The sequence below is a fragment of the Brassica napus genome, chromosome C3 (genome assembly GCF_020379485.1).
Source record: "Brassica napus cultivar Da-Ae chromosome C3, Da-Ae, whole genome shotgun sequence".
Classification (NCBI taxonomy): domain Eukaryota; kingdom Viridiplantae; phylum Streptophyta; class Magnoliopsida; order Brassicales; family Brassicaceae; genus Brassica; species Brassica napus.
This window is the reverse complement of record NC_063446.1, coordinates 62,707,663-62,849,484: the sequence shown is the minus strand read 5'-3', so window position 1 is coordinate 62,849,484 and position 141,822 is coordinate 62,707,663. Positions and strand designations below refer to the sequence as shown.

The following is a 141,822-nucleotide window of genomic DNA, read 5'->3' as shown; positions in this document are numbered from 1 at the left end:
CCCGCCAAACTAACCGCTCCAGAACCTCACCGTGATACCACCAGTAGCAGAGACGACACCGGGTCTGAGAGGCCTCGCGCGCGACTTCTTATCCGAGCAAAACCCTACTGCAGAACCACAAGTATATCGGCAAGGAAGGAGGAGAGTCGACGGACAGCAAAGAGAAAAGAGGAGCAAGGGAGAACGAGCCCTCCGGCGGCAGCCCGCGGACGAACGTGCCGGAGGCGGAGCAGATAACGTCTGTGGTCGAGAGAGTTTAGAGGGAGATGATAGAGGAGAGAGAATTTCTCATGATTTTTAACCGGTGGCGAGTCATATTAACCGGTGCAAACCAAATGTTGCTCATGATTGTTTTTCCCAAACGTTGATGAAAATTTTATGGATTAATCTTCTTAGAACTCGAGATCCTTTAGGATGAAGGTTTTTTGTGTGTGTTATTAGTGTTGGTGGAGAGCTATACATTCTGGTGGAATATTCTGTCTTTTGATTCTACAATGCATTTTTTCATGGAACCATCCTTGATAAGATTAACATAAAGTAGAATAAGAAAAAAAAAATATAAAATACCAAAAAAAATTCGGGTCTCTCAGAGATCCACGTAACGCCTTGTGCCACCCGACCACGGACGCTTGGTTAAAAAAAAATGATTGTAGTAAATAATTAAATTTCATTCCGAATGGTAATCTAATTTTCATAAATCTTATAGATCACTGATTTTATAATTCTTAATCCAATGGCAGATAGCAATATCACCTAGTGTTTCATCAACATAAATATTGGAAATATAGTATATTAAATAGAAAAGATATCGTGTAGATATGTATTCAAATAAAATATTATTAATTTAATTATTATTGTGAATCTCATCATGAAGAAAAATAGCAAATATTAATTAAAATTTCCATAATGTTTATTCCGATTAAAGAAACCTCACATTTTTTCAAAAAAAAAAAAAAAAAAACCTTACATTTATTTAATATATTTATCGCATATTTTCAAAAAGTCATCCCTTTAACAATTATATTTACAGCGACAATTAAGATTAGATCCGGGAACTTCAGGATCGTCCACACAATGTGCAACAGCATTGTAAAGCGCGTAGCAGTCTTGAACGCACAAGGAGTGTATGCATGTTTGTTCTTTGTTAATGGTTATTTCACAAATTTTTCCCTCAGCTCTTTTAACCATTAAACACGCTACAAAAAAAAAAGCCAAGGCATCGACAAAAAATTGTATATATATTTATTTGTTTATTTATATAAGCTAATATTTTTGCATGTTTAATTGGAAATGACAAAATGAAATTACCTGAAAATATAATCGTTAATACAAGAAAGTAAGAACATGATAACTTCCCCATGATCAATGTTCTCTGTTTGATATTTTTCTTTTCAATACCTGTGGTGTAGTAATGATTGTATGTCTATATATGTCTATCTATATATGTCTATATATAGTGGTGTAAAGTATGAGGTGTTCTTTTTTCTCTGTTAACTTTTTATCACATAAAAGGAGGAATATTTTCTTAAATGGAAAATACAATAAGTGGAACATCATAAATTAGATCACATTTTGTTTAAAATAGACTTTTGACTAATGAAGAAATCTTAACTAATTAAATGAAAAGCTAACTAGTCATAAATAGAGATGTGAGATCAAAATTTTATGGGTGTTGTCAGGGGAGAACACTTTACCCGATATCTGAAGCCACATCCAAACCCGATCCGAAAAATCTGAACCGAAATCTGAACCGGAGTAGCAAAATATCCGGACGGGTATTGAATTAGGAGATATTGGATATCCGAACCCGAACGGGTAATATCTGAACCCGAATAGATATCCGAAGATAACCGAACATATGTATAATTAACCATATATTTCTAGTTTACATCTCTCATTTTATATAAAATATTTATATTGATACCACACATACTTTAAGTTAATATGATATACATAGAATTACGGAGAAAATGATTTGCTACTCACTTAAAATGTATGTCAAACTTTTTATTTCAAGAATTAACAAAAAGTTACAGCCAAAATTTAAAAACAATAACCAAATTAATATCTTTTTTTAGTTTCGAAATGTTATGTCCAAATCCATTAAGAATTCAATCTATTAAAAATAAAAAAATAGTTAAGTGAAAGTTATATTTTTAAATACAAGAAATTTTAGAAATGAAAAATTAATTTTTTTTTCAAAATCTAAATATCCGAATCCGGTCCGAATTAACCGAACTAGAACTAAAAATACCTGAAATACAGAAATACCCGAACGGGTTTTATACCTCTATACCGAAATACCCGATCCGAACCCGAACGGGTATCCGAACGCCCACACCTAGGTGTTGTGTTACATAGAGTTTGAATGGAGACCAAGAAAAAATGGAGGAGACACTTGAGTGTGAAAACTGTAATTTAATCGCGGATGAAGTTTTTTTATTTATGAATGTAATATTTACAAGGAAAAATTGAGAAAAAGAGACACTTTCAACTTTTGTTTGTCAAAATAGGACTTTTGATATTTTTGGTCATTTTGGACAGGTTTTACCCTTCTGTAATGGAAAAACTAGTAAACTAAGTTTTAAAAATATAAAAAAATATGTAGATCATTGGAAACATTAGTATGACTATTTATATGTTTACCACTTGTTGACCAATGTGGGAAAAATTTCAAGACAAAAGGGTTGTCCGCCTTGGTCGAGAAGGCTTCGCGGGCATATAGATTCTCTGAATTTCAGGAACGTTTCACCGAAATTGTTGAAATGTGTCCTGCGCTTGAAAGATATCTACATGAGGCTGATGTGAGAAAATGAGCTCGTTCTATCTTCCCTGGAGCCAGGTATGACATTAGGACCAATAATCCTGCAGAGTCCATAAATTCAGTTCTGAGATCACCTAAACACTATCCAGTTATTCCTTTGCTGGATAGTATAAGAGAATTGTTGACCCGATGGTTCTATGAGCGTCGCATGTTAAGCTCGAAGCATATTGATCCTTTAACTATTAAGGTGGAGAAAAAGATTGATAGGAGAATTGTGAAGGCAAAAAGGTTTCAGGTTTACAAGGTTGACAACTACAGATCACTTGTTAAAGGAGACAAATATGATTGTCATGTTGATCTGGAAAGAAGAACATGCACATGTGGGAAGTACGAGTTAGGAAAAATACCATGCAGACACGTCATTCCTGCAATTTATTCACGAGGTATGGAAGTATACTTAGATGATCCTGGTGCCTAATTTTATTTGGGTGTTTTGGCAGCATATAGACATTACGCTGTCTCTGTTTTTTTGACATAGGTATGGAAGTACACAGATTTACTGATGGCGTCTACACCACTGCAACGTGGAGAAATGCCTATGCCGAATCCATTAATCCAATAGCAGTTCCAGAAGTTGATTGGAATGTCCCAGCTGAGGTTAAGCTTGCGAAGGTCCTACCACCAGAGGCAAGAAAGAGTTCCGATAGACCAGTAAAGAGAAGGTATGAAATAGTAGACGACAAGATCAGATCTTCTCAAGGATCAAAAAAGAACAAAAAGCACAAGTGCAGCCGCTGTGGTACCGAAGGACACAAGAGAGGAACATGTGATTTACCTATTTAGTATGTTCTGTGTGTTCTATGTTGTCTTTATTTGCTTATTACTCTATTGGTATTCTTGAGACAAATCGAACTTGGTATTCGACAGTTTGGTTTTTTCAAAACTTTTTGGATTTTTTTTAAACGCTTTGTAACTTTTTCATAACATAAAACTGAAGCAAAAGTGAACGTGAAAACAGTAGAAGATGGTAGGTACCAAGAGGACCACAAACTCCATACTAAAAACAACATCAAACGCAAGAAAAAAACACTGAAAGCAATCACCAAGAAAGAACAAGAAACATATTCTTACACTTATTTGAGAAACCAAAAACAACAGATTGAGTTACACAATGGTCATCATGCATAGGTAAGGTACATGAAGACCATCACCAAACAAAACACAAACACAGCTATTATGAACCTTAATTCCCTAATGCATTCGATGGTCTTCTCTTCACAACGTCCAATCACATCTTCCATTTCTTCAATTCTACTCTCCTGGCGTTTCAGCATGGTCTCACAAGCTGTCAATGAATTCTGAAACTGGGAATTGTCAATGAGTAGCACGTTAACCAGTTCCTGGAAGTCTTCAATTTCCTCAACAACTGACCGATCAGTCCATTTGAACATGTTGGTTTTGTCCTTCATCATTATCATCAAACAAACGGTTAGAGTGAAACAAAGGAAAGGTTATATGATTACACGACTAACCTTCTCAGATCCCATCAGACAAGAATGAAATAATCTTCCCGGATTTTTAACTGTTTGAAGTGAAAAGAGCCGCTGCCTCACAGCAATTACATCTTGTGGGAATTCTGCGTTGTTTGGTGATTCCATCTCTTGATCCGGACGAAGAATTGACCGAAGAAATGATTGATTTGATCGCCAAGTTTTCTCCCCTGGGTTTCTCTCCGTCGTGAAAGAATGAGGAACAAAGGAGAGTAGGTCAAAACATAAACAAAAACGACGTTGCTTCAATAATTAGATTACATGTATTCTACATAAAGTAGATCGATAAAATGTGCCAAATAAGTAGGGATGTTCAATCCGGATATCGGTTCGGTTTCGGTTCAGTTTTTTTGGTTTTTCGGTATTTCAATTAGTAAAATATAACTACCATTCTAAATCCATATTTACTTCGGTTCGGTTCGGTTTATATACCGTCGGTTTTCGGTTTATTCGGTTTTATACCAAAAAACATAATTCTTTATTTTGGGATCATATTATATGAATTTTAGAGTCTTGTTGTCAACACATTCATTTATTAAAAAATATTATAAGTTTAAATAAAAGAACAAAAATAAAAAATGTTTCTATCATCTAATAAAATAATCAAATCTATAATTAAAATCAAAGCTCAAAATTTTGATAATAAAAATAAAAAACAAAAAATAAAACAGAAGCATGAAGCACAAAAAATAAGTTATTATATTCTTTCATATTTAGCGTTCATCAAAGTCATGTTTCTTCTATTAAACACGAAACTCTATTCGTTTATAGATAAAAAAAATTGTGAAGAATTTCCACTAATTGTTATCATCAAATTTATAATCTTTATTTCAATTCAGTCAATGCTAAATTAAAGCAAAAAGATCAAAACAAGACTAAGAAAATAAGAAGCATGTTTGCGATGAATTGTTATATAATTATAGTTCAAGTGTTTTACAAATCAAGACTATTTTATTACTGTAAAAAATATGGTAATAGTTATTAGCAAAAAAATTAACTTATGATTTTTATACGTTGTTATAAAATATATACATATTTACATGTTTCTATTTTTTTATCAGTTTTATTCGGTTTATTCGGTTTTATCGGTTATATACCGAACCATATCCAAATCCTACGGTTTTCTAAAAATCATATCCATTCGGTTTGTATGGTATATACCAAATCTAAACCATATTATCTATTTCGGTTTGGTTCGGTTCGGTACGGTTTGGTTTTGCCATATTGAACAGCCCTACAAATAAGCCACGCAAACCTACTACTAAACGTTGGTGCTTATCACCCCTAATCTTCTAAATTACTGTAAATACATAGAGCAAAAAAAGAATAAAACTGTACTAATTGGTGAATCTCAATACATTGTCATCACCAATGATAAGAGTTTAGAGTATAAGGATCTTTTATGATGGCTTTCGTCAGGGTTCGTTTATGGTTTAGTGAGGTTTCGTTTAGGATTTAGTGAGGTTTCGTTTAGGGTTTAGTTAGGGTTCATTTAGGTTTTAGTGAGGTTTCGTTTAGGGTTTAGGTAGGGTTGGTTTAAGGTTTAGTGAGGGTTCGTTATTTCTCAATTTGATTAAAGCAACTCTTTCATGCAAAAGAAAACCACAAATTGATTAAAAAAAAATAACCAAGTGTTTTGTCACATAATTCCTAGAAAACCAATCAAGAGTTTTTGTCACACAAATCCTAGTAAAACAAAGACAAACACACATAATCAGTCTTCTTCGATGTCAAAGACATCAAAAGTCCCATACTCTGAAGGCACATGTTCTGCCATAAGCTGAATTAACATGGGATCTTGTGCAGCCTCCCATATATCCAGAGCAATCTTCTGGCGGCAACCCTGCATGATCTCATCATCTACTAAAGTGAGGCTGAGACCAAGCAGCAGACATTCCAAGTGTTTCAGTGCGTATACCCCACAATCGGCACAAGTCTTGTTCAATCTGGACTTCATAGGTACATCTACGATAGAATATGGTGAGAGGAGTAGTTGCTTCTTGCTTTCAGGTGGCGCAACGGCCTTCACTATCCTAGGAATCATAGCAGCAAACTTCTCTACGTATTGCCTATTCCTTCCCCATTGGCAATCAAAAGCTTCCACTTTCTTTTCAACGATGTTGACACAGACAGAAATCCAATGATTACCTACGTGTGACATTACTAACTTTGTAAATAGAGATACATAACTGTGGAGATGTGTATAAGAAGTAAGGATTCTTACCATTTACAAACAGAGGAAAGTAGAGACGATCAATATCAACACCCCAGACTTTATCAGTTCGGCCATGAGACGGAAGCTCTCTTCTCCCGTAAGCAAGAAAAAGATCCGGCAAAAGATAAGAACCAAAATATACTTTCACTTCTACAATCTACGTACTTTAAAACACATGTTCCACCTATATCTAACTTTTCACAGAACAACAACCATTACATACAGACATCAACGAATCTAATTGTGTAACATTATAATCGAACGACAACTAGTATAATATTCCGAGACACAAAAATTTCCCCTTTCCAAAAACCTAAATCAATACTCTTTACAAATCAAAAACAGTAACATGCATGGCAAATCGGTTTTAAGATGATTAATCAACCCATAAAACTGAGGGAACTAACTTAGTTTAAGAAAGATGACAAATCGGTCTTAATCGAATCTAAGGTTTCGAGAAGGGATCTATTAAGAGAATAAATAAAAGAAATCACATATTTAGTGTGAAGAAACGTGAGATTTTGATGAAATTGACGGAAGAACACTTCGATTTTGCAAAGAACCGTCGGACAAAACTCGTTGAGGAAGAAGACTTCGATTTCGTTGGATGTAGTGTTTGAGAAGGAAGAGGAAATTGACGAAAACGAGGTTAGAGAACGAGGTTAGAGAGGAAAGGATTCACGGAACCATGATGAAGAACTCTTAACCCTAAATCGCCATGGAAGGAGTGAAGAGAAACGACGGAGAAGACGAGATAAAAAAAGGGTTATTAGATTTACCCTAAACTCTTTAACCGTATTTCTTTTTTCCTTGTTTTTACTTGTTTTTTTTACCTTTTTAATTAATATTAAATCAATTAATATTATTTGGTTAATTGCCAAATATGACTCACAACTTGATTTCAAATGCAAAAGTAAACCCAAACTTGAATCAAATGCAAAAGTAACCTAAAAGTCTATTGAAATTACAACCAACCCCTTGTGAACAAACCAAAAAACCGAATTTTTTTTACGTTTCTAACCCCCGTAAGTCGTCTGGACTAGTTCTACGTAGAAATAATTTAAAAATTTTGTAAAAAATATTTTGATAAGTGAAAAATTGAAATCATGTAATTAACATATATTTTAAGAGATATAAATTAAGATATAACAGTGTTACAAAAAAAAAAAAAAAAATTAAGATATAACAAAAATTAATTGTTTTCAACATAGATGAGTGAAAGTAGTGAGTCATGATATTCTTTGGTTTAGGTTTTGCCAACATAAGTTGTAGTATTGTATGTATTCTTAGGGTTAGATTTTGGAATGCACAAATATTTTTTTGAAAACTTTAAAATTTACCTAAGTGTATTTATTTCTGTGTATAGTAAACACTACTTAGTATAACTACGGCTGTATAACGTGGTTAGTTAGTTAATTTAGTCAATTTAGTTTAGGGGTTAAATTTAGGGTCTGGGATGACTTACTAGTAAGTCGTCTGATGTATTGTATTCAACAGACGACTTACTAGTAAGTCGTCCAAACCGGACCGAACCTTCAATTTTTCAATCTACTTTTAAACCTAACCGGATTATTTACCGGACATATATAAGGTGTTTTTTTTTTATTCACTGTTTCGCGAAATTCAGAAAACCTTAACGCCGTTTCTCTCAAAGGCGATTTTGAAGGCGATTTCCGTCGATTCTCTCTAATCCATCGTTCTCACCGCCGGTTATCTCTCCACCGTTATCACCGTCGTTCTCAGCACCGTTCTCACAGCCGCTTCCTCTATTTAAGATCTGAGAGGAAACCCTAGCGCGCATTCTCTCAGAGGCGTCTCGTTGAACTCCGCCGCCGGTAAGTTATATCTCTTACTGTCGAGTGATTGATTGAGGAAAAGATGAACATATAACGTTGTCTCTATCAATTTATACACTCGTTCTTTTTTCACGTCTATTTTTGCAGATATATAACTGCTATGTCGAAGGCGACTATATCTTCTCCGAATTTTCAGGTCGGCTTTAAAATGTTTTACTGTAAGTCTTGGAAGACTTATAATTAAGTCGCCTAGAAAGTCTTCCAGCTGGAAGCTTTCCAGACGACTTAATTATAAGTCTTTCAGCTGGAAAACTTGCCAGACGACTTAATTATAAAGTCTTTGATTGTTTTGAGATGGTTGACTTAATTATAAGTCTTTGATTGTTTTGAGATGGTTGTCTTTGATTGTTTTGCAGGCAAAAAAAAATAGATATACCAGAACTCCCTCGTAGGATACATACATTAGGGGAAGAGCCCCCCGCAGTGCATAGCATTTCGTATCATACTTGTTGGACGTTGCATACTGCTTTAAAGAAAGCTCTTCATGATGACGAATATGAAGAGCTCAAGGAGTCTAAGTATGGAGTCTTCATCAAGTTCCAAGAGCTGGGATTTGATTGGGCTTCAAGGATGGTTCACTACATGCTCGGTTTCCAGCTGGACATAAAGTAGAAGTATGAGCTGTGGAGTCTCGTTGGTCCAGAACCTGTGAGGTTTTCACTGTTAGAGTTTGAAAACCTCATTGGTCTAAACTGCGAGTACATCGAGGACCTTGAGAGAACTCACTGTGTTGTTACAAAGGAGTTGACTTCTTTCTGGGAGATGTTGGGAGTTCATGTCGAAGCTGGGCCATCTACTCAGGAGATAATAGCAGCATTTGAGAGATGCGAAGGGTGGTCTCGGGATGATCGCAAGCGGCTCGCGTACCTTGCCATCTTCACTGGATACATTGAAGGGAGAAAGTATTCAACCCCTACACGGGTTAGTCTGGCAAGGCTAGTGATGGAGCTAGAACGGTTAGAGAATTATCCATGGTGGAGAGTCGCGTTTAAGGTGCTGATGGACTTTGGACAAAGTCATTGGTTATTATTGTTTGAAATGGATCTTTGGTTATTATTGTACAAACTCATCTTGTATATTGCAGAATGAAAGTGTTAATGGGACGAACGCGGGAAGGAAGAGCTTGCCGGAGGATAAAGGTCCAGATGTGCCCGCAGATGCTAGTTCTTCGAAAGATAAAGCTCCAGGATCGAGCCTTGTTTTATTGGACAAAAATCAATCCACTGTTTCGGATTTACAGAAGGAGGATGCTAGATATCTGGAAAAGAGGGATGCTGCTTTGGCACTTTGCCGTGCAAAGAGTGATCGAACAAGGAAACTTGCTGCCTCACAACAATCTCCTTATACATCAAATAGCACGGCCAAAGTGATCATTCCAAACAAAAAGCTTTATCCAGGCTATAATCCTTTTGCACCAATTGACAAGAAGAAGTTGAAGGAGCTCGCTGATTGGTTGAAAACTTGTCCGTAAGTGTTTTCTTTTCCCATAATAGCTTGCTTTAGTCTACAAAAACTGATTGATTTTCAACATTTTGTGTTTACAGTCATTATAGAACACCTCTCGATAAAAAAGCACGTATAAGTAGAACTTGGTGGTATCAAATCCTCCGGACCTCCTTAGAGTGGCTGGAGGACTGTGTAAGTCTTCTGCTATGACTTAGATCACTTACTGATAAGTCTTCTTTGTAGACGACTTACCAATAAGTCGTCTGGTAAGTCGTCTGATATCTTCTGACTTGTACCCTATTTTATATGCAGCATATTGATGCTAAGATTAATGTGCTGAGGAAGAGGTACGACGCTAACCCACAACATTTCAGGAGCGAGAGAAAGTGCTTCCTTGATCATCTCTTTGCTCAGCAATGGAGATTCAACTTCAAGGATTTTAAGGACTCGGAGCCCGATCAAAACGGTTTAGGAAGAAGACTCCCTGGTGGGGCGTGGAATTATTATAAAGGGCAAGACCTTCTTAAATTTGTTTGTAGTCAAATTTGACAAAGAAGTTGACACATATAAGTTCATAACACAAATTTTTAATACATAGACTAAACACTGGACGACTAACTGGACGACCTTCTGGACGACTTACTTGAAGGTCTTCTGAAGGTCTTCTGGAAGACTAAACACTGGACGACTAACTTGAAGGTCTTCTGGAAGAATAAACCCTGGACGACTAACTGGACGACCTTCTGGACGACTTAATTGAAGGTCTTCTGGAAGACTAAACACTGGACGGCTAACTTGAAGGTCTTCTGGAAGAAAAACCCCTGGACGACTAACTTTAAGGTCTTCTGGACGACTTACTTGAAGGTCTTCTGGAAGACTAAACACTGGACGACTAACTTGAAATTCTTCTGGAAGAAAAAACCCTGTACGACTAACTGGATGACAATCTAGACGACTTACTTGAAGGTCGTCCACGTCATTTCTTACATTGTGGTTTCATATGGCCAGTTTCCTTGCATTTTGAGCATCTATAAACCCTGTGTTGCTTCCGGGGTTCCCACTTAGGTGAGTCCCATCCACCACAATGACCATTCTCTAATACTTAAAACCTTTGATAGAAGTTCCAAAAGAGAGAAATAAATACTTAAATCTACTGATAGAATCAAGTTCTATAGCCGTGATAGAATCGAGATTTGCTAAGGAGATTTGCTTGAGATATGATGGCAGACGCGAATAACCATCTTCTGCTGATCCTCTCACCAATGTTTGTGTATATAAAAGTGCTATGTATGAAGTGGTGTAATCAAGCGTCATGCCAAACATGTTCTTCATTGCATCAGTGATATGTTGCGGATTCAACCCATCAATGATTCCAACACGATCAATGAAAAGCCTACCAACATACTTCGAAGTATAGTGTCTCTGCTGAGCGAGACGGTCTCCCACTGAGCATGTATGTTTTTTCACATACTTTGTTACCCAAAACGTGTTTGTCTCATGTTTCACACTCGCTCTGATCTTCCATTGACAACCACTAACCGGACATGTTGTCACAAGGAGAGTTTTCGTTGAATTGTATATTCTGAAGGAGAACCTAAACCTCACTGCTGTCAACCGCAACTCTGAAAGCAGTGCATCCTTGCTAACAAAACTCTGGTTGACATATATACACGTTACCATTCGATCTTCCTCCTTCAATCTTTTTGAAATTTTCAAAACACATATCATCATCTTCTTCATCCTCATCTTCAACCTTTCCATAAACACTGTAATCTCACCATTCTCGTCCGCTTCAGCAACCATAGAGATATCAGCATCCTCCTCCCCATCATCCTCCTCCCTATCATGATTTTCATCTTCAACCAAATCATCATTATCATCTTCAAAACATTCATCAGCTTCATCATCTTCTTCCCTGACTCTGAAACCGTTTCCACCTTGCTACGGCTTGATACACAAAGCCGTACTCCATGCGTTTTGGTTATCTCGAGCAAGTTTCGAACTTGTCTATCACTTGTAACATGAATAGGAGGGGTGTCTGGAGCCAACATCATTTCTGCTGGTAATGAGTAGGTTATCTCCACAGATTATGTGCTCATGTCCAGGTTATAATCTTCTTGAGCAATTGCAAGAAGTTCAGCATGTTTCGAACCTTCCCCCAAAAAAATGATTCTCGCTCCTTTGACATTATCAACCACAAAATTCCAACGGCAATCTTTCAACAACCATTCTTCATACACTGCATGTAACTGGCGCATCATCTACAAAAATTCAAAATAAAACACATTAGTAAACATAGAGAAAATGAAAGTTTACTAAACATTGACGCAGACGACATACCAGTAAGTCGTCTGGATGACTTACCAGTAAGTCGTCTGGAAGACTTACCAGTAAGTCGTCCAAACAGATCATTTTTGCAATTGAATTTTAAATAGGACGACTTACAAGTAAGTCGTCCAGCTTTGTTTGTTAAAAACGACTTACCAGTAAGTCGTCTAGGATAAAGCGGGTTAGTTTTGCATTTGACCGAATTGTGTTAGATATTTGACTTTTTCTGGACGACTTGCCACTAAGTCGTCTCTGGATAAATAAAATTTTTAATATTTTATTAAAGTTAGACGACTTATTTGTAAGTCTTCTCAGGTTAGTTTGCATTTCGAAAAAGAAACTTAAATATTTAACTTTACCTGGACGGCTTACTTTAGACGAGTTACGAGAAAGTCGTCTGAGATAAGCAAGATTTGACCAGAATCTAGGAAATAAATCTGGACGACTTTCAAGTAAGTCGTCTTACTTGACGACTTCCGCGTAAGTCGTCTGGGAAAAGTTAAATATTTAAGTTTTATTTTCCAATTGCAAAAGTAACCTGATATGACTTACAGATAAGTCGTCTAGCTTCAATAAAATATTGAAATTTTTTTTTCCCGGAGATGACTTACTGATAAGTCGTCCAGGAAAAGTTAAATATCTGACACAATTCAGTCAAATGCAAAACTAACCCGTTTATCCTAGACGACTTACTGGTAAGTCGTCTAGGGTATTCTCTAGATTTTTTTTTAACAAACAAAGATAACGACTTACAAGTAAGTCATCTGTTTGACCAGAAGACTTACCCGTAAGTCTTCTACAGTCAGACTACTTACGGGTAAGTCTTCTACGCGAACAGATCTGGAAAAAATTTCAATTTGATACCTTAAACTAGTGAGATGACTTCTTTAGCACACAGAATCTTCTCCAACCACCCAGAACCTCAAACGAAAGTAACCCACCAAGAATAGTATGCTTGAATGGCTCTATCAACCATAAAAAAAATTGAATCAAAAGCTTGAGTTCTTTGGATGAATATGGAGGCAAAGTGAAAGATATGTTGTTTTTAGTTCATAACAAGTAAGAAAAAAAAAAAAACAACATATCTTTCACTTTGCCTCCATATTCATCCAAAGAACTCAAGCTTTTGATTCAATTTCATAACAAGTAAGAAAGAGAGATAATATTATACTAGATGATAAAAGGCGATTCAGTGATCTAGGGTTTCGATGCTTCAAAGGGATTGGGATCCGGGGATTGGAGAGGTATTATCGGATCATTGGGATTCAGAGAGTCGATTTGGAGATGGGATTCTCCATGATCGGAATGTTGCAGATGGAAGATTGGATTTTCCTTCTGATTTTAGAACGGCTGGCTTGATCGAGGGTGAAACAATGATTGAGATTTGGATCTGGCGAAAACAAGGAAGTATGAAGTTTGGGTCCTTGATTTTTATTTCGATCATCTTTAAGACGAAATTGAATCAAGGAAGAGGTATATCCTTTCTTTCCTTTCGCTGGTTTTTTCAGAGATGTGGAGATATGGAGAAATTCTGCAAAGGGTTTCATATGGAAAGTTCGATGATATTTGTACAAGACAAGCGGGATTACCGAATAAGTTTGTGGTTAATGGGATTATTATGGGCATTTGATTTTGTTATCACGAATCAAATCAGAATTAGGGAAATTAAGGAAATTATTGGGATTTTGGTTCAGTATAAATGGACGAAAGGGTTCTTTCCTTGGATCATAGACCTTGCAACTTTCTCTCTTGCAATTGATAAAGTTCACAGCTTTATTTTTCTTCTTTTCGCTATGTCACAGAGTCAACTTTTGGGAAATGGGGGGGAGGTGAAGAACGGAGAAGGAGTTCGCAAACGTCTGAAGATATCAGTGGCCCACTTTGATAATTCGGCTCTCATCAAGAACTTTTCCAAGACCCTTCTCGGGAGATGTATGAATCCGGAGAAGCAGGAGATGCCGGCTCTAATTTCGAATCTCCCGAAGATATGGAAACTGGAAGAGAGGGTTGTTGGTACGGATTTGGGGTTTGGGAAGTTCCAGTTTGATTTCGAAACGGTGGAAGATATGGAAGGGGTTCTCAAGAATCAACCTTTTCATTTTGATTACTGGATGTTGGCTTTGGCGCGGTGGCAACCAAAAAAGTCCCTGCTCTATCCATCGGAAATACCTTTTTGGGTTCGAATCATTGGAGTCCCGGTGGAGTTCAAAACGGAAGCCACTTTTGAGAGCATTGGAGACGCCATAGGAAGAACGGTGACCGTAGATTTGGATCACTCTCGAGTGCAAGTGGTGGTTGATGCGTTTAAAGAATTGTGCTTTGAAACCACGATAGATTTCAATGGTGGGGAGTTCTATGATGGTGAGGAAGCTCCGGTATCACTGCGGTATGAGAAGCTGTTTGGATATTGTCAAGTGTGCGGGAGTCTTTGCCACAAGGACGACGTCTGTCCCCTAGATGTGAAGAACACTAAGAAGAGTCCAGAAAAGAAACGTGAGGGAAGAGAAGGTAATGGGGTTTGGCATGATGGAGCGAAGTACGATGATCGTGCAAGGAGTTATAAAGGTGTAGTCATTAATGGAAATGCGAATCAACAGCAAAAAGAAAGAGAGGGCCGTGAGTATTATGGCAAAGGTAAAGGCAAAATGGGGGAAGAAACCGATTCAAAATGGATGAAGGTGCCAGAGAGAGGAAATAAGAGAGCCAACAACAACCGTGGAACTTATAGAGGAGATGGGGAGGCTTCTCGATACAGACCTGCCAGGCGAGAGGACTCAAGGTCTGGTGTTCAGAGTGGGCATCTTCGACACTCTTCAGAACAGACTAAGCAACCGTTTCAACAAGAGGTTCGTGAGGAAGTTCGAGAGGAGGGTGAGATTAGGTCCGTTGCGGAGGCTCGCATAATGCCACCCTCTCAGGCGTTTCAAGTGGAACTGGCCAATACTCAGGCTGAGGGAACAACAGTCATCTCGGATCCTACTGACGTGGACCGTGGATTGGCAGAGGTACATGGTATGCAGGAGGATCAAGTTGACTTAGAAGATGAGGATGTGATGGACATGGATGAGATTAAGGCTCATCTACTTGAGAATGGGATTGATATGGATGCAGAGGATTTTTTAGAAGAGACAGCAGAGGAAGAAACTGAGGAAGTGATCAAGGAACAGGCAGAAGATAACAATGCTCATGTTACAGATGGGGGGACTGTGGAAGAGGAGCAAGGCCCGGTTGCTGGAAATGCGGAGAAGAAACCAGGACTACGTAAGAGGCTGTTCAAGGCATCGACCGGTACTGCGGGTAGTAGTAAATTGAGAGCATTTAATGCGCTTGCGTCCCCACGCAAGCGAGCTGCAGCGAAGCCAGGAGTGCGTCCGGGAGATACCATCAAGCAAGCGGAGAGTAAGGGTGCTTCAAACCTGAAACTTGGGACACAGAAGATTTGATTTATGGTTAGTAGATGTTCTAAAGGTTTCTCAAGCAGGCTGGGCTTGTCTTATGTTTTACTTTGTTTTCTGGTTTTAATAAGCTCTATGAGCAAGTGCGTTTTCTCTGTTTCGAAGTGTTGTAAGAGACTGGTTTTATTTGTGGTTTCCTTGGGGGAGAAGCAACGATTTAATACAACAGTCTTTTGTTATTGGCTTTGTAATCGTATTGGCTATTTTGATGGATATTGGATTAGAATAGAGTTCGTTGGGTTGGAATGGAAGCAGTTAAGTAGTAGTTTTATGGGTGAATGGTGTTTAATAAGTCTATCAAATAATCGGAAATGGCTGGTGAGGTTGTTAGTTTGTCAATGGTGGCGCTTGAAGTTAGGGATTTTAGATTGCGTTTCTTTGGCATTGGAAATTTTGAATCAGGTACAAGTTGGATGGAGAGGATCGTATTATGAAGCACATGTCAAGCGAATTGATGGTTCTTTTTCAAACCAAGAAGAAAGCGGGTTTGGTTTTTTTGGTGAAAGGAAAATTTTTCACGTGGGGGTAGATGGCTTTGCATATATATTGCATGTCTTTGGTGGATCGAAAAGTTATAGTTTTTATTTTATTTATGGAAGCAGAGTTATATCATTATGGAGGCTACGTGGTAGAATTTGGATTATGTTAGCGGTCTCTTTCCCGATCATTATGGAATGGTCCAGACCACAACGAACGGTTAACAATTGGAGTGTGGAAATCGGGTATCATTACACCCATAGACTCAGCTCTCAAGAGCAATTTAAAATGTTTTTTAAATGCGGGTTTTAAGTTGGAATTGTCGAGGAATGGGAAGTAAGTGGACGCTAAGCTATTTAAAGGAGATAAGGTATAAACATAAACCGGATTTTTTGTTTTTATCAGAGACAAAGCAAGATTCAGAGTTTGTCCAAAAATGGCAAGCTCATTTGGGGTTTGATAATATCGTTACTATAGACCCGGTGGGGAGAAGTGGAGGATTAGCGCTTTTCTATAATAATGAGTATCAAGTTAAGGTATTATTCTCTAGTAATCGAATGATAGATGTGGAAGCGGAAGCCCTGGGTAAAACGGTCTATCTTACCTTTGTATATGGGGATCCAGTTCAAAAATTGCGAGAACAGGTATGGGAACGGTTAACTAGGTATGGACTGGCGAGATCCGATCCCTGGTTTATTATTGGAGATCTTAATGAGATTACTGGTAATCATGAAAAAGATGGTGGGGCTATTAGGAGTGCAGATTCTTTTATTCCTTTCAATAATATGATAAGAAATAGTGGTCTGCTAGAATTTCCAGCTAGGGGAAATAAAATGTCATGGCAAGGGAGAAGAGGAAAAGGGAAAGGGGCTGTGTTGGTTCGATGTCGGTTGGACCGTGCGCTAGCAAATGAAGAATGGCATACCCTATTCCCGTGTTCTTTTACAGAGTATCTTGGGATGGTGGCCTCTGATCACCGTCCTGTGGTAGCTTATATGGAAGATAAAGTTCCCAAACGGAGAGGACAGTTTCGGTTTGATAAAAGGTGGATTGGGCAAGAAGGTCTCTTAGAATCAATCTCCATGGGTTGGATAGATTCTAATGAGGAGCGGGCAGGAGGGGGCGCCGCAGGTATAGTGGCAAAAATTAGTAATTGTCGACATGAAATTGCTAGATGGCGGAAAAATAATCCACCTTATGGAAAGGAAAAAATAAATGAACTGCAACAGGCACTTGAAGAGGTGCAAACAGATAACTCTAGGTCACAAGAGGATATTCTGGAAGTGTCGAGGAAGTTACAAGAAGCATATAAGGATGAAGAAGATTATTGGCACCAAAAAAGCAGGAACATGTGGTATTCATCTGGGGATCTTAATACGAAATTTTATCATGCTTTAACTAGGCAGCGGAGAGTTCGCAATAGAATTGTTGGATTACACGATGCTAATGGGAATTGGATTACAGATGATAATGGTGTGGAGAAGGTGGCCGTGGACTATTTTGAGGATTTATTTACTACTACTTCCCCAGCGGAGTTTGACAGTTTTTTGGCAGAGATTACACCGAGCATTACTTCCCAGATGAATCAACGTCTGGTGAGGTTAGCGACGGAGGAAGAGGTTAAAGAGGCTTTGTTTATGATGCATCCAGAAAAGGCACCAGGGCCGGATGGCATGACAGCACTTTTTTTTCAACATTCTTGGCATCTTATAAAGAATGATTTGGTAGAAATGGTTAACCATTTCTTGGTTTCGGGGACTTTGGATGCACGTTTAAATATTACCAATATTTGTATGATACCAAAAACGGAGAGACCTACACGGATGACGGAATTGAGGCCAATCAGTCTTTGTAATGTTGGATATAAAATCATCTCAAAAGTCTTGTGTCAGCGCTTAAAAAGCTGTCTTCCTTCACTTATTTCCGAAACTCAATCGGCATTTGTGGCGGGAAGATTGATATCTGATAATATTCTTATTGCACAGGAAATGTTTCACGGATTGAGAACCAACAAGGCTTGTAAAGGAAAGTATATGGCAATTAAAACGGATATGAGTAAAGCATATGATAGGGTGGAATGGGGTTTTATTGAGGTTTTATTGGAAAAAATGGGGTTTGACCTTCACTGGATTAAGTTGATGATGGAATGTATTTCTTCGGTTCAATATAGGGTTCTTATCAATGGTCAACCACGTGGCCTTATTGTGCCACATAGGGGCTTACGTCAAGGAGATCCATTATCACCTTATTTATTTATTCTTTGCACTGAGGCTTTAATTGCAAATATAAAAAAGGCGGAGAGAGAACAACAAATTACAGGAATGAAGGTAGCTCGGGCTTGTCCATCGATTTCTCATCTGCTTTTTGCGGATGATAGTCTTTTCTTTTGTAGAGCCCAAAAAGAAGAGTGTCAAACAATTCTTAGGATTCTAAAGGAATATGAGGCAGTTTCAGGGCAACTCATAAATTTTGATAAGTCTTCTATCCAATTTGGATATAAGATTGAAGAATCTGTTAGACAGGAGTTAAGGGATATCTTGGGTATTCAGAATCTTGGAGGAATGGGATCATATCTTGGCTTACCAGAAAATCTAGGCGGATCCAAGATCCAGGTTTTCAGTTTTGTACAAGAGCGTTTAAATAATAGAGTCAATGGGTGGACTTTCAAGTTTTTCACAAAAGGGGGGAAAGAAGTGGTTATTAAGTCGGTGGTTACGGCATTACCAAATCATACGATGTCATGTTATCGTTTGCCTAAAGCAACGGTGAAAAAGCTGACAAGTGCGGTATCACAATTTTGGTGGAGTCCAGGGGGAAGTACGAGAGGTATGCACTGGAAATCATGGGACAAGGTATGTCTTGATAAGGAAGAAGGAGGGTTGGGTTTTAAAGATATCACTGATTTCAACACGGCAATGCTTGGTAAACAGTTATGGCGTCTGATAGAGAAGCCAAATACCTTATTTTCTCGAGTTTTCAAAGGTCGGTATTTTAGGAATGCTTCACCCTTGGAACCGATTCGTTCATATGCCCCGTCATACGGCTGGCGGAGTATTGTTTCTGCTAGATCTCTGGTTAGCAAAGGACTAATCAAAAGGGTGGGATCAGGGTCTTCCATATCTGTATGGAATGATCCATGGCTCCCAACCACTCGCCCGAGACCAGCAAATAAAAATCAACACAATTTATACCCGGACCTTACAGTAGAGTCTCTCATTGACTCTACCTCGCGAACATGGAATTTAGGGGCAATTCGGACTTTGGTGGATCCTCAGGATGCAAAACTAATAGAAAGTATCCCACTAAGTAGGATTCAACAGGTGGATAAAGATGGATGGCACTTTACGAAAAATGGTAAATATTCGGTTAAATCAGGATATCAAGTGGAACGGATTTATCCTGACAGAGAAAGGCCACCTTTACTGATTGGGCCAACGGTTGATGTCTTGAAGGCTTACTGCTGGAAAATAAGGTGTCCACCAAAGCTAAAACATTTCTTATGGCAATTGGTGACAGGGTGCATAGCGGTTCGGAAAAATTTACATGCAAGAGGAATGCAAGGGGATATTGGTTGTGTACGATGTGGAGCTCCCGAGGAATCTATAAACCATGTGTTTTTTGAATGCCCTCCAGCTGTTCAAGTTTGGGCCCTTTCGAAAATACCATCAAATCCAGATGTTTTTCCAACGAGCGCCCTCTTTACAAACATCGATCATCTATTCTGGAGAGTTTTTCCGCAGATGGAAGATCATCAGTTTGCATGGATACTTTGGTACATTTGGAAAGGTAGAAATAATAAGGTTTTCAGTAATTTGGACATGGATCCTATGGACACGCTAAAATTGGCTGAAACAGAATCCACATTGTGGGCTGAGGCACAAGTAAAGAATGATCAGAGGATACCATTACCATCAGCAGCTACGGTACTGCCGGCGATCCCAGGAAGATGGTGTTTTACGGATGGCTCGTGGAAGGAGGGTTTTAATTTTTCAGGACAAGGTTGGTTCAGTACTCTGGAAGGTTTTGATGGTTTGTTGGGGGCTCGAAATGTGAGGGCTACTCTCTCGCCTCTCCATGCAGAAATGGAAGCATTATTATGGGCAATGGAATGTATGAAGAACTTGCGTCAATCTCAAGTGACGTTTGCAACGGATTGTTCTCAACTGGTGAAGATGGTTTCGGAACCAGAGGAATGGCCAGCTTTTGCAAATTATTTGGAAGATATCAAGATCCTGAGGGAGAGCTTCACCCGATCAGAGCTCATCTATGTACCACGGACGCACAATTCAAAGGCGGATAGTCTAGCACGCAGTGCTCGAAATCAATCGTCTTTCGTCGTTCACATGGATGCAGATCACCCAGTTTGGTTCACAGAGTCAGTATGAGTCTGTATTTTGATGACAAAAAAAAAAAAAAAAAAAAAAAAAAAAACAAGTAAGAAAGAGAGAGTGTAAATCGATTTGAGGTGCATTAAGAGCTTCAAATTGGTTGTTCATGGTGGTTGGTGTATTGATTGTAATGGCAATCTTGTTAATACTTGAAGATGGTGAGGTTGAGAGAGTTAAAATGTCATTTTCGAAAAAAAAGAAAAAAAAACTAATGGCATTTTCGTGAATAATATGAACTTGTGGGGTGAATAGGACAAAAGAAAAATAAATAAAAAAGCATGGGCTAATTTTAGGTTTGACTTTGAGTTTTGAGTCAATTTTGCAAATAGCCCTAAAAAACATGTATTTTTTTGTTACAGTTTTGCATACAGTTAGTTATTAAGAAGTCCATTAAATATATATACATACGTGGAATATATTTTTATTTGAAGCTGATTTCCAAATTTGTAATTTGCATGTAGACATGTTATAAATCAATTGATGGATGTCCATAACCGGCCCAGTCCATAACCGGCACATACGCTTAGAGAGAGAGACGGCCCAACCCTAGAGAGAGAGAGAGGCGGCCGCGAGACTTAGAGAGAGAGAGGCGGCCGCGAGACTTAGAGAGAGAGAGAGAGGCGGCTACATGGTTTAGGAGAAAAGAAAACTCAATTTCTTTTTCTTTGTATGATTAGGATTTCCCTTTTCCTTTATGTTTATGATTTGTAATCTTTCCTTTTATCTATCTTGTAATCCCCTTTATAAAGGGAACACTTTATGATTAATGAAATAACATAAATAATACAAAAACTTACAGCTCTAAATCCTAAGTTTCACAACACGTTATCAGCACGAAGCTCTAACACCCTGAGCCTAAAACCTAATCGATAAAACCCTAAACCTAAACGGCGATCGCATCTAACCCTATCCCCGATCGCGTCTCTTGTTCCTGCAAGGCGTTCCAGCTCGTGTCCACCTGATCAGCTCCAGCCCCAAGGCATTCCTGATCCTAGACGACCTCAGCTTCCCATTCACATTAGAGCCGCTCGCGATACCGACTGTAACAGCTCGCGTTCCCCGATAAGCCGCTCGCAACCTCAGCACCGTTTGCGACCCGATAGGAAGCAGCAAGCTCGCGTCCGTTCCAGCTCGCTGTCCAGCTCGAGGTTCTCTCTTGGTGGTCCGGTTTCTACAATCTACTAACCTAAGGTAATTCGAGTTCTAAGAACATGAATCGAATCTGGTTGATTGTAAAGAATGAAACCCTAAAATATAATATCTAAGATAAAGCCCCTAGATGAGTAAATCGAAGCTCTAAAAGTTCGTAAGTAAATCGAAGCTCTATAAGTTCGATCCCCAAACCCTAAAAACGAGATTGATCCATTGATCAATTAAAATCAGAACCTTAAAGGTTTTGAATCTCAAATCAAATCCCTTTGATCAAAGATCAAATTTTCGAAAATCCCTAAACCATAATTCGAAAAATATTGATTGATTAAAACTTATTGATTGATTGAAATTGAATTGATCATCCTGAATTTGAAATTGCTTGTTAATCAAATCGAAACCCTAAAGCCCTAATTCTAAAAATTGATTTTTGATTGTTTGAAATTGAACATTGATTGGTTGATTTGATCACCTAGAACTATTGTTAGGAATGTTTAAACTCGAATCTAATTGTTTGGCTTGTTTAAACTAAAACTCTAATGATCTAGTCTAAGATTATTTTAAATCGAAATCTAAAACTACATATTAGGTTAAACTGTTCTAGACTTGATCATACTCGTGGCCGTGTGGCCTTGTTGCATTCATACCATAATAATCTGATCATATTGATTGATTGCAATTACACTTAGAACTTATTCTAGGAATGGTATTGAATCAAACCAAATAGCTGTGTGGCTTGTTCTGTTTCTTGGCCGAGAGGTTTCTTGTTTTGTTTGCATCTCGTATGAACTGATAGAAACCATGTTAGGATTGCAATTACATGTTAAACTAAATGCATAAGAGTTAAACCGATTGCATCCATAGCCGTGAGGCTTGACTTGGCCGTGAGGCATAGATCTTGGCCATGAGGCATTGATTAATTGTTTAAACTTAAAACCCTATTCGTTTAATCCCTATTCCTAAAAGATCTAAAGATATTAATATATGATTTCAGATGTCGAAAATCAATAACCTGAATTTTGCTGCCCTAAATCTCTATGGAGATAATTACCTTCAGTGGGTGCTTGATGCTAAGATCATCCTGAAATCCAAGGGTCTCGGTGAATGTATCACTGAGAACAATAATGCCAATGAAAAGGATCGTTACAGAGCCATCTTGATCATTCGTCATCATCTAGCTGAGAGTCTCAAGGATCAATATCTAACCATTAAGAATCCACTAGATCTTTGGACTGAATTGAAATCGAGATATGATCACCAGAGAACGGTGATCTTACCAAAAGCTCGGTTTGATTGGACGAATCTCAGGATCCAAGACTATAAGTCTGTGGACGAGTAAAACTCTGCACTGTTTAAGACCGTTTCTAAAATGAAACTGTGTGGTGAAAGTATTACGGATCAGGATATGCTTGAGAAAACCTTTTCCACTTTCCACACAAGCAATGTATTGTTACAACAACAGTACCGTGAGAAAGGTTTCAAAACCTATGCTGATCTTATTTCTTGTCTCTTGCTCGCTGAGCAGAACAATGAATTACTAATGAGAAACAGTCAGATGAGACCTCTTGGATCGGCTCCACTACCTGAAGCACACACGACAAAGGACAATAAAGAATCCCATCACGTCCAAGGAAATGGCCATAATGGCCTTGGTCGAGGAAAGTGGAACGGACGTGGACGTGGCCAAAACTCCTTTGGCCATGGGCGAGGGAATCAACATGGTAGAGACCATGGGTGTGACCGTGGCTCATTTGGAAGAGGTCATGGTCGCGGCCGTGGATCTTCATTCAAACCTCAACACTCGACCAACTCAAGCAAATCAGTGGGTCATAGGTGTGGAATGGGAAATCATTGGGCTAAGACTTGTAGGACTCCCAAGCATCTAGTTGACCTCTATCAAGAGAGTTTGAAAGGGAAGAATCTTGAAGCCCATATGACTTATCAAGATGCTGAACATGACTTCGATCATGAAAAGGACGATCTTATGGATTATGAAACTTCAGATTGTCTTAAAGACTGAAAATTGATTTCGACATTTGTAATCTAAAAATTCTATGTTTTGGTGTTTCTATGTTGTCATTTCTTTGAACTTGAAAACTTAATAAGAAATGAAATGATTTTATATATGAAGTCTCTAAGTAGCATCCTTTTGAATCTTGTTTTAGAAATGAACGAGAACAAGGATGTACTCGTTGTGGACAGTGGATCATGTCACACGAGTTTAAAAGACAAGAGATACTTCATAAACCTAACTCTGAAAAACGCCAACATCTCCACCATTGCGGGAATAGCTAGTCTCATAGAGGGTCACAGCCAGGCTAACATCTTGTTGCCTATGGGTATACATCTTGAGATATCAGATGCCTTGTACTCACCCAAATCTAAGAGAAATCTATTAAGCTTTAAAGACATTCGAATGAATGGCTTTCATATTGAAACCACAGGCGAAGGAAACAAAGAATCTCTTCAGATCATTGAAATCGTCCATGGCAATAAGAAAGTTTTAGAATCCATTCCCGCACTGTCTACTGGTCTTTACCATGCTAAAGCCAGTATGATCGAGGCCAATGCCATTTTTAATAAAGAGGCAATTGACAATTTCACCCTATGGCATGACCGGCTTGGTCATCCCGGTTCGACCATGATGCGTAAACTGATCCTGAACTCAAACGGCCATTCCCTTGAGAAACGAATTATCCCTAAGCACCTATCGTGTGTTGCTTGTTCCCAAGGGAAACTCATTTCTAGGCCATTACCAGTTAAAGTCACTTAAGAGACTATAAACTTTCTGGAAAGAATTCAAGGAGACATCTGTGGACCAATTCACCCACCTTGTGGGACATTTCGATATTTCATGGTCCTCATTGATGCGTCCACTAGATGGTCGCATGTTTGTCTCCTGTCGACCAGAAACTTGGCATTTGCCAGGTTACTTGCTCAGATAATTAGATTACGAACTCATTTTCCAGATTTTTCTTTAAAGACTATACGCCTAGATAATGCTGGTGAGTTCACTTCCCAAGCGTTTAATGATTATTGTATGTCCATGGGGGTAAGTGTGGAACACTCTGTGGCACATGTACATACACAGAACGGCCTGGCCGAATCATTTATAAACCACATACAGCTCATAACTCGACCATTACTCATGATGTCGAGACTTCCGGTCTCAGCGTGGGGACATGCCGTCCTACACACGGCCGAGCTCATACGCATCAGGCCATCTAGTGAACACAAATATTTCCCATCACAATTACTCACGGGTCACGTGCCAGACATTTCCCATCTTAAGACTTTTGGCTGTGCCGTTTATGTTCCAATAGCTCCACCACAGAGAACAAAGATGGGACCTCAAAGGAGGATTGGGATATATGTTGGATTTGATTCCCCCATGATTTTAAAGTATCTTGAGCCAACTACGGTGATTTGTTTAAGGCCAGATATGCGGATTGTCATTTCACTGAATCCGAACTTCCAACATTAGGGGGAGATAGCAGTAAAATGGTAAAAGAAATCTAATGGAATCAAACATCCATATCTTGGCAAGATCCTCGAACTCAAGAATGTGATCTAGAAGTTCAAAAGATCATTCATTTACAAAAGCTAGCTAGTCAATTGCCAGATTCCTTTGCTGACCCGAAAAGTGTGACTACGTCATACATACCAACTACTAATGCACCAATAAGAATTGATGTTCAAGAGGGACACAATCAAGTTGTTACAGAGTCTAGAAAACGTGTGAAACGTGGTAGACCAATAGGTTCCAAAGATAAGAACCCTCGGAAAACAAAGAAAGATGCAGAAAATGAAACTGAGGTTCATAAGACACCAGACATGGCCGCGGCCGATCCAGCCCGTGATGTGGCACCGTCCAACCCTACGGCTTTAGACATGGCCGGACCTGATGCCACTGATGTGGCCGGCCCTGATGTGCCAAACAATGATTCTTGGGACGCCAAGATTCATGGTACTGATGGTGCAGATAATAATGAGATCTCAATAAACTATGTCTTGTCTGGAAAACAATGGAACAGAAAACATGTCGACATGGACGATATATTTGCTTATGAAGTAGCACTTGAACTTATGGATAATGCATGCAACGACCAGATTGGCTTAAATGGAAAGAAGCCATAAACGTGGAGTTAGAATCATTGAGAAAAAGAGGTGCATTTGGTCAAATAATCCGGACACCTCATGATATCAAACCAGTTGGATACAAATGGGTCTTTGTGAGGAAAAGAAATGAGAATGGTAAAGTCGTGAGGTATAAAGCCCGACTTGTTGCACAAGGATTCTCACAGAGACCAGGAATAGACTATGAGGAGACATACTCCCCTGTTGTGGATGCTACGACCTTCAAATTTTTAATAAGTCTGGCCGTGAGAGAAGGTCTAGATTTACGGTTAATGGATGTTGTAACCTCATACCTATATGGTCCGCTGGATAATGAAATTTACATGAAAGTCCCAGAAGGTATGGAATTGAAAAACAAAGAGAGTTCTCGAGAACAACATTGTATTAAGTTGAATAAATCTCTTTATGGACTGAAACAATCTTGACTGATGTGGTACAATTGACTAAGTGAGTACCTAGCGAAAGAGGGATATAGAAATGGCCCTATCAGTCCATGTATTTTCATTAAGAAATTCGAAAATAAAGGATTCGTGATCATAGCAGTGTACGTTGATGATCTGAATATCCTAGGAACCTCTGGAGAGATTTCCCAAACGGTTGAATACCTTAAGAAAGAATTCGAGATGAAAGATCTCGGGAAAACAAAATTCTGTTTGGGATTACAACTTGAGTACAGAAATGATGGTATCCTTGTGCATCAAATGGCTTATACAGAAAAGGTACTCAAGAGGTTTAATATGGCCGATTACCATCCACTGACCAGTCCCATGGTCGTGAGATCTCTCGGTCTGGACACTGATCCATTTCGTCCCAAAATGGATGATGAAGATGTCCTAGGTCCCGAAATGCCATATCTCAGTGCCATAGGAGCTTTAATGTACTTGGCAACTCACACACGGCCTGATATAGCCTTTGCCGTGAACCTACTAACTAGGTTTAGCTCATGTCCGACCCAAAGGCACTGGAACGGGATAAAACATGTTCTTCGTTACCTGCAAGGAACGAAAGACTTGGGTCTATATTATACTAACCATAACAAAAATGGTTTAGTTGGCTTTGCTGATGCAGGATATCTATCAGATCCACATCATGCTCGATCACAGACATGATATGTCTTTACACATGGAGGTACGGCCATTTCATGGCGTTCCATGAAACAAACCATCGCGGCCACATCATCTAATCACTCGGAAATCTTGGCCATTCATGAGGCCAGCCGCGAGTGTGTTTGGTTGAGGTCGATGACCCAACATGTCCGAGCTGATTGCGGGATGTCCGAGGACAAAGAGCCAACCGTGATGTATGAGGACAATGCTGCATGCATTGCTCAGCTCAAAGACGGCTACATCAAAGGAGACATGACGAAGCACATATTACCTACGTTCTTTTTTTTTTTTCACGCACGAGCTTCAGAAAGCCGGTGAAATCCTGGTCATCCAAGTAAGGTCCAGCGACAATTTTGCTGACCTATTCACTAAGTCACTCCAGACTTGCACGTTCAAAAAACTCACACATCAGATTGGGATGCGTAGGCTGAAAGACCTCCACTGAGGTTCACATCATGGGGAGTAGTACGTGTTGTACTCTTTTTCCTTCATCATGGTTGTGTCCTACTGGGTTTTCCTGATAAGGTTTTAATGAGGCAACATTAAGCGTATTACAATCCCTGTATGGTTATGGCATCCAAGGGGGAGTGTTATAAATCAATTGATGGATGTCCTTAACCGGCCCGGTCCATAACCGGTCCATAACCGGCCCATACGCGTAGAGAGAGAGACGGCCCAACCCTAGAGAGAGAGAGTCGGCCGCGAGACTTAGAGAGAGAGACATACATTTTTGAATGTAAATTTTAAGAAAATTTACATTGATGATCATTGACCAAACCACATTGATTGATTGACATATATGAGTTTTGATTTTATTATAAAAGTGTGACTAATAATGTTGAAAGAACATATTAATGTTGGGCTCTTTTAAATTGACAAACAAAATAATTAAATAATATAACTTTTTATTGGCCGAATAATGTGTAACTTGCTTCGTGCCAGATTATAGTATCACCCTTCACACATTCTTTTTAGATAATTTACTTGCTAATAACAAATTATTATCCCTGCGTTCCAAAAAAAAAAAAATCAAATTATTATCCCTTTTAAGTGCAAGATGCAAACACAATACTGTAGAAAATAAACCGAGAGACAAAACAATACAAGCAACCACTATGCTTTATTAGAATCTCTTTTAAACAATCTATTATAAGATATGCTTAATTCAGCTTTTACATGTCTAGTGTTAACACCCTAACACACGCTACTGAAAGATTCATAAGCTACCCGCTTATGTCTCTCTACCGTCAAGTACTTCAGCCACTGCTTCAGCACGACCCAAAACACTTCCAAGAGCTTCCCTCTCTCTCTATATAAGATTAGCCTTTGTGTCTCTGTCTCGATACATACGACCCCATAGCTATCTTATATTATTATTCACATTCCCGAAACCCTAGTCTCCAAGGAATCCGCAATATGGACATCTTTCATAACATTATGTGCAACTTTCCCTTTCTTGGAATGCACTTATTCCTCTTTCTTTAAGTCATAAACTTGCTCCTCAAGTTTATTCTTCTTTCCATATCTCCAAGATACTCTCTTGCTCTCCAAGTCTACACGACTCCAGCTCAACATCTTGACTCCACATGGTCTTCACCACTCAACATATGTTTGCTTCAGCAACTACGTCATCGACTACTTCAGGGCGGACATCTTACATCAACAATCTCCCCCTTTTAGCTTTGTGTGCCAGTCAAGCACAACATTCTTCTGGTTCAACAACCACGTTCCCCATCTGGAAACTTTCACGCTAATTGTGCTTTTCTCCGCCACGAGATGTGCACCACACCATGCTCTTCTCCCCCATGAGATAAGCACCATCTACTTCAGGACGTCTATCACCATGCTCTTCTCCCCCATGAGATATGCACCCCTTGGACCAGAACGTCACCACTTCTCTCCCTGCTTGATTGCATACTAAGCTCAAACAGATGCTTAGATGTCAAGCCTTACAGACCCAGCCATCTGCTTCTTCATGTATAATCATGACACATTCCTTGCTGCAGCGGAATAACAAGTATTGCATCACGACCTGACGCATCTGTCGAACTACCCTTCGACCAGCTTCTGTTGAGGACCTGGCTTCTGTCATGTGTCGTCTTCTTGACCATGAGCCCTTCCCCATCCACACCGAGTACCCTCTGCACTCGTTGCTATTGTCTTGGAGTGATTTCACTATCACCCTCCTGAAGATCATCTCGCATCACTTCCTGACGCACTTTAATCTCTTTCCCCTTTGTGCCACAAACAACTTCGTGTCCTGGCTCCAGACTTGATGCTTCTTGATCAACCTCAAGATCACTCCTAACAGATCTGCATCCATCTTCTGATGTCTCATCCTTGATCTCATTAAGTAAGCCACTCTTGGCTAAGGACACCTCTTCAACCCTCTTGGGTTTAGTGAACGTCTCGTTCACCTTCTTGACCATGTTTCTGCTCTTTTCACGAGCAAAACACTCCACCTTCTTGTGTCCAACCTTCCCACAGAACCAACAGCACATCCTATGTTGCTTCTTGGTTGGCCTGACACAGTTACTGATGCACCGATCAGTCTCCTTCCTTGTACCTGCTGCACAACCATGCTTCAGAACCTCCTGTCTAACCTTCTTGTTGTTGCACTTATGTTCTACTTTCGGCTTGTTACTCACAGCTACACGCTGTAGAACTTCCTGCCTTACTCCCTGTCGTACGTCCCGACGCAATTCCTGAAAAGCTCCTTTGGCTCAACTTTTTGATGTGCTCCCATGCACGAAATGTGATAGCCCCTTCTGTTGTACTTCCTTAGTACTCTTAGCACCTCGATATCCCAGTCCCCAATTCGCCTTGGCTGGTTGTCCCATCGAGAGTATCTTATCCAACTTTTTGGATCCACTGTTGAGCATCCTGATCTGTTTGCGATTCTCAGCCAAATCACGTTCCAACATCATTGTTCTCTCACGCTCATCAATAGCAACCCCCCTCAGTTTGCTAACCTCCTTCTCCAAAGACTCATTCTTCTCATTTACAGCAGCAAGTTCTTCAGCAAGATCTTCATACTGCTCACGGCCCTGCACCAATTCGTGTTGCAACCTCATATTCTCATTCTTGAGATTCAACCACTTGTTGAGCATCACGTGATAATCCTCAGAGTCTGTACTGACATCTGAATCCGAGGATTCACTAGTTTTCTCCTTGCGTGCACCAAATGCAACCATATTCTTCATCACCTTTCCATCTTCTTCAGACTTTGAATCATCAGACGACTGCAATGGGACTCTTTTTCCCTTCTTTGAGTTTGGACATTCACGCCGTGTGTGTCCAACACCTCTGCACTCAGAACACTTAAGTTCTCTTTGTTGTGCAACAAGACAGTCAGCCCTTACATGACCAACGCCTCCACACTCATAACACCTGAGACTTTCTCTTCTTCTGCTATTGCCACGATCACCTCCCTGGCGACCATACTGTTTCCTCCGACCAGAAGAATTCATCATCTTACCCAGATTTCTAGCCAACATCCCCATGGCATCTTCAACATTCGGAGATCTATCTCCATCTTTATCAGCAGCAAGAGCTATACTCCTTGATGCACCACCTTTCGTAGAGACTGAACTACTGTCTGTCTCCATCTCTTTTGCCTTCAGCATACCCATAACCTTGTCAAACTTGAGCTCATACGTGTTTGTGGTCATATTCAAGACCGCCTTGTGAGCTCCAAACTTCGCTGGAAGACAATGTAGTAACTTCTTTACCAGCTTTTTCTCCTTGTACTTCTTCCCAAGTACACATTCTTCATGCGCCATAGCACTGAGTTTGGCACTGAAGCTCGCGACATAATCAGTATCAGACCACCTGAGATTCTCAAACTGCGACCCAAGATGATTCAGGTGTGTCCTCTTGACACTTTCATCTCCCTCAAACAAATTCAGCAGGATCTCCGACGTCTCTTTAGCCGAAGTACTTCCGTGAATCAGCTGGAACTGTTCTGCTTCAACCGCTCCGAAAATCACCGACAACGCCTTTGCATTAAACTTGGATGCATTGCGTTCTGCCTCTGACCAATCCTCTTTTGGCTTGGGCTTCTTCTCATCTCCCGTGACTATGGTAGGCTCCTCCCAACCAATCTCCTCAACTGTCCACGCATCCTCATTAATTCCTCGAATCGTCTGCTTTATGCGAGCCTTCCAATGACCATACTGGTCCGCATTCAACATGATCACCTTCTGCACCGAAACAATCGTGTCCATCTTCACCTTCAGGATTACACCGATAACTTAGGTGCCCCGCTCTGATACCACTTGTAAGTGCAAGATGCAAACACAATAGTACTGCAGAAAGTAAACCGAGAGACAAAAAAAATACAAGCAACCACTATGCTTTATTGGAATCTCCTTTAAACAATCTATTACAAGATCTGCTTAATTCAGCTTTTACACGTCTAGTGTTAACACCCTAACACACACTACTGAAAGATTCCTAAGCTACCCGCTTATGTCTCTCTACCGTCAAGTACTTCAGCCACTGCTTCAGCACGACCCAAAACACTTCCAAGAGCTTCTCTCTCTCTCTATAAGATCAGTCTCTGTGTCTCTGTCTTGATACAAATGACCCCATAGCTATCTTATATTATTCTTCACATTCCCGAAACCCTAGTCTCCAAGGAATCCACAATATGCACATCTTCCATAACATTAAGTGCAAACTTTCTTTTTCTTGGAATGCACTTATTCCTCTTTCTTTAAGTTATAAACTTGCTTCTCAAGTTTATTCCTCTTTCCATATCTCCAAGATACTCTCTTGCTCTCCAAGTCTACATGATTCTAACTCAGCATCTTGACTCCACATGGTCTTCACCACTCAACATACGTCTGCTTCAGCAACTACGTCATCGACTACTTCAGGGCAGACATCTTACATCAACAGTCTTGGTATTAAATTTTCCTTTAATCTATTACTAGATTTTGACCTAAGCTAAAGCGCTTAATAATTTTTTTTCTGTGTATGGGAGTAAGCTGTTTAGTGATCATATATGTGGTTTTGTCTTGTGGTTGCTCAGAAAGAGTCCTGCATGGTAGAGTAGATATGCTAAAAGCAGGATTAATACAATGAGTTCGTTAAGTAGTTAGGCCGGACATTAGAATTGACTTGATTGGAATTCATTGAGCTCCTAAGTCTGTAGAGAAGTGATACTGCCCTGGCCCCGTTCTTGGTTTAGAGTGAGCTAACCTTTGACGGTGACAACTAATCGTCATTTCAAATGATCTTTAGCTTTGTTTAATGACTTGTATCCCAGTCTGGCTAACCTTTTGCAGAAGCTTTAAGTTTCATTTCTTTTAGTTTTTTAATAAATTTTGTGGATTGCAGTATCTAGTTTCTTGTTAGATTTTTTAGTATTGATCACCATTTTCTTGATTTATATGCAGGAACATCCCTGAATACGATCAAAAGAACGGTGAAGTTTCTATTTCCGGCAGAGATCATCCCTCCATATATAGAAGTAAATCTCAGCCTACTGGACGTTGGACAGAAGCTAGTAGCGGGAGACCTCAAGGTTCATCTGGCGCTAAAGCTAATAAGGCCTAAAGACGAACCAATTGTTAAGATCGCCGGAGGACGTGTCTCTGACCAGCAAAAGAAGGACCAGCCAAAGAAGGACCAACCAAAGAAATAAACCAGTGGTGAGTCTTATTAACCGGTGCAAACCAAATGTTGCTCATTCTTGTCTTTCCCAAATGTTGATGAAAATTTTATGGATCAATCGTCTTACAACTCCAGATCCTTTAGGATGAAGGTTTTTTTTTTGTTGCTCATTCTTGTCTTTCCCAAATATTGTTCATTTTATGAATTTGTTTTTGTTACTCCACTAATACATTATTTTATAAAAGTTATTTGATTTTTTGGTCATATTTTCTAAATTTTTCTCGACAAATTTTGTTATAATTTTTTAAAAAAATTATAATTAAGATTTATTTTTCATTAATATTGTAAATGAATTATTAAAATTTCATAGTTTTTTAGTAACATTTTTTTAAATAGTATATGAACTAAAGGTTATTATATACTATTTTATTTTTTTATACAAATATATTTAAACAATATATATTTTGAGAGTTTCAAAATAAATAAAAAATAATATATAGTTATAGATATAAAAGTTTAACCTATGTTAATAAATTTATTTTTGTATAAAAATGTTATATAGTTTATGAATTTTAATCTATTTTAATGATGAGTGAAAATTTATTTAAATGAAACAATGTAAAAAATAAATTTGTTAATTTATATATTTAAGATAATTTTTCATATTTAATTCATAAATCACTTCTGTTTTTTATATAATACAGAATATAATTATAAATTATAAAATATTGTATTTAATTATTATTCTCTTGTTTTAGAATAAAATTTTAATTAACATTGATTTATATTATTATTATATTATTAATTACGAAATTAATTAGTGTGTTATTTTATTAAATTTTTAAATTTTTAATAAGATTTTGTTAGATTCTTTTCCAATATATTTTGTTATAATTAAAAAATAAAATTCAAATTATAGTTGGTTTATTATTAATGTAAATAATCAAATATGTCATAATTACTAATTCTTTAATTGGTCTTACTATGACTTGTTAATAGTAGATAAGAATATGACTTTAAATTAATAGATTAGATACTGATTTATATTAATATTATGATTGTTGATTAGGTGATAGAATACGTTTTGACCAATGAATAAAATTTCGTAGAGTTTAAAAGTTACCATTATTCTCATTTGAGCCTTTAGTTCTACATCTTATTACCCAACCCTTTAATTTATTTTAGAAAAAACGATTATAATCTCTTATATATTAATTAAGAATTATTATGATTTGTGAACTATGATATATATCATTATTAGAATACTTCTTAGAGACTTTTAAAAATATAGTGGTTCATTTAAATATATATTATAATTCTTATTAAACTAACTGTAAAATTATATAGTAATCTACAAAAATATTTTTCATTCTTTCATTAAAAAAAAGCTATAAAAATTACCTAATATGATTAATATATATAATAATTAATAATTTTGAATAATAAAGGTTTGGTAACAATTTTTGTATTCACTATCATTTTTATTTATTTTTATTTATTTAAAGTAAATTAAACAATCATATTAGCCATATAATAAAATTTAAAAAATTCTCTAGGATGGTTTTAAGGTTTTTTCACCAAAAAAGCTTCTAAAGAGAAAAATGACCAAAAAAGTTTTATTAAATGGTAAATATACATTTATATCTATAGGGTTAACTAATATAAATTTAAGGATTAGATTTAAGAGATAGTTTTGAGGGTGAAGTTTAGAATTTAAAAAATAAAAATAAAAATAAAAATTTTGAAAATCAAAAATTTTAAAATAGTTTTAAAAAAATCGAATTTCAGTTTTTTTTTTTTAAATTAACAAAGTGATATGAGTCTTTGCATTACTATTATTTAAAATCTCCATGATTTTTATTCTGATTAAAGAAACCTTACATTTTCTTCATAATGTTTATTTTTATTAAAGAAACTTTACATTTATTTAATATAATTATCACATCTTCTCAAAATGTCATTCCTTTAACAATTATATGTACAACGACAGTTAGAAGGTCCGGGAACGTTAGGATCGTCCAAACAATGTGCAACACCATTATAAAGCGCGTAGCAGTCTTCAACACAAGAGGATAGTGGACAATACCGTTCTTTGTCAATGGTTATTTCACATAGTTTTCCCTCAGCTCTTTCAACCATTAAACACACTACAAAAAAAAACAAGACATCACACCAGATATATATATATATGTATTTATATATGATAATATTTAGCATTTTTAATTGGAAATGGCAAAATGAAATTACTTGAAAATACAATCATGAGTACAAGAAAGTAAGAACATGATAATTTCGCCATGATCAATATTTTTTGTTTAATATTTTTTTCTTTTCAATGATTGTGGTGTAATAATGATTATATGTCTATATATATATACTGGTTGTAGATTACATGATGTTCTTTTTGTTAACTTTTAGCACATAAAGGAGAAATATTTTCTTAAATGGAAATATAATATACATAACACTTTAAATTACATCACATTTTATTTAAAATAGAATTTTTATTTTTGACTTTTGAATTTGACTTTTGATTTTTGACTTTTGACTTCTAAAATAGAAGTATTTAATAAATGATCTAAGAGCTGAATCACTACAATAAATCAGTGGTGATGATTGATTGTGCTTTGACTTAGGGTTTGATTGGTTGAAGGTGTAGTTTTTTATTTTTTGCTCTAAGATTTAGGCTTTAAATTTTTAGTTTTAACTTTCATTTATTTTTGCTGTAGAATTTTTTTCCGAGCACTAAATAAAAATTCTAGAGAAAGTGCTTTCACTATTATAAGATTTAGGGTTTTGGGTTTTGGGTTTAGGGTTTTGGGTTTTGGGTTTAGGGTTTTGGGTTTAGGGTTTAGGGTTTATACAAAATTTAATAATTGAAATTCTCTATAAATATAGACTATGCTTATTAATTTAGATATATAAAAATAATTATTAATAATGTAGGGTGTTGATTTATTAAACAAAATCATTGTATTGTGTAAAATTTAAAGTAAGTTGAAGAATGAAGTTGGAGAAAGAAAAGATAACGTTGGCCCGAACCCATCCTGGTTAACAAAAAAAAAAAAAAAAAAAGATAATGTGGAGAATTAAAAATGGCAAATCTTCAAAATAGCACCTTTCTAAGTTTATATCACAAAAATAGCACTCAAAAACTAAAATGACCAAAATAGCACATTTCTAAGTTTATCCTTTGAAAATTTTAATTTTTTTATTTTTCAAAATTTGAAATCTTATCCCCAAAACCTCATTTCTCAACTCTAAACCCTAAACCTTAAACCCTAAACCCAAAACCCTAAACCCTAAACCCTAAACCCAAAACCCTAAACCCAAAACCCAAAACCCTAAACCCTAAACCCTAAACGCTAAACCCTAAACCCTAAACTCTAAACCCTAAACCCTAAACCCTAAATCCTAAACCCCACCCTTTAACTCTAAACCCTAAGTTTGTGACTTTTGATAAAACATTAAGTGCTATTTTTGTGACTTTTGACCTTGAATGCTAGTTTGGGAACAAAAACTTGATTTAGTGCTATTTTTGTCTTTTCTCTCGATTAAAAACGAAAAGTAGAGGTCTTAAATCTTGGAATCAGTATGGATAGTCATGAAAAGGTCATTATTATCTAATTAAAGTAAAAGGTAAACAGTCGTAAATGGAGGTATGAGGTCAAAATTTTGTAAACTTTACAAAAAGTTTGAATGGGGAGTATGAAAAAGATGGAAGAAACGCATGAGGGTAACTTTCTTACAACTATGTAATTTTTTTGTCAACATGTTTTTACTAAAGGCAAAGCACAATGCAAAGAATTTCTAAGGCCGATCACAATCAAAATCATAACCCAACAAAAAAAATAACTACAAAGCTAAGCAGACACGTGAAATACATATGTTAACGATTGGAATGACTAATGAGTAGTTGGTGAGAAGGATCTCAAATCAACTCTTAATCTTCTCGTCAGAGATTCGATCATCCGATCATCCATTAGATCGATTTATTGGAGAAGACGTATAAATCTCCATCATTTCCTTAGAATCTACTTTGAAACCCACATACAAAGTTTGACGGTTCTTCTAGTTTGACCTAAGAATGACCATCAATCATCAATTCCTAGAATAATCAGATTGGTTGAAGAACATATCATATGCCATGAAGTTTTCTATGAAACCCCAACTTTACTTAATCTGCTTCAAACTAGCCATATAAATCCAACATCTTCGATTCTCAACCAAAAGGAGTCACTCTGAACTCATTTTCAGGAAGAAATTTTTTTACTCCCCCGGAGGAGATCCAGCACTCGACAAGCACATGAAAACAAACACTCATTTTGGGATTTACAGATTAAAGTTCTCATGGGGGAGAGAACAAATCAACGTAAATCAAAGAGAGGAGATGAATGATGAACAGCTTTGACTTGGTTGAACATAAGCACATCAAAATCGCCTAGCGAAAGAAAAGATCTGAAAACCGGAACATAAGTTCGATCAACAAATCAAAATATTTACAAAAAAAAAATGAAAGATGGTAATCAGCAGCAAAAGCCACCAGCCATCAACGATCGTTTATGATTAAAAAAATTTAGATAGAAGTTGGAGAAAATTATTTTCAGCGCCAATTTTGTAATCTAATGGCAATTTTTTAATTTTTGTGTTGAAAAAAGATATTAATGTTAGGTTCTTATAAGTTGACAAACAAAATAATAAACAATATAATTTTATTGGTCGAATATTGTGTAACTTTTTTGTGCCAGATTATAATATAATCCTTCACACATTCTTTTAAACAATTTATTGGTAATAACAAATTATTATCACTTAAAATTTAGTCTTGATATTAAATTTAAAGCAATATCTTAGAATACCCCTAAAAATATTTTTATCACAAATATAACCTCCAATGACCAAAATGACCAAGATATTTTATTAAAGAAGTAAATCCACACTTATACCACTAAGATTAATTAATGAGAAATTTCATGATTACCATTTTCATGGTACTATTATTCTTCTTTACCACTACTAAAGGGACATTTTCAAAAATACCTTATTCATTAAGTGGCAAAAGACTCTTATAACCTTGTTTTATATATATAATTTTCTTTTTGTGTCATCAACTTATACAGACTCATACTTACTCTGTAAACCAAACCGGGAGATCTTGATCCATGTGAACGACGAAAGACGGTTGCTTCCTGACACTGCGTGCTAGGCTATCCGCCGTTGAATTTTTCGTCCTTGGTACATAGATGATCTCTGATCGGAGGAAACTTTCTTTCAGGACCGTAATATCTTCCAAATAACTTGCAAAAGCTGGCTATTCTTCTGGTTCCGAAACCATCTTCTAGCCCGAACATTCCTCGCCCCCATTAGCCCATCAAATCCTTCTAAAGTGATGAGCCAGCTCTGTCCAGAGAAAATATCATTCTCTTTCCAGGAGCCATCTGTGAAACACCATCTTCCTGGAATTGACGGTAGAGTCGTAACCTCTACGTATGGTATTGTCCTCTGTTCGTTTAATATATGTGCCTCAGCCCAGAGTGTTGATTCTGTTTCTGCCAATTTAAGCGTGTCTATGGGATCAATGTCAATGTCCAGATTACTAAAAACTTTATTATTCCTTCCTTTCCAAATGTACCATAGTATCCATGCAAACTGATGATCATCCATCTGCGGGAAAACTCTCCAGAAGAGATGATCTATGTTTGTGAAGAGAGAGCTTGTTGGGAAAATAGGTGGATTTGATGGTATCTTTGAGAGAGCCCAAACCTGAAGTGCTGGAGGACATTCAAAAAACACATGGTTTATCGATTCTTCATCGGCTCCGCATCTTGCACAACATATATCCCCTTGTATCCCTTGCGCTTGCAGATTCTTCTTGACTGCTATACACCAAGTCACCAATTGCCATAGAAAATGTTTTATCTTTGGTGGGCACCGAATTTTCCAACAAAACGGCTTCAATACATCAACTGTGTGTCCAAACATTAATGGTGGTCTTTCCCTGTCTGGGTAAACCCGTTCTACCTGATATCCTGATTTAACCGAATATTTCCCATTGTTTGTGAAATGTCATCCATCCCTATCTACCATCTGGGTTCTGCTCAGTGGTATGGTTTCTATAATTTTCACATCCTGTGGGTCCACCACAGCCCGGAGTACATGCGAGTTCCAAGTTCGCGAAGTAGAATCAATGAGAGAATCCACTGTGAGGTCTGGGTAATAATTGGTTGGTTTTTATTAGCTGGTCTCGGGCGAGTGATTGGGAGCCATGAAGTTCTATATATATAATAAATAATTATTTAAATAAATAAAAATAAAAAAATAATTTTTTTATGTTTTTAAATTATATTTTTCCAAATTCGAACTTTTTATAAACTTTTTCTTGATTTTTTTTTTCAAAATTTCTTTTTGAAAATCGAAAATTATGTTCGAAACTTTTTTTAAAAAAATTAAAAATTTTTATGTATTTATTTATATATTTATTAGAATCCTAAATTTCACATTCCAAAAACCCTACCCACCCCTCAACTCTAAACTTTAAGTCTATATTAGTTAACCCTATGTGTATAAATGTCTTTTACCCTTCGTTAAAATTGAGGGAAAAAATGGTTAGTGTAAATAGTACTATGAATGTGGTATTAATATTCTTAGAGTTTAGAGTTATGGTGGAGTTTTGTGAATGAGGTTTAAAATTTAAAAAGATAAATAATTAATTTTTTTTTATTTTTTTAAATAGTTTCAAAAAGCATTTTCGAATTTCAAAAATAAAATTTTAAATTTCTTTTGAAAAAAAGTTTGAATTTGAAAACATAAAATTTGAAACTATTAAAAAGATTATTATTTGTATTTATTTATTTGTATTTATATATGTAGGGTATAAGGATATTTTGCTTCTTTAATCTGTTTTAGTCATTTTCTTCTTTAGAGTATATTTTAAAACTTAAAAATGGTGTATTTAAGATAATTTCTCTTAAATTTCTCTTAAATTTATCTTTAATTGATAGATTAAATTTATAATATTATAAATACTGTTACATATTTTGTTGGAAAATTTAAAATTTAAATGAAAACCTTTTTCTAATTTAATATAATATATTTATCGAATAATAAGTTTAGTAACATTGAATCACATATAAATAACTATGGATTTGTCATATTTCTTGTATTAATACAAGTGACAAACCATTAGTTTTGAAGGCCAACACTTGTGTGATATATTGGACGAAGGCGGCCCAATAATGTTAAAGCCCATAAGCAGAGTATAAGGCTTTTATAGTACTATTTATTTATTTACATATTTTAAAGCTGGAGTTAGTAAGTAGTGCTGGGAGCGGAGATCAGATCAGAGAGCTTCCCTTCCTTCATCAACGATGGAATATCGCAAAATCAAAGATGACGACGATGAGGTTCCTTCCTTCTTGCTTCTCATCTCTTTCTTTCGCTTTCAATTAGGGTTTCTTGCACATTCGTTGATTCTCAATTGTTTACTGAGCTTCAGGACGATCACGACGTCGCTTCTGATCTCGAGAGCTTGAAAGGAAAATCTCACACCGGTGAGAGCTTATTTCTCAATCTCCTCTTTCTCTTGTTCGGTTTTTTAATGATGCTCATTGGGAGATTCGATTTAACAGTTGCTTCGAGTAACATCGCTCTGGCTACTCTGGGTGGTGAGCGTACAAACTGGAAACGAAAGTAAGTTTCTTTTTCTTTTTTTTTTTAATGGAGAAAATAGGAAAGTTATTTTCTTTTTGTGATTAAAAGTTTAATTGTGGTTGTGGCAGGGGTGTAGTAACGTGTGCACTGACTATTCTCACGAGCTCTCAAGCGATACTCATCGTTTGGTCCAAGCGAGCTGGCAAGTATGAGTACAGTGTCACAACCGCCAACTTCTTGGTCAGTTTCTACTTACAGCATTGAGTGATGCCATTGTATGTTACAAGCTATAGCAACGTTTTGTGTAATATCTCTCGTTTGTCTGAATCAGGTTGAGACCCTGAAATGTGCGTTATCTCTGCTTGCATTGACAAGAATATGGAAAAACGATGGTGTTACTGACGACAACAGGTTATCTATTCTCACTTCTGCTACGTGAAATTATACTCATTGGTTTGCCACTAGCATCAGCTTCATTTAGTTTCCTTTATGTTCTGAGTTTCTGAATCTATCCTTTTATAATAAGGTTCTGGTTGGTTAGAATCATGTAGATGACTGACCATGCGTTTTCTCATTGATATTTGGCGTTATTAATGTTTCTGAATCAGGTTGAGCACAACATATGACGAAGTTAAAGTCTTTCCTATTCCTGCAGCTTTGTATCTTTTCAAGAATCTCTTACAGGTTTGGCTTTCTTGAGTTATTTTTTTTGGCTTAGGTCAATGTTTGTAATTTCTATGTTAATCAGTTACTAACTACTTAGTGGTGTATAACCTTTTATGTGGCAGTATTATATTTTTGCATACGTGGACGCCCCAGGCTATCAGATATTGAAGAACCTGAACATTATAAGTACTGGTGTCTTGTACAGAATTATACTTAAGAAAAAGTAGGTTGTTTATTTATCCAAATGGATTTCATTACTCTTTCTCTTCTTGGTTTTAACTACGAACAGGCTCTGCTAATTCCTGTCTTCTTTAACAGGTTGAGCGAGATTCAGTGGGCGGGCTTCATCCTATTGTGTTGTGGATGCACCACTGCTCAACTGAATTCAAAGTACATTTCCCCCTTTGATTTTATTACTGCTATCGACATGGGTTTCATTGACTTATTCATATGATGCATGTGCAGTCTCTACTGATTGTTATATTACATAGTCTCTCATATTGGATATTGTTTTTGCAGTTCTGATCGTGTACTTCAGACATCTCTTCCCGGTTGGATTATGGCGATTGTAAGTTTGTTACTCACCTTATCATGCTAATACCTACGAAGAGTTGTGAAGCTTCTTCCACGTTCACACCAGTTGATATGATTGTTTATCATCGTTTCTAGATCATGGCTCTTTTAAGTGGTTTCGCCGGAGTGTACACAGAGGTGAGCTTATCAGGAAGTCTCACTCAGAAGCTAGCGCTGACTTACTTCCTTTTATTTTGATTTCCAAAAGCTTATAACTTATAAGGGTTTTGCTTTCCATTTTGGCAGGCTATTATAAAGAAGCGGCCTTCAAGGAATATAAATGTACAGAACTTCTGGCTATATGTCTTTGGGATGGCGTTCAATGCTGTTGCTATAGTGATCCAAGATTTCGATGCAGTTACCAATAAGTAATTCTAAAACCCCTTTATTAGTTTTGTCCTTTCATATTGGCTACAAATTAGTTCATCTGCTCTGGTATTGAATGGGCTGGTTTTCCAATTTCAGGGGATTCTTCCATGGTTACTCATTCATCACAGTCCTCATGATTCTTAACCATGCTCTCAGGTAAAAAAAAAACTACTTTAGAGGCTAGACTCTCCTCTTAACTCTAGTTTCAGTTAGTGAAGTTAAAAACATTGTTCTCCTGTTGGTTTTTGCAGTGGCATTGCTGTGTCAATGGTGATGAAATATGCAGACAATATCGTAAAGGTAGTATTTTTTTCATTCGCCATCAGTCACTGCAGACTGGTTTTAACTATATAGCCGTTATGTAGGTTTATTCAACATCAGTGGCAATGCTTCTCACGGCGGTTGTTTCTGTATTCCTCTTCAACTTTCATCTTTCCCTTGCCTTCTTTTTGGGCTCAACGTAAGTTAACCACATTTTGTTTCTACCATAACAATCAATCATCTCTATTTTTCATATCAAAAGTAGTCAACATTTATGGAGAGAAGAGCTGATGCATCACTGTGCTTATGCTTTACAGGGTTGTCTCTGTTTCAGTATATTTGCATTCAGCCGGGAAGCTACGATAGTAAAAGAAAAATCTCTGAACTTTGTCTGGCAAAAAAAGGATCCGCTACTTATTCTCTAGTACAGAGTTAAAGCTTTTGAACGGTTGCTATTTTGTATTTCGTGTATATTTGATATACATTACTGTCTGAAAGTGAAAGCTATATTTTTGAAACATTGCCTTTTATATATAATCATTAATTCTTTTACCTTTGTCTACACGTTTATTATGAAGCGACATTATGTGTTCTTGGGTCTAAACAGTTAAGAAACTACATGAGATAAATGGCCTTGCTCGACAAATGAGGCAATGCAGTCATCGAACATCTCTTCAAGAGTCTTGAACTTGAGTCCGAGACTCTCTATCTTCGAAGTGTCAAACTCGTAATGCAGCCTATTCAGTTTCTCAAACCTGATTTTTTTTCCAAAGATTAGATTGTTTCATTGTATTCAAAGGATAATAAGGTTTGAGAAAAGGGTTTTAAAGATCAGTGTCTCAAAACCTCTTGGGGATAGGGAGTGATGGGTAACGTGTGGATAGGAAGGAAACCAGTTCCTCTAGACTGGCAACTTTAGAGCTGCAAATGTATCTGCCTTGAGCTGCCTCGTGTTCGAAAACGAGGATATGGGTTCTTGCCACGTCATCTATATGAACATACCCCATCTGTCCATGCCATTGAAACTTCTCTGTTTCTCCTGTTGTGTTGAGTAATAACAAGTTACAAGTATCTGCTACTATTCTGGTGATGTTGCCAAGAGAGTACAGTACCTTTCAGTAACCCGAGGACATCGGATGCTGTAGAACACAGATCAGGAGGCAGGCTTGGTCCAACGAGGAAGGATGGTAGAACAGTGACAAGGTCAATACCATTCTCTTCACAGAACTTCCATGCAGCTTGCTCGGCTAATGTCTTTGATAAAGCATACCAGACCTTTTGTTTTATTTTGCCATGTCCCCATCACAAACTGTTAGCTGATATGATTCTTGTGTTTGAGCAAAAAAAAGACTATTCAAATGATTATACCTGGAAACGCTTGCAGAGTTCCACAGAGGTCCAAACAGATTCATCAAGAGGGATATTTGGATCAAAATCATCTCTGATCCTGACTGTTGAAGAGGATGAGGTGAGAACCACACGCTTCAAAGACTGATTCTTCCTGCATGATCTCAGTACATTCAGTGTGCCCTCTATAGCTGGTTTCAAAATCTCCTCCTATGATCAGATCACATTATGTTAAAATGTTTCACAAAGCATACTGTGTGACCAGAAGTAAAAAAAAAGTTATAGTGGGATCATGCCTCTGGATTAGAGGTAGGTTTGAGGACAGGAGAAGCAGTATGGAAAACTCCATGGCATCCCATTATAGCATTATCAAAACTTCCATCTTCCATTAAATCAGCCTTCACCAACCTTAGTCTCTCCTTTGCCCCTTCCAGTTTCCAAAGGTGTGCAGCCTTCTTCTCATTTCCTGTCCAAACAGGAACACTTCACTGAGACTCAGTGTGGCTAGCTTTTATAGCAAGCAATGACAGGCAAGAAAAAGAAAACCTGGATCTCTGACTGTTCCTGTAACTTCATAACCCTCAAGGAGAAGCCTCTTCACAAGCCAAGAAGCTAAGAAGCCTGAAGCTCCGGTAACACAAACTTTTCCTTTGGTTTGATCCATTCTCCGATAACCGATGGAATCACACCAGACTAGTTATATAGCAATACCATGCTAAAAGGTAAGTATGGAGTAGGTGTGTCATTTAACTCGTGTGTGGTTTTGCTTATTTATCACCTAAAGATTGTTTTTATGACGGTTGTTGAACAAACACAATGGCCTAACTACCAATTTCTCTATGAAACAAGTTCTCCCTGTTCCATGACTCTCCTGTATTCCCTTTGGCTTGCTTAACACCTTAAGCGGTATACTGGAGCTTCCACCATTTCAACCAATAGGTGGACAAGATGAACTTCTAAACATACTGCAATAGCCAATTCTCTTCTCCCCACAAAATCTCTTAATACAAGGAACAAAAACTACTGCCTCACTGGAGAAAAATATTGAAATCATCTTGGTCAGCTCAAAAAAAAAAATACAAGGCAAACCCGTTTCGGAACAGGTCTTAGTGATTTTAGGAACCAAATTTAAATTTTTTTTATTTTTCAAAATTTGAAATCTTATCCCAAAACCCCACTCCCCAACTCTAAACCCTAAACCCTAAATCCTAAACCCTACCCCTTAACTCTAAACCCTAATGTCTAAATTAATTTACGATTGGGTTATAAGTGTATATTTATCTTTTTTGATAAAACATTAAGTGCTATTTTGGTCATTTTTATTCTTAAATACTATATTTGTGACAAAACTTTTTTAGTGCGTTATTTTTACAAAAAAAAAAAAAATACAAAATATCTTATTGAAATAGAAAAAAATAAAAATAGATTTTATCTGTTGTTTTGGTCTTTGTCTTGCCACCACAACGCTGTCACTCATCATATCTCTTTGATTGGTCTCGCCTCCGTCTCTTCATCGTCTTTCTACGATTTATTGCATGATTGTTTCTGACTCTATCGTGTTTTTCTTCTTCTTATAGGGTTTAAGTTTTACTTTATCTAAATGGCTTCCAAGCCAGACAAGAATCTGTCTCCTTCAGGTAACATTTTGCTGTCACAATCTGATCTGGTGCTGTTTTATGTTGTATTGAATCGTTTCTGAGTTTAAAGAGAATTGTATTTGGATAATTGGATTCACTGTAGATGATAAACCGGAATCAGACAACAAGAGTCCTAAACCGGAATCAAGAGCCTCAGGGAGTTCACCTTCATCAGCTAACCCTCCTGCCATGAATTTAAATGCTTTTGATTTCTCTAATATGGCTGGTATCCTCAACGTAAGTGTTGCACTTTCTTGTAGTAAAGTTATCTTCTTTGGAGCTTTCTACTGATGGGGGGTTTTTTTTTTTTGTTTCAGGATCCAAGCATCAGAGAATTGGCTGAGCAGATTGCTAAAGATCCTGCCTTTAACCAGTTGGCTGAGCAGCTTCAGAGATCTATCCCAAACGCAGCTCAAGGAGGAGGAGGAGCAGGTGGTTTCCCTAACATTGATCCACAACAGTATGTCAGCACTATGCAGCAGGTTATGCATAACCCTGAGTTTCAGACCATGGCTGAGCGTCTTGGTAAAGCTTTAGTGCAGGTGAGACAGAATATTAGGACAATGAATGTTCTGTTTTTATTTCTTTCCGGTACTTTGGTTATAAATCTGTTTCTGTTTTTGCCTCTCAGGATCCACAAATGTCTCCATTTTTGGAGGCTTTCTCAAACCCTGAAACAGCGGAGCATTTGACTGAGCGTATGGCGCGGATGAAAGAAGATCCTGAGTTGAAACCTATACTTGATGAGATTGGTGCCGGTGGCCCTTCTGCTATGAGGAAGTCAGTGACATACAATCTTTTTTTCTCTCTAAATGTTTTTTTGCTTATGGAGGAATGATTTTTATATGGTATTATCAGGTATTGGAATGATAAGGACGTGCTGAAAAAGCTTGGTGAAGCAATGGGTATGCCTATTGCTGGCTTGCCACACCAGGCTGCTTCAGCTGAGCCCGAGGTAGCGGAAGAAGAAGGTGAGGAAGGGGAAGAAGAGGAAGATGAGTCTATTGTTCATCACACTGCTAGTCGTGGAGATGTTGAGGTTAGACTGCTTCCTACTTTGTTAAAATCTCATTTGCTTGATTTATCATTTATGTGTTGCTTAAAGACTATTCCACATTCAAGATTTTGTCTTGTTGATTGAATTAGGGTTTGAAAAATGCTTTGGCATCTGGTGGCAACAAAGATGAAGAAGATTCTGAGGGAAGGACTGCATTGCATTTTGCTTGTGGATACGGCGAGGTATGCAACTCTCCTCTTTATCAATCTAGGCCAATTTAATATTCGGATTTTTGATAGTCCTCTTTTGTGTTACTAGCTCTTGAAGTTAAGTATCTTTATCATCATTAACTTGGTAGACAAGTAACCAGTTTACTCCACTTGGTAGTTTTCATGACACAATTACTTGTAGCATGATTAATATTTAATCAAAGAACAATGATATAGAAATATAATTAGCTAATGGATTATATTGAGATTAACCTCATTGATCTCTTTCCGCCTGCAGTTGAAATGTGCTCAAGTTCTTATTGATGCTGGAGCAAGTGTAAACGCCGTTGACAAAAACAAGAACACGCCTCTGCATTACGCTGCCGGTTACGGGAGAAAAGAGTGTGTAAGCCTTCTCCTTGAGAATGGTGCTGCTGTGTAAGTCTCACAACACAACACATATAGAGAAACGACTCCATTGAAACACTTTTTCACGACCTAAATTATATATATCCTCTTTGTGGTTCGCAGGACTCTGCAAAACCTAGATGAGAAGACACCCATTGATGTGGCCAAGCTCAACAACCAGCTCGAGGTGGTGAAGCTTCTCGAGAAGGATGCTTTCCTTTGAGCGTGGCCGCTTTCATATTGCCTTTGAGGGATCTGTCTTGTGTTGCGTCTCTTGAACCACCAATTTCACAGACCTTTATAGACCTTTTTTTTTTCTTATTTAATTGTGTTTTATTAGTTACTACTCTCTCTCCTTCTAAACTTGTCTTTTTAATGGTGTCTTTGATTTCATCAAAAGTCAATAAAGAATGAAAGAGCACTCAACTTTTAACCAAACATATTTGTTCTATTTTTGCTTTAAAATTTCAAGAATAATTTTGGTTTATTAAGACCAAACTACTTCATACCAAAGTGATTCTATTCTTTTGTGTACTGTTGTCTGAAATTCCCTATGTCGGAAACTTTCCACATTTATACACAAGCTTCAAAATCAAATACTATAGTTTATTATTAAATACATCCGAAAGTCTTGTCTCTTGTTCTCTGATACGTATACGTTCGCAATGAACTGCATGCATCGTTCACGGTTTTTGATAAAGTCTTTGTTAAGCAGAGCAAGAACCATTGCACGTCTTGGATCCACTACTCTCTCTCAGCCGCAACCACCGTCTCTCTCCTCCACCGTCATGAGTAGACTTGAAACTCACAACACAAGGCTCTGCATCGTCGGTAGTGGTCCGGCGGCTCACACGGCGGCTATTTACGCAGCTAGAGCTGAACTTAAGCCTCTTCTCTTCGAAGGATGGATGGCTAACGACATAGCTCCCGGTGGTCAACTAACAACCACCACCGACGTCGAGAACTTCCCTGGCTTTCCAGAAGGTATATCCTGAGGCCTGAGCATATGACCGGTCCTGATTATAGACGACTAAAATATTGACCTATAATTTTCAAAATTTTAGAAAAAAATCACATACATATCTCCAAATTTCTATTAAAAAGTTTATATAATTTTTTACTAAATTGTTTATTGCTCACAAAATCTGTATGACTAACACTGAGTTAACCGTCCGGACAATAGTTTGGGGCATACTCCCTCTATTTCAATATAATCGGTGTTTAAAGTTTTCGCACATAGCTTAGTGAAATATAAATTTTTATACAATTTATTTTAGTTACATAAAAATATTATTAAATAAAGCTAGTTCAACTAATTAGAAAATACAGTATTTTGTATCAAGTGATATTAAATTTTATCTAAAATATTGAGATATCAATTATTTTATAACAAAAAAATAAATAAACACCACTTATATTGAAACGTGAAACTTTCACGGATGGAATATATTGAATGAATTAGACATATTTTATTTTACTTTTATATATATTTTTCAATTAGTGTTAATTTGTAAACATAATTCATTTTTTTATAAAATGTAAAAACATCAGTTGTTCTTAATTTTTTGAAGGTATACTCGGAGCAGAGCTCACGGACAAGTTCCGGAAGCAGTCGGAGAGGTTTGGTACGACTATCTTCACGGAGACAGTGACCAAAGTCGACTTCACGTCGAAGCCGTTTAAGCTGTTCACAGAGTCCAGAGCCGTTCTGGCCGACGCTGTGATTCTTGCTACTGGAGCTGTGGCTAAGCGGCTTAGCTTCCCTGGCTCTGGTGAAGGCTCAGGAGGTTTCTGGAACCGTGGAATCTCGGCTTGTGCTGTCTGCGACGGAGCTGCTCCTATATTCCGTGATAAACCTCTTGCGGTTATCGGGGGAGGCGACTCGGCGATGGAAGAGGCTAACTTCCTCACCAAGTATGGATCCAAGGTGTATATAATCCATAGGAGAGACGCTTTTAGAGCCTCTAAGATTATGCAGCAGAGAGCTCTGGCTAATCCTAAGATCGACGTGATTTGGAACTCGACGGTTGTGGAGGCTTATGGGGAATGGGAGGGAGGCGTTCTTGGAGGTTTGAAGGTGAAGAATGTGGTTACTGGAGAGGTTTTGGATTTGAAGGTTTCTGGATTGTTCTTTGCTATTGGTCATGAGCCAGCAACGAAGTTTCTTGATGGTGCGGTGAAGCTTGATTCAGATGGTTATGTGGTGACGAAGCCTGGTTCTACACAGACTAGTGTTGCCGGAGTTTTTGCCGCCGGGGATGTCCAGGACAAGAAGTACAAGCAGGCGGTAACAGCTGCGGGAACTGGTTAGTTCTCTATTTTTCCATTGTTTTGTAATGTTAGAGTTGTGTTTCTATAAGAACGGTTGTAACAAATGTCGTTAGCTCTTAGAAATGGATCAAAATGTCGTTTGAGACGAAACTAATATTATATGCTGTGGGCTCGTATCTATGAAATTACATGTTTTGGTTTAGAACCTCCTGGTAATCTAAAATAAATGGTTGTTGTTAGTTAGTTATTTTAGTGAAGTGAGTAACTGTTTTAAAATGCTTAGGTATTGAATTTGTGTTTAATGTGTGTTTTAGTTTCCTCTGAGCCGGGACAGAATAGCATAGTGGTAAAACACTAGAGTGAACTGGATCCCAAGGCACACGGGTTCGACTCCTCCGGGATTCCAGAGAGCGCCCAGTGACAAAAAAAAAAAAAAAAAAAAGAAGTTTCCTCTGTAACCTTGTGGCTTCCATTGCAAGGAATAAACTTGTGTTCTTGAACTTAATATTTTTGTATCATCTAGTTCAATTAAAAATTGATGCAAGCTAAGGTTTTGTGTTTGGAGTTTGTCTTATCTGAGTGTGTTGTGTTGCATTGCTTAGTAGTTAGTAAAGAATTTTAATTACATTCTTTGTTCAAAAAAAAAAATTTTACATTCTCTCTTTGTTTAGCTATATATGTAGAAAATTAATTTTCATCACAAGTTATTTGATTGGTTGTGTAGGATGCATGGCAGCTTTGGATGCGGAGCATTACTTACAGGAGATTGGATCTCGATCAGCAAGGCAAGAGTGACTGAAAAATACTCACATCAAGCCTTGGTCATAGAGCTAACTATTGATCCATCATTCTGCTAGACATGGACAAGAACGAGATTTGATCTTTAGCATAATAGTTCACAGACATTGATTTGCGTACTTCTTAATACTGCAGTTTGAGTTGAGTACGGATATTCTTCAAAGCTGTAGCTCCAATGGTAAACTAGCTACGAATAAATTCCTTAAGATATGATTCGCAGATGATGACTTTACATTCAAAAATTCAGTAAATGATTTGTCCAAACTAATTAAAATATTATTGTTCGTCTTATAATAAATACAAAGATGTGTTTCTAGAGATGGTTAATGTACACATAGCTTAACTGTAACGCTTAACTAACTATACCAGAAAACTCTGATTGTTCACAAGTCTCTGAAATGAAATTAACTCCACTCGGTGACGTTAAAATAAAGTCTCTGAAACCTCTTGTTTAGGATGCAAGCTTCCGACAACATGCCAAACGTGATATTATAATCTCTCAGTAAAAGCAGTCCTACTGCGTCGAGGTTAGAGTGTCTAATTTGTTCAGCTTAAAAGATCTAAATTTAATGTGCTTTCTTTAATGAAGCTTGTGTGTATTCTCCAATACATTACAAGAGATTTGCCATGATGAGGCTGGTAAAAAGTTAAGATGGAATAGTAAATTAAAAGGGACATGTATAATGTGAACACCGAAAATAAGTAGGAAAAAGGCTAGGAAAAATTAAGACATTTGAGAGATGAAGTAAATCTTTGAACTATATATCACTTTATTTACTATGACAAAAGATAGTTAGGAGGAAAGTACATTATACATAATTTATTTTCCAATATACTTTATAAACCTCGGACCATCCCTTTTATCTGAACTTTATTTTATTCTTCTTAGTTTAGTAGTTGATTGGATGTATATATTCGTGAAATCATCTCCATCTAAGAAGAAAATATTCGTGAAAGCAAACCTCCACTTTACACTAGACACATTATACGCTAAAAACTAAATGGCCATCGAAGAAAGTGAAAAATCAAACCCACCCTTTAGATACTAAACATTAAAAAATAATCGCTAAAACCTAAACCAAAATGTTAAGGTATTTTTGATTAAGCATATTTTAAAAATTGGTAACTAACTTGAGATATTTTAAGCAATTTCTCAAATACTTTTTAGTACTTTAAACTATAAAATATTTCTTTGAGAATATTTATCAAAGAAAGTGAAAAATAAGTTCTGTCTTTTTTTTTTTTTTTTTTTTTGTCTTAGACATGTATCAAAGAACTTTTTTTTTTTTTTTGTTGTATTAAAAAAAAAAAAAAAAAAAGTTCTGTCTTAGACAAGAAAATACAGAAAAAGTCGGATAACATTGAGCTATTTGTAGAAGAAAAAAGAACATTAAAAAGCGTAGTTGAATGATGAAATGTGTTATAGTTTGGAGAAAATGAAAGAAAAGAGATAAGGCATAAGATTCCATTAAGTGAAACTGAAAGGTTGGATAACATTGGAGCTTGTCATGCGTTTCTAGTGTCTATAAGTTGGGTGGTACGTTTATCGTTTCGTTTACCTTTTCCCATTTATCACTTTAATTTATTCCCACATATTTATCGTCTGCATCTAGGCTAAACACATGTACAAGATAAAAATACAAAAATGAATGAAGGGATGTGGAACTTATAATCCACAAATACAAACTAATTTTTTTTTTTGAATGACTACTTCATTAATTTAATAGAAAAAACATTACAACGATAGAGGATTAGAAGCAGAAACTGAAAGAACACCTTTAGCAAGGGCATCTGCAGCTGAGTTGTTCGAACGAGAAATCTAAACAAAAGAAATCACAGAGAACTCTAAAGACAATTGTAGAATATCGTGGACGATTCCAAACAGCTCTTAAGAAGTTTTCTGTCGTTGATGGCTCTGACTAATGTCTAAGCATCTGAATACACTGTCAGGGTGGAGAAACCCTTCTGGCGGGCTTGGAGAACAGCTTCACGCATGACCAGACTCTCCGCCATGAGGGGGAAAGACACGAAGGTCTCCTATCTGCTTTATGTGAGGATGGTGCGTCCTAAGTGATCTTTGAATAGCCAGCCAAGACCTGCCTTATTTACTCCGTCTTTCCACGACGCATCCGTGTAAACCGAGACTCCGCCCGTGTTGTTCCTTGCGTTGATACCCTGATTCAGCTTCTGAGTAGATAAGAACTGCGTGTTACGCTTTAGCTGAGCCTCCTGTCATTCTCGTGATAAGCAAATAGCTTTAGTCAATGTTTCCAGTGGTGAGAAAACTTTGTTTTCGAAGATTAGTTGGTTTCTAGATGTCCATATCGTCCAACAAATCCAGGGAAACAGAGGGCCAGATATCAATCCTGATGGTGGGAGATTTAAGGTCTTCTTTGATTCTTTTAGCGATGTTGCGAAGATTGTAGCAGAAGTGATGCGTTCCACATGGAGTAGAGGTGCCATTTCCCAGATGCTTGCAGCAAAACGGCAATGCAGGAACAGGTGAGTTGTAGTCTCGCGGAGTCCGCAGTGTATACATTTTGAATTTGACAAAATGCTTCTCTTTTCAAGGTTCTCTCCTAGCGGTAAGACTCCCTTGACAATTTTCCATAGGAAAACTCTGATTTTCGGTGAGAAATCTCCTCTCCAGATGTCAGTGTTCCAGCTGCAAGGGTGTTGTGGTGCCGGTTGTAGTTGTGTTGCCTCCTTCATTGATATACCGGTGTAGTAACCTATTGTGTGCTGTAGACGCCATCTTTTGTTGGGAGTCATACCAGTGCGTCGGATTTGCCTAACTTTTTTGGTTTTATGCTTAGAATTTCGGTAGCAGCAGTAGGCAGAACGCGTCCTATCAGTTCTATGTTTCATATACCAGAATCACCAATCATGAGCTCAGATACTCGCCAATCCTTTGTCTCGCTTGGGGGTGGTCCCATTGGGCGAGATGGTGTTTCTGAAGAGAGCCAAGGTTCCTCCCATATCAAGGTGTCTCTGCCATTGCCTATAGCTTTGCCAGTGTTTGCCATCAGTAGGTCATGTCCACAGAGAATGCTTCGCCACCCATGGGATATGGAGGATGTAGCTGAGACTTGGGAAAATGGTTGAAATTTGCAGTATTTGCCGAGTAGGACTCTTGCAAGAAGGCAGTCAGGTCTTGTGTAAATTCTCCAGCTAAGTTTTTCTAGCATCGCCACGTTAAACGTCTCTATATCGCGAAGCCCTATCCCTCCATCACCCTTTGATATCGCTAGTTCCGAAAATGCTATCCAACATATTTTTCTTTTATCAGGATTGGCATCCCAGAAGAACCTTGTGAGTGCAGATTAAATTCGTTTAATGAGGCTGAGGAGTAGTTTGAAGCAGGTCATAGCATATGGCGGTTTGACTGAAATCACAGACTTGAGCATGACAATCTTCCCCGTGCTAGACAACTTCTTAGTGTTCCAACTCGCAGCCTTCTGTCTTATGCTGTCAACAATAAACGTGAACATATCTTTCTTCCTTCTGCCGAAGTGTTCAGGGAGACCGAGATACTTGCCCACACCTCCTTCCTTAGTGATACCTAGGCTGGTATGTACTCTAATCTTCACTTCCATGGGAGTCTTTTTCGAGAACGTGATGGATGATTTTGGAGCACTTATCATCTGTCCTGAAGCAGTCTCGTACTTGTCCAGGATGGTTTTTAGAGTGTCTACACTTCGCTGCGATGTCTTAATGAAGAACATAGTGTCGTCTACGAAGAGAAGATGGTTAACTTGGGGACTACCTCGAGCCACTCTGATCCCAGCCAATGTGCCTCGATTATGTGCAACCGTGCACAACCCGGATAAGACTTGGCTGCACATAATGAAGATGTAAAGAGATAACGGGTCGCCTTGCCTTATCCCTCTTTCCGGAACTATATGACTCCGAGCTTCACCGTTAAACAAGATCGAGTAAGAAACTGAGGTTATACAACTCATTACTCGATTGCAAAAGATCTTGCTGAATCTAAATCTTAGCAAGACAGCTTCAATAAACCTTCATTCTAGTCGATCGTATGTTTTGCTCATGTTAGTTTTTACCGCCATAGAACAATGTTTGACAGCTCCCGATCTCTTCAAGAAATGGAGAGTTTCATGTGTAATCATAACATTATCAGCAATAGATCGACCCGGTACAAATGCCGACTGGTTTTTAGAGATTATCAACTCCAATATCGGTTGTAGGCGCTTGGTGATGATCTTAGAAATGATTTTGTAGTACACACTTCTCAAGGCAATGGGTCGATAGTCCGCAACTGCTCGTGGGGAATGTATCTTCGGGATGAGTCGAATGTGAGTATGATTGATGTTGTTTAGCAATATACCAGAGCTGAAGAACAATTTGATTTCTCGAGAAACTGCAGGCCCCACTGTACTCCAGTTTGTCCGGAAGAACCCTGCAGAGAACCCGTCAGGTCCCGGGGCCTTGTCGGGATGGATAGAGAATATGACAGCTTTGATCTCCTCGTCTGAAGGTATGGCTGAGATCTCATCGTTCAGTTCTTCCGAAATGGATGGGAAAACTGCTTCCTCCACTGTCCCTGTGGCTTCGGAATTGTTGGATTTGAACAGGGAAGCAAAGTAATCAGAGATCACTTCTATGATCTCGTGTTCCTCAAACACAGCAGTCCCATGAGCGTCTTCAAGGACTGAAAACTTATTTATCGTCCATCGTTGTCAGGTAGAAGCATGGAAGAACCCTGAGTTCCTGTCTCCTAACGCAAGCCATAGTGTTCTACTTCTTTGGCGCCAATACTCCTCTTCCTCGCTGTAAGCTTTCCTGAGTCGTAAGTTAATCTCAGATATCAAACTTTCATTTGGTTTCGAACTGATCATGGCTTCTTCGAGCCGAGGTTTCTCCAAATTTATTTGTACTTGGCTATTGATATGATGAGTTCGGTTCCATTTGGAAATCGCGCTCCTTCACGCTGATATCTTGCTTTCTACTGAGTCTCCGTTCTCAAGCCAAGCTTTGGCAATGAGTTTTCTAACCTCCTCGTTTTTGCAGAGTTTCCTGTCGTACCGGAATAGTCCTTTCTTTTTCCTTGGGTCTGGCTCTAGAAAGGCGATGATTGGTCTGTGGACTGAACCGCCAAAGTTTAGGTATGAGCATCTTCCGGAAGGGAATAACTCAGCCCATAAGCTATTTTACATGGCTCTGTCCAATCTGCAATGGACAGTATGGGTGTGGCGTACACCTCTCCATGAGAGAAAATTCCTGGAATGTCACATTGAGACATGAAGATTCTAAAATCAATGAAAGTGCCTTCCGCTCTAGCTGGACCACCATCTTTCTCCGAATTATCAATGATGTCGTTGAAGTCCCCGGTAAGGAACCAAGGCCCTGTTCTGTTCAGGGAGATCTCTGTGATACGTTGTAGTATTTCTCTGCGTCGTGCCTGCTCTGGTGCTCCGTATGTGAAGGTTGCAAAGAATTTTTCGTTCTTGTATTCTATTTCAGAATCAATAAAATTATTGCACAAGTAGAGAACATGAAGTTTGATAGAAGTGTTCCATAACAGAGTTAAGCCTCCTCCTCCAGGACTATGAGGCGGTACATGAATTTGCGATACAAATTGTAAATCAACCAGTTTTTCAGTCACAAAAATCCGGGGGATTTTTTTGTCTCCATGAGAAATATGATGTTGGGATCAAAATCTTTCTTCAGTTCCCGCAATCTCTGGACTGTTGTGGGATTCCCCAACCCACAACAGTTCCAGCTCAATATCTTTAAAGAAGAGAGTTGGGCGGGTTGTGAAAATCTGCCATTGTTGGTGTTGGCTTAGCTCCTCTACCATGGGTTGTCTTTCTTGCCTTTGGGACTCCTGAAGTCTCACCAGCCACACTTGTGTCTGGTGCACTTGATATAGGAAGTCTTGGAACTTGCAGATTCCTACTTTGTGTAGCTCGTTTCACCCCATTCTGCCGTTCCGTGTTTTGTGAAGAGTAGGATTTACGTACTCAAGGTGAGTTTTAGATCACCACTTTCCTTTTCTTGGATCCCGCTCCTCGTAACAATTGCTGCGTAGCGTTTGTGGAGCTTTTCCCTGGGGGACGTCCTCTTTTCTGTGGTTGGATTGGTTGCATTGAGACCACTAAATCAGGGCTAGGTACCTTAGCAACCTCCTGTGACTTAGTATGTGGTGAGGGTTCGTCATTTAATTCCAGTTCTGCGTAGAATGCTTAGTTGCTTGCATTTTGGTTCACTCTATTGATAGCGCCCTCCAGTAGCGAGGCTGCTGTATTCGCCATTAAACCTTGGGTTTCGCATTCAAGAACCCTTTGCCTTCTTGCAGCACTCTCCACTGGATCAGAGACATTGACATACTAGAGTGTCACCTCCTGTAGCTCAGACATGATGTCATTATGCATCTATTGGACGTCTTGTTCTATATTAGGCGGTTGCTGTATTGGGGTGGTAAAGGGAGTGTTGATGTGATCTTCCATAACCGGGGGGGGGGGGGGGGGGCTCTTTTGTTTCCAGACGAGTTGACCCCTTTTAGACTGGTTGCCAAAAGATAGGGACCATCGGCGTGAGTCGTCTCTTAGGAGGGTGGTTTGTGTCATGTGATCCTTGGATTTACTGCGCAGCGGGGGGGGGGGGGGGAGCTCCTTCGGTCTCTTCGGTAAGAGTGAGAGTCACTGGGTGATTGAGCTTTCTCTGGCTGTTTTCCTTTCTCTTGGTTGCGTTTTTGTGGACTGTTTGTAGTCTTCCTATTGTAGGTAGTAGTTGACGTTTTAGATGAAGGTCTTGCTCCAAAGGGTCTTCCATATCTATCCAAACGTTCACTATAATTCCTCTGATTCCTCATATCTTTGTAACTGTTCTGCTCTGGGATGGTGATGTTATGGCTGATAGGAGGGTTCCTTGAGTGTCTTGGCGGTTCAGGTAGCTGATGTCTGATCTCCCTGGCTGCGTTGTCCGTAGTCCCCGGTGCCTGATGATAGGACTCTTGGTCGCTTTGGTTTTGACATTGGTATTCTTCATGATGTAGACTGTAGCACAATTGACAATGGTTTGCAAGTTTTTCATACTCCAATGAGACAATAGTTTCCTCACCCGAATCAAACTCAACAATGGTTTCCTTGATCAGCGGTTTCAGACCATCAATCGTAACCCTGATTCTTGCTACCAGAGGAGTCACTTCGTAGTCATCAAGATCGCCAAGCTCTCCTCCGATTTTGTAGAGCATTTCTTTCCTCCAGTAGTGAAGGGGTAGGCCTTTTAGCTCTATCCAAAAAGGAATCTGCGAGGGGTAGTTTGGAGATATGATAGGTTCCCATTACTGAATAATCACCATCCATCGAGCATAGTGGTATGGTCTGTGAGCCAAGACGTAGTCGAGGTCTTCTTTGCTTTCAAATCTCACTTGAAAGCAACTCTGGCCAAGGTCGGAGCAGGAGACAGCCCCCTTTGCGCTCCACCGACGAGTTAAGAATGGGATTAAACGCCAGATCTTCTGTTCCTTTGGGTTTGTGAGTCTACCGATGAGAGTGAGTTCATTGTCGAGAATAGCTTGGGTTGTGTCGATCTCTGGGGGCCTGATACGGAGCGGAGGCGCCTTGGTTGGTTGAGAGTCGATTGCTTTCCCTTTTTCTGCGTATGTTAAGTGTCGTGCCATGGTTGAAGGTGCTGAGAAGTCTAAAGTGTAGTTTAGCAGTAATTTCGGCTGATTGTCTATTTTGACGACGATTCAATGAGGGGCTTTTTGGTTGCTTTGAGAGTGTGTAGTAGCTTCGGTGAGGGGCGCAGAGCGTGATGTCGTTGGGCTTCGTCGATATTGGGAAGCGGCTCCGGCGGGAGGATGGGCCCTCCGACGGAAAGTCGAGGACTGAACCCGGGAAAATTACGCAAGTGGTTTCAGATTTGAAAAACTATCCCAAAAGGGAAGTGGAACCGGGTTGGTGAGAGGTGTCAGTCTTGGTCAGGGATTCAAAATTGAGCTAAATTGGGTAAAACCGGTTAGGAAAAAACTGCGGAATGTGAAAAGCTGGTTTAGTTTTACTGTCTAGTAAAACGTGCCTAGGAGAGAAATTTTTTTTATAAATTTCAAACCTCCAGAGAAGCTCACCTTCCTCCTATCTATACAAACTAATTAGTCTGTATGTTTTAACTTAGATATTGCCCAGACAAGTAACCATTTAAAAAAAACTGCGAATATAACTATCTCACGAATCTATAAGTATCGTCGAATTACTATGATCGTGAATGGGATGTTGTGTCATGTGTGTGTACCGTCAACTTTATGTTTGTTCCATATGGAGTATTTTCAGATATTTGAGATATTTTGTTAAATCAATAAATGCTTGTTGCATTAGTTTATCCTCATCAACTTGCAATCTTGCGATACCAAAAATTTCTATAAACCGTCAATAATAAGTTCGTCAATCCATAAAAGGAAAAGCTTGAACTGCTATAATGGCGAAAGAACCTAACAAATTAATTGCAACTAATTTATGTTTTTGTCAACTTCCTAATTTATGTTTTATGTTGATATTTTGGAGATATTTTGTTAGATATTTTGAGAAAACATTGTTAGGTATAAACAATTCTGTGGGATTGTATGATGAAGTTTATTTCACTTTGAAAATAAATAACAAAATACATTTGTGACACGTTATCTAATCAATTTGTATAATTTTTCTATACTTCTTTCACGTTATAGAATCAAATACCATAAGTCTGTAACTTCGTATATTTATGGTCATTGAAAGAAAACCAACTTGTAAATTTCTCTGCTCGTCTGAATTGACCGAGAGTGAGTCATCCTTATTTGGGGGAAAGGAGAGGAGACCATACATCTTTCTTTGACTTTATGACTAAAATGTTGAAGATTTTTAAATTTACTTGCACTTTTTTTTTTAATTTGCATATTCTTCCTGACTATTCACTTTTAGCGAGAACTTTTCAGTTGAAAATACGATTGCTCTCATTTCCACTAAAACTATATCAATAAGGTAAAAAAGTATTTTACTCATTTTACTCTAATTACTGTACATTCAAAGATAAAATCATTTATTTTGTTCCTTACGGTTTGGGTGGAGCCGTTGAGAAAAACTGTTGAGTTGGTTTCCCTTTTCTTACTTTACAACTTTTTACTCTCGTTTCTTTTACTTTTTGTTACTCTAAGTTCAGCTATAAGCAGTAAGAGCATCTCCAATGTAAAACTCTATTTTTTTCTTTAAAATAGAGTAAAAGTGAAAATAGAGTAAAATTGCTCAAAGCCTATTCCATATCCAATTCCATAATAGAGTGATGAATAAACAAAAAATAGATTACTCCATAATGGAATAAATTTTATTATGGAATGAGATATGTAGTTGGATCGAAGCATATCTTATTTCATATTCATTTTTACTCAATTATTTTTCGGAGATGCCGTAAGTACCGAACACACCCCAAATATTACAGTCAGTAAGTATACTGTCTACGCACTAAATTTTGCTCACACTAGATTGGACTTACAGTTTTGCTAACCATCAAACAAAATAATAGCTAGTTTATTACTTGTGCCGTTACTTTTTCATAAAGGAAATAACTTTGTTAACAAAAATTAATTTGTAGTTTAAGCCATTTGTCGGAAAAAGATAAACGACCAATCACTTGCTAGATACTTTGCAAAACATTACACCGAAATTAAGGAAATAGTACATACTGTCCAGTTCCAAATAAACCTTTTGAGTCTTTATTCTTTTTTGGTTCTGTGCTCACACGGATTCACATGACCAACTCTTTTGTCAGTGCTCATGTTGTCTAAATCAATTAAATCATGGAGTATATTTTAAAATTAATCTTATGCAAATTGTGAGTTTCTGGGAAAGAAATTAACATGTCGTACTTGTAAACACGCATCGGACTGATTCAGATTCAGAACAGTGTTACAGTCTTACAGAGGATAAAAATCGAAGTAACTAAAAGACCCCTAGTTAATTAATACTTTACTTTTCTTAATTATTGCCGATAATTTTTCACAAATTTGTAAAATAGAGAAAGTAAAAAGAACATTTTAAGGAAGAAAAGCAGGAATATTGGCGGAACTGAACTGTGAAGGATGTTGATGACGAGGAGGCTGATCTTTGCCATGACCCTCCGCCGTGGAATCGTGGTGGCCACACCGATCACACTTCACCGGAACCAAAATTCTACGACAAGAAGGACACGACGACCGAGAAGTCAACCACTTATCTATGCACGCCACGTGGAAGGCGTGTCTGCATAAGGGTAATATCCTGATCTCTTCTCCGTCTGAAAACTCCATTAAGCATATGGCGCACTCGGTGGATGATTCTCCCTCTCCGGAGGAGGAGCTCGGCGAGTCTGCGGCGGTGAAGGTTGACTTAGGGAGGGACTGGAGAGCTTTTTTCTTGAGACCTTTGTTCGGGGGCGGAGATTCTCCTACGGCGGAGGAGTTAACGCCGGCCAGACGGCGGATCCAGGCGCAGCGAGCTACCGCGGCTAAGCCGGCTACGCATATGAGAGCGCAGAGAAGAGCTGAGAGTATCACAACCATGTCAGTTTCGGCGGCTAGTATTTCTTCCGGCGGTGGCGGCGCCGACTCAGTTCCAAGGAATCTAGAGGAACGTGTCATGTTGTTTGAGCTTGAGTGTTTGGAGAGAAAGATGAAACGTGAAAGTGGTGAAGATAAAGAGGAAGAAAGAATCTGTTGTTGTTTAGAGAGGAAGAAAGAATCTGATCCAATTAGTAATAATAGAGACACACACATACACATTTATACTTATATACATATATGCCTAATTTGCAGATAATTAAACCGTATAAATAGATAATTGTTAAATCCATGTCATATCGATAGAAAAGTTGTATGAAAAGAAAAAAAGTAGTTTTACAACTTCTACAAAAGAATTAAAAAAAGGAGACTGAAGTATCCATAAAGCTAAACATATTTGCATCTTTACTCGGAGTAAAAGATTGATTTATCCAGCTTCGATGTTTTAAAATCTTTCCTAATTTGTATAACGTTATTGTAGTATATTATTTTAACTGAGAATATTTAGGTGTGTATTTTCATCTGGAGGTTTTTTATTGACAGTATTGTTGGATTAAAAAAACAGAACAATTCATGGTTATCAGAAAGTACTGTTATGAACAATGTGGATTGCTAGGAACCAAATGGCCAATCCGTGGCCCATAGAGAGAGAAAGAGTCGGCGGCCCAAAGGGGAGAGAGAGTCGGCCGCCCCTTGTCTAGATAATGTTTCCATTTATCTTTCATGTTTATCTTTAGGAGGTTTCCCTTTTTCTCTAGGATTATGATTTGGATATTTTCCTTTTATCTATCCCTTGTATCCCCTATATAAGGGAACACTTTGATTCATAAATAATACAGAACATTAGACACGATTTCATCTCTTGTTCACAACACGTTATCAGCACGATAGCCTCTGAACCCTGAGACCAAAACCGAAACCAAAAAGTCTAAGCCGGCGATCCAAAACTCAAACCCTAACCCTAACCTTGCTCTTAAGTTCATCAAGAACTCAGGAGATCAATCTCAGCTTCTCAGATCACGTTCCAGACCGAGAAGAACCGCCATCCAGCTCGCGATCGAACCCGAACCCCGCGACTGTCCCGAGACTATCCGATACCCGATCAGCTCGCAGCCGAGACGCCTCCAGCCCGCGATCGTTCCATCCGCGACCCGATAGGAGGCAACAGCCATCCGATCATCTCAGCTTGAAGTCTCTTCCATTCTATGGTGGTCCGGTTCATAATCCCCTACGAAACAAAGGTATAAACACAATCTGAGAACCTAGACAGTAAGAACCCTAATTCCATCATTATGGAAACTATGAAACCCTAAAAGAAATCATGAGATTAAAATCGACAACCTCTTAGAACTAGAAACATGAATCGATTCCAATTAGAACCTATCTTGAATGTTGATTGATTGAATCTGAAATTGACAAACCCTAATCAAGGAATCGAAATCCCTAAACCCTAAAGGAAGCATGTAGCCGATTTTAAGATTGATCTTGACTGATTATTTTCTGATTTGAATTGAGGTTTAGGAATGTCTTAGATTGCTTGAAATCGATCTGTCTGAAAATACTTAAGGCCTTGAAACCTTAAACATAAGTTGATAGAATTTTAAAGATTGAAACCCTAGGGATGCTTAGATCGTTTACATAAATCAGAATATGGTATTGCATTCGCAACTGATTAAAACAGGATCGGCCAGCATATAGAAAACACTTGATCTCGAATCTGATTGCATTAAAACTCATATGGCCGAGTGGCATTGATCCCCCTGGTACATGTAGAATTAAATTTTAGGATTGATCGCACCATGGTAAATTTAGGATTGCATAACCGAACCCATTGATTGATCATATAGCCGTGCGGCTTGTTTGATAGTACCATGGTCGACTAGCAATTGTTTGATATCATAAATGCATAAGACGTGTTGTGGCCGAGCTTGCATATATCCTGCGGCCACGTGATCCCATTGAGAATCTAATGTCTTGTATGATAATGTGGATCAGATGTCGAAAATAGCAAACAGAGACTATGCAGCCCTTAATCTCTCCGAAGACAATTACTTGCAGTGGGCGCTAGACACAAGGATTAGTCTAAAGTCCAAAGGACTCGGTGATACCATCACTGAGGGTAATGATGAGAATGAAAAGAATAGATACAGGGCCATATGTTATATGCACCATCATCTCATCGAAGGTCTTAAGGATCAGTACATGACAATTGAGAGTCCACTCGATCTTTGGAATGCTTTAAAGCACAGATACGATCACCAAAAGATGGTGTTGCTTCCAAAGGCAAGACACGACTGGATGCATCTCAGATTCATGGACTTTAAGTCCGTGGACGAGTACAATTCAGCCTTGTTCAAAATTGTTTCTGTACTAAGGCTGTGTGGTGAAGAAGTGTCCGATGTGATGATGCTTGAAAAGACATATACGACTTTCAATCAGTCGAACTCTGTGTTGCAACAGCAATACAGGACAAAAGGTTTTGCCACATATACTGATCTGATCTCATGTCTTCTCCTGGCCGAGGCAAATAATGAGCTCCTTATGAAAAATAGTGGAGCAAGGCCGGTCGGGACAGCACCATTACCCGAAGCCCATGATGTTGAAAAGAAAGATCCCAAAGAGACCTACTACGCCCATGATAGTAGGAGACCACACGGCAATGGCCGTGGTGGGTACAGGGGGCGTAGGCGTGACAATCATAACAGTAGAGATAACTACTCAACCGGCCGAAGAGGAAACCACAATAACCGTGGTCGTGGTTCCAATTACGGTCGGGGCCGAGGGAGTTATGGCCGTGGACGAGGTGGCATATCCAAACCATCTTACACGTCCAAGTCTTTATGTCACAGATGCGGGATGGACAATCATTGGGCCAAGAACTGCAGAACTCCAAAACACTTGTGCGAACTCTATCAAGAGAGCATCAAGAACAAGAACCCGGAGGCAAACATGATCCAAGAGAACGGTCAAGATGATAAGGGATATGATGCTGACAATGAATCCGACAGGGACAGCAAAGATGACCAAATGGATTTTGAGACATCCGACTGTCTAAAAGACTAGTTTTTCGAATCACATTGTCTTATTGCTTTATGTGTTTTGATTTGGTGTTTTTACTTTATGAAAATGACATTTACATTAATAAAAGTTTTAAAGATTCTACAAAGTCTCTAAAGTCTAGAAATTTTATTTATAGAAATGAATGATGAGATGAGTATACTTGTGGTGGATAGTGGCACAAGTCATACGATCCTTAGAGACAAAAGGTACTTCATGAATCTTACATTACAAAGTGCAAAGGTACAAACCATTGCAGGTGAGGCCAGCCTGATTGAAGGTCACGGCCAGGCCTATGTGATGATGCCCAAGGGCACTCACCTAGAGATCAAAACCGCCTTGTATTCCCCAAGCTCTAGAAGAAGCTTATTGAGTTTCAAGGACATAAGGTTGAACGGTTTCCACCTTGAAACATGGGAAGAAGGAAATAAAGAATTCCTTAACATAACTTTGATCACCAAAGGCAATAAAAAGATCCTAGAGACCATGCCTGCAATGTCTACTGGTCTTTACTATGCACAGATCAGTATGGTCGAGGCAAATGCCTCAGAGCTATTCACTTTATGGCATAACCGGCTTGGCCATCCCGGAACAGGAATGATGCGAAAACTGATGTTAAATTCATCAGGGCACACGTTCAAAGGAGTGATCCCACGAAATCTCACATGTGCTGCATGTGCACAAGGGAAACTCATAACTAGGCCATCACCAGCCAAGGTTAATAAAGAAACCTTGAACTTTCTGGAAAGGATCCAAGGGGACATTTGCGGACCAATACACCCACCTTGTGGGACGTTTAGATACTTCATGGTCCTCATTGATGCATCGACCAGATGGTCGCATGTATGCCTATTGTCCACTAGGAATCTAGCCTTTGCACGGCTGCTTGCTCAGATGATAAGGCTGAGAGCACATTTTCCAGACTTTCCACTTAAGACTATACGTCTAGACAATGCTGGTGAGTTCACGTCCCAGGCGTTTAATGAATACTGTATGTCCATGGGGGTAAAAGTTGAACACTCCGTGGCACATGTCCATACACAGAACGGCTTGGCCGAATATTTCATTAAACGTATCCAGCTGATAGCCCGTCCATTGTTAATGAAAATCTAAGCTTCCGGTATCAGCATGGGGACATGCGGTTTTACATGCAACGGAACTGATTCGCATCAGGCCATCTAGTGAGCATAGATATTCGCCATCCCAATTACTTACGGGTCATGAGCCAGACGTGTCCCATATTAAAACATTTGGATGTGCCGTTTACGTTCCAATTGCTCCACCACAGAGAACCAAAATGGGACCGCAGAGGAGGATGGGAATATACGTAGGATATGAATCCCCAAGCATTATAAAGTATCTTGAGCCAACAACCGGTGATTTGTTTAAGGCCAGATACGAAGACTCACAGTTTGATGAGTCCACATATCCGTCCTTAGGGGGAGATAACAGCCGGTTGATAACAAAAGAATTAGAATGGTTTAGACCATCAACATCTTGGCAAGATCCTCGGACCCAAAGATTGTGATTTAGAAGTCCAAAAGATAATACATCTTCAAGAGCTAGCTAATAGACTGCCAGATACATTTGCCGACCCAAATAGAGTGACAATATCACATATCCCGGCTTGTAATGCACCTGTAAGATTAGACGTCCAAGATGGACAATGTCAAGTGGCTACAGAGTCTAAGCAACGTCTAAAACGTGGCAGACCAATTGGTTCCAAAGACAAACAGCCTCGGAAATCCAAGAAAGGTGCTGGATCCGGGAGCATCAAAGAAACCGTCCAGGACATAGATGGACCGGTCGAGCCGACAGTCGAGCCAAACGTACCGGCCACACCCGATGATCCGGTCGTTCCTCAAAATGAGGTCCGGGACGCTGGACTTCATGGGACACCAGAGCCGGACAACCAAGAGATCTCTATAGACCATGTAATGTCTGGAAAACAATGGAACAGAAAAGATATCAACGTTGATGATTTATTTGCATACAAGGTAGCACTTGAGATCATGGATAAAGATGAGGATCTAGAACCCACGTCCATACAAGAATGCATGCTAAGATCAGATTGGATCAAATGGAAACAAGCTATAAACGTGGAGTTAGAATCATTGAGAAAGAGAGGCGTTTTTGGCCCTATAATCTTGACACCCAGAGATGTCAAACCAGTGGGATACAAATGGGTCTTTGTAAGGAAAAGAAACGAGAAAGGAGAAGTAGTGAGATACAAAGCACGGCTTGTAGCACAAGGATTCTCGCAAAGACCTGGAATAGACTATGAGGAAACTTATTCCCCTGTGGTGGATGCGACTACATTGAGATACCTGATCAGTCTGGCCGTGAAAGAAAACATGGATTTGCGCCTAATGGATGTAGTTACAGCATACCTGTACGGACCACTGGACAATGAGATACATATGAGAGTTCCAGAGGGCATTGAGCTCAAAGATAAGAAAGGTTCTCGAGAACAACATTGCATCAAGCTGAATAAAGCTTTATATGGTTTAAAACAGTCAGGCCGGATGTGGTACAATCGGTTATCCGAGTACTTAACCAAAGAGGGTTATAAGAACGATCCAATAAGTCCATGTATATTCATAAAGAAATTCGACAGCAAGGGCTTTGTTATAATGTCTGTCTATGTGGACGACCTGAACATAATAGGAACCTCTGGAGAGATTTCCCAAACCGTCGAATGTCTAAATAAAAAATTCGAAATGAAAGACTTAGGGAAAACTAAGTTCTGTTTGGGATTACAGTTTGAGTATATAGCAAATGGCATCCTTGTGCATCAAGAAACTTATACAGAGAAAATACTCAAGCAATTCAATATGGACCAGGCACACCCTTTGCCGTGTCCTATGGTCGTGAGGTCCTTAGACCTGGAAAAGGATCCATTCGGTCCAAAGAAACCGGACGAGGAAACACTCGGATCGGAAGTGCCTTACTTAAGTGCCATTGGGGCCTTAATGTACTTAGCTAGTCATACTAGACCGGACATAAGCTTTGCCGTGAGTTTACTATCCAGATTTGGATCATGTCCGACCTTAAGGCATTGGAACGGAGTGAAACATCTGTTCAGATATCTGCAAGGAACAAAAGATCTTGGTTTGTTCTATACCAACCGACCAGGAGAGAACATGGTCGGATATGCAGATGCTGGGTACTTATCTGACCCACACCAGGCTAGATCTCAAACAGGATATGTGTTTACACATAGTGGAGCCGCAATATGCTGGCGTTCAACAAAGCAATCCTTAGTTGCTACATCGTCTAATCACGCCGAGATCATAGCCATGTATGAGGCAAGCCGTGAGCTTGTTTGGTTGAGGAACATGACCGGCCATGTCTTAAAAGAGAGTGGTCTGTCCGTGGGACAAGAGAAAGAGGAGCCAATGATCATCTACGAGGACAATGCAGCGTGCATTGCCCAGCTCAAGGAAGGATACATCAAAGGAGACAGGACCAAGCACATCCTGCCCAAGTTCTTTTTCACCCACGACTTGCAGAAGGCGAAGGAGGTTCAAGTAGTCCAAGTCCGATCCAGCGACAACTCAGCCGACCTTTTCACCAAGTCTCTGCCAACCTCAACATTCAGAAAGTTGATTCATCAGATAGGGATGCGTCGCTTGAAGGATCTGCAATGATGCCTTCATCAGGGGGAGTGTCATGCATTGTACTCTTTTTCCTGTCTACGGTTTCCATTTTTCCCACCTTGGGTTTTTGGTTTTCCTAGAGAGGTTTTAACGAGGCAACATCGTGCATGATACGAGCCCATATGGTTCTAGCATCCAAGGGGGAGTGTTATGAACAATGTGGATTGCTAGGAACCAAATGGCCAATCCGTGGCCCATAGAGAGAGAAAGAGTCGGCGGCCCAAAGGGGAGAGAGAGTCGGCCGCCCCTTGTCTAGATAATGTTTCTATTTATCTTTCATGTTTATCTTTAGGAGGTTTCCCTTTTTCTCTAGGATTATGATTTGGATATTTTCCTTTTATCTATCCCTTGTATCCCCTATATAAGGGAACACTTTGATTCAGAAATAATACAGAACATTAGACACGATTTCATCTCTTGTTCACAACAAGTACACTATTTTTACAATGATAAATAATTATTAGAATCTCTAATAAAAGTTACATGATATGACCAAAAATATCTAAAACATCCAATGTAAGTAACATGAGATCTTAGAAAGTTAGGAATATGTGTCAACATAAATACGGTGGTTTTTTTTTTTTTTTTTGTCGTCAATGTTTTATTTTAAAAAACGGCCGAAGCCCATTTTCTTACACAAACCCCAATGGGCCGAACAAACATACATCTGGGCCTAAAGCCCAATACATAGTGACCGACACTGTCCAAGTCTATCAACACGTGTCTACGCACTACCTTCATCTTGTCTCACCGGTTCCGCCGGAGAAGGATCGGCGGTAACGCCGGATATTCTAACCACGGAGAGATACATCGGATAAACCGAGATCTCATCCGACTCCTTGCTAACCACCACTGGATATTTCATCCCGAAACTCTAACCGCTTCTTTTCTCTCTTGACCGTCGCACCATCATCGGAGGACAACAACCATCTCCAATAACACGCCCTCACAATCACACACCAGACATGACGACGACAAACACCAAAACATAAAAAACAGAAACATAAATTAGTAAACATAACCCGCAAGATACGGGGATCCAAAACCGACAGAGCAAACCAAAGAAGGCTTCTACCCTTCGGAAACTGAAGCCGATGAAGACGGAGCTAAACGAGCCTCCGCTTCCCGGGAACTTGAGCCGGCGTCGACAGATCTGAGAAAGCCTCTGCTTCCCGGAAGAAAGCCGGCGACGACGAAGCTAGGGTAGCCTCCATCTCCCGGAACCATAAGCTTGAACATGCAACCCGAATAAACGCACCGTGGTGAAAAAAAGAGGGATCCGGCGACGGCACGATCGCTCACGCACCGCCCGACCGCCGGATCAAACTTTCTCTTTCTTTCTCTTTATGTAGTTAACTTTGATGTTTATTGAGATGAAAACGACTAAATACGGTGGTTCAAATTAACAATTACTATCAACTAAAACTCATTTTAGATATTAATAGATTTGGAAATATCGTAATCGTGTACCAAATCATCCCCATAATTATAAATAAGAATCAAATTGCCGTATACTATTAAGAAACCAAGCAGAGAAAAGATGGGTAGGTGTGGGCACTCTTTATAGGTTTAGTTTGACGAACTCATCATGAAAAGGTATAAGTTACCTTTTTACCTAAACCTACTTCGACTACTCTTTATTCACTTATTCTCTATTTTCAATTCACTTCTTTTCTTTGGCATCGAGAAGAATACCAAAAGATATGAATACGTGTTTGGATTGGAACTTACGAGACTAATAACAAGTTTCAAATGAATTGTACACTTGCAATGGAATAACCCTTGGTGTGTGAATACGTGTGATGTGAGTCTTAACGTCTTTTATTGAACCACTAAAACTGAAAAAAGCAAACCGAGTTAATAAACCAGTGATTAAAATAACCATACATTCGCACACATGAACAAAAAGAAAACAAACAATAATGGAGGAGGCTGGAAACATTAACTATAACATTTTAAAAGGGAAAACAACAGATAATGGAAAAATATCAATTATATTGAAGATATGAGCATCAATGAATGATCCATATTTTCTTATAATGCCTATTTTTTTTAAGCTGAATAATGATGATAATATAAACTATGAAAAATATTATCGACAATTCTACCAGTTTTTTTAGAATTAATGTCTGGTTACATCACCTAAACCGTCCTATAGAATCTTTGCTTGATATATTTTTTACACCATACTGAAATTTTTTTGTAAACATTTTATCCATTAATTCATATATTCATATTTTTTTTAATTTCGAAATTCATACATTCTGGTATAAAAACATTAATGAACTTTTAACTAGAAGAAATTTATCATTATCTGTTGTGTGTTTTACACATGTAGATATGCTAAAGATGTTGTCCTTTTAATCAGAGTGTCATTTTTGTTTAAAATTCGCATTAATTAGGATTTTGTGTTTTGTTTAAAGTACGTGTTTCTATAAGTAAACATGTATCCTTTTTGTGTATGGACAAGGATCAATACAACGAGTAGATTGATATTACATATAAAATGATAAAGTCCATGCAATTACAGCTAAACCAAGATATAACTCAATGCATATATATCAAATATAAAAAAATGATAAGAGGAATCGGGTGGCTGGTCCTTTTGGACTCTGTTGAAGTACCAAAGGCTGACAAAACATAAATGCCCATAAAACGCAGTTTGAGACTTCAAAGGGTTTTTGATCAAAAAAAAAAAAAGACTTCAAAGGGTTGAGTTGAAAAATAAAAAAAGACTTTAAAGAGTTGAACATGCAAAGCCATAAACGAGTCAAAGTCATGACCTCATGCTTGTTACGTGTACTATATGTGCCCATGTTCGTAACGCAAGCTTCATGTCATTGTCCGCGCGCAAACTTGTGTTGACTTTTGAGTCGTGAAACGTTAATGTCAATATAAATACATGGCGTCACATAACGATCGATGCAACGGCCATGCCGTTATTATAGAATAGATCGAGTATGAGTTTTCTTTTTCCATTAGTGAGCCCAAGTAATAGCGCAAATTTAAAAGCTTTCACCATCTTATTGCTACTGTTTCATTGAGCTCCAAAGTTCAAACTTCAAAGCTTTGCAGCCATCATTAGGAGTAATGTAGAGATTGTATCTGTGGATGAAAGTGGAAACCAAGATTCGGTTTGCTTGTTTCAATCAGCTCTAAAGCTTATTTTGATTGTTCGAAGAACTTGTGAAAGGTGTGGTATTAGAATTTAGATAGCTAGAGTAAGCAAAGCAATACAGAGACGTTGGTTCCTTAGCTAACCTACCAGATTCTATTTTCATGGAGGAGAGGTTAGATTGTTGAATCGAAGATGTTTTTTTTTTCTTACTGTTGTTCTCGTCGGTAAACTCAATGTTCCAGAGAGTTGTGTTTCCAAAGTTTACTAATTTGTCACAGGGGATATCAGGATATGTTGTTTACTCCTAAGGAGGGGAATGGTTATGGAGAAGACGAGGTAAAGATCTATATCTAAGCCCAAGAGTTCTTCTTCTTCTTCTTGATATAATGTTTTTTGGACTTAGGAGTTAGGAGTTAGGACCATCTTGCTCTTATGATGGAACTACTAGGGAAAATGCCTCGAGAGGTATGTTATTGTTTTGCTTTATGTTTTGTCTCTATTGCTTGTGTTTTTTACGTTCTTGTCTGAGCAGATTGCTATTAGAGGAGCGAGGTCAAAATACTATTTTGACAGACATGGGGACTTAAAGAGGATCAGGAGGTTGAAGTATTGGCCAAAGGATTGGTTACTGGTTGATAAGGACAAGCTTCCAGAAGCAAAAGAGTTTGCAGAGTTAGAAACGACCTACGACTGCTCAACAGTGCTTGGAACATCAATGGATAAATGTAGTAAGTACACAGAATAATGCACGTAATGTAGAATCACAGATGAGAAGCTTGCAGATCAAAGGGTGAAAGATACTCAACTTTATCTTTGTATTTTCTTTTTCCTTCATACCTAATTATTCTTGTTTTATTTTTCTACAACTTCGATATTCTCATTGTTTTTTCTCTTCGGAAAATATGGATATTAGTGGGTTCATAAAAATTGTTATCTGAGACGAACTGAAAAGCAAAATAATTTAACCGAAACTGAACCAAATTTTATAAATAACCAAATGTTTTCTCTATTTTTACAACCGGAAAACCGTAAACACCGAATAGAACCAAATCAAAAACGCCCTAATGAGTGCATTATAAATCTGCCCTACAGAAAAACTAAACAGCCTGCCGTTTTTACTTGCTTATATTTAACGCCTTGCCGTTTTTGGAGTTTCGTAAGAAGTATACAACCTAATCTATTTTTTTTTCGTTACATAGATCTCTCCCGGTTCTTGTCTAATCGCCGTCGCGTTTCTCCGTCGTTGCCTCAACCATGCGATGCAATAAATGAAACTGCAGCAACTTTCAACGGGAAGAAGACACAGGAAACTCGTATTGCTGTGGATGCGGGACATTACAAGAGTACGACAACTACGAGGCACAACTCGGCGGCATACGTGGACCTCAAGGTACGTATATATGAGTAGGCACCACAGGTACAGGCTCTGTTCTCGCTTACAAAGATAAGAAAATCATCGACGCCAACAATCTGATTGAGAGCGTAACACAGAGGTTCCATCTAAGTTACAAAGACGAAGAGATTAAACGTATGATTAACAAAATCACTGATGGTGAGTTCGGACAAGGTGAGTGGTTCTTGGTTTTGATCAGTGTGTGTTGTTACGTTGTTGTAAGAAGAGAAGGGAAAGGTGCTTTGTCTATGGGAGAGATTAGTGAGGAAGTTGGAGTATTTAGGGTTTGAGTTGGAAGAGTATGATCTTGTGGGTTTGTTCGTGAAGACAGTGAATGATTCATCGAGGTTGAGTGGTGATGTTAAGAAGAAGGAGAAGGTAATTAAGCAAGGGGTGTTTCTGATGAACTGTTCGTTGAAGTGGTTCTTGTCTACTGGGAGGAGACCAATGCCTTTGGTTGTGGCGGTTTTGGCTTTTGTTTGTGGGGTGAACGGTGGTGAAGTTAAAGGTTGCGGATTTGGCTAAAGATTGTAAAGTTTCGTTGGTTACTTGTAAGACACGGTATAAAGAGTTGTCGGAGAAGCTAGTGAAGGTTGCTAGAGAGGTTGGTTTGCCTTGGGCGAGAGATGTTATTGTGAAGAATGTTGTGAGACATTCAGGGGTTTTGTTTGGTTTAATGGAAGCAAAGTCCATGAGAAAGAGAAGAGATGAATCGGTTAGAAGCGATGGAGTTTGTTTAAAGGAGATAGTGAGGGACTGCTTAAACAAAGAAGCTAAGTATAGTTATGATGATGATGATGATGATGATGATGATGATGATGATGATGATGATGATGATGATGATGATGGAGGTGTAAGAAGATCAGGTTTTGAGATGGTTTCTAGTGAAGATTGGTGGAAGGGCAGGTCTAAGATGAGTCAAAGGCTTACACTCAAGGAAGTGTTGGAGAAAGATGTATTACTTGATGATTTGCCTCCTTACATAAAAGGTTGTGCTTTGGTTGAAAGAAGAAGAGAAAAGATTAAGGCGGCCAAGTTAAGGATTAATGCGATACAACATCCTTGTGACAAAATTAGTGGAAGTGAGTTGTGTTTGGAAATTGAACATATGAAGAAGAAAAGGAAGAGAGGGTCTGAAATTAATCAGGAGGATTTGGTTATAGAGACTTTGCTCTTGCACAATGTTAGTGATGAAGAAATTGAGAAGGGGTATTACAAAGCTTTGCTAGGTTTGCATGTTTTCAACTAAACTAAATCAGTCATTATTATTATTATTATTATTATTATTATTATTATTATAATTAACAATATCAAAGCATGCATTAAAAGCTCTAAGAATTCAACGTTCCATGAAAAAAGACTATTAAAAACCTTATAAAATAAAATAAAGTCTAAAACTGCTTAAGGCTGACTATGAAATCTGTTTCCTTAATCTCTGATAAATAGAAGTTTCTTCAGCTTGCATTAATCAGCCTGCCATGTCATAATCTTCAACATGATCATAAAGGTTGTAGCTTTCAACAAGATGCTCATCCCCTGCAAACACACAAATCACAACAACTTCATTGATTGTTGCACAGACAACTCACAAGCTTTCTTGACCATTCATATGATGTCTTTTTTTTTTTAAACTTACTTGGGTTTGATTGGACTCCTAGCAAGTGAAGATCTGAGCTCATCTCAGGGCTCTGGAAGCAAAGATCTTCAAGCCTAGGACTAGTGGTAGTTGTTGTCCCAATGACATTGTTGTTATTTCCATCAGGAAGAACAACAAAAAGACTCTCTGGTCTCTTTCTCTTCTCATTCAATGTCTCAGTTTCAGTCTCTACCTCACCCTCACCATTTTTGTTGTTAGAAGAACCAACACCACAATGCTGCTTCCTCTTGGAACGAGCACGCCGGTTCTGGAACCAATTGCAGATGTTTTGTTCAGCAATCTGACCGTGTTGGCTAAGCTCTTCGGTTAGGTCTTTGATCTTTTGCTTGCTCGGTGTTCCTGTGTCTTGATCGAATAAACGCTCCAGAATCTGAAGCTGCATTGGCGTCGGAGTCCACCTCTGCCTAGCTGTCATCTTGTGACCAATACTTGGGTCTGCATATAGACTTACCATTCTCCCTCCTTTGTCAACACCAGACCAAAGAGACAAATGAAAAGAGAGTTGCTTAAGTACAAGGGTCAAGCAGAAACTCAAAAAACCTAAGCTAAACCGGTTCTGGAGTTCTACAAGAACCTAAGCTAAACCGATTCTTGAATTTCAGATTTAAACCGGTAACTACGCCAAGAATAAGGAAGAGAACCTGCTGCAAGATCTTGTTGAGAAGTGAGGGTTTTGTGCATCTCAACGAGACGTTCACAAATGGTGGCGTAGATAGCAATCTGTTTCCTCAGAGTTTCAAGCTGCTCGTCGGTCATCACCTTCATTGGGTTGGGTTGCTGCTGATTATCCAACTCCATCATCTCTTTTGTCAAAGTTTCGTCTCCTCTTCACGCTCTTTTTTTCTCTGTGTGAATGAAGGAAACAGAGGAAGTACTGAATTTTTATATGAAGTTTTAATATCAGTGCCAAGAACAAAAACGATAAAGATATTTTAAATAAAACGGTAATATGAAACTTAAGGAAACTATCTGAATCAAATGGTTATTTAGTTTCCTAAATTAGAAGTTGACCGTTTGAGTATTTGATTCGTAGTATGTATAACAGTTAAAATGCTACTTCCATAACTGGATATTTACAGTATTTCAGTGAAATATTACATTGATAACCAAACATTTTGATACAGAGATTAGGAAAGGGAGCCAAGTTTACAAGAACGATAATGCGGTTTGTCACGATGGAATCATAGCATCGGTGGCTGCGTGCGTTATCTCCAAAGGAAAATAAGGTGAACAACATTGCTCTATAGCTTTATGTAACACACAAAAGAGTACTCTTTTCTGTTGCACTCGATTAATCTTCACCGTCCGTATATTCAACAGTGTCCAGATTAATTATTGTAATTGTGTTAATAATCTGATTTTACTTTCGTGGTGGCTGCATGATAATTGGCGCCAATTATTTAATCTTGCAGTATTATTTTCTGGCTAATTAATTTTTAAATATTATTCTTTCACCCTTTAAGAAATTTAATTTCCTCTAAAAAGTAATTTTAAAAATATATATAAAAAATCATTCAACCAATTATAGAAATGACTGCAAAATCTAATTGATTACATACAGTTTTCAGTAAAGTTAAAGATAATATAAAAATTTCAAAACATCATCTATTTTGAAAAACAAAATATCTTCTAAAACATCATCTACTATGAAACGGAGGGAGTACTAAGTAGGTATGTACTTGCTTTGCACGGAGTAAGATGATGTATAAAATATTATCCCGAATGGCGACGGCGGAATTAGTAATAAAAGGGGTGCAGAACTAAAGTGCGGGACGGTGAAATTGCGGTTCGTGCGGAATTAGAGTGCGGGACGGGACAAGTGCGATTTTAAGTAAAAAATAGTGCAAGATATTGTTTGATTGGTGATAGTACATATTTGCGGTATTGAATTATTATTTAATAAATAAAATAATAATAGTATTGAACATAAAATATATTAAAAGAATATAAATAATATATTAACATAATAAATATATTTTAAAATAAAAATGCCTTAAAGTGGAAATAAGTGCAGTTTTGATAAAAATAATCGATACAAAATAATGTTTGATTATTGGAAAAATATTTTGTCAGTTTTGTCAGAAAATATTAAAAATAATGTTAAATATAAAATTTGATTCTGATTAGTATGAATCTGCCATATAATTTTGTATATAATTTAATATCTTAATTATTTAGGATTTATGTTTATTAGATTTTTAAAAGTAATAACCATTCAGATATTTTTAAAAATCCAATTCAAATATTCTACATATACATATATAATACTGAAAGCCATACATATATATATATCTAACTAATATTAAAAGGGATATATGAGGAGTAGCCAGACTGTCCACATCATCATTTTAAATCAACCCTCAGATTACGCTCCAAGGGCGGACAGTAGTCCGATGTAATACTCTCAAACATATCCCTCACAAAGTTGCAATCCCGAAAGCTAAGCAGCGGCGGCGTGTAATGCTCCAACGCGTAGCTCTCGTTCACAGCCGCCACCAGCTGCTTGTATATCTCAGGCGTCACTCTCCCCACCATCGTGCAGACATCGGATTTTGTTACCTCGCATATGTAGCTCTCCCACACCTAAAATCATTAAGACATGCCTTGGACCTTTGGTGTTTAGTTTAATACATTACAAAGATAAGTATGTACCGATGATGCGTTTTCTATTGACAGTTCCCAGGTGCCGCACTCGCGATCTTCCATGTTTGAGTCGAAGGAGCTGCAGAGAGGAGGCATTGGCGGTCTGGACTGGTTGTAGTAGAAGTTTTGGCCTGGAGATGGGTTTGTGTTGGCCAAGGCATAGACGAAGGTGTTCACTACGGTGACAATGATGTTGATGACAACTTTGATTTGAGCAAGAGTTTGGTTTGTTGTTTGCTCGTCTACGCATGGGAGGATGCTGCTTAGTGTTGTCTCTGTGTGAGGGTCGTCTACTCATTCCTTCATGGCTACACATGTATCTGAAATTGCACTGCACTGCACCAAACCAAAACAAAACAATGACATTTAGTCAGTGTTCTAAAAACGGTGGGTAGAGAGCAGTAAAAATGTAAATCCAAGAACCACTACCGGCAACAAAGAAGAAACAGTCAGGTCTCTGATCTTCCGGAATCGCTCGGCCGCCTTTAGAAGTGTTGACTCTTTCAAACGTCTTCACGGCTTTCTCCATCTGAGGTCATTTCTTATGAATTGATTCCCAAAATTTCTTCATTATGCTCAATAATGATGCCGGACGGCATCTCGTTATCTACAGTCTCAGATTCTGTTTAAACCAATTAAACAAAAATACAAATAATTTCAGATTCTTACTAATATAAACAAAGCTATGAATATCCAAATGACCAATCTTAGCAAACAAAACGACACAACCAGATCTAATAGTCATATTAGATAATCCGGTTTACCTTCATGAGTTCACCATTTAGCTCCATAGAAGCTCAATTTACAGGACACCACGCCACACCCTATGCCAAACAGGCAAACAACATATGAAACCAGTGAAAGGAGACTTTGTCCGCTTCTACCAGTTCTCAGCATCAGCCACAACTTCACATGTAAATCACCAACCCAATCCAAATCAACGAACAATAAAAACATATGAGGAATCATATAAAACGCTAACCTGCAGCCATAAATGTCACCAAGACTCCGACTTCTGATCAAGACAAATTTTCATCACCAGAGCTTCATTAATTTTCAGATCCATGAATTGAAATAGGATTCTGATTTTGAATCGTCAAACACAGGTGCAAAAAACGATGAATCTGTAACGGGAGCTTTTGGAATTGTTGGGAAGGAGATGAAACAACGCTATCGAATGGCGGAGATGGAAGACGGGTTCAACCCTAAAATCAAAACACCTCGTAGGCGAGTATCTGACGTGGCGAATTTCAGACACCCTATTGGCTGATTTAAAATGATGATGTGGACAGTCTGGCTACTCCTCATATATCCCTTTTAATATTAGTTAGCGAAGTTTCACTTTCTAGCTTTTGTTTCAGGAATATGATTTTGGAGTCTTGATTCGCAAAAAGTAATTACTGATCAACTCAAAGAGACTGAACATTGTTTTTACTTCACCGACACTTAATCGTTTCCGCTGTGAATATGATTATTAACGTCTACTTTCAATATAAAACAGAAATGTCAGTTATTAACACTTTTTTACAAGACGTGTGATCACTTTTGTTTGCTCCAATATACATTGGATTAATAAAAATAACAATGTAAGATTTAAATGTGGGTGCTTATTTCTTTGTTTTTTGTGAAGAATCATTTAGGTACATTCTATTGTATTAAAGACGATTTTACAAATGTATTTTCATTAAAAAAAAAAAACAAGGTTCCTATGACAAGGATGTGTATATGATTTTTTTCTTTTGGTTCAAATCTGCGTTTACGATATAATATAATAATGTTATATAAAGGAAAGACTGTGGTTGGTCAAAAGACCATAGATAAATATAGTAAAATTACCATAGACAAAACAAAACAAAATAGGCCAATTGTTAGAAGGGCATCAAGCAATCGGTACAATTTCCAAAACCGGTATAACACATGTTACTACTACAGATGATGAAGTTTGTTTTCATAAATTGAGCAAAAGATATTTTAGCTCATGGTCTTAGAATAAAACCAAACGATTTGAAGTTCTTTAACAAATCAACACCGGATTAAAACTTAAGTGTTGTCAAAGAAAATAAATCGAAACTTAGGTATTAACAGTTGTGAAGTTTGTATGAAGACAATAAACTCACACAACTATCCTACATCAAAAATAAACAATACCATATGCATATGTTAATATCCGTCTTGCAAATTAGAAATTACACCACTCACAAAATACATATTGTGAAACAACCCGATGAATTTAGAAACAAACTTAAAATATATATTGGCCAAAATACCAAATCCCGCGCGAAGCGTTTAAGTCTAAATGACTAAAGAGCTCAGAATTTTTAGTATATAATCAAAATTAAAACTTAAACAAAAAGTAAATAAAAATAGGATATAAACCTTAGATAGAGTGTCTACGTAGGCGAAAATAATCGGCCAATGAGAAACTATATTTTTGCCATATCACCTCCTCTATTTGTTTTTACAAAATGATCTTTTAACTTTTTACTTAAACAATTATAACTGAAAATATTTTTTTAGTGAAATATATTATTTATATAAATATAATTATATTTTTTATTTACATAATAGTTTGTAAAGAAATATTGAGTGTAAATAATATCATAATTTTATAAAATATTAAAATAAATTTGGTTGATTTTCAACTTTCACAAATAAAAAGTATTATTTGTAAACTTAGAAAAAAATATATCAAGAATATTCCTTTTTAGGATAAAAAATAGGAAAATACACCGGAGACAAATCCATCTCTATTATGAAATTCTTCAATTTTAGGGAAAAAAATAGAGGAATACATTGAAGATGGTCTAAGGCATGGCCAACGTTAATGATCTACGTTGAGATTTTAGCTTTTCTGATTCTAACTATTCTAATGTTTCAATATAATTTGAATATTCCCTTTGCTTTACAATATAATGGTTTAAAAGTATTTTTTTTTGTTTCACTATATAAATTGTTTTATATTTCAATGTAACTTTATACTTATTGGATATTGTGTGGCCAATTAAATTATGTAAATTACTGTGTAATTTTAATTATGTAAATTAGTGTGTAATTAATTAAATTTATATATTAAATGACACTTTTCTAAAGTAATAACTTTTAAATATTACAAACTTTAATTAAAACTGGAAGATGTAAGCCTCAGATAGAGTGTCCACGTAGGCGAAAATAATCGGCCAATGAGAAACTATATTTTGCCATGTCACCTCCTCTATTTGTTTTTACAAAATGATCATTACTTTTTACTTAAACAATTATAACCGAAAATATTTTGTAATGCAATATATTAGTTATACAAATATAATTATATTTTTTTATTTACATAATAGTTTGTAAAGAAATATTTAGTGTAAATAATATCATAATTTTATAAAATACTAAAATAAATTAGGATGGTTTTCAACTTTCTCAAATAAAAATATTATTTGTAAACTTAGAAAAGAATATATCAAGAATATTCTTTTTAGGAGAGAAAATAGAAAAATACATCGGAGATAAATCCATTTCTATTATGAAATTCCTCTACAAGAAATGAATTAAATAATAGATTTTAGATTTTCAAGAATTAAAAATAGGTAAAATATATTATGTTAATAAAATAGATTTTAGATTTAAAGACTTCTAATTAATGTAATATTACAAAATTAAAAAAAAAATTATTACAATTAATATTTTACCATTAGATATATTAAAATTATATTCTAGATCGACATTCAATTGTCGGTTTTCAACTATTACACGTAAAAAAATATTATTAAGTACGCTTTTTTTTTTTGAAAAATGAGTTTTATTTAAATTATGTTATTGGAGTACTTTTTCGAGATTTATTCGAGATGAGATTCCGATATTTTAAACTAAGATAATTTATGTTCTATACATAATTATATTTTTTTACTTAACTCTAAAATCTCGGACTTGATTCTTCATATTTTATTAGTTAATTGTGTTACATATAATAGAAATACTTACTTCAAACTAAAAATATAAAAAAAAAATTAAAAAATTAGTTATATATAATTTAATATATAAAAATTTACATATAAATAAAAATCATAAATATAACAAATTTAAATATATTATCTGCGCTACGCCCGGAGAAAGGATCTGGTATACATAAAACCGCACTTAGATTGTCATAACTCCCCTAGTTTGATGCGGGTAAATACGCACCGCTTTTGTAGTGAAAAGTAGACAAAATAATATATATTTTGTTGTCGTTTTGTTGTTTTACTGTGGAGTGCGGTTTTCATTCAAATACGCACCACGTTTTTGCCGAAATTAAACGACTACCACCCTAGGCTTTCCTTTTTTTTTAATACCACTATGCCCCTACAGCCCACCGTCTCACCCTATGGGATACACTGCTCACGATGTCAGTGGCTTTCTACAGACCAGAGTATTACACGCCATGTATCTAATTGTCATCGGAACTCGTTTATTTAAAAGAATAAAATATAAAAAATGTTAGAAGAAGAAAGACATTGAAGGGCAAGCGAAAAGTCCCCTATTACCCAATTTTAATCCAGGCCGATATATTCTAGAGAACTAGATCTATACCCTTTTAGTTGTCCATAAATTAACTTCTGTCTTTATAGAAACCATTATCTGAGATTTCAGAGATCGAAACCATGGAACTCACGCAACTACCAGAGCGGATGTTTGCAGCCGGTGAAGAACCTGTTGGGGAGAGAGTTAACACTTATCACAAACCGAGAAGGATCGAGTCCATTCTAGACGCACTAGAACCGGAGAAGGTAGAATTCATGCGGAAGACGACGTTTGGGAAAATCATTTCACAGGCAGAAAACCCGTCTTTTTCCGGTAGTTTTGGCCAGTTTGTCATTGTGCGAATTCTCCGAGTGAAGAAGAAGTATGAGATATGGTTTCTGTTTGCCGGGAAGCCGATTAGGATGTCTCTGCACGAGTTCGCTCATGTCACAGGCCTTAACTGCAGGAAGATCCCGAAGAAAAACATAAAGAGGAAGAAGAATCCTATCAACGAGAAGCTCTACTGGGGTGAACTTTTTGGATCTCTCAAGTTCTGCGCCGTTGACACCGCCATAGAGATGCTGAAGAAGAGGAAAGTTAAGGACCGAGAGATGCGACTCAAGTATGCATGTTTGACGTTCACTTCCTGTGTTCTACTACCGACTTCTCACTCTCCTCGGATCATCACTGAGCATGTGGAGATGATACGTGATTTTGATGAATTTCTTAAATATCCGTGGGGGAGAGTCACCTTTGAGATGCTTGTTACCGGAATTAAAAAAAAAGACGAGATGTCGCTTGCTCAGTCCAGCGTCGCCTTACCTGGTTTTGTGGATGCGATCCAACTCGTTTTCATGGCGGCTGTTCCTCAGATAAAAGAGGTAGTCACCCCTGTCGAGCCTGTTGTTGTGATTGACTCTGACAGCGACTCAGATTCGGGGAATAGCGAATCGCAAGCTGATAAAGTTGAAATGAGCAAGCCCCCCGATGCACCCCCTGCGAGTGTGCGATATTGTGTCAATCCCGCACATGTTAGAGACCTGCACGAAGAATGCAAGGTAAGATGTTAGAGCTCACACTCAATATGTACGCACTAACAGTTTTCATTACCGCTTATGTATGGGGATAACTACTAAATTTTATTTAACGTGTTAACAAGTGCTAATAGCAAACATTATACATGGTTGGAACTTATGGATTAGCGACCACGTTTCCATTTTCTGCGTTAACTATTCTGATAGATGTTAACATAATTCGTTTCAACTACCTTTTTCTTTTATGCCATAACTACATGAACGCCCGTTAATAATAACAGTTCCCTATACTGGATATTAATGTACAATATGTCACATTTGTGTCTGTGAACTAACATGTGTTTCTCTTATGGTTTTCTTAATTTACTCCTCTCGTCTTACTTACCGTAGGTTGAAGTTACCTCCATGCTTGTGGACGGAACCCATACAGCGGAAGAACTGACGTGGGAAGATGAGGTCGACGATGTAACAGTTGATAATCTTGTACGATCAATTGAACAAGGTCACGTGCTAACCAAGGCAATGTTCAGTGGGGGCTTATCGGCTTCTGATCTGGCACGCATGAGATCTGAGAAGAAACTAAAAGAAAAGGAACAGAAGGACAACAAAGAGAGGGAGAACCAGGCGGATTCACCAGAAGGAGAGATTGGGGAAGCTTATGACGTCAGCCACATGGCTAACCTTGTTGGTCGCATTGTAACCCCTAAGATTGAGGATGCCGTTTACAAGTTAGGCGACAAACTGGAGGAGCGCCTGGCTAAACTGATCAAAGTTGAGGTCCTAAACATGCAGGGGGCTGTTATTCAGAGTATTATTGGTTTATTAGGCAAGCCTAACCCGGACGCGGGGGTTGCGAGTGATGAAAATGGTGGCGCTGTCGATCAAGCGCAGAATGGAAGGGGTTGTACATCGGCGGGAGCTTCATTACTAACTGCCGATGCAATAAGAAGCGAAGGACAAACCACCGCAACATATGTGCCTACATCTCTCCATAACTCCACCGAACAACCACTTGTCGACCTCGCTACCGTGATACCAAAACAGGCTGAGAAGGCCGGGGAACCACTACAGGCTGAGAAGGTCGGGGAACCAATACAGCTCGACAATCTTATAAACATGGTCATTACCGATGTCGGTGGCGTTTTGGATGACAGCGAGGTACGTTCCTTGTTGTACTTTTAAACATTTACGTACACACAAATAGCCAATCACATTTTCGCTTCTATCCATCTGTAGGTGGCTCCTGCAAACAACCAGCCAGCTATCCACATTACTGTAGGACCCGTCGCTGAAGGCGTCAAAACTTTGTAAGACGCTGCCCACTCTCCCACTGACACTGATCTCACTACCCCACAGCCTGGACAGAATACAAATTTCACCCACCATCATCTGTCTCCTGTTGACGAAGATGGTAGCCCACACGAGAAAGAGGTCCGTTATCTCATCTAGTCACAATCTAGTTGTAGGTTATGACCTAAGTGGATGCGCATCTTATTGTCAGATTGAATTCCTTTTATCTCTGATCGAAATACCGACATTCTCACTGGGGCTCTCGCAGGGTGAATTGTTGCACGAGGAGGTATGTCATGCGTCAGTTCCAGATGTAGAAGCAAGCAATGTCATTGCAGAGACTAGGAAGAGCAAGAGGACAAGGATACTACCACCGTTGTTCAACGACTACCAGTGCGATCCGAAGATAAAAGCTTTCAGCCGTGAGGGGACTCTGACGACAACATCAAACAATGTAGACGAGATATACATGGCCATGAGAGAGAGAGCTGGCGACAGCAGGTATGTCCATTTAAGTCTCTGATCAATCGATACAGTTACCCTGATTTTTAATTGTTTCTCTCTGTTTTTTTTCAGGGTTTATACAGTCGCTAATGGAATGTCTGTAACAACCGATGAGTTGAACGAGATCATCGACCGCAACCAGCAGATGACGCCAAAGGTAACGAGATATGCATACACTTGGATGTTACTAGTAATTAGTAACCTCCACAATTTTGATTAACGACTAACCAAACGGATATACCATAACGTTTTAACCTTTTTCGCACGTGATGGATGTCTTAATGTATTACATTTCTCTTGACCGTAACAGGAAAGGAAGTCACCAGTCCAAGATTGCATTTTATGACACAAACTTCCCCGCTTTGCTGATGAAACAACATGGTAGGCTTACGAAGACCGCCATTAAGGACCGCCACAGGATGAAATATGATGAAGCCGTGGTTAAGCATTTCATTGGTGGCAGTACACCGGACGACGTTTACGACTGTATTTACTTCCCCTTTTTCATCGACAAACAGCACTGGGTTGGCGTTTCCCTCGATCTATCACGCGGAGCCGTACAAATACTCGACTGCAATCATGGTTTCCGATCTGAAAGCATGATGAAGAAAGATTTTACCCCCATAACTGTTGTTGTCCCGCATATCCTTGCCACAACAACTAGGAACAAGTCTGCTGATGCACGCAAACCCTATCAGATGGTGAGGGTTAACTGTGTCTCGCATAACTCAAACTCCACAGATGCAGCCGCTACAACGGTGTTGCTAATCCAGGCACATGCTGCCAACGGCGCCAATGGATGCAAAGATGTCACCCCAGAAACGATCTCTTCGGGTGCTAAACACCTCGCTGTCCTTGTCTATCGCGACATAACCCATGTGTAACCTTCACTTTCTTATCCTATCTACAAGCCTGATAACTGTTTTAGTTCACCGGCTAACTTATTTTGTTCCAAACAACGTACTATGTGGTATTGCGTTCTTCTATTTTCATGTTTAATGATTTCTCATTTTAAGTGTCAGCTGTAGCTGTTATGCTTCACCTGTTATGTTTTCTTTCATTAGTTGTTATGTGCTACCTTTACTTGATTAAACCATCTTGTTGTTGTCTACCTTTTCACATGATCTCCTCGTCTGAATCATTACTCTTAGCATATTGTAACTGTGCATGAGAATAATTTTTACCGTAACCGGTAACACTGGCCGCAACCGTTAACAAACACCACTGACTGCTAAGTATTAGCCTACATACTCGATCACTAAGGCTTCAACCAATTCCAAAAAGCGCTAAGTATTCTACTACAGACATGTAAATTATATTAGTAGTTAAGTACTAATCTAATCTTTTTTCCCCGATAAAAACTTATCTAAATACTTGCTACTTCTTACGAATCATTACTCTTAGCATCTTGAAACGGTGTATGAGATGAACATTTAGCGTAACCGCTAACATCTGACCGCTACCGTTAACAAACACCACTGACTGCTAAGTATTAGCATACATACTCGATCACCAAGGATTCAACCAATTCCCAAAAGCGTTAACTATTCTCCTGCAGACATGTAAATTTTTATTAGCAGTTAAGGACAAATCTAATTTTTTTTTCCGCAGATAAACACTTGTCTAAATACTTGCTACTTGTTACGATCTTCTCATAAATGTTAGTATCATGTAACAGTCTAAACAGAAACATTTACCGTAACCGGTACCATTGACAGTAACCAGTAACAATCACCAATGCACGCTACGTTTACTCATACATACTCGATCACTATCTCCACCATTAAGTTTTTCTAACAGCAAACCATTATATGCTTCAACCAACAACGGTTATTACACCTTAAGCATTTTCTTGTAAGCATGTAAATCATATTAGGAGTTAAGCGCTAATCTTACTTTTTTAATAAGATCAACACTTATCTAAATACTTAGTAGATAAACAGGTTATCTAAATACTTAGTAGATAAATACTTGTCACTAGTATACTTGGTAGATAAATACTTAGTAGATAAATACTTATCACTAATATACCCAACACTAACATAATCGATAAGTACTTATTCCACTTAAAGCTAAGCAACCTCCTTCAGACATTTAAATGATCTTAATCGATAAGAACTTATTCCACTTAGAGTCATACTTTTTTAAAAAATTCAAATTGCATAACATAATTGTCTGTTACAAAAGGGGGCCATACATTACCGAGATCTCAAACTACATATTACACATCAACGCAACTTGTTGGAACCATGGGGAACTTTATATGGTACATAATAAAACTGGTCGCCCCACATCAGACCTATAACAAAAGACTTTATTTGAATGACCCCTTCATAACATCAAACCCTTCCTCATATAGGGTTCTTGCAAGTCGCACGGTTGTGATCTTTGCCACCACACCTCTTACAAGTCCTCACCTTGCGACCAAGCACTCCACGCTGCAAACATAAAACAATACATTGTAACCACAATCATTATCATCTAACATCTATTATAACCACAGTCTCACGGACATGACTTTTAATTTCAAATATACAAGTGATACTGTCAAAATGCATGCCAGACATACCTTGAATTCACCCCTTGATAATATTCTTATCTTCTTTGGCCTGCCTGGAGGACGCCTTGTGTTGGGAGGCGCAAGTAGAAGTGATGCAAGCGTATCATCTTCAGGCGTTGGCACCACCTCATCCCCAGCCGGGTTAATGCTCAGAGAGTAAGCTGCTGCCCAATTGTTTCTTGATAGCTCTTCGCCCACAAGCTCATCAACCCTACGGTTCGAGTGTATTGCAGCAGCGACAGCATGGCCACAAGGGATACGGATCATATCAAACTCCAGACAGCTACACGTTTTTGCTTCAAGGTCGACAACGAAAGGAACTCCCTCCTTACCACGCACCTCGAACTCAGCCTTGCTTGTGTGACGAACCAAAAACCCGGTTGACACATTGAAGTTACGGGATATGAGCTCCTCCACCTTCGGAGCCACTACACCACCACAGTTCGCCGATGACTCACGGCGCACAGAGAACCAACGCATAAGCATCCCCCTAATGTACTCAACTAGAGCCACAATCGGATACTCCCTAGCCTCAGCAAGTGCTGCATTGAGCGACTCTGCCACGTTGCTTGTCATTAGATTGTAACGCTTGCCTGCAGAGTGCGACCTAGCCCAATGCTCAAAACCGACCCTGATTAAATAATCAGCGCAGTTTATGTCAATCATCTTGATCTCGTTAAAATGCTTGTAGAAGTCTGAGACACGGTATGCCCGCGCGGCTTTTGAGACTAAAGAGGCAAGGTGTTTCTTCTTAAACATACTAACAATGTTTCTCTGTAGATGAAGGATGCAAGCGTAGTGCTTAGCCATAGGATACACCTGCAAAATTAGATGAAAGCAACCCGCTATCAACTTGACATGACAGTTAACCATCACACATACATCCTAACTTATTCCTTACGACCCAATAAAAAGGGAACATGGTTTTGTGATAATTAGTTGTTATCTTCGTTCGTATTCCGAAAAGAAAAACATTTTCATATGTAGATCCTCAAAATGTGTATTTACCTTGTGGAGACCAGCATATATAGACTGGTGCCTATCCGAGACGAAAACGAGATCGTAACCATCAGATAAAATGGATGATAGTTTCTGGAAGAACCAGCCCCACGACTGGTCATTTTCTCCATCGACTATAGCAAAAGCTATGGAAAAGATCTGATAATTGGCATCTTGTGCACTCGCACTCAGAAGGCATCCATTGTATTTCCCCTTAAGGTGTGTCCCATCAACAACAATGACCTTTCGCATGTAACGATACCCCTTAGCAGAAGCACCAAAAGAGAGGAAAAGATATTTGAAGCGCTTGAGATCCTCTTCTGAAGGAGCTGTTTCGATGGCTACCACTGAACCCGGGTTTGCCACTGCCAGCTGCGACAAGTAGGCAGGCAACATTCTGTAAGAATCCGCTGTATTTCCAAGTCCACGCTCCTTGGCTAGCTCTCTCGATATCCAGGCCTTCCAGTAGGATATAGGTACGTGATGGTCAGTTCGCATGAACTCTCTAAGTGCACCTGGCCTTGGACCAGTACCACCACTGCCAAACTTGTTCCTCACCATTTCTCCAATTAGGTTTGAAGTCGCATGCCTCTTGAAATCACCACGCTCATCAACAGTGCAAGTATGTCCCTCATCCAGTTTCTTTATTTGGAACTGAGGACACCCCGAAAGCTTAGAGGCATACACTCTCCACTTACACTCACTCCCCCGACATATCAGCACCATTTTACCAGGCTCAGACCTACGACACAAGTACCAGAACTTGTTCGCCAAAGCGTAGAGAGACATGTGAGTCTTGAAAGCCGTACGGTCCATGAAAACCTGCCCAACAAAAAGATGCTTCTCTGCTTCCTCTTCCGAATCTGTTAAAATTAAACAGTACCAATACTAATCAATCAAAATAGCTACGCAGCAGATTTTATAAATCTTAACAGCCAACTATCTATCAGCACTGCTAACACACAATTTTTTGGCGATTCCCTTATGGTAACCGCTATGACAAAACATTTACACACCTTCATCTGTCGTGTCTGCATCTGGAATAGGATCAGGAAAGTTTGGGTTAGACATTAACGGACTACGCGGTCCGCTATTGTAGCTTCGCTTCTTCTTTTCTTCGCTTTCATTGCACAGTTTCTCTTTCCCCTTCGTAATGTATTCAAGTATGGAATATGACTTTCTCCCAGGTTCGGCCTCAACTGTATCAATATAATGCAAACACACTGTTAGCTTATACCAAATTTTCATGGAGCACCACACATAACACTCCAACCAAACATGGAAGAAACGAACTTACCAATGGCTAACACCTTGTTTGCCACTGCAGGCGCCACAGGCAGTTCCTCTGCCAAACGGATTATCCCACTTTCGAATAGCTCATCCCTCTTCTCGCATGGGTGAGGCGAAGAAGCTGTAGAAGAGTTTGTCCCGTCGCTACTGTCTATGTAACCATCAGTTGGAGGCATCCTCTCGGCTAATGCAGCATTCCCCCCCAAAGTTACATCTTCATTTGCGCAGACATTAGTTAGGAATTGCTGGCTTGCCGTGACGATGCACTGCGCCAGCATTCCTTCCCAGAACCCCGACCCATCATCACCAGGGACACGTGATGCATTAACATTAACAGTCTTCTCGTACATGCTAACATCAGTCCGAGGCGGGTAAGTTCGTGTGTTATCACTGGTTACACCCTTTGAGGACCCGATAACAGTGTAGTTATCACGTCTCTGAAACAGATAGCGGGCAACCACATCGTTACCGATCGTAACCATCAGCCTAGTTGCTGGCAGCTCAATCCTGATCGACATGAAGAGCTCCACATCCCCATCCTCTCTAACATCAACTGGAGGAGGTGATAGATCTCCAGGTCCCTTCATCCACTCTGGAAATTCATAGGTCAGAGTAACAGCGGTTTCCAGGCTAACACTGTAGCGTGTTCTTACAAGATCCAGGACACTTGCGTAAGTCTGGTTCTCGTGGACCATGACTTCGTATTTACGCTCTGTCGGATCTTCCAAGAACAGCCATCCACGTTGTCCGACTTCCTCCCACACACCAACAACAAGCTTCACCAACTGCCCCATTAAGTCAGATCTGCATCCATAGAAGATATTAATTCCTCAACCAAAACTGACAGCCTCATTCAACCATCAATAAATATTTTCACAGCAATGGAGTAAATGTTAACAAATCCAGGCGGAATATTACTCAATCAATCACGCTAACAAGTAAGAAATTTAATGCTCACTAACGAAAACCAAAAAAAGTTACCTCAAACACAAGGGATAACGACTACTGTTAAAGAATCTTCGCAACTGCAACAATCTTACTCTAACAGGTTTCGTTCTCTCTCTATCAGGTCTGCTTCACATTTATGTTTCTCCAGGACTCCATTAAATACACCAACGATAACCTTAAAGATTTGGGGATAACCTTTAAATCCAGCCATTATACGATACAAGGAGATTTCTGTTAGACAATCCTTGTTTTCCGCTGCTACTGTGCACAAAAAAGAAAAACAATTTGCATTTCAGGCGGATAATGGCCGTAAATATATGTCAGAAGCGTATCTGCTCTTTGTACTTCAGAAGATCACGCCGAGTCGATCCCTGTTCACCTTTTTGCCTCCACTTTGCATACGGTAGGGATATTTTGGGGAAGGGACACGCAAAAACGTACGGGTCGAACTAGTTTTTCTTTCAATTGGGTATTTACTTAATTCCCTTAAGGATGGGGTATATAGGCCCAGTTGTCTCAAGTTCTCTTGACATTATTACATGATTGGTGAATTGTTTAGATATGTCCCGCATATTGTCTAAATACGCCCCGCTATCTAGTCGCCATTCAGCAACTCTTAGAGAAGTTAGATGGTCCAGTACAATTTACATATAATGAAATAAACGCATAAAGTCTTTACATTTACATAAGTCAACATCAAAAGAAAAAGTCAACACCCGTCCCACACTTGATCTTATATCTTCTCTTACAAACGCGAAAGATTCGAACCTGCGGGAAAATAAGACACGATGACTGGAGCTCTCGGAGATTTTGATTTGCTTTTTGGTTTCTCCAAGGACAAGACTTTCGAGTTACGATCATTGGTTGAGCTAATCTTTGCCCTGGATTTTGGAACGAAGCAACCAAAGAAAGACGCCAAGGGAGACATGTTTAGAGTTTTTTATGATGTTTAGATTTAGTTTCATGATATGTATTTATAAGACAAAATCAGGGTTGAATATTCTTGGACAAGTTTCTTGGAAGTGACCTCTTTATCTTTCTCGCCAAGCTTTGCCCTTTTTTTATTATATCTTTGACAATTCATGCATTACGTTTGACTCTTAATAGTTAAAATATATGGCAAAAATGGACCAACTATTCAGACTAGGTCTTGGTATTTCGGATATCGGTTCGGTTCGGTTCAGGTATTTCGGGTTTCAGGTAGTTCGTATAGGGGCTAGAGGATCCATTTAGTACTTGACCTATTTTCGGTTCGGATAGTTTCAGGTTCGGTTCGGTTCGGTTTGGATAGTAAATGTAGGAACCGGAAAATATCCGGAAAAAGTTCGGTTCTCATTTGGATCCGGTTCGGGTTCGGATAGTTCGGGTAGTTCGGATAATTTGGATAAAATATCGGTTATTTAGGGTAAAATATCAAATAATTAGGATGATTTAGATAAAAAAAAATTGGATATTTCGGATTACTTTGGATATTTCGGATAAAACTATCCGGATACTTTCGGATACTTTCGAGTAGTTTGGATACTTTATAATAATTTAGTTATCCTCAACTATATTTTCAGATACTTTTAATAGAATTTTAAATTAAAAATATATATTTAGTGATGTTATATGTATATATAATTAATATTTTTATATATTCGGGTACCCATTCGGTTCTCGGTTCGATTATTTCGGATATAAAAATATAGGAACCGTTCGGATATTTGAGGATATTAGTCCGATTCCGGTTTTGGGTATTTCGGTTCGGTTCCGGTTCGGTTCTTCGGTTCTGGTTATTTTGCCCAGGCCTAATTCAGACCATTATCATGATGTTTTGTAGCCTTATTTTACAGAATTTTAAGATTAAAATTAGGGGGCATCTTCTTCATATCGCTATTCGGTCACGTTTTTATTGAAACAAGCCAAAACAACTTCAAATGGACAGCTTCCAGAGCCAAGAAGAATCAATAATCTCTTGCCACTTTCGTCGTCCAATTAAAAAGTGTCTCCTTTAACAGAACATCGAATACATTAGTAAGTTAGGAGTTCCCTGAAGTGTTTTGGTATCTAGAAATGTTAGTCACTACTCACAAGTCTAACAGATCCTAAGCCAGCTTGGTTTGATTTTTTTTTTTTTTTGTATCATGACTTCTTGTTGTACAAAGATCATATTTCTATACCAAATATTAAATAATTCAAATCAATCTGTAGTCAAGAGTCTCCAGACTCAATACCTTCAAAAGTGACATGACAATTTTTCCATTTTATGGAGAAGAATCAGATGTTGGTGAGCTTATAATAATAATAATTAGTAGCTACACTAGTTAATAAAGTTATAAGTAGTCTAGTAGTTGGGTTTTACTTCGATTGAGGCTTTGGTCGGCTTCGATTGAGGCTTTGAGGAACATTTTTTTTTTTAATTTCAAAACGTCGTATGGATTTAACAAAGATTAACACTGTTAACTTAATCTATTAACCATTTTAACGGTAAAATGGTTTAGTCAAAATATGTTTAAAGTTAAAATGGCTTGTCAAAATAAGTTGAGTCTTTGAATTTTCTACGAAAAAGTTTACGCATTTTTCAACTAAATTTAAAAGTTGGTGATTTAGACGACATTTTCACTTGAAATTAGTGTATGTATACACATTCTTCTTCTTGAATGGTCCTGTTTGTAATTAGCTCGTGCTTTGAAAATCTACAGCGACTCTGTCGGGCTATACAGAGATGAACAAAGATGCTCATCTCCTGCAAACACACAATTCACAACAACTTATCTGATTGTTTGTATAGACACAACTCACAAGAATGTAAGGAAACAGAGGAAGAGAAAGGTAAAGGCAGAAACAAGAAAAAAAGATTTATTTTTATATCTGAAATTTTATATTAGTGCCAAGAACAAAAACGATAAAAGATTTTTTTTTTTTTTTAACGATAAAAGATTTTAATATAACGGTAACATGAAACTTAAGATCATACCAAAAAAAACATGAAACTTAAGGAAACTATAAGAATCAGATGGTTATTTATTTTCCAAATATGAAATTGACCGTTTGTAATATGTGTATTTACAGTTAAAACGACTACTTCCATAACCAGAGTTTTACGGTATCTTACCAACCAATAGGATTTCATTATTTCAAATTTGATATTTAAAAAAAAAAATTGTCAATTTATATTATGTTTTTTTTTTAAAAAGTAAAAAAAATAATAATTACAGAAAAAAGAATTTTAAAAAAAATATTTTTAACATTGTTAGCAAAACACTAAACTCTAAATCCTAATTCCTAAATCCTAAATCCTAAACCCTAAACCCTAGAGTAAACCCTAAATCTTTGGATAAATTCTAAACTCTGAATCAAAATCACTAAACACTTAAACACTCAAGGGTTTAGTATTTAGGGTTTAGGGTTTTAATGTTTAATGTTTTTTATTTAGAGTTTAGGATTTATCCAAGGGTTTAGGGTTTACCCAAAAGTTTAGGGTTTAGGATTTAGGGTTTAGTGTTTTGCTGACGACATTAAAAATATATTTTTTAAAATTCTTTTTTATTGTAGCTACTAACTTTTTTTTACTTAAAAAAAAACATAATATAACTTGACAACATTTTGTTTTTTTAAAATTTTTTTAAAAGATATCGAATTTGAAATAATGAAATCCTATTGGTTGAAATCCTAGGGGTGAACTTAAGAATAACGCAAATAACTTAGCGTATGTGCTGCAAAGCTATTTAAGAAACTGAAAAAAAAAAAATCAGATAAAAATGATGATGTGATCTTTGATGATAGTAATGACAATACAGTGGAAGATTGGCGCGTTGGATGTGTAAAAGGCATAGATAATGATCTTAACTTGATGTTTGTTACCCAAGCTCCAAAGGATAAGAAATCTATATGACGATGAATTGAATCTGAAGAAAAGAGGAAGATGATCAATATGTTCCTCTCTTCACTGAATTATAAACTAACCCTACGGGGTGTGATCGTATGGCGAATGGCGTCTCAATGTCTCTAAGTTATGCATAGAACATATTTAGATATATTTCAAATATTATGTTTATTTAATTTATTATTTGCTTAAGTTTTTTTTTTCAATTAGTTGGAATTATCTTAAATTTGTTTAATAAGTTATAGGTCATTTGATTTTCATATAAATATGTTTTTTATGTCTAGAGTTGCATTCAATTTTATGATAATTTAATAAGAAATTAGATTTTGATCCGCGCTTAAAAGCGCAGTTTTTAGATTATAAAAACGTTTTATATGAATTAATGTTTTGAGATTGTTATACATTATTATTTCAGATTTTATCTGTATATTTTTATATAATTTTTTTCATACGATTCGACAGTTTGTCGGATCTGAAAAAATAAATCTGAAACCAACCCGAAAATATAGGTGCAGTTCGGGTCTGAGTCATGGACAAAGTACATATTCAATATCTTTTTGGACCGCGAATCTCTATTCCAGTTTGGGTCCTATCCGAGACTCGATCGGGTACCCAAAGTGCCTGAAATGATTTGTGTATATTAGGTATGTTTGGGTATTTCATATATGTTTTCAGCATTACAGATATTTTTAAGTTTCTGGTTCAGGTTTTCGGTTATAGTTTGGGGTTATGGGTAAAATTTCAATTTTAGAAAAATATATTTTGGGTTGGTAAAATTTTGGGTGTTTCGATGATCCGGATTAGGTTTATGGGTAAAATTTTGGATCTTTTGAGTATATGAATATTTTCAGGTATTTGTTTAGATTTTGGGTATTTTTATGTGTTTAAGTCTTTTTTTGTGTTTTGGGTACTTCGTTTTTTTAGATTCTAATACCCAAACCAATCTGAACCTGCTATGTATTCAAAAATTAAATTTATTTTACAGATATTTGAATTATGAGTCCGGACCAATTTGGAACCAAAAAGAACCGACCCTAACTTAAACTATAGATTTTAAAATATTTAGTTATGTCAAACGTTTAGGATCCGAAGAACCCATACCCGCAGATCCAAACATGAACTCTATGTTTCGAAACATTTTATCTCCTTTGATATAATGTAAAAATATTAAAGGATGTTGTTATAACTAAACTAATATATGAAACATTTAATATATATTTTAAATCAAATTTTCAAAAGTCAAGAGTTTAAATTAAATGTTATTTGTTGCTATAATAAATGCATGTGATGATATTTGGTTTTATATTATATGTTGAACTAAAAAATGGAAAAGTCCAAACAATTTTCATAGGTAGATTTTTTAGAACTTTTTTCTTTTAATAGTACTAGATTCTTCGTCCGCGCTACGCGCGGAAAATAGGATTAAATATATTTTGTATAGTATTAAAATCTTTTAATAAATTTATTAGTATTTATTGTTATATGAATATCTAGGTTAAGTTTATTTTTATAATTTTTATTAAGTTTTATAAAATTACGCGCGGAAAGAGGACCTCTGGTGAGAAATATTTCACCCTTGACAAAATAGAAGGAATCAATTTTAGTGTATTTTATAACATTGTGTAATTATTTATATTTAATACCAATACTATACAAGGAAATAAACTTATATATTGAGTTTCAAATTTTATTAGTTGAAATATATTAGTCACCTATTTATTTTTATATATACTATTTTGATGTTTTGACATAAGTTTAGAAAAAATGTTTAGTACTCTCTTTTGATGGTATTTTCTAATAGAATCAATGTATTTATTTAATAATTTTTTGTTTTGTAATTTTAAATAGTATGTGTTTAAATAGTTTTTATTTATTTTAAAACTGATATTTACTTTTAATTTATTTTTATTTTTATAATATAACTAAAATGAAACATTATTTTCAAAAAAATGTAAACCACTTTAATTATTTATATCACAATTACAAATATAGATATATCAAACATAAATAATTATATTATATAACTATTTGTGCTTTATCAATTAATAGAATATGTACATTATAACATACAATTGCGAGTTAGCATATGAAATACTTGGAGCAGATATACCCATGTCAGAATAGGAGGGAGGGATTCGCTAAAGCTCTAATTAGGTATCTCCAAAACATGTTCGATCACCAAGAAACACATCTAATTAGTAACTCAAATCGAAGAAATATTAAAAGATCAAACGAATAATAACACTATTATACAAACAAAGATTTTGAGAGAGATATTTTGAGGAGTCCCTACCTCAATTTTCTACAGTCCCTGTTAGTTTTTTCCTTGTTCTCATCTTCCACGGCTGGTTTTTCGTGTAAGTTTTTTTTCGACTCTTTATTTTTGTAGACACCATCCATGCTTGTAAGTTGTAAGTTATACGTTTATAATTTTCAGAGTTACCTGTCAAGCTACTTTAGACAGCTATAGTCCCATCGGTTAAGAAAATGGAGATCGAATGAAAACAGGGAATAGTATACCATAAATCTTTTGACAAAATGTATCATTGTCATCTGGACATTTACAAATTTATAAATTTTAACTCTAATAAAAGATGAGCATTCTCCCTTTGTATATCCAAAAAAAAAAACTCCAATTTCCAACTTACAAATCTTCAAAATTTACCAGTGTAGTAGCTAGGGTGCCATACAAATCTTCGAGGTTTACCACTGTGCAATCCAAAGAACAAAAGACTGTAATTTGACCCCAAAAAACGAAATAAAAAAGTTAAAACTTTTTTGCCTCAAGCAACCAGAGATGTTTGAATGAGAGAACCGCTACGAAAAGATAGAGAGAGTGAAGTCATATAACAAAACGGTCAAAGGTTTCTTCTACCTTTTAATGCCTCGGGTTGCACATCTGTCTCAGCTTTCATCAATCTTCTTGTGAGATCAGCTGCGCTTTTCATCTTCCTCCCTTGCCAGCAAACCCAACATGAACCAAGGAATATAATAAAAAAAAAAAATTAATGAAACTGAAGATCAAAATATGGACGTACCTTTTTTCCATTAGGCTTTCATCATAGAGAGCATATTCTATCAGAATATCTTGTCATAACCCAAGTTTCGTAGCCTATCTCTCCTTCCTTTCCAAACGTCTTCTAAAGAATACTGTGATAGTCAATAATTTTGCACAGCCTTAGTTTCATTTGTTGAGAGAAATGTTTCACCCTCTCTCGCAAATCATAGTGATAATACTATTACCTCAAGAAAGATTGATATTGATAACCTTCAGTTTCTCTATGTTTTTTTTTTCTCCAAACCATAGAGAGAACCTAACCAAAATTTTCATATTTAAGAAGAGAATGAAAACCCATCATTATGAACTCACCACATGTGCTCCCCATAAGACATGTGCTTGTAGTAAAAAAAATAGAGAGGCTTACTACCTTTGGGCTTTTTGGTGTCCTTCTTAGCACCCTCCTTCTCCTCTGCAGCTTTCTTTTTTTCCTCAGTCTCATCACCAAAAGAATCCATGTCATCATCGTCATCAGCTGCAGGTGCCTGTTCACAGAACAGAAAATAGCTAAACACACACACCCAAGCAAAGTTTCATCTACTAAACACAACTCGTTGATTCCTAATACAAATATCACTATATCAGTCTATGATCACCCTCTTTAAGTTTATGATTTCTTCCAAGCAGAAACTTAGAACATGTCACCAACATAACGCAAGAGTTGCTCCACTCGAGCTTTATCCCTTAAACTTCAAACAAACACCACCACCAGTCATTATAAACTAACTAATCAAAAGAAATAAAAGATAAGAGAGATATGAAGAGGACAACATACATATGAATGAGACGGCTATTTAAAGCTTTGCATTCTTGGATGATTGCTTCCTAGTCAAGTAGCTCTTCCAATGTGTAATCATCCTTGTCTAGTATCGAATCCACCTATTATTTATTAATAAACAAAAGATTGAAAGTATACATTTATTTAAGTTATGTCAAACACTAGGAGATGAACAGAAGCACGAGAGATCCAAACGCAATGATAAAAATCTTCTACCAATCCCGGATTAATAAACCTTCTGCTAAATCTATCTATCTCAGGATTAAAGCAAACGACGAAGAAGCATTTCAACTACTTAGAATCGGATCATCAGAAATCGGGTACGACACAATATGGAAGGAGAAATGGGATCTGGTAAAGAGAAACTCACGGGAGAAGATGCAACCATTCCAAAATTTGTTACTGAAAGTCAAATAACAATCCAAACTTAATAAACTGATCTAAAGTTTTCAAAAAGACAAACCTTTTAGCAGATGGTAAGCAAGGCAATCGTACCAATTGCTAGCACTGGGGAAAGCATCGCTGGGTTTCTCCACAACGGCAAAGTAAACCTTCACATCATCCACATGCAATTTATCTCTGCGGGATCAAAACCTCTCTTAGATCTCGATGGATGCAATGGATAGGTTTCAAATCGTATAGCAAAAGAAGGTCTTTGAGAAACTTACCCGGCGATGTAAGTTTTTCTAAACGCAAAACACAAACAGAGTTTTTTTCTCAGGGAATTCTGCAGATTGAAACATACGAGATTATTGAAGCAAGAGTTAGATAATCAATTAAAAACAGTTCTAATAGATAAGCTTGTGATGTAACTCTGATTATGCAGGTATCACGAACTTCATTTCACCAATTGATCAAAAGAACCTGATGGTTTCTTCACAATCGGATCACCGGAGACTATGGCTTTCCCGTTCGAATTCATCGCGATAACAAATTGAGAGAGTTTTGATTGAAAAAAAACATGAAAGAAGAGATTTATAAATAAATAGAGAGGAAGCCATCAATCAAACCGAAACGGACAATTGATTACTCTACAGATCGGTTGCAGTGAAGATGGAGAGACAAAACGTCGTTCGATCGATGAAAATGTAGAAGAAGAAGGAAAACGAAAAGAGGGAGACGAAATGATCGCAACGCGTGAGAAAATCTAGAGTTTCGATACTGGGCTTTAATGGGCTAGTGGCTTTTGTAAAGATTATATGAAAATATTATTTTGAGCCTAAATAACGTAACTTGTCTGATGATGTGGCCGAATACTTTAATCCTATTGGATGATTTTCCATGCTGAGGTGGATAGGCTCAATGGAGCTCATATATCCCTTTTAATATAGTATAGATTGATTGATATCTAAACGAGCTTTATAGCATGGATAAGAGTATTTCAAACTGTAAAAATCTTATGATGAAGTGTCATAGTAAGATATTGTTGTCTTGGTTGTCGTTGGGTCTTTGGTCTCGGCTGTTGTATGGCTTTGTATTTGTCATCGTTTTAGTTTCCAACTTGATCGTCTGTGTCAAATTGATTTGCTTTTCTTTTATGTTTCATTGTAGGTGTATGTTACAAGAGGTAACTCCTTACACATTTTTTCTCAACTTATGGTGATTATTTGATTTTTGATGGCGAAAATGACGAAGACTGCAATCTTTTTATTATTTTTCAGGATTAAAATAATATTTTTTGTTTATCTCGTAAATTCAAAGTTAATCAGGTGTTCTTTTGGAAAAAAAAATCACCGTCCATCTATAAATATTTACATTTTTTTCTAATTTTCTATTCTTATATTTTATAGAAGAATATGTTTACATTAAATCGTATCTATACTATAATAAAAGGGTTATATGAGGAGTAGAGAGCGTGTCCACGTAGGACAACTAAATCGACCAATGAGAAAGTTTAATATGACAGGTCACGTAAGTTTCTGTCATTGGGTCATTATTTTCGAGACTTTAACGTGTAATCGACTCCGGCGCTTCCACTCCCTGCAAATTATTGTTTTTTCTCTGAATTAATCCAATCTAGATCGTTTACTTTTGTTCTTCATCTTCTCTAGTTTAGAGTATACTCAAAACTAAGTTGATTCCTTCTTTCCATTGCTCACTATTTCTCCGAATCCTTGAACCACCGCAATGATGGTCCTAAAACGCTCCAAATCGTCGATCTCTGACGGTTTACTTCTACAAAGTCGCCGCCGGTCAAGTCGATTCAGTTTTGAGAAGCCCATAATCCCGCTAAAGTAGGGATGCTAATTCGCCTTCAGCTGCTTCTGATCGACGAATAGGTATGACCTAATCTTCTCAAACCCTTAAATTTGTTAGTCGCCAATTTATGTAACCTAACATATATCACGCATCCACATGGCTCCATTGTTGCTACAGTTCTTCCGGGAATCCACGCATTGCTTTTGAACCACTCAATCGGAATCGAAATGGGTGTTTCAGAAATGCATTAGTATAGTTTTATTTTGTGCCAGACCTTTCAAGTACTTATCACCTTTTACCTTTTTCATGTTTATGTTCTAATCACACTTTTTTTGGATGGCTTTTCCTATGTTTCTGAATTAAGAAGTATGTGTTGTTTTCATTTCACGTTGCAGGGTCTCTAATGCCACAACTCTTTGAGGGTTTCTGTATCGACTATAACAAGAGTTTGATAAACAGGTTTTTTTCTTTGGCATAGGCACTATATTTGGTTTTAAAAACTTACGTTTCTGATTTTTTTTGGTACATATCATTCATATATGTATGCCTTTAATAACCATGCCTGTCAATTGATGGTTCAAACAGGTTCTTGATGGGACTAACTGAACTCCTTCTTGAACCATCTCTTACATTCAAGATTTTGACTCTATTTATGAACCTCATAACATGTAAAAGTTTTGTATTAGTGTTTCTTCTACTCTATAACCATATTTTCTCTGTTTCATCACTTCATTTTCTCTGCTAGCCGACGACGGGACAATATAACTTGCAATTTAAGTTATATGCTGGAGATTGTTGACCAACACAAACCAAGAATTTCGCGGCAGTGGCATGTGTTGCACAAGGTACGAAAGCTTCAGATCTGTCTGGTATTTTCAGTTTCTGGATTATGTGTCCTCTTTTCTTTTTGTATAAAATTCTTTGAACCCCAAATTCATGTACCACAAGTTTGAATCCTATTATTGCACTTTCCTTCAGATATGATTCTGGGTTTATAAGCTTTTAATCGTTGATTTTCAAAGAATCTGTGGAAATTACGTTTTTGTATAACACAATTTTGAATTTTGGGCCATTCCTTACCCTTCCATACGTTGATCTTGATTTTTATTTTATTTTTATGACTATTACTTGCTACCAGAATTTTGGAAGAGTTCCACGGATATAATGAAAGAACTAAGGCCAATCAAAGGTTTCTCTTTCTCAAACCTCAATTTTAAACAAGAAATGTTCTTTGGTTAGGTTATGATATGATCTTTACCAAGAATGCTTACTTTCAGAATCTGGCTCAGCCGAAGATTTTGAGAAAGAGGCGCTGATTCAGCGGTTTCGAGGCTGCTCAAGCTCAGGTTCAGCTCCTTTGGAATCTGTGTGTTCTTTGGTCAATTAGAATTTTTGTGTGTTAAGGTGTTCGTTACTGATTTTTGGATTAGTTGTCATTTAGTGTTGAGTAGTGTACAACAACGAAGCAGAAAATTGTCATTTTAATGTAGACATTAAAACATTTCGGTTTGCAGGAAAAAATTATAACAATGAAAGTAAGATCGTACGGAGATTTAGAACCTCCTCTGCAGCTGAAGAAATCATAAGCCGGTTCACTTTTTACACACAGCTCCTCAACAATGGGAACTTTGTAGACGCTGCTTCTGGTGAGTAAAGTTTTCATTTAAAAAAGGCTCTGTTCAGAATCAGAGAAATAACAAAGAAAAAGTTTGACTTGAGATTCAAGTTCCATGAGAACTAATGTTTGGTTTTTGAATTGGTGATTTAGGTAAGACGTTGCCTACTCTTGATCCACGCATAGGGGGAGTTATTGCGAACATAGCTGAAAGTCGATGCTGAAGATATAGACCGGGCGGTGAAAGCCACAAGCCTGCAAGGAAGGCCATTGATGAAGGACCATGGGAAAAGATAATTGCTTATGTATATATATAATGTTCTTGGGTCTTGAAATTAATATGAAATTCAATGTGATATGGACTGATCTTTGTTTGGTTTTCAGGAACAGCGAAAAGCTTGCAGCTATAGAGACATGGGACGATGGGAAGACTTATGAACAAGCCAAAACAGCAGAGATTTCAATGCTCGCCAGATTCTTTCGCTATTATGCTGGTATACCAAAATCTTGAGAATACTATCAAATTTTCATGCTTTTGTTGGTAAGTTTTGGTTTGATGTGTAGGATGGGCAGATAAGATTCGTGGGCTAACTATTCCAGCCGACGGAAACAATCATGTCCAGACACTGCATGAACCAATAGGCATTGCTGGTCAGAACATTCAATGGAACTTTTAATTTAAAGACATAGTTATAATATTTGTATTATAATTTAAAGAAATAAAAATTACTAACAATTTAAAGTAAACTAAACACTTTGAAATATTCAATAAAATTTATTATATTTTATATACTTCGTTCAGTTACTAACCCGCCCGTAGGACGGGCCAATCCCTGGTAAAAAGTAAAAACTAAGTAATTGCCCAGCATACATGATTCCACACAGAACAATTAATATTACTTTTTGTGGAATTAATAATATTACGGGTTCACCATTAGCATTAACGTATAAATAATTGGTTTCCGGTGAATTCATTCATAATCTCCTATATATTAATTGAAGATCTTTTAAAAAGTTATAACCTGAATTTTGTAAAAGTTAAAAAGATTTCATCCTATGTGGCACTTGTGTATGTCTTCAAAATCATATTTCAAAAATTTTTAGGGCACTTTATAAAAACTATAGTCTAAAAATTATAATCTCTAGCAAAATAATATTTCGCAGGCTATAGTTGGTCGCATATATCAAATCTTTATTGTTTCGCAGGCTTTCCTTAAATAAAACCTACGAAATTACCTAATGTGATTAAAACGTATATATAGAAATTAATGATTTTAAACAATAAAGATTTGATAACAATTTGTATACTTTTTATCATTTTTGTTTATTTCTTTAGTATTAAAATAATTACATAATTACATTAATCATATAATAAAAATCTAGATTTTTTTTGTATATGTTGTATTTTGAATTTTTCAAAACGAGTATAAATTACTAAAACTGTTAAAAGTCTCACATAAACTTTTATGATCAAGGTTTAAATTTTTTTCTATATTAAGATACAATGATTATAAGACCATATGAAGAAATAATTTTATTTTAATAGGTTTTTATGTTAATATATATATATATACATATATATATATTTCATATCGTTTAAATTAAACAATATATCGTATGAAAATGTATACTTATATTTTGATATTTGCATTGAACATATATTGAAAAGTTAATATTTTAATTTTGAAATCTTCATTGTTTTTTAAATGATTATTAATTATTTAAATTATCCCACATTAAAAACAAATTCGTTGGTGTAAACTTTTGTTACACAAATATGAAAATAATCATAAAATCATATGAGTAGAAAATTTATTTAATAAATATTCATATTAAAAGTGTACTATATATATATGTTAATATCATTTAAATTTAATTATATATCATATATAATAGATAAGATTGATTGTTTTAATTTATTTACCCTAATATGATTGCGAATAAACAAGAGTGATGGTTTGATTTATATGCACACGCCAATTTAATACATAATAGTAACTGATTTCTTAGTTATTTAATATATATACTTATTAATATGCAGAAAAGCATAAAATAAATAATAAATATAAAATATTTATTCTGCAAAAATTGCAGATTTTAACCTAAGTATGTATCACTTTAATTATATTAAATCATAGGCATTTTCTAAATCCCAGGTAAAAACAAACAAACGAAATGAGAATAAACTTCAAAATCAATATTTATATCGAACAATAACCAAAATAAAAAGGAGAAAAATATTGAAGATAGATAGGATTGACAATGTGAACGTAAACTTCTCATAACCATAATTAATTTTTAAATTATAAAATCATGATATAATACTGAGCTGACATAGTTTCATTGTAATCAAATAGACCCGAGATTTTTCGACCTAAACGTTAGGTTCTTATGCGGTAAGTGATTTTTTGACCTAATTTTTTTTAAATGGGATCACCTCATCAATAAACAAATTAAGTAATTAACAAAAAGTTTAAAAAAATTGTTTAAAGACCAAAACATTAATTCTATCAAGAATATAAATTTATTTTTTCGTATAATATGTTTTAAATAATTTTTATATAAATTTATTATGTGCAAGGCGCAATTCTTATCCTAGTAACATAATACTGTTGTATATCTTAAGCACTATTCATGCCCAGGACCATTCTAAAAGTCCCCTCTAGAAAACATATCTCTGGATTCACACTCTTGATCCTCCTAAGATTGATTAAATTATACAAAATATGTAAACGTTATTAATTTTTATTTGGATTGAATACAAAGCATATAATTTTGTTGCCAGACCTAAATATGATGTTATCAAACCTAGGTAGGTGGTCCATTACAATTTGCAAATAACCAAACAAAAGGAACAAAACAAAAAGTCTCACATGACAACAAATATGCCAATGACCTTCCCACACTTCTTACAAACGCGAAAGCCTTGAAGCCACGGGCACGGGGAAATAAGATACAATGATTGGAGCTCTAAGAGATTCAGATTTGCTTTTTGGCTTCTCCAACGACAAGCCTTTCGGGATACTACCATCGATTGAACTAATCCTTGAGCTGGATTTTGGAACAAAGCAACTTAAGAAAGACGTGAAGAGAGACATGATTGGAGTTTAAAGAGAAACGTATGTGGAATCGTTGAGACAAATACTAATTAGTATTTGTATATTAATTATATGAATGAATAATTTTTAAATTTCTTAGACCTATCTAACAATATTAAAAACAGGATATCAAGCCCTCTAAGCGTGTCCACGTCAGCTGAAAAAATCAGCCAATGAAAACAACAAAATATGTCACCTCAGCTTAATCACAATGAAATCTTTCTTTTTCATTATGTCACTGAAATAAAGCAACACGAGTGTGTGTATCATTCTCGGCAATAAATTTCCTAAAAAGTCCATTCAGATTCCTTCTCAAGACGATACCGATTCCATTTACCGTAACGATACAAAATGATTTTCTTTCTTATAGGCCATAAAAAGGCTCAAGGCCTTACGGAATCACAATCTCCTCTCCTCCAAATCTTACGCCATGATCGCCTCTTCTCTTTCATATCCATCTCGTCCTCACCGGCGAAGAAGAAGATCCTTTTATCTTCCAAGTCCTCTGTATGTGGATTCTCTACTCGAGTCCTACTCTACCATCAACATCTTCGCCAGCGACAATAACCATCTCTGGATATATCGGAAAAAGCTATCGGTGCGCCGTCGAAGGATCATTAAAAGTCTTTAGGCCTAAGGATTGTTGGGAGTAAGCGTTCAATGGTGTATCTTCCTTCTCTTATCTCTATTAACCTGATTACATAGCCTTCTAGATCTTTTCCTTTGGTTGTGATGAAATTTAGGGATTCCTTGTGAAGATCTCTGATAATAACAAGATTTATCGGCCGGAGACGCTGCTTCTATATTTGAGGTCATACTATGTTGTTAAGGCCTGAAAGATCATTTTTATCTGGCCGTTTTCGAATTCCCAAAATCTGATTGAGCTTTGTTTTGTTTTGTTTTCCGTCATCAGGTGAGATTACAAGTTTGGATCAGACAAGGTCATAATTGATGGGCTACAGATCTTCAAAATGGTCTAATTCATTTTTTAGTTCGAAATCTAATGGCTCTATCTCCCCACTTCCCCTAATTCGATTGTATGTTTGTATTTTCTTTAATGGAAGTCTCCATTTTCTTGCCAGGGATAACGTTTACATGCTATCTTCTCATTTACACAAATAACCATTCCACAAGAAACTTTTAATCTTTCCAAAGATTGCTGTAACATTCTACAAATTGATTACTATGAAACATGAGGATTCAACGCATCTATCATGGACTATACTTCACGGAGCAATCGTTTGTGTAGGAGACAAGCAAAGGAGGCTGAATTCTTCTTCCATCTAATCAGGAACCAAAGGCTTCCGAGCTCCAGAGGTACATCAAGTGTAACTATATCTTTCTTCCTTTAAAAGTTTGCTTATATGAATCTCTACCTTGAGGCTAAAGATGCACTGCTGAACTACTCATTAGAATTTTCAGGATGGAAAATCTAATTATTTGGGGCTGTTCTTGGCTGAAATAACTTGTGCAGGATTCCTTCAGACGTGTGGTCAGCATGAGTAAGTTTAACTTTGTCTCATTTATTTGTTAAGATTGCAGAGCCTGGTTTGTTAATCCTCGCTCTTTTATACCTAAGTTTCTGCTCTATTGAACATAATTACATTTTCTTTTCCTGGACACTTAGAGATCATGAAGAATTCAAGGTTAAGATCAATGTTTTAGTTGAGACTGCACCAACATTTCCTGAAGAAGTCTAGAATATCCACTACGGTACTCCTTGGCCTGTTAATAATGTGTGCGATCATCCTGCCATGAATGATCAAGGTGAGATGCTCTGAGCGTTTTCTGTTTCATTATGTTATATGTGTTGTGTTAATACATTACTCCCAAACTTATCTGTTTATATTTTCATGTTGCTCCTTTGAAACGGTCTTCCTTGGAAAAAAGGTCTTAACGATGTAGAAAACTACGAGCTGCCTAGGCTGGTTTATCTTCTCGTGAGGAGAGAGCCCAGATCTGACCATCATAAGAAGGTTGAAGAAATAAATTTATTGGTAAATGATTAAGCTTAATCTTTGATTGTATTATTTAAACTGAAATATAATGGTCTCTCGCAAACTTATTGTTTCTCTATTCTTTTCATGGACAGTATTCAGTTGAAGATGTGACTCTCTGGGGTTCTATCAAATGGTCTTGATCTTCTGAATGAATGTCGACTGTGATTAATACATCAACATTAGCAAAGCTCTTAGAGAAGCAATGTGTCCTTAGTCGGGAAAAAGATTTGTTATGTTCAACGGGAAAAAGATTTGCTATGTCACACATTTTAATATTATGTTCAAAAAAAAAATATATTAATATTCTGTCAAACAATCCACCAAAATAAGTTAACTTTTTTTATTTTTAGATAATTATTCTAAATTATACTTGACAAAAAAGTATTCCAAGTTATATAAGCGTTATGCAGTTATTCAGTATTGTTGATATATATATTCTCTTTGTATTTGAGAGATTGATACTTTAAATATTCTACACATACAAACTTAAATATCTAATTTTATAGTTTTATGTTTTTTTTACCATTCATATTCTTGCATTTTAACTTATATTTTAATTTAAAATTAAAATACATTAATTATAATTTAAAAATAATCTTTTAAATAATTAAATAATCAGTAACATCATTTAAAAAATAGAGAAGGAGTAGTATTTTCCTTGCTAAATATCTAATGAATTTAAATTTGAATAAATTAATGAGTCATAAGTTACTGAAAATGATACTCTAAGAACACATTATTTCACAAGTTGTTTTAATATTAGTCAGAAATGTTATAATATTAGTTAGTACTCTTGCAACTAATTGTTACTACCATTTTATCGAGGTATGTAGGTTTGGTCGGGTCGGTTAGTTCGGAATACGGTTATTTCGGGTCGACCAAAATCTTATCGAAGTGAATCGACAAAAAAATTTGTTTCGGATTGTGATTAGTTCGGTTACAAAATTTTTACCAAAGTTTTTATTTTTGCGGTTAGTTTGGTTATTTCAGTTCATATTTTGGTTAGATTGGTTCATAATTTTGATCAAAGTTGCTATTGTTTGGTAAAAAATTCTTTAAAAAACAAACTAACCAATTACTGAACTGAACCGAAAGCCATTTTTTAAGTTGCCGAATTTAGCCAAACCTTCTAACCGCACTAACCTAAAACCAATATTTTCAATTATATTCGGCAGATTCAGTTCGGGTAACAACCGAAGCCTAATTTTATCTTAAAGGCCAACATAAGGAAATTTTGATGGAGGGAAAATTGATGAAGTCTAACATTTTATAGTACTTAGGAAATGCATTTTAGTTTTACACACTTATAAAAATGAATATTTGAAAAATAAATTATTTGGTTACTAATATTGACACAAAAACATATAAAAGTTAAAAACACTGTTGGACTATCAAGTATGATACGTTGTCATTTTCTTCTAAAAATGCATGAAAGTTATTATTAGAATATCCAGAAGGAAAAACATTGTGTAGTCAGCTTTTAGAAATGCATTCTAAACACATAAGCTAACTTTGAAGAGCAGTTCACAGAATCAAGAATTTATAAAACAACACATCAAACTCTCGCCGTGTATTATTTTTTGTCACACATTCTATAATTTTGGTTGAATAATATGTATAACTATTTATCATTTTAACACGATCCAAAATTATCAAAACTTAAACTTAATAATACACAATCCGCGTGTATGGCGGATAAAAGAGCTAGTATTTATAATAGTTTCAAAACACGGTTTCCTTTTCCTTTCAGTAAAACAACTCCCTATCCTATTAAAAATACTTTTACTTTTCTTTATCTTAAAAGGGATACGTATTTTATTGTGGGATGCAGCCTTTTTCCTATCTAAAAAGGTATAACACGATGGATGACGTTTATAGGTTTAGTTTCATGTATTACTCTGTGAAGGATATGTATTTTTTTTTTTGTTAATAAAAAGGATATTGTTGTGAAACTAGAGAATATAATTTATGTTTGTGTATTATTCATAAACATAAGGAGCCTTTTATATATAGGGAATTACACCGTCATAGAATAATGGAAACACTAAAAAAAAAACAAATATGGAAAGAGTACAAATCATAATCTAATAAGAAAAGACAATATGCCGATTCTCTCTCTCTCTCTCTAGCATTGGACCGGTTATGAACCGGGCCGGTTATGGACATCCACAATATGATTTATACCACTCCCTTTGGATGCCATAATCATACAAGGATTGTAATACGCTTTAGATGTTGCCTCATTAAAACCTTACCAGGAAAACCCAGTGGGACAAAACCATGGTGAAGAAAAAAGAGTACAACACGTATTACTCCCCCTGTTCTGAACAACTCGCGGCTGGCCTCATGAACAGCCAAGATCTCCGAATGGTTTGAAGATGTGGCCGCAATCGTCTGCTTCATGGAACGCCATGATATGACCGTTCCACCATGTGTGAAAACATCGCATGTCTGTGATCGAGCATTGTGTGGATCCGAAAGATAACCTGCATACAAAATCAATTAAATCTTCTTTGTTTTGGTTAGTATAAAATAAACCCAAGTCTTTCGTTCCTTGCAGGTAACGAAGAACATGTTTAATCCCGTTCCAGTGCCTTTGGGTTGGACAAGAGCTTAATCTAGACAATAGATTCACGGCAAAACATATATCTGGTCGTGTGTAGCCAGATACATCAAAGCTCCTATAGCACTTAGATATGGCACTTCGGGACCAAGGACATCTTTATCGTCCATCTTAGGACGAAATGGATCAGTGTCCAGGCTGAGAGACCTCACGACCATGGGGCTAGATAAGGGGTGAGACTCAGCCATGTTAAATCTCTTGAGTATTTTTTTCTGTATATGCCATTTGATGCACAGGAATTCCATCTCTTATGTACTCAAGCTGTAATCCCAAACAGAATTTCGTTTTTTCTAGATCTTTCATCTTGAATTCTTTCTTAAGATATTCAACTGTTTGGGAAATCTCTCCAGAGGTTCCTAGGATATTTAAATCATCAACATACACTGCTATAATCACAAAGCCCTGGCCGGATTTCTTTATAAAGATACAAGGCCTGATCGGATCATTCTTGTATCCTTCTCTCTCTAGGCACTCACTTAACCTATTGTACCACATTCGGCCTGATTGTTTCAATCCATAAAGTGACTTATTCAACTTTATACAGTGTTGTTCTCGAGTATTCGATTTTTTTTTCAACTCTATACCCTCTGGTACTTTCATATAAATCTCATTATCCAGTGGCCCATATAAGTATGCAGTTACAACATCCATTAACCGCAAGTCTAATTTTTCTCTTATAGTCAGACTTATCAGGAATCTAAAAGTAGTAGCATCCACTACAGGGGAGTATGTCTCCTCAAAATCTATTCCTGGTCTTTGTGAGAATCTTTGTGCAACAAGCTGTGCTTTATATCTAACGACATTACCATGTTCGTTTCTCTTTCTCACAAAGACCCACTTATGGCCGACTGGTTTAACATCATAAGGTGTCCGGACTATTGGTCCAAAGACATCTCTCTTTTTTAAAGAGTTTAACTCCACGTTTATAGCTTCTTTCCATTTGATCCAATCTGATCGTGGAGTGCACTCATAAATAGACGTGGGTTTGGTTCATGATCCTCATTCAAATCCATAAGTTCAAGTGCTACCTTGTATGCAAATATATCATCGATGTTGACATTCTTTCTGTTCCATTGTATCCCAGACAAGACATAGTTTATCGAGATCTCATTATTATCATGAAATAAACGCATAAAGTGCCATTTTTTTTAAAGCTAGGTGGTCCAGTACAATTTACATATAATGAAATAAACGCATAAAGTCTTTACATTTACATATGTCAACATCAAAAGAAAAAGTCAACACCCGTCCCACACTTGATCTTATATCTTCTCTTACAAACGCGAAAGATTCGAACCTGCGGGAAAATAAGACACGATGACTGGAGCTCTCGGAGATTTTGATTTGCTTTTTGGTTTCTCCAAGGACAAGACTTTCGAGTTACTATCATTGGTTGAGCTAATCTTTGCCCTGGATTTTGGAACGAAGCAACCAAAGAAAGACGCCAAGGGAGACATGTTTAGAGTTTTTTATGATGTTTAGATTTAGTTTCATGATATGTATTTATAAGACAAAATCAGGGTTGAATATTCTTGGACAAGTTTCTTGGAAGTGACCTCTTTATCTTTCTCGCCAAGCTTTGCCCTTTTTTTATTATATCTTTGACAATTCATGCATTACGTTTGACTCTTAATAGTTAAAATATATGGCAAAAATGGACCAACTATTCAGACCATTATCATGATGTTTTGTAGCCTTATTTTACAGAATTTTAAGATTAAAATTAGGGGCCATCTTCTTCATATCGCTATTCGGTCACATTTTTATTGAAACGAGCCAAAACAACTTCAAATGGACAGCTTCCAGAGCCAAGAAGAATCAATAATCTCTTGCCACTTTCGTCGTCCAATTAAAAAGTGTCTCCTTTAACAGAACATCGAATACATTAGTAAGTTAGGAGTTCCCTGAAGTGTTTTGGTATCTAGAAATGTTAGTCACGACTCACAAGTCTAACAGATCCTAAGCCAACTTGGTTTGATTTTTTTTTTTTTTGTATCATGACTTCTTGTTGTACAAAGATCATATTTCTATACCAAATATTAAATAATTCAAATCAATCTGTAGTTAAGAGTCTCCAGACTCAATACCTTCAAAAGTGACATGACAATTTTTCCTTTTTATGGAGAAGAATCAGATGTTGGTGAGCTTATAATAATAATTATTAGTAGCTACACTAGTTAATAAAGTTATAAGTAGTCCACTACAAGAAAACATATTTTTTACGAGAGCAATATTCATTGTAAATTCGTCGTAAACAGGGTTTTACGACGAATTAATCTCGAAATACGTTTCGTTGTAAAACGTTCGTCGTAACAGAGATTTCGTCGTAAACGACTTGTTACGTTTACGACGAAATAAATTCCTCGTAAAGCGCAGGGCAAGGTTTCTTCGTAAACGAGACGTAACTTTTCGTGGTAAACTCCACGTAACTGTTTCGATGTAAAGCAGACGTAAATAATTTCGTTGTAAAGAACACGTAAACTTTTCGATGTAAAACCCTCGTAAATCTTTCGACGTTAATCACTCGTAAACATTTACGTGAAGTTTACATCGATTCTTATTATTAATATATATATTGAATTTATTTTGAATTTATTTAATATTCGGAATTTAAAATAATTTAAATTTTAAAACGAAATATGAAAATGAAAAACATATTTAAAAAAAGCATTTAAAAGTCATACAGTAATATTTAAATTCATAATACAAATAGAAATATAAAAAAAAGCTACATATTCTCGAAGTAGTCGGTGGGGTTGCTCGGCTGTTGAAGGGTTGGATCGGACTCTTGGGGATCTCGTACTGGCAACCCAAGAGCGGCTCGTCTCTCACTCAACATTCTCTGCATAATCGGGTTTCTCACGGCCATCACGTCTAGCAAATCCTCAAGAGAGTCTAAACGAACCTGCTGGCTATCCATTCGAGCTTTCATCTGAGCAGTCTCTTCATCCCGTCTCGAAGTGTATGATGAAGTTACCCTTGCAACTTCGTTAATAAAGTCTATACCTACTATTTGTCCCTTCTTTTTAGGAGCCACCTATAAAATCAAAACGTATAATAATATAGTTAATTATGTTAAAATATTAAAAATAATGTAAACAAAAATTTTAAGTTGTACCTCTTCGAAGATTCTGTCAGCTTCTTCGGTGGACAATGTGACGGGTAATCCATCGGGAGACTCCTGGGTTAGTTGCGTCTCCCGTTCTTCAATCCGAGCAGCCACTGCTTGGAAGAGTTTCTCAGATGCAGGATCCACAAAAACTCCGTCGGATGTGGCGTGAGTCATCTTGAATAGGTCAGACAGAGATGGTAAGACTCTCATCTTCGCGAACTACAAAAAAAAAATTAAATTAAACATTAAAAGTTAAATTAATTGAATATTTTAAAATATATATTTAAAACAAAACTTACAGCTTCTAGACGGATCCCTGCATGAAGTTTTTGTCCAGTTCTGTGAAGCATGGGCAAATGACCATCTTTATCCTTCGTCCTTCGAGAAGCCGAGCACGAATTGGTCTTTTTGATCGAAGAGGGGTGCTCCCAATAGGCAATGAGGCCATCCCACACATCCTTCGTGAGCTCAGTGGGGTTTCCTTCATACCCGTAGATCTCCCACTTGTCGTTCCAATCGGAGACTGTGTTGCAGAGGCGGATCTTTGCCTTTGCAACGAATTCCACCTTCACCCTCTCGGTGATTCCCAAAGACCAATGCCACTTTTGCTGAAACACAAAAATTTTGAAAAAATTACAATTAATAATAAATATTAAAAAGAGATATATATATATATATATATATATATATATATATTTAAAAGTGAAAATTTAATTAAATTAAAAAATTTTACCGCAAAACATTTAAACCAAGCAATCTTAACGTGATTTGGTGTCTTGCTCCAGTTCGGATATGCCCCGGCGTAGTAACCCTTAATCGTCGCCGAAACGCTCCGGCTAACACGGTTGTTAGCCCCAACCTGAAAAAAAACAATTTAACCGTTAGAAAATAAAATAATTTAAATTTTAATATAATAAAAATTAATAACTTACCAATAAGTTCCTCGGGGTCTATCGGGGTCTAGAACATCCAAACCCTCCCGTCCAGGCTGGACAAGCAAATCCTCCACCGTATATCTCGCGAATGGAGCATATGAAGGCACACGCAAATCCGGATGAACTGCACATTCTGGGACAGGCTGAGGTGCAGCCGCTGGAGGAGGAGGTGGAGGCATCTGCGGTGGAAGAGGAGGACTCGAAAAAACTCTCTGAGAAGTCTGAGAGTCTGGAACTGCATCGGAAGACAATGGACCGGAAAAAGATGTACCAGAACCATAGCCAAACAACTGGGCATAAGTATGTGCTGCTGGTTTCCTTCTAGGAACCATCTAAAAAAAATAAAAGAAATTTAATCAATTACGACGACATAATTAAAAAATTATTCCGTTACCTAACTAATCACCTAAACTATAGTATTCCGTCACTTAACTAATCACCTAAAATAATTACCTAACTATTTAATCACCCTAAACTAACTTTAAAAAAATAGAAGAGAAAGGGAGTGTACCTTAGAGGGAGAGAAAAGGAGTTTGGGAGGAATGAACGAGGCAGCCTCGTTCTCGGCGTCTCAATATATAGAAAACGTTTCGTCGTAACGCGACGTAATATTACGACGAAGTTACCAGGCCCCCCTTTTTCCATTTACGACGAAGTTACCAGGCCCGCGTTTTTCCGTTTACGACGAAATTACGTCGAATCGATTTACCAGGCTTTTCTGTTTACGACGAAGTTACAGGCCTGCATTTTTCCATTTACGACGAAGTTACCAGGCCAGCGTTTTTTTATTTACGACGAAATTACGTCGAATCGATTTACCAGGCTTTTCCGTTTACGACGAAGTTACCATTCCCGTGTTATTTTTACAACGATTTTACAACGCTTAACCCTAAACACCGAGAATGAAATCCCTAACCCCAAAGTCACATATCATCTAACATCATATCTTCTTCTCTACTACTTCTTGCTCTTTCTCCACTTAAACTCTAAAACCCTAAAACTCCAAATAAATTTTTAAAAACTAAGAAATACATATTATATACGACAAAATTTGTTACACATACATTAAGATGGTAAAAAAACAATATTTCTTTAAACATATTTATAATAGAGAAATACAACATTTGTTACATATATTACATCACTCTAAATCGTTTTCGTTCTCATCAATATTACATCACTCTAAAATCGTTTTCGTTCTCATCACTATCATTACAATCATCATCGCCACTTCTCTCGAACTCGGCTTCACGTGCTTCATCTATCGCATCTTCGGGAATATCTTCATATTGAAAGTTTTGCGGGTCGATCAAAAGGATTTCATCAGTTGGTTGTTCTGGTACCTCAACTTCATTGATAGCGTCTTCTTCTTGCAAGGGCGGTTCTTCTCCAGTGACAATGCTTCCACGAGGTGTAATTTTGATAGCAGCTAACCAGTTTATCTTGGAAGTTCGAAGCCGAGGATAAGGAAGGAAGCTAACTTGCTCGGCTTGTGAAGCCGAGGATATGGAGGAGGACTGTCTCTGACAATTTTTTTTGCGCCGAAACAATGTCTTATTTCCTCTGTACGGATGGGCAAGTGGAAGAAAGCGACGATGACAATCAAACCAACAACTCTTCCTACCATTCTTCAGTTGAAAAGCATCCGTCGATCCAAGACAATATGGACAAGATAATCTTCCATGTGTTGTCCTGCTAGACAACATCCCATTAGCAGGGAAATCACTTATCGTCCACAGCAGAACTGCTCTCATCATAAAATTGTTTTTCAAGGAACAATCATACGTCCTCACCCCTTCTGACCACAATTGCTTTAGCTCTTCTATCAACGGTTGAAGAAAAAAAATCAAGAGACCGTTTTGGATGCTTCGGCCCAAGGATTAATATGGTCAAAAATAGAAATTCTTGTTACATGCACATATCCGGCGGTAAATTGTACGGCGTAAGAATGACTGGCCACAAAGAATATTGTCTACCAGCATTCCAAATGGACTAAATCCATCGGTGCATAACCCAATAGACATTCCGAATATTTGTAGCAAAATCTGCGTGTACATTGTTGAAATATTTCCACGCACTTGCGTCTGACGGATGTGCAACCTCACCATCTCTCTGGACATGTTCCGCATGCCACCTCATCGACGCAGCAGTCCTCTCAGATTGATATAATCTTTTCAATCTGTCTGTAATTGGTAGGTACCACATCCTTTGGTACGGTACCCTATTCCTCCCACGGCCTTGCGGTTTGAATCGTGTTTTTTTTGCAGAATCGACACTCTTCTAACTTGTCATCTTCTTTCCAGTATATCATGCAGTTGTCGAGGCAAACATCAATCATCTCCGAAGGCAACCCAAGATTATGAACCAATTTCTGAATCTCATAATAAGATTCAGCAGACACGTTGTCTTCTGGCAAATACTCTTTAAACAACTCCGCCCATGCATCCATGCAATTCTCAGGTAAATTATGATCCGTTTTAATATTCATCATCCTAGCTGCTAGAGACAATTTAGAGAGACCTTCTCTACAACCAGTGTAGATTGGTTGATTTGCAGTATCTAGCATTTCATAAAACCTTTTTGCATCCAAATTAGGTTCTTCTACATTTCCAGTTCCATCAGCTATTGTTGTAGTTGTTTCTAAAAATGCATCACTAATCATATCTTGAACCCTATCATGATCTACCATGTGCTCCTGATCTTGATGAGAATTATATTCATTATGCAAATGATTCAGTTCTTCACTATGATGAGCATCCTCAAACTATTATTACTACTACTAGCTTCATTTCCCCCATAACCCTCTCCATGTTGATACCAAATGTAGTACTGTGGTGTAAATCCTTTGTTTACTAAATGCTTCCATACAGTTTCACTACGTGCAAATTTTGAATTCTTGCATTTCCGACAGGGGCAGAACATCTTACCGCTTTCCTGCGTGATCGGTGTACAGCCAGCCTGGTGCATGAATGTCTCTAGCCCGCTCAGAAATGCGTTCGTCACCCTCCCGTCGGAATCTTTGTGCAAATACATCCAACTCCGTAACTCGTAATACTACCACCGCACCGCCATTTTTTCTTAGATATTTTTTTGAATTTTTTTTTTTCTGATTTTGTTTTCCGTTTGTGTGTTGCGAGGAAGAGAGTTGTGGGAAATGACATATATATAGAGAAATTTTTGAGTTGGGTAGTTGAAATATAACAACGATTTTACAAGGATGTTTTGCATGGATTTTACATGGTTTTAACATAATATTTACAACGACTTTACGACGAAACCAGGTAAGTTAAAGCACATTGAATACAGGTTTTCACCTAAAATAACGGTAACATGTTTCGTTGTAATGTCGATGTAACGATTACGACGTATTTCTCATTCCACGTATTTTCGTCGTAAACTTACATGAATTTTACGACGAAAATATTTCTTCGTAATTTACACGGAGTTTACGACGAAATTTGGTCTCCTCGTAACTGCTTTGTAAACACCATGTAAATTTACGAGGAAATATTTTCGTCGTAAATCTTCGTTGTTGGAAACGTTTTCTTGTAGTTGGTCTAGTAGTTTGGCTTTACTTCGATTGAGGCTTTGGTCATGGGTTCAAACCTTTGAGGAACATTTTTTTTTTAATTTCAAAACGTCGTAAGGATTTGACAAAGATTAATACTGTTAACTCAATCTATTAACCATTTTAACGGCGTCTTAAAATGGTTTAGTCAAAATATGTTTGAAGTTAAAACGGCTTGTCAAAATAAGTTGAGTCTTTGAATTGTCTACTAGAAAGTTCATGCATTTTTTAACTAAATTTAAAAGTCGGTGATATAGACGACATTTTCACTTGAAATTAGTGTAAACTGTATACACGTTCTTCTTCTTGATTGGTCCTGTTTGTAATTAGCTCGTGCTTTGAAAATCTACAGCGACTCTGTCGGGCTACAGAGATGAACAAAGATGCTCATCTCCTGCAACACACAATTCACAGCAACTTATCTGATTGTTTGTATAGACACAACTCACAAGAATGTAAGGAAACAGAGGAAGAGAAAGGTAAAGCAGAACAAGAAAAAAAGATTTATTTTTATATCTGAAATTTATATTAGTGCCAAGAACAAAAACGATAAAATATATATATATATAATTTTTAACGGTAACATGAAACTTAAGATCATACCAAAAAACATGAAACTTAAGGAAACTATAAGAATCAGATGGTTATTTATTTTCCAATATGAAATTGACCGTATGTAATATGTGTATTTACAGTTAAAACGACTACTTCCATAACCAGAGTTTTACGGTATCTTACCAACCAATGAGATTTTATTATTTCAAATTTGATTTTTTAAAAAAGAAAATTGTCAATTTATTTTATGTTTTTTTTTTAAAAAGTAAAAAGAAATAATAGTTACAGAAAAAGAATTAAAAAAATATTTTTAACGTCGTCAGCAAAACACTAAACTCTAAATCCTAATCCCTAAACCCTAAATCCTAAACCCTAGAGTAAACCCTAAATCTTTGGATAAATCCTAACAAAATCACTAAACACTAAAACACTCAAGAGTTTAGTATTTAGGGTTTAGGGTCTTATAGTGTTTAATGTTTTTAATTTAGAGTTTAGGATTTATCCAAGGGTTTAGGGTTTACCCAAAAGTTTAGGGTTTAGGATTTAGGGTTTAGTGTTTTGTTGACGACATTAAAAATATATTTTTTAAAATTCTTTTTTTTTGTAACTACTGATTTTTTTTTACTTTTAAAAAAAACATAATATAACTTGACAACATTTTGTTTTTTAAATTTTTTTTAAAAGATATCGAATTTGAAATAATGAAATCCTATTGGTTGAAATCCTAGGGGTGAACTTAAGAATAACGCAAATTAGTGTATGTGATGCAAAGCTATTTAAGAAACTGAAAAAAATCAGATAAAATGATGATGTGATCTTTGATGATAGTAATGACAATACAATGGAAGATTGGCATGTCGGATGTGTAAAAGGCATAGATTAATGATTTCTTAACTTGATGTTTGTTACCCAAGCTCCAAAGGATAAAATCTATATGACGATGAATTGATCTGAAGAAAAGAGGAGAGGATCAATATATTCCTCTCTTTCACTGATTATAAACTAACCATACGGGGTTGATCGTATGGCGAATGGCGTCTCCGTGTCTCTAAGTTATGCATAGAATATATTTAGATATATTTCAAATATTATGTTTATTAATTTATTATTTGCTTAAGTATTTTTTTCAATTAGTTGGAATTATCTTAAATTTGTTTAATAAGTTAGGTCATTTGGTTTTTCATATAAATATGTTTTTTATGTCTAGAGTTGTATTCAAATTTATGATAATTAATAAACACTACAAGAAAACATATTTTTTACTAGGGCAGTATTCGTTGTAAATTCGTCGTAAACGGGGTGTTACGACGAATTAACGTCGAAAGACGTTTCGTTGTTAAACGTCCGTCGTAACGGAGGTTTCGTCGTAAACGACTCGTTACGTTTACGACGAAATATATTCCTCGTAAAGCGCAGGGAAAGGATTCGTCGTAAACGCCACGTAAGACTTCGTCGTAAAGCCCACGTAATTATTTCGATGTAAAGCACACGTAAATACTTTCGTTGTAAATCACTCGTAAACATTTCGATGTAAAATCCTCGTAAATATTTCGATGTTAATCACTCGTAAACATTCGATGTAAACTCCATGTAATGTTTACGAGGAGTTTACATCGTTTCTTATTATATTATTATTAATTAGTATATAATAGATTTTAATTTATATTTAATATTCAGAATTTAAAATAATTTAAATTTTAAAACAAAATATGAAATTGGAAAACATATTTTTAAAAAGTCATACAATAATATTTAAATTCATAATACAAACAGAAAAAAAAAACTACATATTGTCGAAGTAGTTGGTGGGGTTGCTCGGCTGTTGACGGGTTGGATCGGACTCTTGGGGATCTCGTGGTGGCATTCCAAGAGCGGCTCGTCTCTCACTCAACATTCTCTGCATAACCGGGTTTCCCACGGCCATCACGTCTAGCAAATCCTCAAGAGAGTCTAAACGAACCTGCTGGCTATCCATTTGAGCCTTCTGGCTATCCATTTGAGCCTTCATCTGAGCAGTCTCTTCATCCCGTCTCGAAGTGTATGACGAAGTTGCCCTTGCAACTTCGTTAACAGAGCCTATACCGACTATCCGTCCCTTCTTTTTAGGAGCCACCTATAAAATCAAAACATATATTAATATAGTTAATTATGTTAAAATATTTAAAATAATGTAAACTAAAATTTTAAGTTACCTCTTCGAAGATTCTGTCGACCTCTTGGGTGGACAATGTGACTGGTAATCCATCGGGAGACTCCTGGGTTAGTTGCGTCTCCCGTTCTTCAATCCGACCAGCCACTGTTTGGAAGAGTTTCTCAGATGCAGGATCCACAAAAACTCCGTCGGATGTGGCGTGAGTCATCTTGAATAGGTCAGACAGAGAAGGTAAGACTCCCGTCTTCTCGAACTACAAAAAAAAATTAAATTAAATATTATAAATTATATTAATTGAATATTTTAAAATATATATTTAAAACAAAACTTACAGCTTCTAGACGGACTCCTGCATGAGGTTTTTGTCCGGTTCTGTGAAGCATGGGCAAATGACCATCTTTATCCTTCGTCCTTCGAGAAGCCGAGCACGAATTGGCCTTTTTGATCGAAGAGGGGTGCTCCCAATAGGCGATGAGGCCATCCCACACATCCGTCGTGAGCTCAGTGGGCTTTCCCTCATACCCGTAGATCTCCCACTTGTCCTTCCAATCAGAGACTGTGTTGCAGAGGCGTATCTTTGCCTTTGCAACGAATTCCGCCTTCACCCTCTCGGTGATTCCCAAAGACCAATGCCACTTTTGCTGAAACATAAAAATTTTGAAAAAATTACAATTAATAATAATATAAAAAAAAAATATATATATATATATATATTTAAAAGTGAAAATTTAATTAAATTTAAAAATCTTACCGCAAAACATTTAAACCACGTGATCTTAACGTGATTTGGTGTCTTGCTCCAGTTCGGGTATGCCCCGTCGTAGTAACCCTTAATCGTCGCCGAAACGCTCCGGCTAACACGGTTGTTAGCCCCAAACCTGAAAAAAAACAATTTAACCGTTACAAAATAAAAATTAATTAAATTTTAAAGTAATAAAAATTAATAACTTACCAATAAGTTCCTCGGGGTCTATCGGGGTCTAGAACATCCAAACCCTCCCGTCCAGGCTGGGCAAGCAAATCCTCCACCGTATATCTCGCGAAGGGAGCATATGAAGGCACACGCAAATCCGGATGAACTGCACCTTCTGGGACAGGCTCAGGTGCAGCCGCTGGAGGAGGAGGTGGAGGCATCTGCGGTGGAAGAGGAGGACTCGAAAAACTCTCTGAGAAGCCTGAGAGTCTGGAACTGCATCGGAAGACGATGGACCGGAAGAAGATGTACCGGAACCATCGCCAAACAACTAGGCATAAGTAGGTGCTGCTGGTTTCCTTCTAGGAGCCATCTAAAAAAATTTAAATAAATTTAATCAATTATGACGACATAATTAAAAAATTATTCCGTTACCTAACTAATCACCTAAACTATAGGATTCCGTCATCTAACTAATCACCTAAACTAATTATCTAAATAATCACCTAAACTAATTACCTAACTAATTAATAACCTAAACTAACTTTAAAAAAAAAAAAGGAGGGAAGAGAATGTACCTTAGGGAGAGGAGAGGAGTTTAGGAGGAATGGACGAGGCAGCCTCGTCTCGGCGTCCCAATATATAAAAATGTTTCGTCGTAAACGCGACGTAACATTACGACGAAGTTACCAGGCCCGCGTTTTTTCATTTACGACGAAGTTACCAGGCCCGCGTTTTTCGATTTACGACGAAATTACGTCGAAACATCGGTTTACGACGAATTTACAAGGCCCACGTTTACGACGAAGTTACCAGGCCCGCGTTTTTCCATTTACGACGAAATTACGTGGAAACATCGGTTTACGACGATTTTACAACGCTTAACCCTAAACACCGAGAATGAAATCCCTAAACCCCAAAGTCACATATCATCTAACATCATATCTCTTCTTCTCTACTACTTTGTGCTCTTTCTCCAACTTAAACTCTAAAACCCTAAAACTCCAAATAATTTTTTTAAAATTAACACAAATACATATTATATAAAACAACATTTGTTACACATACATTAGGATGGTAAAAAACAATATTTCTTTAAACATACGTTACAATAGAGAAATACAACATCAGAGACATATATTACATCACTCTAAATCGTTTTCGTTCTCATCAATATTACATCACTCTAAATCGTTTTCGTTCTCATCACTATCATTACAATCATCATCGTCGCTTCTCTCGAACTCGTCTTCACGTGCTTCATCTGTCGCATCTTCGGGAATATCTTCATATTGAAAGTTTTGCGGGTCGATCAAAAGGATTTCATCAGTTGGTTGTTCTGGTACCTCAACTTCATTGATAGCGTCTTCTTCTTGCAAGGGCGGTTCTTCTCCAGCGACAATGCGTCCACGAGGTGTAATTTTGATAGCAGCTAACCAGTTTATCCCGGAAGTTCGAAGCCGAGGATAAGGAAGGAAGCTTACTTGCTCGGCTTGTGAAGCTAAAATGAAAGGCTCAAATTTGTTGTATCTTCTCCCAAAATTGACATCCACAACACCAAATTTGTTATACCGAATCCCTCGGTTCACAACAGGATCGAACCATTCACATTTGAAGAGGACGCATTTTAGCTTCAATAACCCCGGAAATTCCACTTCAATAATCTCCTGCAAGATCCCGTAAAAGTCCGTTTCACCTTTCACACATATTCCGTAGTTACTCGTTGCCCGATGTCTCCCATACTCGTATGTGTGAAAGGTAAATCCTCGTGTGAAATACATAGGTGATGTGGTGACCTTTGCAACTGGACCTTGAACCAATTCGTGAAACCATACGGGATAATAAGGATCGTCATAATCAACCTGCAAAAGCAGTTATTCTTAATTAATATTGAAGTATCAAAACACTTACTTAATTAATCAATGTATGAGATATATTACGTACCTGTGATTTTAACCACTTGACAAAGTGCTTATCTTTACGTGTGTCCACATCAGTTGCAGATATTCCTGGTATTGCTTCTTCAACTTGAGATACAAACATGCTGCAAATTAAACAAATAATCAAGTCATACATAATTAACTGCAATTCATATAATTAACATTCACAAAAATATTTACCTTTCAAAGTAACGGGTCACTGCATCCTCGCAGTTGAGCAGAATATAAGTGTGGGCACTATGTTTATCCTCTTCACATGACCACCATACTTCTTTCGTTTTACCACCAAACCGTGCAATTTCGCAGAAAATGTCAGGAACACCATCAATTGGATATGATGTCGGTACTCCACCATCATCATATCTTCTAGGAACTCTTTTCCTCGTACGAACAGTTGGAGCAAAGTAGTATGATGTGAAGTTAGATGTTTCGGCTGTCAAACTTCCCGCAACTATTGAACCTTCCACCTTTGCAAGATTTCTTGCTTTCCCCTTCAAATGTTTCATCTGTCGCTCATACGGATACATCCATCCGTTGTGAACAGGTCCACGAAGCAATGCTTCATACGGTAGGTGGACAACTAGATGCTCCATGACGTCAAAAAATGAAGGAGGAAATATCTTCTCCAGGTTGCACAATATGATCGGAATGTTATGATGAAGTTGTTCGATGACTTCTTCCTTGAACGTACGTGTGCTGAGATCTCTGAAAAAAGCGCCGATGGCTGTATATTGCAAAAGTAATCAAATTAATAACATTTCATAACATATGTATATATATTAACGTTTTATAATTACCTGCAAGTGCTTCATGGACATTTGCTGGAAGGAGCTCGGCAAAAGCAAATGGAAGTAGTCGTTGCATAAACACATGACAATCATGACTCTTCATTCCGGAGAACTTTTGACCTCGTTCAACACATCTTGACAGATTTGAAACATAACCATCAGGAAACTTAACTTCTGATGCAACCCAGTCAAACAAGGTTGTTTTGGCTTCTGATGACAACCGGAAGATGGGAACAGGAACGTTTCCATTGCTCTTGATATGTAACTCACTTCTTGAGCAAATATCAGGTAAGTCCATCCTTGACTTTTTGTTATCTTTTGTCTTCCCAGGGACGTTAAGTAATGTATTCATGATGTTCTCAAAAAAGTTCTTCTCAATATGCATGACATCCAGATTGTGGCGTAAGAGAAGATCCTTCCAATAGGGTAGCTCCCAAAATATACTCTTCTTATGCCAATTGTGAGACACACCATATCCATCAGGCATATTTCCAGGAACATGCCAATTTCCTCCAACTTTAACTGTTTCCTGAGCTCCGTAATAATCAATGTCTGCTTCGATCTGCTGGCCGGTGAGATATGGAGGAGGACCGTCTCTGACAATTTTTTTGTGCCGAAACAATGTCTTATTTCTTCTGTACGGATGGGCAAGTGGAAGAAAGCGACGATGACAGTCAAACCAACAACTCTTCCTACCATTCTTCAGTTGAAAAGCATCCGTCGATCCAAGACAATATGGACAAGATAATCTTCCATGTGTTGTCCAGCCAGACAACATCCCATAAGCAGGGAAATCACTTATCGTCCACAGCAGAACTGCTCGCATCGTAAAATTGTTTTTCAAGGAACAATCGTACGTCCTCACCCCTTCTGACCACAATTGCTTTAGCTCTTCTATCAACGGTTGAAGAAAAACATCAAGAGACCGTTTTGGATGCTTCGGCCCAGGGATTAATATGGTCAAAAATAGAAATTCTTGTTCCATGCACATATCCGGCGGTAAATTGTACGGCGTAAGAATGACTGGCCACAAAGAATATTGTCTACCAGACATTCCAAATGGACTAAATCCATCGGTGCATAACCCAAGATAGACATTCCGAATATTTGTAGCAAAATCTGCGTGTACCTTGTTGAAATGTTTCCACGCTCTTGCGTCTGATGGATGTGCAACCTCACCATCTCTCTGGACATGTTCCGCATGCCACCTCATCGACGCAGCAGTCCTCTCAGATTGATATAATCTTTTCAATCTGTCTGTAATTGGTAGGTACCACATCCTTTGGTACGGTACCCTATTCCTCCCACGGCCTTGCGGTTTGAATCGTGGTTTTTTGCAGAATCGACACTCTTCTAACTTGTCATCTTCTTTCCAGTAGATCATGCAGTTGTCGATGCAAACATCAATCATCTCCGAAGGCAACCCAAGACTATAAACCAATTTCTGAATCTCATAATAAGATTCAGCAGACACGTTGTCTTCTGGCAAATACTCTTTAAACAACTCCGCCCATGCATCCATGCAATTCTCAGGTAAATTATGATCCGTTTTAATATTCATCATCCTAGCTGCTAGAGACAATTTAGAGAGACCTTCTCTACAACCAGTGTAGATTGGTTGATTTGCAGCATCTAGCATTTCATAAAACCTTTTTGCATCCAAATTAGGTTCTTCTACATTTCCAGTTCCATCAGCTATTGTTGTAGTTGTTTCTAAAAAATGCATCACTAATCATATCTTGAACCCTATCATGATCTACCATCTGCTCATGATCTTGATGATAATTATATTCATTATGCAAATGATTCGGTTCTTCACTATGATGACCATCCTCAAAATTATTATTACTACTACTAGCTTCATTTCCCCCATAACCCTCTCCATGTTGATACCAAATGTAGTACTGTGGTGTAAATCCTCTGTTTACTAAATGCTTCCATACAGTTTCACTACGTGCAAATTTTGAATTCTTGCATTTCCGACAGGGGCAGAACATCTTACCGCTTTCCTGTGTGATCGGTGTACAGCCCGCCTGGTGCATGAATGTCTCTAGCCCGCTCAGAAATGCGTTCGTCACCCTCCCGTCGGAATCTTTGTGCAAATACATCCAACTCCGTAACTCGTAAATACTACCGCCACCGGCCATTTTTTTCTTAGATTTTTTTTTGAAATCTTTTTTTTCTGATTTTTTTTTCTCCCGTTTGTGTGTTGTGAGGAAGAGAGTTGTGGGAAATGACATATATATAGAGAAATTTTCGAGTTGGGTAGTTGAAATATAACAACGATTTTACAAGGAATATTTTACATGGATTTTACATGGTTTTAACATATTATTTACAACGACTTTACGACGAAATTAGGTAAGTTAAAGCACATTGAATACACGTTTTCACCTAAATATAACGGTAACATGCTTCGTTGTAATGTCGATGTAATGATTACGACGTATTTCTCATTCCACGTACATTCGTCGTAAACTTACATGGAGTTTACGACGACATCAGTTCGTCATAAATTTACATGGCGTTTACGACGAAAGTTATATTCCTCGTAATTTCGTTGTAAAGACCATGTAAATTTACGATGAAATATTTTCGTCGTAAATGTTCGTTGTTACGGGCACGTTTTCTTGTAGTGAAATTAGATTTTGTCCCGCGTTTAAAAGGGCAGTTTTTTAGATTATAAAAATGTTTTATATGAATTAATGTTTTTGAGATTGTTATACATTATTATTTCAGATTTTATCTGTATATTTTTATATAACTTTTTCATACGATTCGACAATTTGTCGGATCTGAAAAAATAAATCTGAAACCAACCCGAAAATACAGGTGCAGTTCGGGTCTGAGTCATGGACAAAGTACATATTCAATATCTTTTTGGACCGCGAATCTCTATTCCAGTTTGGGTCCTATCCGAGACTCGATCGGGTACCCAAAGTGCCCGGAATGATTTGTGTATAATAGGTATGTTTGGGTATTTCATATATGTTTTCGGCATTACAGATATTTTTAAGTTTCTGGTTTTGGTTTTCGGTTATAGTTTGGGGTTATGGGTAAAATTTCAATTTTAAAAAAATATATTTTGGGTTGGTAAAATATTGGGTGTTTCGGTTCTCCGGATTAGGTTTATGAGTAAAATTTTGGATCTTTTGAGTATATGAATATTTTAAGGTATTTGTTTAGATTTCAGGTATTTTTGTGTTTCAAGTCTTTTTTTGTGTTTTGGGTACTTCATGTTTTTTGGTTTCTAATACCCAAACCAATCCGAACCTGCTATGTATTCAAAAATTAAATTTGTTTTACAGATATTTGAATTATGAGTCCGGACCAATCTGGAACAAAAAAGAACCGACCCTCACTTAAACTATAGATTTTAAAATATTTAGTTATGTCAAACGTTTAGGATCGAAGAACCCAGACCCGCAGATCCAAACATGAACTCTATGTTTCGAAACATTTTATCTCCTTTGATATAATGTAGAAATATTAAAGGATGTTGTTATAACTAAACTAATATATGAAACATCTGATATATTTTAAATCAAATTTTCAAAAGTCAAGAGTTTAAATTAAATGTTTTAAAAGTCAAGATATCTTGTACACTCGTGTGATTGAAATAATGTGGGCTGCTAAAATGTAAAAGGATAGGAATTGTAGTTATAATAATTGTTGAAAATCGTTGGTTATTTATTAAAATGTAATAAGTTTTAAGTTGTTGCTATAATAAATGCATGGTATGATATTTAATTTTATATTATATGTTGAACTAAAAAATGAAAAATTCTAAACAATTTTCATAGGTAGATTTTTTAGAATTTTTTTCTCGTAATAGTATTGATTGATATCTAAACGAGCTTTATAGCATGGATAAGAGTATTTTAAAACTGTAAAAATCTTTTGATAAAGTGTCATAGTAAGATATTGTTGTCTTGGTTGTCGTTGGGTCTTTGGTCTCGGCTGTTGTATGGCTTTGTATTTGTCATCGTTTTAGTTTCCAACTTGATCGTCTGTGTCAAAATGATTTGTTTTTCTTTTATGTTTCATTGTAGGTGTATGTTACAAGAGGTAACTCCTTACACATTTTTTCTCAACTTATGGTGATTATTTGATTTTTGATGGCGAAAATGACGAAGACTGCAATCTTTTTATTATTTTTTCAGGATTAAAATAATATTTTTTGTTTATCTCGTAAATTCAAAGTTATCTTGTTGTTTTTGAATCAGATGTTCTTTTGGGAAAAAATCACCGCCCATCTATAAATATTTACATTTTTTTTCTAATTTTCTATTCTTATATTTTATAGAAGAATATGTTTACATTAAATCGTATAAAAAGTAAAAACTAAGTAATTGCCCAGCATACATGATTCCACACAGAACAATTAATATTACTTTTTGTGGAATTAATAATATTACGGGTTCACCCATTAGCATTAACGTATAAATAATTGGTTTCTGGTGAACTCATTCCTAATGTCCTATATATTAATTGAGTATCTTTTAACAGTTATAACCTGAATTTTGTAAAAGTTAAAAAGATTCAATCCTATGTGGCACTTGTCTATGTCTTTAAAATCATATTTTAAAGAATTTTAGGGCACTTTATATAAACTATAGTCTAAAATTATAATCATTAGCAAAATAATATTTCGTATGCTATAGTTGGTCGCGTATATCAAATCTTTATTGTTTCGCAGGCTTTTCTTAAATAAAACCTATGAAATTACCTAATGTGATTAAAATATATATATAAAAATTAATGATTTTAAACAATAAAGATTTGATAACAATTTGTATACTTTTTATCATTTTTCTTTATTACTTTAGTATTAAAATAATTACATTAATCATATGATAAAAATCTAGATTTTTTTTGTATATGTTGTATTTTAAATTTTTCAAAACGAGTATAAATTACTAAAACTGTTAAAAGTCTCACATAAACTTTTATTATCAAGGTTTAAATTTTTTTTCTATATTAAGATACAATGATTATAAGACCATATGAAGAAATAATTTTATTTTAATAGGTTTTTATGTTAATATATATATACACACATATATATATATATATATATGATATATATATATATATATCATATCGTTTAAATTAAACAATATATCGTATGAAAATGTATACTTATATTTTGATATTTGCATTGAACATATGTTGAAAAGTTAATATTTTAATTTTGAAATTTTTAAATGATTATAAATTATTTAAATTATCCCACATTAAAAACAAATTCGCTGGTGTAAACTTTTGTTACACAAATATGAAAATAATCATAAAATCATATGAATAGAAAATTCATTTAATAAATATTCATATTAAAAGTGTACTATATATATATGTTAATATCATTTAAATTAAATTATATATCATATACAATAGATAAAATTGATTGTTTTGATTTATTTACCCTAAAATGATTGCGAATAAACAAGAGTGATAATTTGATTTAAATGCACACGCCAATTTATTACATAATAGTAACTGATTTCTTAGTTATTTAATATATATACTTATTAATATGCAGAAAAACATAAAATAAATATAAAATATTTATTCTGCAAAAAGTGCAGATCTTAACCTAAGTATGTATCACTTTAATTATTTTAGATCATAGGCATTTTCTAAATCTCAGGTAAAAACAAACAAACGAAATGAGAATAAACTTCAAAATCAATATTTATATCGAACAATAACCAAAATGAAAAAGAGAAAAATATTGAAGATAGATAGGATTGACAATGTGAAGGTAAACTTCTTATAACCATAATTAATTTTTAAATTGCTAAATCATGATATAATACTGAGTTGACATAGTTTCATTGTAATCAAATAGACCCGAGATTTTTCGACCTAAACGTTAGGTTCTTATGCGGTAAGTGGTTTTTTGACCTAATTTTTTTTTTAAATAGGATCAGGCCATCAGTAAACAAATTATGTAATTAACAAAAAGTTTAAAAAAATTGTTTAAAGACCAAAATATTAATTCAATCAAGAATATAAATTTATTTTTCCGTATAATATTTTTTAAATAATTTTTATATAAATTTATTATGAGCAACGCGCAATTCTTATCCTACAACATAATACTGCTGTATAAGCACTATTCGTGCCCAGGACCATTCTAAAAGTCCCCTCTAGAAAACATATCTCTGGATTCACACTCTTGATCCTCCTAAGATTGATTAAATTATACAAAATATGTAAACGTTATTAATTTTTATTTGGATTGAATACAAAGCATATAATTTTGTTGCCAGACCTAAATATGATGTTATCAAACCTAGGTAGGTGGTCCATTACAATTTGCAAATAACCGAACAAAAGGAACAAAACAAAAAGTCTCACATGACAACAAATATGCCAATGACCTTCCCACACTTCTTAGTTCTTACAAACGCGAAAGCCTTGAAGCCACGGGCACGGGGAAATAAGATACAATGATTGGAGCTCTAAGAGATTCAGATTTGCTTTTTGGCTTCTCCAACGACAAGCCTTTCGGGATACTACCATCGATTGAACTAATCCTTGAGCTGGATTTTGGAACAAAGCAACTTAAGAAAGACGTGAAGAGAGACATGATTGGAGTTTAAAGCGAAACGTATGTGGAATCGTTGAGAATTAGTATTTGTATAATAATTATATGAATGAATAATTTTTAAATTTCTTAGACCTATATTTATAATAGTTTCAAAACACGATTTCCTTTTCCTTTCAGTAAAACAACTCCCTATCCTATTAAAAATACTTTTACTTTTCTTTACCTTGATACGTATTTTATTGTGGGATGAAGCCTTTTTCCTATCTAAAAAGGTATAACACGATGGATGATGTTTATACGTTTAGTTTCATGTATTACTCTGTGAAGGATATGTATTTTTTTTTGTTAATAAAAAGGATATTGTTGTGAAACTAGAGAATAAAATTTATGTTTCTGTATTATTCATAAACATAAGGAACCTTTTATATATAGGAAATCACACTGTCATAGAATAATGAAAACACTAAAGAAAAGAAATACAAATATGGAAAGAGTACAAATTATAATGTAATAAGGGAATTGCAAGATGCTGATTCTCTCTCTCTCTCTAGCATTGGGCCGGTTATGAACCGGACCGGTTATGGACATCCACAATATGATTTATAATACTCCCTTTGGATGCCATAACCATACAAGGATTGTAATACGCTTTAGATGTTGCCTCATTAAAACCTTACCAGGAAAACCTAGTGGGACAAAACCATGGTGAAAGAAAAAGAGTACAACACGTATTACTCCCATGTTCTGAACAACTCGCGGCTAGCCTCATAAACAGCCAAGATCTCCGAATGGTTTGAAGATGTGGCCGCGATCGTCTGCTTCATGGAACGCCATGATATGGCTGTTCCACCATGTGTGAAAACATAGTTTGTCTGTGATCGAGCATTGTGTGGATCCGAAAGATAACCTGCATCAGCAAAATCAACTAAATCTTCTTTGTTTTGGTTAGTATAAAATAAACCCAAGTCTTTCGTTCCTTGCAAGTAACGAAGAACATGTTTAATCCCGTTCCAGTGCCTTTGGGTTGGACAAGAGCTTAATCTAGACAATAGATTCACGGCAAAACATATATCTGGTCGTGTGACTAGCCAGATACATCAAAGCTCCTATGGCACTTAGATATGGCACTTTTGGACCAAAGACATCTTTATCGTCCATCTTAGGACGGAATAGATCAGTGTCCAGGCCGAGAGACCTCACGACCAAGGGGCTAGATAAGGGGTGAGACTCAGCCATGTTAAATCTCTAGAGTATTTTTTCTGTATATGCCATTTGATGCATAAGGATTCCATCTCTTATGTACTCAAGCTGTAATCCCAAACAAAATTTCGTTTTTCCTAGATCTTTCATCTCGAATTCTTTCTTAAGATATTCAACTGTTTGGAAAATCTCTCCAGAAGTTCCTAGGATATTTAAATCATCAACATACACTACTATAATCACAAAGCCCTGGCCGAATTTCTTTATAAAGATATAAGGGCTGATCGGATCATTCTTGTATCCTTCTCTCTCTAGGTACTCACTTAACCTATTGTACCACATTCGGCCTGATTGTTTCAATCCATAAAGTAACTTATTCAACTTTATACAGTGTTGTTCTCGAGTACTCGATTTTTTTTTCAACTCTATACCCTCTGGTACTTTCATATAAATCTCATTATCCAGTGGCCCATATAAGTATGCAGTTACAACATCCATTAACCGCAAGTCTAATTTTTCTCTTATAGCCAGACTTATCAGGAATCTAAAACTAGTAGCATCCACCACAGGGGAGTATGTCTCCTCATAATCTATTCCTGGTCTTTGTGAGAATCCTAGTGCAACAAGCTGTACTTTATATCTAACGACATTACCATGTTCGTTTCTCTTTCTCACAAAGACCCACTTATGGCCGACTGGTTTAACATCATAAGGTGTCCAGACTTTTGGTCCAAAGACATCTCTCTTCTTTAAAGAGTTTAACTCCACGTTTATACCTTCTTTCCATTTTATCCAATCTGATCGTTGAGTGCACTCATAAATAGACGTGGGTTCATGATCCTCATTCAAATCCATAATTTCAAGTGCTACCTTGTATGCAAATATATCATCAATGTCGACATTCTTTCTGTTCCATTGTATCCCAGACAAGACATAGTTTATTGAGATCTCATTATTATCAGGACCTTCAGCACCTTGAATCTTGGCGTCCCAAGAATCAGTATTAGATACATCAGGGCCGGCCGCATCTAAGCATTGATGATCGGTCGCGATCGCTATTAGGGTTTTGGGATCGGCCGCGGCTAAGTCTCGGGATTTAGGAACGGCCGCGGTCGTGTCTAGGGTTTTAACAACCTCAGTTTCAATCTCTGCACCTTTCTTAGTTTTCCGAGGGTTCTTATCTTTGGAACCTATTGGTCTACCACGTTTCAAAGGTTGTCTAGACTCTGTAGCAACTTGATTGTGTCTCTCTTGAACATCAATTACTATTGGTGCATTAGCAGCTGGTATATGTGACTTAGTCACTCTTTTCGGGTCAACAAAAGAATCTGGCAATTGATTAGCTAGCTTTTGTAAATGTATAATCTTTTGGACTTCTAAATCACACTCTTGAGTCCGAGGATCTTGCCAAGATAAGGATGTTTGATTCCATGTAATTTCTTTTACCAGTTTACTGCTATCTCCCCCTAATGTTGGATGTTCGGATTCATCAAAGTGACAATCCGCATACCTGGACTTAAATAAATCACCCGTAGTTGGCTCAAGGTATTTTATAATCGTGGGAGAATCATATCCAACATATATCCCCATCCTCCTTTGAGGCCCCATCTTTGTTCTCTGTGGTGGTGCAATTGGCACATAGACGGCACAACCAAATGTCTTAAGATGGGATATGTCTGGCTCATGACCCGTAAGCAATTGTAATGGGGAATATCTATGTTCACTAGACGGTCTTATACGAATCAGTTCGGCCGCGTGCAAGACCGCGTGTCCCCAAACTGTGTCCGGAAGCTTAGACCTCATAAGCAATGGTCTAGCTATTAGCTGAATTTATTTTATGAATGGTTCGGCCAAGCCGTTATGTGTATGTACTTGTGCCACGGAGTATTCCACACTTACCGCCATGGACATACAGTAATCATTAAACGCTTGGGACGTGAACTCACCAGCATTGGTCTCTATCATTCCGACCTTAGCATAGTAAAAGGCCAGTAGAGAGCGCATGTATAGACTCTAGGACTTTCTTATAGCCTTGGCCGATCTCTATGAGCTGAAGGAACTCTTTGTTTCCTTCGCCCTTAGTCTCAATATGAAAGCCATTCATTTGAATGTCTTTAAAGCTCAATAGGCTTCTCTTAAAGCTGAGTGAATACAATGCATCAGACATCTCTAGATGCGTACCCTCTATGAGACTTTAGAGACTTTTATATCAAAAACTTTTATTCATTACTAAAATAAGTTCAAAGCAATCAAAACATAGAAAACACAAAGTAAAGAACACAAAACATAGATGTCGAATTCAACTTCATTCTTTTAAACAATTAGACGTTTCCTTATAGGAAATTACACCGTCATAGAATAATGAAAAGACTAAAGAAAGGAAATACAAATATGGAAAAAGTACAAATCATATTTTAATAAGGAAAATGCAAGATGCCGATTCTCTCTCTCTAGCATTAGACCGGTTATGGACATCCACTATTTATAACAGATATGTATTTATAAGACAAAATGAGCGTTACATATTCTTAGACACAATTCTTGGAAGTGACCTCTTATCTTGCTCGCCAAGCTTTGCCCTTTTCTTTTCTTATATTCATGCATACTTCGTTAAAATATATGGTAAAAATGGACCAACTATTGATATCATTATGTGTACCCTCGTCTTGTCTCTCTTCATCAGTCTAATACGTGAATTCACTGTGTAAGACAAGTGATGAAGAAGAACAAAGAAGCAGCAGCAATGGCGGTAGCTAAAAAACCGAAGAAACTGGAGAACGGAGACGAGGAACATAGTGAAGATACCATCCATGGATATGCAGATAGAAACCAAAAGAAGAAAGACAAAGAGCTTTCAGAACCAAGAAGAATCAAGAATCTCTTGTCACTACTTCGTCTTCCAATTAAAAAATTCTGGCTATTTTAACAGAACATGGAACATATTAGTAAGTTAGGACCTCCATGAAGTGTTTTGGTATCTAGAAAAATATTAGTCACAAGTCTTACATATCCTAAGCCATCTTGGTTTGATTATTTTGTTTTTGGTATCATGACTTCTTGTGGTACAAAGATGAAATTTCTTTACCAAATATTTATTGATCCAAATCAATATGTAGTCAAGAGTCTCAATACTCAAAACCTTCAAAAGTGCAATGACAATTTAAATTAATGCAATTAGTGTATGTGTGTTCTTATTCTTGAATGGTCCTGTTTGTTAGCTCGTGCTTTGAAAATTTACAACTACTCTGACTACAAAACAAAGACTATTGATTAACGTCTACCGTACAAAGAGGTTCGCAACTTCTTGAGTGTGAATGCCACACGTCTTTAATGACGAAAAATGAAAATGTGATGTGATATTGTTAAAGGTGCTCTGTATACATCCGTAGATTGATATTTCGCTTTTGACCTAATCGTCATTATTTACGTGGGCAAGTTGCATTTTGTCGTCATTTTCATTATTATTCTAAATTTTCATTCTACAATTCTCCGAGAAATTTATGGAAATATAAATCTAATTTATCCGAAGGAAGTAAATTAATAATATTATGACATGCTCTCTGATCTAAAACTGTTATTAAATAATTTGAAGCTTTTTAATGTAAAAATTGATGATCGAACATGTTTTCAAGGAGGTTATTATGTGGACAAAATGAAGAAAATAATTCACATTCACGTTGGTAAACAGATTCATATCTTTAACTTTCGTCATTGGAGAATTTGATGCATCCTTGTTTTAGAAACCACTTTTATAAAAAAAAAGTAATATAAACTAAATGGTCACTGAGGTATGTGGAAAATAAATGAATAAATTCCACAAACACACTTACGTCCAAGCCGTGTGAGTGACTTCACAGGCTGACTTTTAAGCATTTTTCTTGCACAAGGTAATGACCATTTTGTAAGATTCACATCACTGTATTTCATTTTTATTTTTTTAATATATAAAATTATATCTACAATAACGAAAAGTTGACTCCATTTCATGTTTTTATTATTAGTCAGTAGAAAGTTTAAAATAATTTTAAAAAATTTAGACACTTTTAAAAAAGTGTTCGAACATGTGTATTTTAGTAGAACTCATACTATTTCAACTAAAACAATGTCTCGTCTCAATTGGTGTATTTTGAGACCATTCAAAGTGAATAGTACATAACGTCACAAGTCTATATACAAATGGCAAGGGCTAAGTAAGTAGATTAATTGTATGGTCTGGTCTCCGTGACGAAAAATATTGCGGATTATAATCCAGAGTTCCGGAATTGATTTTTTCCAACTCTCCTAGAAAGAAAAGAATCAAATTATAAGTTTATAATTATGATGTGCACATCAGTTCAAGAATTTGGGGAGGCCATAAGACGGGCTCGTCTCCCTGGTTTTCCTTTGATGCTAGTCCCCATTGTCTTCACCCCTCTGTTCGGATGAGTCTCGGTTGTCCTTGGTGTAAGTCTCTGTCCAGCTTCTTTATTGGTATTTCGGGTTTTATCAGGTGTTGTGTTTTCCGTTTTGTATTTTGTTGTTGTTTAACTTGCTTTTAATTTGTCTGTTTTTTTGTGATATCTGTAATTACTGTAAAAAATAACTCAAAATGGTATAACATTTAACATTTTAACCCAAAAAAAAATTCTAAGAATTTATAAATTTCAAAAGTAAAACCAACTTCTCAAATACTTTTTTCAGACCGCACGATGATAGATTTGGCTAAGATGTTTTATTTGGTTGATAGCTTGTTGGCATTTTCGTATAAATATTTTATTAATTCATTTGAATTCAAAAAAAAAAGGAACGCATAAAAAATGACACATAAGACCAAAACATGGTTGGGTCCTCAGACTCCTCTCCTTGAATAATTGAGTTATCCCTTCCACAATCTGCAGAAGAACTCAATCCTAATATATATATCCCCTACAAACCCCACATAGTTCCTCCCTCTTTTTTGGTTTTCTTCTCATAAATGAAAACTCTCAAGTAGGTACTTGATCATCCACTAGCTCTTGTCTGAACTGGTAAAAAAGAAAGAAGAAGAAGAAGACAACTATTGAAATGGGTCATTGCATTTCATTCCTTTCATCTTCCTCCTCTTCCAAAACAGGTCTCCATAGTCATGGTAATTAACTATTAATCTCTCTTGAAATTCTTCTGCAAGTTCTTGTTCTTTTTTTTTTATTCTTTTTTATTTCTTTCAGGAACCTCTCAAAAGATTTTCAAGAACATAAAAATACGTTCACTTTCTCTTATCTCTTTGCTTTTGTGATTACTCAGCCTCTACGAACAACCACAGTGATGGAACAGAGTTCTTATCGTCAACGACCACCACCCTTGCTACGACAAACAGCAGCGTCGGGCTGAGAAGCCAATTCTCCGAGGCGGCTAGCGAATATTCAGGCGGGATTATTGGTGATTCTGGTCTAATATTGGAATCACCAGCTCTCAGAGTCTACAGCTTCCAGGATCTAACGACGGCGACCAGGAACTTCAGATCAGATTCTATGTTGGGTCAAGGAGGTTTTGGTAAAGTTTACAGAGGTTGGATCGACACCAAGACTCTTGCTCCTTCTAAAGCCGGTTCCGGTATGATCGCCGCCGTCAAAAGATTGAACTCCGAGAGTGTTCAAGGATTTGCAGAGTGGCGAGTAAGATCTAATCTCTCTAGATTCCAACCCAATTATTTTTGCCATCTTGATTACTTCTTTGAGGGAATAGAAAACGACATTGACTTTCTGTTCAGCAACCTTGCTGAATGATTAAAAGAAATATTAATTTATACCAATAAATAAAACATGTTTGTACTAACGGAACATAAAGAACCTGTCTCTTAACTTTTAACTAAAAAAACTAAGAACCGGTTCTTAAATAAGAGTTTTAATAACCGGTTTTTAACTTTTTTAGTTAAAAGTTAAGAGACGGGTTCTTATATTCCGCTAATAACTCCACTCTAAGAACGCTCCAATAATCATGCTTTAAGATTTATGACATCAAAAATTTAGACATTTATGATTCTTAGACCATAATTCATGCAGAGTTCTTATATGGGTCTCAAAGTTTTTTTTTTTTTTTAACTTCAAGTATATTGACGCATACATATAGATAAAAGTATTTTTTTGGAGATCTCAAAACCATGAGAACCCTTTTTATAGCTTTGAAATCCCCGTAATAAAATATAAATATTTATATATACGTATATTTGAGAAACTTTGTTGGAGAACCTCTTATTGGGATTGATATTACTTCTGAGTTGTGAGTTGTCATTGTTAGTTTTTTTTACAACTCATTGCTAGTTAATTGTTATTAGCTACATAATATAATATCATAAAAGCTTTATTCATATGTAACATTATAATTTAAGGTTGTTAAAAGTAATGGAAATCTGGATTCTTTGGCACCGTCAGATAGTACTATTTAGTATTTACTAGTTCTGATCTTTCTCGTTTACTAATATGGATGGATTCTTTGGCACGGTAATGTTTAAATTAAGTAAATAGTGATTTTGTTTTGATTTTGGACAGTCGGAAGTTAACTTCTTGGGGATGCTTTCACACCCAAATCTGGTGAAGTTATTAGGATACTGTCGTGAAGACAAGGAGCTTCTGCTTGTCTACGAGTTCATGCCCAAAGGAAGCCTTGAGAGTCATCTTTTTCGACGTAATTAACATCTCTTAATCATTGTAACAAAGACTATTTTTTATTTCTTTCTTTTTATACTTTCCGTGATCTTTATTTGGTTCAGGAAACGAGCCATTTCCTTGGGACCTAAGGATCAAGATTGTGCTCAGTGCAGCTCGCGGCCTTGCATTTCTACACGGCTTACAAAGAGAAGTCATATATAGAGACTTCAAAGCCTCCAATATACTTCTCGACTCGGTTAGTCTTGTCAAAACATCCCATTTTATATGATAGAATTATGACAATTAGTAGAATCTTTAATCGTTTTTTTTCTAATGAGATTTTGTTTTAAAATGTTCATTTTCCCATGCAGAATTTTGATGCAAAGCTTTCAGATTTCGGTTTAGCAAAGCTAGGGCCATCGCAAGAGAAGTCACACGTTACGACTAGGATCATGGGCACGTTTGGTTACGCTGCTCCTGAATACATGGCAACAGGTACGTTTAGAAGAAAAAACATATATCAACCATAGTAATATTAGGTATGATTAGAGTGACCGCTGAAACGAAACTAATGTTAGATGATTTGGTTTCGGACCTAAGAGATTACGAGCTTCGAGGCCCCGAACCTGATGGTATTCAGAAAAATAAAGTATAATATAAGAAGACTTTTAAATCTATAATCAAACTCGTGATTTTCAAGATTTCTCTTCTGAATGCTTAGATTGCTGTTGATAAAATACTTAACCGTTTTAGTTTATTTTCTTCATCTTCAGGCCATTTATACGTTAAGAGTGATGTATATGCCTTCGGTGTAGTACTACTAGAAGTAATGACCGGAGAAAGGGCATACAACCCAAGACGTCCCAAGGGACAAGAAAATCTAGTCGAATGGTTAAGACCAGAACTCTTAAGAAAACACAGAGTGAAACATATAATGGACCAAGGAATCAAAGGTCAATATTCATCCAAAGTCGTAGCAGAAATGGGACGCATCACACTCTCTTGTGTGTCGCCAGACCCGAAAAACCGACCACACATGAAGGAAGTAGTGGATGTACTCGAACGTATTCAATGCATTAACGTAGTCACAGATCGTTCTTCGACTAAACCGACTGTTGCTAGCTCTTCTCGTTCCTCACCACATCACTATCAGTATGGCTATAGAGCTGGCGCAGCGGGGGCTGAACGGAGGAGGCCGGCGGCTAGAACTTGATGTTATTTTTTCAACGATATATATTTTAGAGTCCTATCGGTTATATTTCATTTAAAAATGGGAGTATTTATGATTTGTTCTGCAACCATATTCTTGAAGTGCTTTGTGTAGAATATAGTATTCTTGTGTTTTTTTGTGTGACATGAGTTGCTCAACCGTTGCAAATATGAAAGTATGTGAAATTTGATCAAATATATATGGGCTTTTTGCAAAAGTAACTCAAAACTTGAAGTCAAACAGAAAACTAACATTTTCTTTTGACTCCTTTTTTTTTGAGATTTTAACCCCACACCTGCATTTTATCTACGAAAATGCCATTAACATTTTTTTTTTTTTTTTTCGAAAATGGCTTCTTTACTGTCTCAACCTCATCTTCTTCAAGTATTTACAATATTGCCACTGCAATGAATAGTGGCAACAACCTTGTACGAACTGTTTGGAGCTTTTAATGCCCTTTAATGCACGTAAATCTCTTTACACTCTCTCTGTTTCAATTGTTATGAACTAAAAACAACATTTCTTTCACTTTCTCTCTATATTCATCCAAAAAACTCAAGCTTTTGATTCAAAATATGGGCTATGGTTGACAGAGCCATATTTCTTTCGTTTTGACTTACGGTTGCTTTCGTTTGAGGTTCTGGGTGGTTGGAGAAGACCCTGTGTGCAAACGAAGTCATCTCACCTAGTTTAAGGTACGAATTTGAATTTTTTTTCAAGATCTGTTCGCGTAGAAGACTTACTAGTAAGTCATCTGTATGTAGAAGACTTACTGATGAGTCTTCTGGTCAAACGGACGACTTAAATTAAGTCGTCCAGCTTTGTTTGTTAAAAAAAACACTCCAGACGACTTATATATACGTCGTCTACGAGAAACGGGCTAGTTTTGCATTTGACCGAATCGTGTCAGATCTTTGACTATTTCTGGACGACTTATAATTCAGTCGTCTCTGGGAAAGTTAAAATTTCAATATTTTATGAAAACTTGACGACTTACGTGTAAGTCGTCCTAGGTTAGTTTTGTAATTGAAAAATAAAACTTCATAATTTAACTTTAACCAGACGACTTAATATAAAGTCGTCCCTCCAGAAGACTTAATTTAAAGTCGTCCGGGGAAAGCAAAGTCGTCCAGAATTTTTCCCAATTTTCTGGTCAAACCTTGCTTATCCCGGACGACCTTAAATTAAGTCGTTTAGCTGGACGACTTTCATCTAAGTCGTCTGGAGAAAGTTAAATTTCAAGTTTTATTTTTCAATTACAAAACTAACCTAGGACGACTTACACGTAAGTCGTCAAGTTTTCATAAAATATTGAAATTTTAACTTTCCCAGAGACGACTGAATTATAAGTCGTCCAGAAATAGTCAAAGATCTGACACGATTCGGTCAAATGCAAAACTAGCCCGTTTCTCGTAGACGACTTATATATAAGTCGTCTGAAGTTTTTTTTTTAACAAACAAAGCCGGACGACTTAGAATTAAGTCGTCCCTTTTAATTTTCAATTGCAAAAGTGACCTCTTTAGACGACTTACCTTTAAGTCTTCTGGACGACTTAATGCTAAGTCGTCTGCGGCAATGTTTATTGAACTTCTTCATTTTCTCTATGTTTACTAATGTGTTTTATTTTGAATATTTGCAGATGATTTTTCAGTTACATGCAGTGTATGGAGAATGGTTGTTGAGAGATTTCCGTTGGGATTTTGTGGTTGATGATCTCAAAGGAGCAAGATTGTTTTTATTGAATGAAGATTCAACACATGCTGAACTTGTTGCAATGGCTCAAGAAGATTATAACCTGGACATGAGAACAGTGAGTGTGGAGATTAGCTACTCATTACCAGCAGAAATGATGATGGCTCCAGGCAGTCTTCCCATTCATGTTACAAGTGATAGACAAGTTCGAAACTTGCTGGAGATACTCAAAACCCATAGAGTATGTCTTTGTGTATCAAGCCGCAGCAAGGTCGAAACGGTTTCAGAGAAAAGGGATATTGATGAAGCTGGTGAATGGGAAAAAGATGTTGGTGATAATGATGAAGCTGGTGAATGGGAAGAAGATGTTGGTGGTGATGATGAAGATGTTGGTGATAATGAGTTTGTTGAAGATGAAAATCAAGATGGGGAGGAGGAAAATGGGGAGGAGGATGCTGATAATTCTATTGTTGGTGAAACGGATCAGAATGGTGGGGATTACAGTCTTTATGGAAAGGTTCCAGATGAGGACGAGGAAGATGATGATAATATTTGTTTTGAAGAAATCCAAAAGACATATGCTAAGACAAATGCTATTGAAGGAGGAAAATCGAATGGTACCATCTATGTCAACCAGAGTTTTGTTAGCAAGGGTGCACTGCTTTCAGAGCTGCGGTTGGCAGCAGTGAGGGGTAAGTTTTCTTTCAGATTATACAAATCAACGAAAACTCTCGTTGTGGCAACATGTCCGGTTAGCTATTGTGGATGGAAGGTCAGAGCGAGTGTCAAACATGGGACAAACACGTTTTGGGTAACAAAGTATGTGGAAAAACATTTATGCTCAGCGGGAGACCGAATCGCTCAGCGGAGACACTGTACTCCGAAGTATGTAGGTAGTCTTTTCATTGATCGTGTTGGAATCATTGATGGGATAACTCCGCAGCATATCACTGATGCAATGAGGAACATGTTTGGCATGGCGCTTGATTACACCACTTCATACAGAGCACTGTTATATGCACAAAGATTGGTGAGAGGATCAGCAGAAGAAGGGTATTCGCGTCTGGCATCATATCTCGAGCAAATCTCCATTGCAAATCCTGATTCTATCACGGCGATAGAACTTGATTCTATGAAAAGATTTAAGTATCTATTTCTCTCTTTTGGAGCTTCTATCAAAGGTTTTAAGTATCAGAGAAGGGTCATTGTGGTGGATGGAACTCACCTAAGTGGAAAGTATGGAGGAACTATGTTAGTTGCAGCCGCACAAGATGGCAATTTTCAGATATTCCCATTGGCTTTTGGGATCGTGGATGAGGAAGATATACCTTCTTGGGAATGGTTTTTCACAAAATTGGCTAGTTGTATATCTCATGACAAGCCTCTGGTGATAGTCTCCGACCGGCACAAGGCCATTAAAAGTGCGTGTGATAAGGTGTTTCCTTGGGCAACCCGAGGAATATGTTATTATCACCTTCAAGATAACATTGTCAAAAAGTTTAAAGGGAAACATCTCATGTACTTGGTGAAAGGGGCTGCTTATGCTCACACGGTTTACGATTTTGACCGGTACATGGCTGAGATACGGAGTGCAAACCCGGAACTTGCAACGTATTTGGAGAAAGCCGACGTCAGGCTATGGTCAAGGTTCGGCTATGGTCAAGGGTTTATTGTAAGGGGAACAGGTTCAACATAAAAACAAGCAACATTGCTGAATCTATTAATTCCGCACTGAAGCGAGCAAGAGGATTTCCGATTACGTTCCTGCTGGAGTTCATAAGGCAGAAGTTAGGAAAATGGTATTGGAAAAGGAGACAAGATGCTTTGAGTCTCACAACTGAACATAGCCGGGTGTTGAATACTTGCTTGCTGTTCGAGAAGAGATAGCGGGTATGATGACGGTCGAACCAATTGATGGATGGCATTTCTTTGTCAAAGGTGGCAAAATGGACTGTGTGGTTGATTTGGAACATGCAAAGTGTGATTGTGGTGTCTATGGAGTGGAGAAAATACCTTGCTCTCATGCTATAGCTGCTGGAATACATGCTGGTTTGCATATCTCCACACTTGTATGTCCACTGTACTCAAAGAATTATCTGTATGCAGGATACTCAGAGAATATATATCCTATCGTGTCACAACATATTGAGGAACGAGAATGCTTTCCTCCAGAACTAAAGCGTGGTCGGGGGAGACCGAAGAAATCAAGATGGCAATCTTGGTTGGAGCTATCTAGGATGAGAGGACACAAACCCAGGAAGAAACACAGGGCACGGAGATGCTCAAACTGCAAGGAAACTGGCCATACGAAACCACAATGTACACAACCAGTTGACTAGTTGTCCAGACGACCTAAATTTAAGTCGTCCAGTCTTGATTACCCGTCCAGACGACTAAATATTTAGTCGTCCAGTGTATTTTATTTTTAGACGACCTTCTACTAAGTCGTCCAGTGTATTTTATTTTTAGACGACCTTCTACTATCCCTTCAAGTGTATTTTATTTTTAG

General features: G+C 36.9%; 16 protein-coding genes, 4 long non-coding RNA genes and 1 pseudogene across 26 annotated transcripts; 9 read left to right on the top strand and 12 right to left on the bottom strand.

Moving 5' to 3' along the window:
* Positions 1-3,942: 3,942 nt before the first annotated feature.
* Positions 3,943-4,422, bottom strand: LOC125583227. Its single transcript, XM_048749863.1, has 2 exons — positions 4,297-4,422; positions 3,943-4,227 (listed from the first exon to the last, which is right to left on the bottom strand). The coding sequence occupies exons 1-2, from the start codon at positions 4,420-4,422 to the stop codon at positions 3,943-3,945; spliced, it is 411 nt and encodes a 136-aa protein (XP_048605820.1).
* Positions 4,423-13,351: 8,929 nt separating this feature from the next.
* LOC125583805 lies at positions 13,352-15,829 on the top strand. The gene is made up of 2 exons (XM_048751312.1): positions 13,352-13,632; positions 13,962-15,829. The coding sequence occupies exon 2, from the start codon at positions 14,094-14,096 to the stop codon at positions 15,600-15,602; it is 1,509 nt and encodes a 502-aa protein (XP_048607269.1). The 5' UTR covers positions 13,352-13,632; positions 13,962-14,093; the 3' UTR covers positions 15,603-15,829.
* Positions 15,830-34,372: 18,543 nt separating this feature from the next.
* LOC125583804 (defensin-like protein 159) lies at positions 34,373-34,819 on the bottom strand. Its single transcript, XM_048751311.1, has 2 exons — positions 34,738-34,819; positions 34,373-34,637 (listed from the first exon to the last, which is right to left on the bottom strand). The coding sequence occupies exons 1-2, from the start codon at positions 34,787-34,789 to the stop codon at positions 34,456-34,458; spliced, it is 234 nt and encodes a 77-aa protein (XP_048607268.1). The 5' UTR covers positions 34,790-34,819; the 3' UTR covers positions 34,373-34,455.
* Positions 34,820-39,781: 4,962 nt separating this feature from the next.
* On the top strand, positions 39,782-42,561 carry LOC111204719 (CMP-sialic acid transporter 4). Its single transcript, XM_022700037.2, has 15 exons — positions 39,782-39,893; positions 39,986-40,040; positions 40,119-40,179; positions 40,269-40,380; positions 40,472-40,551; positions 40,749-40,824; positions 40,929-41,029; positions 41,125-41,196; positions 41,326-41,374; positions 41,476-41,517; positions 41,626-41,747; positions 41,845-41,904; positions 42,000-42,048; positions 42,114-42,208; positions 42,327-42,561. Exons 1-15 carry the CDS (start codon positions 39,858-39,860, stop codon positions 42,373-42,375), a joined length of 1,059 nt encoding a protein of 352 aa, XP_022555758.2. The 5' UTR covers positions 39,782-39,857; the 3' UTR covers positions 42,376-42,561.
* Positions 42,453-44,039, bottom strand: LOC125583803 (tetraketide alpha-pyrone reductase 1). Its single transcript, XM_048751310.1, has 6 exons — positions 43,903-44,039; positions 43,653-43,822; positions 43,378-43,566; positions 43,122-43,284; positions 42,856-43,048; positions 42,453-42,764 (listed from the first exon to the last, which is right to left on the bottom strand). The coding sequence occupies exons 1-6, from the start codon at positions 44,018-44,020 to the stop codon at positions 42,617-42,619; spliced, it is 981 nt and encodes a 326-aa protein (XP_048607267.1). The 5' UTR covers positions 44,021-44,039; the 3' UTR covers positions 42,453-42,616.
* A 749-nt stretch (positions 44,040-44,788) lies between these two features.
* Positions 44,789-47,120, top strand: LOC111204722 (ankyrin repeat domain-containing protein 2A-like). Its single transcript, XM_022700040.2, has 9 exons — positions 44,789-44,849; positions 44,934-44,993; positions 45,097-45,230; positions 45,311-45,535; positions 45,625-45,773; positions 45,852-46,032; positions 46,140-46,232; positions 46,498-46,637; positions 46,731-47,120. Exons 2-9 carry the CDS (start codon positions 44,957-44,959, stop codon positions 46,828-46,830), a joined length of 1,059 nt encoding a protein of 352 aa, XP_022555761.2. The 5' UTR covers positions 44,789-44,849; positions 44,934-44,956; the 3' UTR covers positions 46,831-47,120.
* A 139-nt stretch (positions 47,121-47,259) lies between these two features.
* LOC111204721 (thioredoxin reductase 1, mitochondrial) lies at positions 47,260-49,994 on the top strand. The gene is made up of 3 exons (XM_022700039.2): positions 47,260-47,591; positions 48,179-48,913; positions 49,603-49,994. The coding sequence occupies exons 1-3, from the start codon at positions 47,273-47,275 to the stop codon at positions 49,671-49,673; spliced, it is 1,125 nt and encodes a 374-aa protein (XP_022555760.2). The 5' UTR covers positions 47,260-47,272; the 3' UTR covers positions 49,674-49,994.
* A 9,526-nt stretch (positions 49,995-59,520) lies between these two features.
* On the bottom strand, positions 59,521-60,431 carry LOC125583802 (probable E3 ubiquitin-protein ligase ATL45). The gene has a single exon (XM_048751309.1). The coding sequence runs from the start codon at positions 60,427-60,429 to the stop codon at positions 59,707-59,709; it is 723 nt and encodes a 240-aa protein (XP_048607266.1). The 5' UTR covers positions 60,430-60,431; the 3' UTR covers positions 59,521-59,706.
* A 10,864-nt stretch (positions 60,432-71,295) lies between these two features.
* On the top strand, positions 71,296-72,683 carry LOC125583801 (annotated as a pseudogene).
* Positions 72,684-72,902: 219 nt separating this feature from the next.
* LOC125583800 (WUSCHEL-related homeobox 13-like) lies at positions 72,903-74,196 on the bottom strand. The gene is made up of 3 exons (XM_048751307.1): positions 73,733-74,196; positions 73,071-73,550; positions 72,903-72,970 (listed from the first exon to the last, which is right to left on the bottom strand). Exons 1-3 carry the CDS (start codon positions 73,890-73,892, stop codon positions 72,903-72,905), a joined length of 708 nt encoding a protein of 235 aa, XP_048607264.1. The 5' UTR covers positions 73,893-74,196.
* Positions 74,197-75,453: 1,257 nt separating this feature from the next.
* LOC111204725 lies at positions 75,454-77,039 on the bottom strand. Its single transcript, XR_002657250.2, has 3 exons — positions 76,717-77,039; positions 76,499-76,558; positions 75,454-76,356 (listed from the first exon to the last, which is right to left on the bottom strand). It is a non-coding gene; the product is annotated as an uncharacterized LOC111204725 (long non-coding RNA).
* A 2,965-nt stretch (positions 77,040-80,004) lies between these two features.
* LOC106377912 lies at positions 80,005-89,076 on the top strand. The gene is made up of 4 exons (XM_048751306.1): positions 80,005-81,280; positions 81,647-82,414; positions 82,493-82,687; positions 88,969-89,076. The coding sequence occupies exons 1-3, from the start codon at positions 80,363-80,365 to the stop codon at positions 82,565-82,567; spliced, it is 1,761 nt and encodes a 586-aa protein (XP_048607263.1). The 5' UTR covers positions 80,005-80,362; the 3' UTR covers positions 82,568-82,687; positions 88,969-89,076.
* Positions 85,402-86,420, bottom strand: LOC125583226. The gene is made up of 2 exons (XM_048749861.1): positions 85,620-86,420; positions 85,402-85,488 (listed from the first exon to the last, which is right to left on the bottom strand). The coding sequence occupies exons 1-2, from the start codon at positions 86,418-86,420 to the stop codon at positions 85,402-85,404; spliced, it is 888 nt and encodes a 295-aa protein (XP_048605818.1).
* LOC106417875 lies at positions 86,460-89,941 on the bottom strand. Of its 2 annotated transcripts, XM_022696010.2 has the most exons (4): positions 88,881-89,941; positions 87,907-88,703; positions 87,626-87,808; positions 86,460-87,472 (listed from the first exon to the last, which is right to left on the bottom strand). In XM_022696010.2, the coding sequence occupies exons 2-4, from the start codon at positions 88,691-88,693 to the stop codon at positions 86,553-86,555; spliced, it is 1,890 nt and encodes a 629-aa protein (XP_022551731.2). In that variant the 5' UTR covers positions 88,694-88,703; positions 88,881-89,941; the 3' UTR covers positions 86,460-86,552. The 2 variants fall into 2 exon arrangements, with proteins under 2 accessions (XP_022551731.2, XP_048607262.1); XM_048751305.1 differs by having other exon boundaries at positions 87,907-89,941.
* A 5,268-nt stretch (positions 89,942-95,209) lies between these two features.
* LOC106446051 lies at positions 95,210-97,737 on the bottom strand. Of its 6 annotated transcripts, none has more exons than XR_007320857.1 (10): positions 97,365-97,737; positions 97,220-97,278; positions 97,047-97,130; positions 96,922-96,953; positions 96,549-96,652; positions 96,370-96,462; positions 96,144-96,258; positions 95,959-96,029; positions 95,591-95,865; positions 95,210-95,424 (listed from the first exon to the last, which is right to left on the bottom strand). It is a non-coding gene; the product is annotated as an uncharacterized LOC106446051 (long non-coding RNA). The 6 variants fall into 6 exon arrangements; XR_002661095.2 differs by lacking the exon at positions 96,922-96,953 and having other exon boundaries at positions 95,591-95,671; positions 95,754-95,865; positions 97,015-97,130; positions 97,365-97,732; XR_002661093.2 differs by lacking the exon at positions 96,922-96,953 and having other exon boundaries at positions 95,210-95,448; positions 97,015-97,130; positions 97,365-97,736.
* Positions 97,738-99,685: 1,948 nt separating this feature from the next.
* Positions 99,686-100,396, top strand: LOC125583799. Its single transcript, XR_007320854.1, has 3 exons — positions 99,686-99,939; positions 100,028-100,096; positions 100,265-100,396. It is a non-coding gene; the product is annotated as an uncharacterized LOC125583799 (long non-coding RNA).
* A 2,620-nt stretch (positions 100,397-103,016) lies between these two features.
* LOC125583798 lies at positions 103,017-103,860 on the bottom strand. The gene has a single exon (XM_048751304.1). It carries the CDS (start codon positions 103,461-103,463, stop codon positions 103,275-103,277), a length of 189 nt encoding a protein of 62 aa, XP_048607261.1. The 5' UTR covers positions 103,464-103,860; the 3' UTR covers positions 103,017-103,274.
* Positions 103,861-103,921: 61 nt separating this feature from the next.
* Positions 103,922-105,957, top strand: LOC125583797. The gene is made up of 3 exons (XR_007320853.1): positions 103,922-105,230; positions 105,354-105,460; positions 105,556-105,957. It is a non-coding gene; the product is annotated as an uncharacterized LOC125583797 (long non-coding RNA).
* A 3,255-nt stretch (positions 105,958-109,212) lies between these two features.
* Positions 109,213-109,956, bottom strand: LOC125583796. The gene has a single exon (XM_048751303.1). The coding sequence runs from the start codon at positions 109,541-109,543 to the stop codon at positions 109,361-109,363; it is 183 nt and encodes a 60-aa protein (XP_048607260.1). The 5' UTR covers positions 109,544-109,956; the 3' UTR covers positions 109,213-109,360.
* Positions 109,957-128,222: 18,266 nt separating this feature from the next.
* On the bottom strand, positions 128,223-128,675 carry LOC125583795. The gene has a single exon (XM_048751302.1). The coding sequence runs from the start codon at positions 128,642-128,644 to the stop codon at positions 128,456-128,458; it is 189 nt and encodes a 62-aa protein (XP_048607259.1). The 5' UTR covers positions 128,645-128,675; the 3' UTR covers positions 128,223-128,455.
* A 5,922-nt stretch (positions 128,676-134,597) lies between these two features.
* Positions 134,598-137,837, top strand: LOC125583794 (probable serine/threonine-protein kinase CST). Its single transcript, XM_048751301.1, has 6 exons — positions 134,598-134,912; positions 135,068-135,438; positions 136,312-136,447; positions 136,533-136,666; positions 136,782-136,905; positions 137,184-137,837. The coding sequence occupies exons 1-6, from the start codon at positions 134,849-134,851 to the stop codon at positions 137,621-137,623; spliced, it is 1,269 nt and encodes a 422-aa protein (XP_048607258.1). The 5' UTR covers positions 134,598-134,848; the 3' UTR covers positions 137,624-137,837.
* Positions 137,838-141,822: the final 3,985 nt, after the last annotated feature.

Bases quoted from the DNA above. Each gene is read 5' to 3' on its own strand.
- LOC125583800 (XM_048751307.1), bottom strand. From the start codon at position 73,892: ATGATGGAGTTGGATAATCAGCAGCAACCCAACCCAATGAAGGTGATG. The intron at 73,551-73,732 runs GTTCTCTTCCTT...TTGACAAAGGAG, and splicing joins TCAACAAGATCTTGCAGCAG to GGAGAATGGTAAGTCTATAT. The intron at 72,971-73,070 runs GTAAGTTTAAAA...GTGTGTTTGCAG, and splicing joins AGGAGTCCAATCAAACCCAA to GGGATGAGCATCTTGTTGAA.
- LOC106417875 (XM_048751305.1), bottom strand. From the start codon at position 88,693: ATGGGGCAGTTGGTGAAGCTTGTTGTTGGTGTGTGGGAGGAAGTCGGA. The intron at 87,809-87,906 runs GTAAGTTCGTTT...ATATTGATACAG, and splicing joins AAACAAGGTGTTAGCCATTG to TTGAGGCCGAACCTGGGAGA. The intron at 87,473-87,625 runs GTGTGTAAATGT...TAATTTTAACAG, and splicing joins TGCAGACACGACAGATGAAG to ATTCGGAAGAGGAAGCAGAG.
- LOC125583795 (XM_048751302.1), bottom strand. From the start codon at position 128,644: ATGTCTCTCTTCACGTCTTTCTTAAGTTGCTTTGTTCCAAAATCCAGC.
- LOC125583226 (XM_048749861.1), bottom strand. From the start codon at position 86,420: ATGGCTAAGCACTACGCTTGCATCCTTCATCTACAGAGAAACATTGTT. The intron at 85,489-85,619 runs GTATGTCTGGCA...TTATGTTTGCAG, and splicing joins TATCAAGGGGTGAATTCAAG to CGTGGAGTGCTTGGTCGCAA.
- LOC125583794 (XM_048751301.1), top strand. From the start codon at position 134,849: ATGGGTCATTGCATTTCATTCCTTTCATCTTCCTCCTCTTCCAAAACA. The intron at 136,448-136,532 runs GTAATTAACATC...TATTTGGTTCAG, and splicing joins TGAGAGTCATCTTTTTCGAC to GAAACGAGCCATTTCCTTGG. The intron at 136,667-136,781 runs GTTAGTCTTGTC...TTTCCCATGCAG, and splicing joins CCAATATACTTCTCGACTCG to AATTTTGATGCAAAGCTTTC.
- LOC125583805 (XM_048751312.1), top strand. From the start codon at position 14,094: ATGAATCCGGAGAAGCAGGAGATGCCGGCTCTAATTTCGAATCTCCCG.
- LOC111204722 (XM_022700040.2), top strand. From the start codon at position 44,957: ATGGCTTCCAAGCCAGACAAGAATCTGTCTCCTTCAG. The intron at 46,033-46,139 runs GTTAGACTGCTT...TGATTGAATTAG, and splicing joins CTAGTCGTGGAGATGTTGAG to GGTTTGAAAAATGCTTTGGC. The intron at 46,233-46,497 runs GTATGCAACTCT...TTCCGCCTGCAG, and splicing joins TTGCTTGTGGATACGGCGAG to TTGAAATGTGCTCAAGTTCT.
- LOC125583802 (XM_048751309.1), bottom strand. From the start codon at position 60,429: ATGTGTATGTGTGTGTCTCTATTATTACTAATTGGATCAGATTCTTTC.
- LOC125583798 (XM_048751304.1), bottom strand. From the start codon at position 103,463: ATGTCTCTCTTCACGTCTTTCTTAAGTTGCTTTGTTCCAAAATCCAGC.
- LOC111204721 (XM_022700039.2), top strand. From the start codon at position 47,273: ATGAACTGCATGCATCGTTCACGGTTTTTGATAAAGTCTTTGTTAAGC. The intron at 47,592-48,178 runs GTATATCCTGAG...AATTTTTTGAAG, and splicing joins CTTCCCTGGCTTTCCAGAAG to GTATACTCGGAGCAGAGCTC. The intron at 48,914-49,602 runs GTTAGTTCTCTA...TTGGTTGTGTAG, and splicing joins GGTAACAGCTGCGGGAACTG to GATGCATGGCAGCTTTGGAT.
- LOC106377912 (XM_048751306.1), top strand. From the start codon at position 80,363: ATGGAACTCACGCAACTACCAGAGCGGATGTTTGCAGCCGGTGAAGAA. The intron at 81,281-81,646 runs GTAAGATGTTAG...TACTTACCGTAG, and splicing joins ACCTGCACGAAGAATGCAAG to GTTGAAGTTACCTCCATGCT. The intron at 82,415-82,492 runs GTACGTTCCTTG...ATCCATCTGTAG, and splicing joins GCGTTTTGGATGACAGCGAG to GTGGCTCCTGCAAACAACCA.
- LOC125583803 (XM_048751310.1), bottom strand. From the start codon at position 44,020: ATGGATCAAACCAAAGGAAAAGTTTGTGTTACCGGAGCTTCAGGCTTC. The intron at 43,567-43,652 runs GCATGATCCCAC...ATCTGATCATAG, and splicing joins AACCTACCTCTAATCCAGAG to GAGGAGATTTTGAAACCAGC. The intron at 42,765-42,855 runs GTTTTGAGACAC...AAAAAAAATCAG, and splicing joins TCACTCCCTATCCCCAAGAG to GTTTGAGAAACTGAATAGGC.
- LOC111204719 (XM_022700037.2), top strand. From the start codon at position 39,858: ATGGAATATCGCAAAATCAAAGATGACGACGATGAG. The intron at 40,180-40,268 runs GTAAGTTTCTTT...TGGTTGTGGCAG, and splicing joins CGTACAAACTGGAAACGAAA to GGGTGTAGTAACGTGTGCAC. The intron at 41,518-41,625 runs GTGAGCTTATCA...CCATTTTGGCAG, and splicing joins TCGCCGGAGTGTACACAGAG to GCTATTATAAAGAAGCGGCC.
- LOC125583796 (XM_048751303.1), bottom strand. From the start codon at position 109,543: ATGTCTCCCTTGGCGTCTTTCTTTGGTTGCTTCGTTCCAAAATCCAGG.
- LOC125583804 (XM_048751311.1), bottom strand. From the start codon at position 34,789: ATGGCGAAATTATCATGTTCTTACTTTCTTGTACTCATGATTGTATTT. The intron at 34,638-34,737 runs GTAATTTCATTT...TTTTTTTTGTAG, and splicing joins ACTCATGATTGTATTTTCAA to TGTGTTTAATGGTTGAAAGA.
- LOC125583227 (XM_048749863.1), bottom strand. From the start codon at position 4,422: ATGGAATCACCAAACAACGCAGAATTCCCACAAGATGTAATTGCTGTG. The intron at 4,228-4,296 runs GTTAGTCGTGTA...ATAATGATGAAG, and splicing joins GTCTGATGGGATCTGAGAAG to GACAAAACCAACATGTTCAA.